Source organism: Plectropomus leopardus, chromosome 21, assembly GCF_008729295.1.
Source record: "Plectropomus leopardus isolate mb chromosome 21, YSFRI_Pleo_2.0, whole genome shotgun sequence".
NCBI lineage: Eukaryota > Metazoa > Chordata > Actinopteri > Perciformes > Serranidae > Plectropomus > Plectropomus leopardus.
The window spans coordinates 15,915,719-16,059,897 of NC_056483.1; the positions used below are offsets into that span (position 1 = coordinate 15,915,719).

The following is a 144,179-nucleotide window of genomic DNA, read 5'->3' on the forward strand; positions in this document are numbered from 1 at the left end:
ACCTCTCACACGTACACACGCAAATGTATTTACACACACATTCTGCACACATGCATAAAGTCAAGATTGCAAACACAGCCGTACTTGTAGGCGCATGCACAAATTTCTCCATACGCACACACACTTGCTTTCAAAATAATAAAACAGCCTCGACCAAGGCAGTGACTGGCCTCACTGTATGTGGGTCAGGCCCATGCAAAGCTGTATTGATTTTTCTGGCTGTGTGTCTGACTGTGTGCCGCCATGTTAAAAAAGGCTGACTGCTAATACGGCAGCTAGTGAGCATATCTAAAAACACACGCGCTCATTCACAGGCGAGAGGTTCCACAGTTTGCTAGCCTCTTCTTGTCAGTGCCCCACGAATTGGCAGACAATGGACTTGTTTGATAAAGAGGAGGGCTGACATTCGAACGGGCAATTTGTGAGCGACGGGGCGGGAGAGAGGAATGGGGGCGGGAAGGGAGGGTCAGGAATTTGCTTCACTCTCTTTAAAGAATGTAGCGTCACCCATATGTCCGTCTGCCCTGGTGCATACTCGATGGAGTGGAAGGGCAGGGATGCGAGAGTGCTCTCTCTCTTTCTTTCTCTCTCTATTTCCAGTCTACTTTGCAGGGGCTGACAAGCCTTTCTCCCCACTCTGGTACAGAGCAAAAGCTTAATGCTGTTTTGTCTATTGCATTAAACCATGCAGTGGCCATTTAGGACACTATGTAGGCCACAGCAGAAAGAGATGGCTTTAAAAACCTGCGCCATCCACAGTTGAGGTCAGTGTATAGCTCAGTCACAGTGAAATATTTCCAACATTTTAAAAGCTGAAATGTCACTCATCCTGAATAGCCAGCACCCATCTTTTTTCTTCCAGTAAACGTGCCGCACGCTCCATTTAAGTGCTTTTGAACGAGCCCTTATTAATCCCCTTAACTGCAGGTTTGCACCTCATATTTACCACAGCTGACCTTTTGACCCTAGCCACTGGCTAACATCTAATGTTGAAAATTGGCTAATTTGTGAAATGGCAGAATTTGGGGGTAAAGACCACTTAGAGCTAATGGCTGGCTCATCTGAATATAAGCGCCATGCTTAGGGGAGGGCAAGCGCAGGGCAGCAGTGCTACCAGTGTTGGTGAGGTGTATTTGCGTGAATTGCCCATCTCAAAGAAGCCAGATATTTCTCCCCCTAACATCAATCTGAATAGCTAAGACTTTCACTGCCTCCATTATCTCGCCATTCGTTATCCTTGTATGCTGTAGGCTTTTTCTCAATTACAGCCATTTATGGTTTCTGGAGTAATTACATCAAACTCAAGTCAGTTACCTGTAAGGTGTGTTCATACTGTAAATTAATTTGGAAGTTTCTGTCTTACTTCCTTTTCATTCGCGAGTAATAGGCTGTACTTGTTCTTATGCAAGACAACCAGAGGGCTGAATGAATTTGGAGGCAGGAAACTGACCTCATGAGGGAGGGAGACAGAATTTCAAGAGTTCAGAGCAATTTCCATTAAAGCCGGGAGACAGAACATGATATGTGACAAACGATGCCAGACAAGCATATTGTGCCAAGCCGGTACATGCGGAAAAGCTTAGGAGATTGGAGCTTATTTTCTCTATGTCGTGTACAAAATAATTATATTTAATAAATTATAACAACAAAATTGGTCAGCAGAAAATTAATTCTGAATTCTTCAATTTGGATTAAAATCTTATATGAAACTGTTTTGGTTCGCCATTAAAGCAGTTAGAGAATACATGTAACCTGCACATTAATGACTAACTTAACTTTTTAACTTGATTGGGCAATATGTTTTCCTGCAAAATGCAAAATAGCTATAAGGAAATAGTTGGAATTCTTTTTAAAGTGATACAGAATTACACAAGAAATATGCATTATTCCAGCAATACCTGAGAAAACTAATTTATTCCTACCTTCTACCTTCTCTTCTCACTGTAATTTGACTATTGGATGTTTCGCTATCTCTGTTACCTTCAGCATATTTAGCCAGCCCTTCATTTGCACTCGTCGTTAAGGCTAACAGCTTATTCAGCCTGTTTATGGATGGCCCCTCAGAGCTAAATTAATAGAAGAGGCTTTGGGGACCAGAGAGGAAAGTCATAAGCAAGACTGTAATGCTCATTTGCAACGTAGAGGCTAATTACCAATTTGCCACTCTCCAATCTTGTTTCATAATACGTTCACGGCTCAACTTCTTTTGTGTTTTGGTGCCTGCGAGCGATGTATGACTTTTATACAACAGAGGATGCTTTGCTTCTGTCTTCTTTATAACTTCATGTGCTGGAGATATTGAGCTCTTAGACTTGCCCCACGCAGGCCCACATCTAACACTCGCTCATGTGAGAATGGTGCTGTGATTGCCTTCAGCTTTGACTGCGTTCTCTTTGGCTGCATTTTTTTTGGTGAGGGAGAGATAGAGATGACAAAAAACATAGAAGGAAAAGTGCTCAATTGAAGTCATCACTCTAGGTTGCTCTGCTATGATACAGCTTTAAAAGGGGCACCCTACATTGGACAAACGACCAGAAAATACGGAGCTATCCAAAGTCAGATATGTTTGTATATGTCAGAGATGCGGACAATATCCACAAGAATACAAATTGCATCTTTGACGGATCCTATCTTGACATATCTCTGTAAACGGACAAAATTAGTCACTGAAAAATCCGAAATCAGGATACCCATCCGGGAAATATACCTCAAATATCCTAAAATGTAATCTGCTTAAGACCAATGTGTCAGATCTTTTCATATATTACCAGCATCTTTGACGTATCCTGTTTCTGATATCAAGATATAAATGTACCTGATACCCGGGCGGATATGATACCATATATTTTTTGCATCTGTGATGTCCCTGAATATGCACAGAATATCCTGAATTCAAATCTGCTAAAGATCTTTGTTGTATTTTTCATATATTGACTGCATTTTTGACGTATCCTGTTTAATATATCAGACATCAGTATTTGTCAGGGATGCGGACAACATCCAGAAGAATACGCACTGCATCTTTGACGGATCATATCTTTACACTGTCAGAAATAATGTGTAAAATTTGTAACTTTAGGTGACCAACAGCTTTTCACCGGGGTATTTAATTATCTTAATTTTCTTTACATAATATAGCAGTGACATTCTTTTTCACACTTTCAAAATGTATCCCATATAATTTTAAGTAATCATACAATTATGGCATTATTACATTAAAATTCAGGTAAAAGGTCACATAAAAAAAAAAACATATTCTATATCAACACAAAATTTCAAAATCACGGAGCATTTTTCAGGGTAATGTAATGAATCATTTATATGTATACTTTCTCCCTGTTTAAGTTACACTTCCCAGACAGAATCAACCTATCACATTGTGATAGCAGTACATTATCTAAAGTACAGTACATGATAGTATGTTATGGACCAACTATGACCCTTTGACAGGTACATCAACAGCAGTTGTACCTTAAGGAACATGAATGTACCTCATTTTCTGACAGTGTAGTATGGTAGCATGGTTAGTGGAATGCACAAGCAGCTTATGGTGAAAACCAAAAAGAACGGAAGTCCTAATAGCTTGAGGCTCACACTATGTAGCAGCTCCATCTCTCTGACATCACTCCACAGTTATTGACATGCCTACAAGTCCTGCTTGTCAATGTGTGTATTTTTGGTATATCTGTGTATGTAAGGATTACAAGAGTGATAAAACTGAATGTCCCCACTGAGAGATTGATAATTAAAACTATATTGTTGCATCAATATTGATTCAAGCTAAAAAAAATGTAGAAGCATAACAGACAGTCATGGCACGGCAGCCATACAAGATCATTCCAAGAGATACAGCAGCACGGCGGCCAACCAAAAACATATGACAGATTTTAAGAAAATAAAAACACTATATATCTTATGTGAGAAGCAAGAGTGATGAGCCAGAGATAGCGATAACTAGAGATATAGTTGGAAAGATGAGAGAAAGACACTGAAGGGTGATATATAGAGGGACAGTCATGGCACAGCAGTCATTAAAGATAACCAAACAGACATGTCAGCACGGCGGTCATGACAGATAATCAAACAGATCGGTCGGCACGGAGGCCAACCAAAAACACAACACAAACATGAAAAATAAAAATGGCACTTACTTTTTGTAGACCTTGCTGGGTAGGGATAGCTCAGTCTGCAGGGACTTGATGTGGAAAGTGGAGGATGGTGCCCTTGAGCAAGGCACTGAAGCTCTAACTGATTGGAGCTCTGAGTATGTGTCAGCTCCATCAGTCTAACATTTCCCTGCAACTAATGCATGTCTATAGGTCCTGTGTGTGCATGTGCATGTGCGTGTGTGTGTGTAATAAATAATAAGAGAGTGTAATATTCAATTTCGACAGCAATGGTATCATAGATCTAAACTAATAGATCCAGCCAGATAGACAACAGATAGTCATGGCACGGCAGCCGTGACAGATAATCTTACCACCCAAACACAACACAAATCACCACTTCAGCATTGTGAGGTTTTATCTGACATGAAGGTATTATTCTTATTCTGTGACAACATATTAACATTATGTGAGGTGTTTCATAAAAGTTATATGTGTTTTTGGACTTTTTATTTAGAAAACAAATAAGATTCTTGTCATTTTTGATATTTGGAATGCAAAATTTTGAGGCTCAGTGTCTCAAAACAGTTCAGAATGCAGATAGAAACTCATAATTCTAAGGTGGAAAAATGTAAATGACACTTAGAGGAGATATAGAGAGATAGTCAGGGCATGGTGGCCATATATAGATAAAGAAGGATGAGGAATGGGGATAGGCAGAGAGATAGAGAGGTAAAACGAGAGATAAGGGATAGTTACAGAGATGAGAGATGGATTTTCATGACACGGCAGCCATGATCAATAAACAAACAGATCAGTCGGCACAGCGGCCAACCAAAACCACAACTCAGATTTAAAGAAAATAAAAATGGCCCTTACTATTCGTAGATCTAGTTTGGTGGCAGTAGCTCAGTCTGGTGTGGGAACGAGGGGGTGCTGGGTTGGAGTCCAGAAGTCCAGCGTGGACCATGTTACGGAGTGTGGACTGGTAAAAAGACAAAGAATAAGGAGATATAGAAGGATAGCACAGCGGCCAAAAACACAACACAGACATAAGGCCCATTTGCACGGGACAATTATTACCTAGGGACCTCATGTTAAGTCGAAATAACCCCCCCTACATCTGTGTTTCATGGAGTGCATTCGCACAGGATAAGCAACGGCTGTGTTTTACCCACATTTACTGACAATATAATACTAAATTTGTAACACAGTAAATGTTATACATATACTGTGAGGAGGATGGTTGATAAATTCATGGTTGATTATGACATTTTTTTTTTTTTCCTCAAAATGAGGCAACTGATAAAGAAGTACTTATAAAATATTTATTGATATAACAAACAAAATGTGTTTAAAACTATGTACAATTAAAAAAAACTTTATGTACCCTACCCACCACATCAGCTGAATACAAAAACAAAAAAGGGGGGATATCAACTAGATAATTTTTTTTTTAAATTAATTAATTAATTTAAAAAAAACAACAACATAAAACATATTCCAGTACTTATTTTTTGGGTCATAACCTCCACTGCCAGACCACCCACGAGCAGGTTACAGGTGAGCTGCCACTGTATGGGAAAGATTTATTTAAGAGATTTTAATACCAATTAAGACCTTACTTTTAGATTAATTAATCCAATGCCTTTTAAGACTTTTCTTTCTGGCACACCGTGGCAATATGCAAATTCATGAGCAAGTTCTAGTATTTCCTCCATCATGTTACATAGCCTTCTGAATAATATCTTTTTCTTTTTCTTTTTTTAATGGCTGTTATTCCCCTTTAAGGCAGAATTTATGCAGAGCTGTTTGTATGTTTGTATTGGATAGCATTAGATTGTAGGTGTAGCTAATTAAGTGACCATGCAGTTTAAATCCTTACTTACACTTAAGGTCAGATTTCAGTACTTACAGCCACTAGATTGCCAATAATGGACAACATTGGTACAAGATGTCTGTTAAAAAAATGGAGAATTTCAGAGTGTCATTCAAATGTATATTTTATATGTATATATTTATAATAGTGTGGTTGATGTGCACCGAAAACAGCTTGTTGTGTTAACTTCATCACATGTTGCTAACAGCCTATGTTACATAACAACCAGAAGTCTCATGCTCTTTCTGTGGGCAGGCTGATGAGAGTGCTAAAAAACAATGAATTTTTGGTCTAATTTAAGTTCTCATGTTTTCAATAATTGTAATATCACTCACGATTTTACCCTTAAATATGTAATCTGTTACAATGATTTGAACTACATTAGTAGTTTTTTGTTTTTTTTTTTAATAGAGAAATTCTTTATCCATAAACAAACATTTTTAGATTCACACCCCTCTTTCAATCTTTACTGGACGGATTTAAACACAACACTTTAGTCTCTTGCTTTTACAAATTAAAAAAAAGCAACAGATTTATGGACTATGAAAACATTTTATCTTGTGAAACTCAGTGATGTGATATGAGTGTGAATTTTTTTGTTTGTTTATTTGATGCTTCTGTCAGTGTCCATTATTTATTTATTTATTTATTTATCTTTATTGTAAGACTTTTATTGATTCATGGATATTGTGATTATTCCTCAGCCTTCTTGCTCATCAACATTACCTCCATTAGCTAATGTTATTGAATTAGTTAGCCAGCAATGTAATTTGCAAAAGCTTCTTTCACATAGTATTTATAATATTTTCATGACTGGGCTTATTCCCCTACCACCTTAAAAGCACAGATGAAAAAAGCTAATGTTAGCTAACTGTTAAGCAGCTAACTTTAGTAGGCTTGGTAGCATTTACATTAAATTGGTTAACCTCAAATCATAAAACCCCAACATCAGTTTGTCACCAATTGTAATTGAACCTCACCTTATCAATAAACGTTTAATTTTCAATTGAGTGTATGGAGGTTGAAAGTGATTCTGGTCTGTTAGCATGGTAACAGTAGCCTACCTTGTAGAGGACCCTCTAAAAACCGAGTGTTTCTGCGTTAATATATGATCATAAAAAATACTAAATCATCTCTGTTTGATGTTACAGTTGAGCATAAGATCTTCTTTAAGTTTATTACTGGGCTTAAGGTAAATATTAAGTTCACAAACAGATTTTTAGGTTATGGCTTGTGAGTTTAACCAACAAGTGAGGAGAGGCTCTCAACGCCAGCTGACGGGAACTCGTATCAGGCAAGTTGAACGTGAACGCCCCCGAGCAAAACCCCACAGCAAAACACCCCGAGGTCTCTCCTTTTGGTCCACCATTAGCTAATGCTACTTTAAAGTACTTTAAAGCTAAGCTCGTTAGCTAGCTATCTACCGCTAGCTTAACCATGACTCAGCATAGCATCAAGCACACGCATGTCAGTGGCACTTAAGTTACTAAAAACAGTTTCAAATTGTCCGGGATATACTAGTTTTCCAATCACAGCGAAACAATGTTCATCATAGTATAACATTTTAGCCTCAAATACATCAGCAATACATCTAAAAGAAAAATAATACTGCCTTTTTTTTACCGCAATAATGACACCGCAAATGTTGTACTCACCAAATTACAGGGCTTCCTTTAGAATGTTAGTGGTCCAGTCTACCGAGCGAAGGGTCCAGAAAGTTCCAGGAAGTTACCGAAAGTTACCGGTTTGAACGTTCAAAATCTGTTGTTCATAGCATTGGCGTGACGCTTTCCCTCTCTCGCGGACATGCGCAGTAGGCGGGGTCAGCCTGAGTTTAAATTTGTCCCATAACAACACACACATATCTGAATATAAGTGTGTAATATTGGAACTGATCTAAAATGATCTATAGTGGTCATTCAAAGAATGTCCATAAGCAGTGTGTATATTTATATTGTATATTTAAGTATTTAAACAGCAATCAAAATGTTCACAAAACTTCCACATTTGCTGTATTAGACCGTATTTTCATTACTGTATTTAAATTAGTACAAAATCAGTCCAATTTTTAACATCTATTTTTGATCTACACAAGGACCACATCAGACAGTCTAAACATAGACCAATTTTCAATGTCTTTTTTGAGGGCTGAATCAGGACAAAAACAGACAGTCTACAGGTAGACTAATTTTTAACATCTTTTATTGAGCTTAATCAGGGCCGGGACATTTGAATTTTAACTTTTGTATAAGCGACAACTTAAGTTATTTGGTTGTAGGTCGTACCAACAAATCCATTGTTTATCGGGCAATCTTCTTTACAAGCCAACACAATAATATTGTTTCAGTTACTAACACAAAAGGGGAGTTAAATCTTTAAGAGACATTGAGCTGAAAGGTGGAGCAATTAAAGAATTAGTAAGCCTAAGCTACACAGACATCATGCGTCACCTGCATTAACATTGACATCTCCCTTTTATGCACTTTTCATCTCCGGTTAAACAACTTCCACAAAGGAACTGTTAATACTGTTCATCTCACAGCAAACATACTGTACCAACTTGTGTGGATTATCTGGCTTTACTTACAGCGTTCTTAAAAATCCAACAAGTATAAGTTTTGGTGTGAACCTTCAACACTTGGGCTAAATTTGGTAGACTATTATAAGAAGGGAATATAAAAAATACTATTTGAGAATAATACTCACTCTCTAGTTTTATGTTTACACAACCACCTTTTTTTTTACCATGAAGTGAACAAGCAATTTGGCTAACACAGAAGTGGTTGAATAGTGTGAATATAATCTAAGGGAAAAAAAATACCTTGCTCTTGGTAAAAACAACAACCACGGCAGTCAATGGCCTCTAAATCAGTGTTGCAGACCTTTTTAGACTGTCTTAGTGACTTTATTTATAAAAAGTGACTTACAACAAATTTTCCAACTTAGTATAACCATCAGGGGAAAACCGAGAAATATATTATAGCCTACTTGAATATATTCCCATGCATGCTGCTCAACTTATTCATTAGCAATTATTGCCTACCAGAAATGTATTTTATTTATGTTTAGGCTACATACAGTATTTTGTATTATATTTTTTGCGGTATTATTATTGTTATTGTTATTGTATTATTATTATTATTATTATTATTATATATAAAAGTTTATTTATTATTATTATTATTATTATTATTATTATTAAACTTCAAATGGAGATGCCCCTGCAGTGAGTTTGTGATTTCTAGCTAAAGATTTTTGGCTCAAGAACTGTTTAAGATAATCTCTCCATTTGTGCAAACACACCGTCCACACAGCCACTCAGCTTTATGCAAATGAATGCGCGATGGCGTCACATTACGCAATGAGCGTATGACATCATCACGTGACTTAGCGACGTAGCGACTTGCTTTTGGAGCTCGTGCTGGCTACTTTCACTGGAAAAGGATTAACAGCAGCGCTGTAAAAAACAAAGAGGCGTTCACAGGTATGAGTCTTGTTGTTGTTGTGTATGAAAGAAAATAAAATGGGAGGAAAACCGGGATAAATAATTGACATTACGGTGAAACAGCCTCCTTCTCTTAACTAGAATTAGCATAGCTTACTGTATTGTCCGTATTATCCAAATGTACAGCGCAGCAGGTCGCATGGCAAACTAAGAGAAGTGCTTTATTCAGCTAACTGCTGATAATATAATGTTGCAGTTATCACAATATGAAGTGCTGTCAAAGTTAGGGCATCTTGCACCACTTTTAAGACATATTTTTGTGTGATTTCAGTTACATATTCAGCCTGAAATACAATAGCTAATGCTAAATGCAATGATTTGTCTTGTATTTTCCTAAAGCTTGTGTTTTCATGCTTGTTTAAAGACTGCAAAAAACTGCTACACACATGCAGTCTAACATATTGTAGAACAATACAATGACAAAGTAGGCAACAGACTTTTTTCATGACAGACATTTTGACATGTCATAGTAGTTGTTTTCACTAACATTAATGATACCTGTATTCCATTTAGAGGAGGTCCTGGTATTGTACATGCTGGCATACAAGGCTAGCTTATTTGGGCACTTACTGGAGCTGAGCCATTGTTAATGATATAAATTTCACCTGTGCTTTTCCAACTTTGACAAGTCAAATTGTCTGCTTCAGGTTCAGTATGAGAGTTAGCATAAGAACAGAACTACTGCATGCAGTGGCAGGTGTAGATCATCTGATGACATAAATGTTAATTTGAAATGTAAATGCTGAGATATGAATCATCCAGCAGGTCAAATGAGGCAAACATAGAGAAATACAGTGTTACCCCAGTTAACTTCCACATTTAAATGTGCCCTTGCTTGCCTGTGTGTTAATATGTCAGTGCACACACAGTAGTAAACTTAGTGTTGAATCATTAACTGTAGGAAATAGATCATTAAAAGTTCAAAAGAGATCTAGGTTAAACTCACAGAGTGAACACTACACCCTTTTAAAAACTTAAAAGGCAAGAGGCAGAGGACACAGTCTATGAATAGTCCAATGAGCTTGCTACTGCCCTCAGGGTCAACGTTGCATGTCCATTGAAGACAAGCTCAGTGTAGTTGGTCATTGAAGACATTTACATTTCAAACAATCGCCTAGATATTAAGACAGATGTGGGTTAGCAAGTGACCTGGGAGATTTGGGTTGATCTCATTTTAGGCTGTTACTGCAGGAGTCCAATCTGGACAAACTATTTCCTGGTATGTTAATTCAAACAGGCTAACATCCTTGTGAGTCATCAGTAAATTAAGATTTTGAGCTGTAAACAAGCTCATAAAGATTCTCTGTTGTGTTTCCTAGTTTAATCCTTAGTTTAAAACATTTTGAGAGTAAGCACAGCATATTGAAATAGGTTTTCCACAGTTCAGCATGACTGACACTCTAAATCATTGTCAGACGAACCCTCAGTAATTTTTTAATGTTAACACAGATACTGCACAGCTTATATGATGAACACTTTGACCAAAAAGTTTAAGAAAAAAAAAATCTTGTTCTACGTAGCTGCTCCTAGATAAATGATGTCAAGGCATATTTTTGCCTGTGGCAGTATCAAATATTTTGCAGTTAGAAAATGAGAGGGGAGAGTGACGGGAAATGTAAAGGAAGGATGTATTGACATGTATCAGAAGCTAGATTTTGATGCAGAACATTTAAACATAAGCAACTTACACGACAGATTAGACTGGCAGGACTAGAGAGTAAATTGCATCTACCAGTGGCAATGTGTCGGTATAATTTCCAAGGTACTTTCTGCTGGTGTAGCAAGCAGTAGCACTATTTGAGTAGGATTCATTGAAAATAACATCATCAGTGCTCAGACTGAAAAAAAACAAAGCAAAGCAACCCCACCCCAAACTCTAGAGACCAGAGAACATTTGAATTAACCTCTCACCCATGGTACACCTGCCCCTGTGAAATAGAGTTGCAGAGGTAGAAATCCCATTCATTTTTTTCATTTGACAGTGTTTCAAGGGTGCAGAGGCAGGTTACATATGATTTTTCAACCATATTTACCACAGACTGATATTTACTGAAGAAAAGGAGAGATATTTACTGGCTGTGGTTAGTTGTTCCTCATCATATGACATACATTGTGTTTCGCTGTGTTTCAAAAGTTGAACTTTATTTAGGTCTGTCTCATGGCTAAGCCGCTTTGCACAGGAATACAGGCTTTTAGAAATAAGTGCTTGCTGTGATTGTGTCACTCTCACTTTTCTCAACGCTGCGTGTCTACACGGACAGTAATGGATTTGATTTGATTTCACTTTATCGTCAAATGATTCTGAAATTTGTCTTGTATCCCAGGATGTTTCACATAAATCCACATAAATACAAAACTGCGAACACCACTTAACCAAACATAAAAAATCACAACAGACAGAACAAAAAGTGGATGCAGTGCAACATTTTATTCATTACCTTTTACAATTATAAGATAAGATGTTAAATATGACTCCATGAGTTTGAAGCTTAAATGAATTGAGTTCTGGATCCTGGTACAGTTTTGGATGAATAAGTAATATTAAACTAATTTACAAAGTATACATACTTACCTACGTAGGCCTTTATATTTCTTTTGGAACATAGGCCACTAATGAATAATTTTCACCCTCCATGGAGTTTCTTTCTTTTCATCAATATTTATACAACTGTTTTTATCCACTTAACAGGTGATTGGCCTATGAGTTTCACCAAAGCCCTTTTGGTCAGCTCAGCATGCTTCTGCCTCTCATGACAGAGATGAAGGGATGGATTTTGAGAGGTAATTCTTTGAGTATTCTGTTATTTTTGTTTGTTTCCAAGAGCAAGTTTAGCATTTGCCACAGCTCCATTTTGCTCCTCTGACAAAATGTGCTCTTTTTCAGAAACAAAGTAAAAACAATTAAAACAGGTGTCCAGGTGACCTATAAGAATGTTAAATTACCCAGAAGACCATGTTTCCATGTTGAGTACCTTATAGGATACCATCAAAAGAAAAGACTGAGATGGGAATACAGAGTCACCACAACTTTGGTGAAAAATGACAAAGTTAACTTAGCAGTTTAAGTTGTTGACATCCATTATCAACTTTATCTGGGCAAAAATAACAGAATTTACTCTGACCTTCTAGAACAAACATGCCTCTCTAAAGACTGTCAGGTTTCAGTAACTACAACTGCAAGCACTGCCATTATTACAGAAACAAACTTAAAATGTCATTACACCACCTCTAGGGAATTCAAACTGTTAAGTAGTTAGGGGCGCCCATAATCACCCTGCTTCTCAGCAAATGACAGGGAAGAAACACTGGGTTCATTGTCAAGTCGGAGAAGATGAACAGAGCTGCAAACTAATTGAATTAGATCGCCTGACAATATACCTACACAATTGTAAACTTCTTTATTGAAAGGAGAGAAATAGCAAATGCAAATGCCATTACATGTAAACTGGTAATTCTTTTGTTATTATGTTTTAGCATCAGTTACTGTAACCATCAACAGAATAGAAATTGATTGAGATCCACAAAGCATCAAGATCCTGCAATAGATTGAGTCGATCTTATCTGTCCACTGTTGTGGCTTAATGTCTCAGACTGTATTTCATATCATATCCTTATACTGCTGACCCTTTGAGCCACTGACACATCACCGCCTGTAGCCTCTTGATTTTTAACAGGGATCACAAGACCTTCACTGTGTGATGACATCACTGCGTCTCCGAATGAATGACAAAGAAAGAAAGAAAATGTATTTATAGCACAAAGTTTCATTCCGACAATTGTCTAATTTCCTCAAGCGTTTTATGCGTGAACTCGTAGTCAGTGTGCTCATCAAAGGGGCAGATTCACTGCCTGTCACAAGGCGCATAATAAATCCTTGTCATTGAGGAGTCAGTTGCATGCGAGATGCCCCTTGTTGGTCAGCAAGATGTTTCTCAAACACTCCCCCCTTGCTCCCAATTTCTCTGAGATCATGCCCTAATGATGACCCTAGGCTCGCTTTTAATCACTATTTGCATTGCCCTTTTAACAATTATTCCGCTCCTCTGCACAGTTTTAACTGTAGAAGCATGAGATGGATTCCTGTGATTGTTAACTGCCTTATAGACACAATCTTTCGGGGCCACGTCAGTTTTTTTTTTCTCTCACAAGATATGATGGATTGAAAGAAAAAGATGGAAAATGTTGCCTTCTATGATTTTTCCTCTACGTATTACTTATGCTGTATCATGCAAGGCAAGCTGACTTCCACAGCACTCGCTCCCAAGTTTGATTGAAGCAAAGTTGAGGCTTCACATACAGTACAAGCCTTTTTTAGAAAATGTCACTCACTCCCACTCTTAGAAGGCTGCGTGAACTCTGTGGTCAAAGAGAGAGCAAAGCAAGTGTGATGGAAATAACTTAAACCAAAAAGTCAAAGTCTAAGTAAATGACACACTGACTCCTGATTGGACCCCCGAATCCAGAAACAGCAGTGCATGCAGTAGTTTTCTGACAGAACTGCACAAACTGGAATACACTCTCATAAATGGTGAGTCCTATTTCAGTTTGTTGCTCATATAAACAGGAGTGACACATTTGATGTTATAAGCAATATGACTTGTGACTGTAAGAACTATTTAACCTTTGCCCTTTTGAAATGTAATTTTAAAATTTAACATGTATTCCCAGTGTGAACTCTGAGATTTCATGCTGAGCTCCAAGAAACAGGTTTCTAGTGCTGCAGCGCCACATTCCTGTTTGAGTAATCTACATGTGAATAATAAAGTAGCCTTCAAGGTTTATGTATTTTCCCCTTCACAGGCGGTGTTATTAATAGCCTCATCTTTCTTTTAAAAACAGGATGAAATATTTTGACATGTTCATAGCAGGTGGGAGGGAGGTCCAGGCCAAATAAACATTTGTTTTAATTAATCATTTGATTGTGAATTAAAGGTGGCTTTACAGCCCACTGGCCTTTCTTTGTAGCTCTGACATCACCTTGAGTCAAAAAGTCCGCCCCTGTAAGTCACATCTGTGTCTATTTAAGGAAAATCTTTACAGAGATAAATTATTTTTGAGCAATGAAGGATGAATCTCCAGTGTTTTCTTTGACCTTGTGAGCAAACTACAAAAAGTGGAGCAATCGATCGCTACCCTCTGAAGATAACGCAATATTGTATTTTGGAATGAACAGTGGAAAAAAAAAAAAAAAAATAGAAGTCAAGCCAGATGAACAGCTGTATTGAGATAAACCGTCACCCCATATGCTGAGGGAAAACAATCTCTGCACATTATGGAGAGTGAAGATGAAAAAAATACACTTAATCAACTAACATTGATATTACTTCTGGCAATTAGGAGCATGCTGGTAATGATATGAGTTTTCAGCTGTAAATAATTATGCTGCCTGCGGGCCATACTTTAATTCTCGGCTGTATCTATAAACAATAATCAAACCAACAGCAGCAGGCTAAAAGTTGGAGATTTGTGGTTTGCAGAGCAGCGGTTGAGGAGCAGCTTATTGGAGCCCTGTGGTGATGCCAGTAGTCAGGGTCACCTTCAGGTGCTCTCTCATCTGTACACCAGCGCTCTAATGCGCAGCTCTATTGATCAGCATGTATGCGTCAACACACAGACACACACACACACACACACACATGCAGGTGCACACAAAGCATGCACATATGAGCTCACATTTAATAGCACACGGGGTTACATGTATGCATACTTCATTAGCAGTTGAACATATGGTGCATACATACACATCAAAAGATGGTACAGAGTAATTTAGACACTTTGGTCGAGAGACTGTGTAAAAAACTCTGTAATTTGTGTTAAATATAATACATTATATATTATAATGTTAACTAATTTATGTATAAGTGCCAGAAAATGTTATTGAGAGTGCAGAATTGTCCAATTACACCACATGTGTCTGCTGCTTTGTGCAATTGCATTTACTAAAATTATAGTCTTATAAGACAAGATAAGATAAGATAAGATAAGATAAGATAAGATAAGATAAGATAAGATAAGATAAGATGAACCTTTTTTTTAATCTCCAGTGGAGAAATTCAGTTGTTGTAGCAGCTTACAGTACCAACAGTAAAAACAGATAAAAACAATTAAAATATCCATATGTGCTAAACGCTATACAAAAGAAATGCACACAACACAATAACAAGGGCTGCAATCAGTTAATAAATAAATAAATAAATAAAATAGATAAATATGGAGAGATGATCTACGTGCTCTCAAAGTGATTTATGCATACAATTCTCAATACGGCATGTTCAACCTGTGTTTTGGGTGTAAATTGAAAATATTTCAAATAAGTTGTGCCAAACACTGTCAAGAAGATTACTAACATTGCTTTTTGCAAGGCTAACTGTTGAAGGAATGCTAATTACATGTGCCAACGTTAAAACTTGCTTAGTATGCATGTTTCCTGCTGCAGTATGTGACAGTTTAAAAGGAGCAAAGAAAGAAAATAAACTTATAGTACAGAAGAGGGACTTGACAGCGAACTTTTACTCACTGTCAAACAGGAAGCGGCAGCCTGCTGATGTATAAGGACTAAGATGAAGTGCATAATTAAGGAAACATATGAAAGCCAGCACTGGGCCTGAGATTAATTAGGTGCGTGTCAATACCCTCATCAATATCCGATTAACTAATGACACATGGCCCAATGAGGGCTATTGATCCGCTCCAAGTCTGCTGTGTTAATAGGTTGAAGCCGACTTTCAATGGGAAAGCTGACAGCAAACTGCAAGGAGAGTTTCACAGCGTGCAGGACGCAGGGCCCCAAACACAGCAAAATCAGAAATGTCCCCTCAGTCATAAGTAGTCAAATCACATTCGTTTAATGTGGTCTCACGGGATTCCAGTGATTGCTGTGACCACAACTGAACTTATTCGGCTTTGCTAGCATTCCCATCCTTTTAGTGATAATTAAAAATGACCCCAAAGGATCCCCCTCCCCAAAATGAAAAAAAGTACTCAATCTAGATTAATGGTGATGGAATGGCCAACATCATAAGTTAGGCCCTTTATGATAATGATTGTAATGATAATAATGAACACTTGGATGAAGGATGAACAATCCCCTGTCTTGCAGTTGAATCCCTATACAGGTTAATTAGGTAAGATAACATCATTAGCCACTCTCATGCCTGCACGAAGAATTAATTGGATAAGATGGAGATTTAAGTCTATATTTAATCGCATAAACGATCAACGACAGCTTAGCCAGGTAATGGGAGGTCCAAATCGGTGGGCATCTTATTTAGATCACATTTTAGCAGCTTAATGAGCAACAAAAAAAGGAGATTCCAGTGGTTTGTAACATAGGTGCGGTAAAGATCACCTTCACATGAACTGTATTGATTAAAATGTGCATTAATGACTAATGATTAATTATTTTGCCATGTTAACTTAGCAGTTTGTTAATGTTAAAATTTCCAGCATTGTGGGACAATCAAGGAGAGATTGTTATACGGGTCAGTTGGATGGCAAGCACAGAGTTTACAGCACCAATTTCAAACTCTATATCTACAACTCTAAAACAAAACATAACTACATTTTTCCAAACAAATGAAGACTATTCATTGCTGTTTCATATGAACAATCTCTCTTCCTCAGTTGAAAAGGCCACCAATGGCCTGATGGTTTTGCTGTCATAAATAAAGCACAGTCTCACTATTTGTTCAAAGGGATGCATTAGCAGTTCATGATCTGTTCTAAGGGGACATTAGTGTTAATATGCCTGATGCCAAACGTGAGCCAATCCGCCGGGCATGTTGGACCTATTCTTCACAGCAGCTGTAGGCTTGCTGGGTTGTCTTTGGCTGAGAAATAGGTTTGTCTGCAGTTCCCTCTAAATAATGCATGTGGGGAACTTTTGTGTAAATAGTCATATACTACATAATAGATGTTTACAAAGACGTGTGAGCACTTTACTTTCAGTTTGGGGGAGTTCATTGTAATCGGCACTGAAAGGTGTTAAGCAGCCTGTTTTTACAGATAATATCTCTGGCTCAGGTGAGACAATAAGTGAACATCTCTTTAAAGGAGCTCTATGCCACACTCCCTGTTAATAATGAAACAGCATTTAAAGCATAAACAGTGATGCCATCTGGTAGATGAGACTGTCACACAGATGAAACCTTATCTTGGCACAACTCAACGGTTATGGTTTTGGTAATAGCATTCATTATCTCCTCTTCCCTGAATTTAAACGACATGCAGTTCCTACTTTTATCATTCAATAACTCGGATTTCTTTTGCTTTACTTTATTTATAACAAAAGGTATATCTAACAGATAGTTAGGTGGAAACCTGAGATCTGAATTATACATTTTATACATTCATGAGTTGAATTGTCTAATTCAGACTTTTTCTTTTTGTTCCAGAGAGTGAAAGTGAACATGAGGAGGTTACCTGAGACTACGCGTACATGTGTGTGTTGTCAGGGACTGCGTCACCATCACCTAGACGACTGAGGTGTTGCTGACCATGAAGAGGAAGAATTCAGACCTCACAAGGTAAAAACCTCTTAATCCTAAACAAAAACAGCATGCATGTATACAGTTAATAATATAATGTGCTAATTATTTGCAATAGATGTGGTTTATAATCCATTAGGATCAAATTACATTAATTTTAGTGAAAAGTGTAGTTAGTTTACCTAAGCAATGTATCCCTATCTCCCAAAAATGGGCGCAAAGTACTTGCATGAATTCATTCCAATATACTCCACTGTTGTTCACTCACAGTGCACTGCTGATATAAGCCTTTGCAAGTGCACTTCAAAGTGCAAAGAGTACATTTAGAGTAAATATGCATGTGAAACATCTCCACTGCCCAGCGAAGAAGAAAGAGTCTGCCCTTTTTCTACCCTTATTGTCAGCTGTGTGAACTCTATGTCTTGAGGGAGAATGGCTGTTGTCAAACATTAAGAAAAGGCCTCTGTCCACAAGCAAATAAAATAGTCTTTGGTACGCGGTGCCCCTGTCCCTTAGTGACTATTGAATTACATCCCTTATCCATGTTGGTGGAGAAGAAAAAGAATGTCAAGTGAAGATTTCAGGTTGCACTATGCCAGAGAAAAGGGGAAGTGCCTTTTGTAGTGCAACACAGGCCCCCACTGTCATTCTGGATTAAAGGTTGATTGAGCTTAGCTGACTAGTTGACAGAGGAGATGGTCATTCTCAGGGCATGAGTGGAAGATGGAAAAAATATTGTTGCAGGTCAAGTATAGCAGCAAGAGGAGCAATGTACATGCTTACTTTCTATTGTGTGATTTAAACAGAAGGTCAGTTTTTCAGTTTTGGGCATACTGTCACTATTAGTAGGCTTCAGGGATATTAAACAACTTCCTCATTCATTGGGGTCTAACAGAAGGCCAATAAGCAATTGATTAAAAGATGTACAGACTGTATCACATTGTTTGTTTACAATAACTTCTGGGCAGGAAACTCCAGCGTCACATACAGAAAATCAAATAATTACAAGAAAACGCTGCCTTAATTAGTTGGTTTTTAGCCACCTAAAAAAGGCCCACCTATAAATGAGTATTACTTTAAGTGTACGCTATATTTAGAGTATTTAATTGCTTTACCTTGCTTCCAGACAGCCTTTTACAACAGGTAAGTTTAGCCATAATCTCAAAGTCACCAGACTCCAGAGACAAAAACATTAATATTACTTTGCAGAACACAGGAGTTGCTGTTCTGCTGCTGCCTCAATTGGTTAGTGTTTAAGGTAAAGCAGGGAAAATAAGCATAGCAGATTTGATTTATCAAAGACTCTAGCAAAGCAACATTTAAAGCAACATAGCACAAAAAATATGCACAGCAGAGACATCACATAGGTAGTGGGCCAACTTCATAAATGACTGCAGTTCAAATCAATATCCAATTTTCTTTCAAAAAGTGATTGTTGTTGTAAGTGCAACATCATGGTGATTCAGTCTATACAACATTTTGCATAATTTTGAAAATCCTAAAACTTCTTTGTGCAGAAATAATGCCCAGAAAAAGTCCTGTACAGGCATCTTGCTGAGATAGCAGCAATCAATTGACAGCAGTGTTATCTTTCTGCTGTTAAACTCTGACCACAGATGCTTATTCCTGGCATGTTGCTGAGATCAAACGAGGAAACAGTGCTGTGGCGTACGGGTCTGCAAATAAACTCGGTATAGATGATTTTGCCGGCTGGTGCTGGCAGTGTGTGTTTGCATGGGTGTATTGTTTAGTTAGCACATGAGATAATTTTACACAGAAGTGAACCCATACATGGCTATCCCTTTGGATAAGTACTAACTCGAGTCCAGCAAGTACATCATACTGTGTAGGACTTTAGGGGTTTGTTGTGCGCACTGAAGAATTTTTGCATACGACTTTTTGACAGAAAGCCTGAACCTCAAGCAGAAAAGTGAGTCAGTCATTTATGTGGTTAACAATGATGTTGGCAATCTCATTGGTTAGGGAGCCAGCATTTGGCAGGAGGCATGCAGTTTTAACAACTAATGTAGTTATTTTTCTCACAACATCGCAGTTTTACAGCCTGTATAAAACATTCACACACACTCATACACACACACACATCTCTATTAGTAACCCAGAAAAACAGTTCAGCAAATGAAAAACAGGAATTCAAGGCTGTCTTTAATTCAATAAAATACACATGTAAAGGAAATGCTGCAAAGTACCTCTTTATCTAAAAGTATTATCCTTCTTTTGTGTAACTGGTGATAAGCGCCGTTGGACACAAATAGACACAGCTGGAAATATAGCTAAGGAGTTTTAGTCTCCACAGTTGTTTACACAATCAAGTTTTTTTGTGGGCCGCGATAAGGTGCATGGATATCCTGTGGTCTTTGCCTAGTTAATGTGTACGGACCGCACACTGGCTCTGCTTTCACTGAGTTATTACGCTGAGTGTAATTTGAAACAATTACAAAAACACTGGCCCACTTGTTACAACACTCATTTTCCCCTCACATATACAAACCACAGATTCAATAGCTTTACATGTTTTTCAATCACACCCAGTGGAGCAGTGTTCAGTGTGAAAAAGTATAGCATTTCATCCTAGCTCGCATGGTATGGGATAATCTTTCACATTTTGCCTGGGGTTTGTTTTGCTATTTCAGCAGAAACTTGTGCAAGCCATGTGAATTACCATAGGAAAAAGACGATAAAAATACCAAATGATATTGTATCAGATGTAAATGAATAAACTATTTGAATAATCAGGGCAAATAATTTGTTATCTGTGATAATAAATGGTGTTTATTGTCCTTTATTCTGCAAGATGCATTGCAGAGATAACAGGTTTAAACACACAAGCAGAGGAGAGATACTGTAACAATGTGTGGAATGAGGGATTTTATGCTGCACAGTAAGCTTTTAAAAGAGCTCTTTTTACAAATTCTAGCTCTAATAAAATCAACAAACTTTTAATTATAAGTTTTGTAAAAAAACTGATTCTCCTCACGTTCAGTTAAGATTCTTGAGTGCCATGCAACATTAAATTTATGTGATTGTTTTGACTCATTTCTCACTGTATTTCTGCACATTTTGTTTTGCAGGCCTTGCCATTTTTCAGAGGTCAGGGTCAGCCGGTGATGATCTTTTGCAGTTTGCGGAGATGGACACCTTTAGCAGTGTGAGTACAGTTTCACTTTTGGCCCCTCATAGCAAGCAGAGCTGCACACAAAAGAGGTCAGGCCTTGTACCTCCATCTCTCTCACTGAAGGTGCTGGTGCCGTCTGACCATTGACATTTAGCATTCCTCCGCACTGCCTCTGGGTTCTCAATAGGGGATTGAGGGGTGCAGAGGCCAGTGCCTGGTTCTCAAGGGTAAAAACAAAAAGGCTCTTGAAAATCCCAAGGAGTTCCCATGATCCCAGGAAAGACCTTGATCCGACCTGTGTTAGATTTCCATTCCACGGATTAGAGCACACAAAAAGTACATATTTGGCTGATTTATTTTGTCTTTTTCTCTGGATTTCGGACAATGAATTGCAATGTTTTCCTTGAATGGCACTGACATGTCTGGCATGGTGATTTGGTAATAATGAGAATTTGTAGAAGTTTCACAGTTTAGTCCAGCTTTTTTTTTTCCATAATTATTCAGCATTCATGCTCTTTGCTGACATTTTTAAGTCAGCGCAGAAGCTTGTAGTGACATTTTATGGTGGAAAGTTTTCAAAGTCATTTTTCAAGGTTTTTTTTTTCCAGTAACATACATAATCTGTTAGCATCAAAGGAGCACACATGCATAAATAATTGACTAATTCACTTAAAGGGGGCCAGCGTAGATTAATTAAGCTTGAATACTAATTATGTTTTCTGTCTACACCAACTGACGCGGTTGTTGTTTAATAAGAAACTGTTAGGTGGGTCACAATTACCGTGCACATATAAGGCTGCTCTATAAATTAAGCTGGTTTAACATTTTAAGGGTTGAATTGGCTTTGTGTGCCTTTGAAACAGAAATGCTAACCTTATCAGCGGTGATTTAAATAAAGATGCTTTGCTATTGATATGGTCATTTCTATTATGTTGATAGATAAGAGACTTTATAAACATTAAAACAAAATGAGCTTTTATGACTTTATTGATTTAGCAAGGCATTCTGTCTCATCTTTATTATGTCTTTTATCATTTTATTACTACCCATCATGACATATAGTATATTCACACATTTATTTATATTTAGACAGGAACACATTCATTTGCATTCAGATTCTGTTCAATGCCACTTGGCAGAGCAAAACAAACGCAAACCTGATATTACAGATTTGTAAGCACAAATTAGAACTCAACGAAGGATCTCTAAGCTCTTAAAACTCTTGTCATTTTCAGACACACTCTTGTCCTTGACTCCTGTGCCTTGCGCACAGGCTGCTTGTCTGGAAATGGTAGCTTCAAGTATCTCTGTGAAGGCAAGGTTTTGCTGTCTACGCTCCCCTGGCAAGCAGCGTGCGCAGGGACAGAGGAAGACAGCTCAAAGCTGGGGCCTTGTTTACAGCTGCGTGGGGAAGAAAACAGGCAGACGTAAATGAGGGTTGACGGTTTCATGAAGCACAATTGGTTGATGGCAGATTCAATGTGACTGGGCTGAACTGGGCGATGATCCGTACAGTATGCAAAATTCACTTTCTAGCTGGTCTGTGCCCACCAGCCCCTAGCAGCGAGCGGTCTTCCCCAAGCCCTTCTAGCTATGCCTTTGAATGCAACAAGAACTGAACAAGGCATTGTTGTGCTCAATTCCTTTTGACAACAATCACATTTTAAAAAAAGAAAGAAAAAAAAAGTCATGGATTTTTTTTGTCACCAGTTCTAAATGATTTTTCTCTCATGCTGACTGCACAGTAAGCATTTTGTGTGCTGCACAGTGAAATGAGAAAAAAACGTCACAGTTTAAAGGGGCATGTATAGATGCTTTCAGATGACAGGAGAATGAACTCAGGGGCTGCTGTGTTGAGCCACTGTATATATATGTATGTTATAATATACAAAAATTTCTTGGCCCTTGATTTAACATATTATGTGCAAAATAAGAGGAAAATTATTATTTTTTGCCTGCATAAGGCCAGTTTACACTGCAGCCATCCCCATAGTATTAAATAGCCATTTCTACTTTAAAAGGCCAGCTTATTTCATGAACCTCTATATGATACTTGCTTTTTCTCAGGATAGAATTGTTGTTTATCGTTTTAGAAATGCAACATCTGCATGTTCCATCCGGTTATGGCACATTAAACAGCAGTCCTTGTATTACAAGGAGCATGCTGTCAATGTCAGTGGGGTCTAGGGAACGAGATGAGAACCAGGCATTTTTCTTAGCTCTCGAGACAGAGAGGCTCACATGGAGCTGTGTGGATTAGATTTTTAGTGACAATGACCCAAAGCTTTAGGCCTGGGGTGTATGTACTGTACTCCTTCTGAGTACTTTCCCTTGTGTGTTTATTAGGGTCTTTTATCACTGGTATAGAACTTAAGGCAGGAATACATTCATAGTAATCAGAGGACGTATTGACATTTGCAGGACATGGAGCTAATTTACTTTGCATAGTGGGAAACATGGACACTGTTAGAAATGAGAGCAAAACAAAACTGTGCCCAGAGGAATATGAGTTTATGTGACAATTACATAAGGAAAAGAATAAAATGACTATAAAACCTTTTATAGAAAAAAATCACAAGTAGTATTCTTAAAATTACTGTTACTTTTCAGCATCTGAATAATGTATCTGTTTAACAGGCAGCTACACATTACAGTTTTCAAGAGCAAGATGATATTCTAGATTATTCTGTGCAGTAATTAGGGTGATAAACAAAATACATTTGTATAGCCTAAGATAAAACTTAATGTGATTTCTCCTTTGATCTCTTCAAAGTGCCTTTAGCCCCAAGGGCAAAAGCAATAATTAATAATGTCACCCTCCTTCATTGTTCTAATTTGATGATTAATTACTTTGGCAAAATACTATATCAATAAAATAACTTCCACAGTGTGTGTTGTTAAATGACTTAACAACAATCTTACAATATCAAGTAATAGAAGTTACTGTAGAGGAACATTATTTTAAATTTATTCATTATGGTTTTTGGAATTGTCCATTAGATTCCAATAACAATCAAAATTTTAATACCATATAATGAATGCGAATGTCATGTAGCTTATTAAAATGACTATTTCACTTTACAACACTATATTTTTAAACTGGCCTGTTATAATACAGGGCAAATAGTGATTGTGTTTATTTTTTTTTATTAGTAAAATTACCTGATTAATTTCCCATAATTGTTTTGCAGAGTTTCCCAATTTGCATATGCACCCAAACAATATCTGTCTTGCAGAAAGGTGTGTCTAACGAAATGAAAATAAGAAAATGGAAGAAAACACAGGGAGACAATCACCACTGATGCCGACTTTGCCAGCCTCATACTGCACAGTATGTGAAACTCAGAAAAACTGATTGGTACCCAGTCGAAATGAAAATGGTTTTTAAATAAGTTACAATTAGATAAGCATTAATCTCAGTGGTATAAATGAATGTCTTGCTGTAGGGCTTGTTGAATGTAAAAACAGATTTACAAAAACTCCTCTTACCAGATTGGTCTGGAAGTAGTCCTTCTCTATTTTAATTGCTCTGTCATTTAGAGTTGAAATAAGCCCCCCCACCCATTCTGCCCCTTGATTTTGCCTTTGAAATTAAATATTGTATACAAATACATGCTGTTCATGGGCATGAGCACAGTTCATCATTGAAATCTGCATAAAATGATGCTTAAAAAGCTCCATACGCTTTGAGCAAGAGAGCTCTTTTATATGGTGCATTCTTATGTAAACATATCCATAACAAAAACAACTACTTATGCCTTTTACCTCAGCTTTCGTATTGTTCTGCTCGTCCGCAGAAATGAGAGAAATGTGGGACTGCAGAGTTTGTTCCACATACTCTTGATTTCAAAGGAACCCATCCTTGCTTTCATACATTCTTACTTTTTCTTTCCATCCCCTGCTAGTGTACAGTAGACCACCTAGAAGTCCACATAGTGTTGACTTAACATGTAACGATAGATAGATAGATATCACATTTACACATTAAGTCTGTGTTTAAATTACTATATTGAAAATTCTCCAAGCTTTACGACATACAAGGGGCCTGACATGCTGTTATTTAGAGACTATTTTTTTCTCTCTTTTGAGATTTTTTAGGTTGAGTTCATGTGAATGGAAATAATGAGAAGTGTGCCTGGATTTCCATACTCATTTGCACACCAAGACTGTGTGTACTCTCATGCAGCCTGTGTAAAAAATGCATAATTCTCCAGGAGAGAGTGTTGTTGCCCATTCATTTTAGAAACAAGGAGGAAGTATTTTAATGTGACCTTCATTACACATTCATGTCAACTTTTCTTATCTATTTATGATTAAATTCTTTTCCACTCCTGTTGTTCAATTAGTGCTTGACCCCTTTAGCGGCGATGTAAATTAAATGACATTTTAGTGTCGTCCCATATTTAAAATACTGCGTTAGTTGCGGATCATAAATGATGATCTTCATTCTGCAGCTAATTTATTCATTTAACAATTTCCCTCCAGAAGTTACAGCAGAAGGCTCTGCAGCAACCTAAGCAGAAGAAATCCAAGTCGGCTGAATTTCTGATGGGTGAGTCCTGCTTGATGAGTTATTGCTCATAATTTGTGTAAGGATTAATTAACTAATTACAGACAAATGGCTTTGGGCTAAATTTTGCTCTTGCTTGTCAGGGCGCAATTTGTAATTATTTTAATCATTTCTTCTTCTTCTCTTTTTTTTTCTCCTCCTTTGCAAGATTCTGATTTAATTTTAACCTAATTGTGTTTTAGTGTCATTCGAGGAGGATGCGCTTGAACATTTTGGGGCAGAGAAATCACCAGTAGAAACATTTTGTTGCCATTCAGTGTGCTTTGTTATTTTTTGTGAGTCACTTTGACCTCACTGTTGTGTTGCCCCATCATGTCAGTGTTTGTATTTTTATTTATGTTCCTACTTATTTTGTCAGGGAGAGAGGAGAGAGCTGCTCTGGTGGGCATAGAAAACCCATCCTTCGATGGAGGAGGAAGCACTGAGCTTTCTGTTCCTCCGGTTTGGCTGGGGAGAGAAATTCGAGGTGACAGGCCAGATAGCACCCTTGCAGCTCACCCAAAAAAATTGGAGCTGCAAGCCCCTGCCAAAGAAAGAGGTGAAGCTTCATTTTTCATTAGCCTCAAATTTGTTGACAGTAGATGTGTTCCTGATCTAACCTTTCTCTCACTCCCTCTTTCTTTCTCTCTCTCTCTTTTTCCATTCGGGGGGCCCTTGGTCCCTGCATTCCAAAGCAAGCGTGTCCTAACAAGCAACCTTCGTATAACTTCTTCCTCCGCTGGAGAACGCTACAGTAGTGGGTGTTGTATCTCTATCTAGAAGTACCCTCGACACAATCAGCCTTGACTCCCACTCTCGGCTACATGCCTTGTGGTGGGCTGGAGTCATAGGAGAGTGCATTTACATACGCTACTACGCTACCAAGCCGATCCGCTGTCTGTGTGGTGTACTCACTACGCCCCCGAAACACGGCTTAAGGCCAATCAGGCATACGAATATGCCCCCTTATAATTCAGTATGTCAGGGAGAACTCTTGAGGAATGGGATGGTAAATTAGGATGCGTTCAAGGTTGCGAGCGTGCCAGTTTTCTCAGGGATGAGTCACATGTAAGATTCTTGATTTAATGTGGTTTATTTTGCTTTTGCTGTGCATGGCTAGTAATTATTATCAATTATTGTCATGATGATTTAAGCACAAGAGGTAGGATTACACTTTACCATGGTGCGTGGAACTGGCCAGCATATTGACAAAAAATGTTTTCCATGAGGTCAAAAAGTCAGACCATAAACTTGATGTAGGAGAATAATGCGAAATCTAAATCAGTGATTAATGAGACTGTTTATTTATTATGGCTTCAGAAAAGCAATCGACTGCTGCAGAAGTCGTCATCTTTGTTTCTGTTTTGTTTTTCAGCCTTATATCACAGTCAAATATAAGGTCAAATTGCAGATATAACTGACAACAAAAGTCTTCTCATTCTGGCTGTCTGTCAGCACCTCTTTTTCTCTTGCTCACATCTAAGATCCAAGACTGACAGCATGAGGCTTCTTCCATTAAACTGAAGATTACTGATAACTGGTATTAGACAAGGTGAAAGGTGAAACCTTCACTACTAACTCCTTTACATGGACTATCAATAAGTGACGCATTTTCTGATTGTTGATACCTACATTATTTATTATTATTCAAATTTGATTATTTACAGACAAAACTTGAATAGAAAAAGCTAGTCTGTTGCAAAAAAAACTTTTTGTATGCAGCATGTTACCACTCACCAGTACATGAGTTTGCCAAAAAAATAAGAATACATTTAAACTTGTTTATAACACATATTTAAAACACATCATTATATGGTCTTAGTTTAGAGTGTATGTTTATAGTAGATGAAAAAAAAACTTTCCAGAAATTAACTAAAATTCCAACTTCTAAATTGTTATCATAATGACAACAACAGCAACAGCAACACAACAATACAGAAGAAGATTATAATGACATCTTATTGTTTTATACACTACAATGATGTCTCCATACATTATTTCCCATTATAGAATCCAATATAAAGATCAAACTAAGAAAAAACATCCAACCCTTATTCTCAAAATTTTGTTTCGTTGGGAGTGCAAAGTGCTCTGTCTCTCAGTGTATCAATACAGACACTTTATGAACACATATCGACATGCAAATGATGAGAGATGAGTTAAGTTGCAGATTTTCCTCTCTTACTTTTAGTTCCACTAATTGGAAATGCAAATTAGGCCACTTTCCATACCCTTAAAGCATATAGAATAAACTTAACCATATGATAGTTTATTGATATCAGAATAGAACTCAGGAAGATATAATATACTTCATGTCTACACAGTCACTATATGAATAGTATTTTGCATTGTACATCCTTCTATTACATGCATGTTTCAAAGGACATTATTACTTATCGGTTTATAACTTCATTACATTGAATATAGGATTTAAATAAACAAACTATGAATCACAAGCACAAAATAAGCAACACTTTTTCATAAAGGAGTGTGGGTATGATTAACACTTCAGTGGCTTGTATTCCTTTATTGGAAGATCACAAAGGAATATTGTTCCATGTTTGTGACACTTTCTATTTGGCCTTTACCAAAACCTTTCATTATCTCTCATTTTCTGTTAGCCGGCTGGCAAGAAGTGCTAGTTATTGATAATATGCATATAAGAACAGAGAATTGAAATTTTCATTAGAGAGATGAACTGGAGGACAGCCAGACTATTTAGGTAAATCACAGATATGATTCAAGAAGGCGATCCACGAAGCTTCCACCATTATGCAAATTTGTGTTTGAAAAAAGGGTTTCATAACCTCAGAGCTATTTGCGGAGAAATTGTTCAAACTCTTTGTTAACGATGTGGAGGGATTTAACATGTGAATTTCACAGTCAATTTATGGTGCCGTTGAGGAGTCATACGGCTGCTCCTCGTTTAATAAGTTTTGCAGTCTGACTGTTTAACTTTGAGTAAGGACAGAGTGTGAAAAACATCATGCAATATATTGCATATGAGCACGAAAGAATCCCAGTGAGCTTTTTTGGGTAGTGGCCTAGTGGGCCAGTGGTGCTCCTATGCAAACACACTTACTCACATTTTTATGCGTCCAAGCGCCGATACCCACAGACTTCTATAAAGGCAATCCTTGTGTAGAATATATGACATGATTTAATGCACCATGCATTTTTTTTGCCCCACAACCTGAGAAATACAAGTAAAGCAATTTAGATTGGAGAGAAATATTCAAGGCCTGTAATGAGAATGATTTGGGGTTAAGAAAGCTGCTTGGTGGGGTGTACCCTTAATAGAAAGAGCCCCGGAGCCATTGGATTCCCATAAACTCTGTGGAGCAGACTTGATACCCATAGGTCAGTGATTGCTAATAAGAAGTCAATGAGACATGGGCTCAGGTTATTTTCCTTTGGATCTGCTCCTCCAAACTTGCCCGGTCCTCTAGGCCGCTGACCTCGGAGTATTTAGAAGGTATTGTCTTTGAAATTCCAGGTACTTTTGAGCTTGTAGACTTTCTCATTAGTTCCTTTTGAACACGGCAAACATATGGCAGTCGTATTTAAGAGATTGCCTGCCGTGACCTTTTGCGGCATGCTAATTAGGCCCCTGAGCACCACAGGCCGCGGAGAGGTGCACTGAGAAACCTGGCAGTCTCTTTCCCAGTTCTCTCTTTCTGCCTCTGTACTCCTGTCTCATCTTGGCTCTGCCTTATCTGGTAGCAGCCACTGCCCCTGCCCTTCGACAGTGTGGGTTTCAAAATTAACATTTCGCTTCATGTGCTTCTAATAACCACTAACCCGAACCTGTACAACTCCCCTCTTCCCTCCCTCGCCACCTCCCCTCCCACCAACTCCCAACCCCTCGTTCTCTCATTCTCTTGCCTCTCGCACTTTCCACAGGAAATAAACGTGCCCAAAATTACTTTGACCCATCGTCGGCAGAGCAGACAGACCCAAGGCATCGCAGGACGGCTGGGGTCAGCGCTGAAGATGAGCTGGAATTAAGTATGCCATTCTCTGTCATAATAGTTCTCCTCGGTTCATTAAAGTGAGGTGAAAGAGATCATTGGTAGCAGGCAGCCATTTGTGACGGCAGGACAGTCTATGTAAATACACCAAGTGATGGCATCACAAGATTGGCTACCCAACTCGCTGTCATTGACGAAGGTCACGTATCATTGGTCAGTTTTCATTTCGCCGTGGCTTTTTCTTTCCCCTGTCAAGTGACACACGCAGAGCCACATCAGTAGTTTGCAGCCCCCTCCTAAAGTAGGCCTATTAAAAGCGAGCTCTTGGGAGCCAAGTAATATGCATGTTATAATGAAACATGGCTATTAATGGAGAAGCCATTTCACCTGTATCTTTTGGATATCACTGCCGTGTAATATCAAAGGATTCGCCAAACCAAATCTCATCACATGATGACAGGCCGGCTAACAGGCATGTTAATGCTCCTATTTCATTACCCCTCTGCATACACTTGATTTTCACCCCTCTCCAGCCACGGCTAATATCTCCAGTTTGCATGTTAAGATGTGGTTTAGATTGACTTGTCTGATAAGTCGAAAGTAATTTTGAAGCACACAGATGCATGTAATTTTCCAGCACCTTTGAGGGTCTACTCATTTTATAATTGTTTTGACTTGTAGCAATATTGAATGCTGATGAAAACAGGCTGTATCAAAGAATGGCTGCCCTACTGGATGAGGACGATACCTTCATAAATATACCTGGTATGTACCCTCCCATTACTGCCCTCCCGTTTCTTGGAAATTTAGGAGCAGGTGGTTTGTCCTAATCAAAACAGCAAAAATTATATTAAATTAAATTATGTATATATATATTTATTTATTTATCTTCCCAAGAGCTGGTGAACTGCAGGCTAATGTTCTTAAGATCAATTGTATTCAATCTTTTTCCACACTTCTGTTTCCATTTGTGCATTTTAATTTGCATGTTGATATATTAATCAAAACTTCATATTTTATTATGAAACCAAACTACCAAAGTTAACATTTGCAACAGTGACCACAGCATGACCACTGAGCACTACAGTCTAAAGGTACTGTATCTTAAAGAAAAGATTAAGACAGTAAGATCATAAACAAGCCAGACATAAATAAGACACTACATTTTTCACTAACACTGAAAGCAGCATTAACACAGAACAAAGAATGAGAGTAGAAATTGACTTTTACTGGTAGTCTGTGCTTTCCAAGCACAGCCATTGTCTCACAGTGGGCGTGCCTTTTCTCATTAGCTCAGTTTCATTTAAATATGTAGCCAACCAGGCAACATTGAGGTGGTTTAATCTTAGCATTGTTCTGGGTGAAGACAGTCGCACCAGATCCTGTTGACATGACGCACATCTCCCTTGTAATTCCGGCGCACAAGTGATGGGTTTAGGCCCGCTTCAACACGGTAGAATTTAGTCGGCTTGTATTATTTGCCTTTGTCTCGGATTTAGCTGTACCACCGAGATTAGCAGCCCCATCCATTGTCTTGGAATGTTCATGAAATCCCACAGAAAAAGTAAAGAGGATCTTGGATTAACAGTTCCTCCATGCAATAGGCTGAGGGACCGGGAAGCAAAGAGAGAGAGGAAGAGAGAGAGAGAGAGAGAGCGAGAGAGCTCTTACTTCTGTACTGTTGGAGTCCAACTGCGGTGACTGCCAGTAAGCACTTCACCAAGCTACAATAGACTTCAAGACAATCACCTTATGTTGTTGTATGGATGCCTCCCACCGGTGTAGGCTGCAAGTCTTCTTTGCAGCTGCAGAACCAGCACAGTGTATGTCAGTGCTGATCCTGACATTTGTGACTGCTTCTCAGGCTTTTGTTTCAGCTTTTACAGCCTGCCACAAAGCACCATGCACATTTCACAAGAAAGAGCATGAATACGACAAAGTATTAATGAAATGGACAGTGGCCAGTGCTGTAGACATTTTCTCAGAAAACAAATTCCTGGAGAAATCCCTTCGTCTGTCTAAGATCTTCAGTTCTTGCTTTTTATCTCGATAAATTCTATTGCTTTGGCTAAGAGATGAAAGAACGCAGAATTGGTATTCTATTCATTCTAGTTCTCTGTAGGGCGTTAAGCATTGATATCAGCTTCTATGTGAAAAGCATTAGGCAGTGATAACAGCTTTGGCAGTTGCATATATTGGACTGCACACGATGAATGCACAGATGTTAAAAGAATACCTCTTCCTTTCTACCAACGAGGCGGTGCAGCAAAACTGAAAAAACGCACAGCAGGCAGGTTAGCTACTGAGGATGATGCTTCTCTGCTGTCTGTAATGAATTCTAGGTTACTAACTAGGATCTAGTTCACATATGGTGCAGAGGAAAACTTTCTTTCAATGTATGGGCTTGTTTACGTCTGCGAGTAAAAACATTAGAATGCTCATGTTTTTTTAACATTAAATTGGCTTAAAGCCACAGCCATGTAAAAACACTTAAATATAGCACGTGTTTTTATTTACAGCAATAAGATACTACTGTACATCTTTCTTTGATTCCTTTTCATGGAATCTGTATCTGTACTAAGTTCTGCAGCATCAGTTCAGCTCTCTCCTGTCTGCATCTGCTCTTTAGTAAAAAAAAAAAGCAAAAAAACCCTCTGTGTTTTATTTCATGATTAAATTCCAGTAAAGCATTTTGTTTAATTTTTGCGTGATTTCAGATAGATGTTATGAGATATTTTGATTTGAAGACCACAGATTTTGCTTGAATAAACAACTGCGAGCATGTTCATGTAGAACTAAGGTTTTTTCCAAAATCAGGATTTGAGGAACAAGCCATGCTTTGATACTCTTGTTTTGTGAATTTTTTACATCGTATTTGTGAGTCAATGTTTTAGATTCTCCACTTGCACAAATGTCTCTTTACATACCTATCTATGTGAGTGTGTGTCTGTTTCTGTGGTAAGTATGCACATCCATCAGTATGTGTATGCATGTGTGTCTGGTTGTGTGTGTGTATGTGTGTGCGTGTCTGTGCATGCCCACCGATGCGTATCTCTCCAGGTACGCTGCTAGCCTCCAGGGATGAGGAGGTGTTGGAGGTGAAGGCGGGTGATCCGGTGCTTCAGCGGCGACTGCTGCTCCACGGTGGTGGTGATGCCTCGGGCTCCAGGCCCTCCCAGGCCCAAACCATTGCCAAAACCCAGGCTGGGGCCAGTGCTGGGCTGCGAGGAGAGGCTGGACTCGAAGTGGGGAGGATGGTAATGGGCAGAGAGAGCACTGTAAAAAGTAATGCTATGCTTTTATTTATGTTTAAAATTAGATTTCTCATTTGGAGGGGCATTATGGTTGTATAGTCTAGTAGTGCAATATTAAGTTTAGTATGAGCGTAGTAATGCGTTTTGTTTGCACATAAATAAAAAAAAGCAAGAAATCATCTCAAAAGTTGTATACAATTTTGTTCAATACTCTGTCTGTAGAGAATATTTTATTTTCACAGATTTCATTGGTGAGCATGATAATATTCAAAGAATTGTACACAATTCAACATTAACATTTTATTTTTTATAAATATTAAAAGGTTTATGGTGCCTCTGTATTATTTCTAGCAGCAAGAACGGCTGAGGAGGTGATCCCCCACTACGCCCAGCAGCTGAGGGAGCGTGTGCGGCCTGACATGATCACGCTTGGCAGCCTTTCACTGCAGCAGGTCAGGGCTACAAAGAGGAATATCTGTGTCATCATCCCATATTCACCAGCACATCAGCCGTGTCCATTATGCTGTGTATCAGTGGCTTTGGCTAATGGACGTAGAGTGTGTGCATGTGGGCGCATATCTGTTTTGTCTGCGTATGTGTGTATCCGTACGTGTGTCTTACATACTCGGCTTACTAATTTTCTTTTTCTTTCTTTCTATATTTGCTCCACTTTTTGTCTCCAACCTTTTTTTTTTCCCAGCGCTACCTTTATAAAAGTTCTGCATTTCATTTTCAGTGCAGATGGTCTGAATCTCAGCTGAATGCACTCATGCGAAATTACTCTTTGTAGAACATGCATTCAAGGTTAGATAACTCATTCATCCTCAGCTCAGAATGAGTGCATGGATTTTCAACTGTATAATCTATGCTACATATGATATCCTCACACAATTAACTTATTTGTGGAGACAGTTTTGTTCTGTCTTTGAACTTTGTTGTGCATTATTATGCATATTTGTTTCTGACAGAAGCTGAATTTCCTTGGTTCTTTACCCGTCTTATGTTCTTTTCAGGAAAAAATAGAGCGTGACTAGTTTTTATTACCCGACTGGGGAATAGGGATATTGCGAACTATCGTTAAGATCTGAAGCGTCTTTCAAAACAAGTGTTTGTATTCCATCAGTCAGAAAAGGAATGGGAGAGGATACAAGAACATGGGGTTTCCATTGTGTTGGCAAATCTAGATTGCAAAGAAACCCAAACATTAACGCATATGTAAAAAGAATGCAGAACTTCTATCCACTGTATTTTTAGTTATAATCTCACTTGAAAAGAGAGTAGGAGTATCAAATTATGTGAATAGAAAGTAAACGTAATTGGGGAAAAAATGGTTCAACAATGTCTTACCACAGCAACAGTTGACTCATCCTCCCGTACGGGATAATCAGTGGCAGCTGCTGTGTACTGTATCAGTATTGGGATCAGTGTTATCTTATTCTGCCATAATATGTATGCGCTCTCCTACTGTTTCCACACCCACCTCCCATTGAAAGCACATTATCCACCAGAGATTTCACATCTATTTTAAAAATAATAGTGTTTTTCTTCTTTCTCTATTCTGCCGTACAAAGCCTCTACAGGGCGAGACGCTGTCACTTAGCAGTGTCAATGCGTCTGAATGGGGAGTGTGAATGTGCTGACTGAATGTAAAACCGGCAGAAATACTCATCAAACGCTACATGTCTTTAGGGCCTGGCTCAGTATCGATTGCCTGCAGATTGCATTACAGTTGCTCCTTGTGCTTAATTCTGCCATTATGGTGCACTGCACTGTTTCATAAAGCTGCATCCAAAGAAAGTGTGCATGTGTGTTTACACGTATTTCCAGCAAGTGGCTCAGAAGGGACCGCTGAAGAGGAGTGAGTGGGCTAAGAGAAAGGAGAGACTAATGGCCTTCTTCGCTGGGAATGTTAAGGTAAAGGCCCATACTGTATATATGCTGTACAGTATGAAGGATGTGTTGCTTTTTTAGTCATAGCCCACAGGACATTAACTTACGGACTGTATGCTGTTTATAGATCATTTTACAAGCTCAACATCCCTCCAAACACACTCTTTCTCTTATATTTGTCCATAACATAAGCAGCTACATTCTAATGCTTAGAATTCATCTTTAAAAAAAATATTTCATTACAGCCAGTCACAGAAATCAATAATGTCTTACACTGTAATTTAGAGTGATGTGGTTTAAATGAAAAATGTCAATTAGCTGATATTGCTAATGACGGTTAACACATTAACAGTGTTTGTTAATATATCCACTGTAATATTTCAAAGGAGCCTCATTCACAAAGAGACTGTGACGAGGCAGCCAGAGAAGCGCCGCAGCCCCGTCTGAACACGCTGCTTCAGTGGTGAGTCCAGCCCATTTCATATTTCTCTCCACATGTACAATTTATGTCACATGACTGTAATCATTAATTGTGGGAAAAGCATTTGTATTCCCACTGACATTCAAGAAGGCATGTAATTCATGTGTCCTCTGCATGGCTTCTCCTGTCGACGGGCATTGCATTCTGGGTAGTATGGCTCCGGGGCGTGGAAATCTGTCCATGTCATGGGGCTCGGAGGCACATCAGTTCCTGGGTCCATCCACTTTAGTCAGATATCACACATCAGATCTGGTAGCGAGAGCCCCGTGGGCAATCAGCTTAGCATGTTTAAGTTTTTAGTAATTATGGACTACCATGCCAGCTGACATGATAAAATCAAGAAACTACTGTACACATCAGCATCTTGTGTTTGGTTGTTTTGTGGGTGGGTGGTAGTCGGACACCAGCCCTGTCAGATGAATGTGGTTCGGAGTTTAGCAAGATGACCTCCTCTCGACAGCCTTGAACCCTGTAAATTCCTTCTGATATCAATGGTGGGTGGCTATTAGACATGGGAGACTTTCTATGCATCACCTAGGGCTACATCTGCCTGAAATTTAATGAGAAATGATTTCACTTTTTCTCTCCCTACGCTTATGAAAGAGAAAAAAAATAAAGAGGAGAGACGCGGAGCTGACTTGTGGTTTTTGTAACAAATGTGTAATTCATTTGTTTCCACTGTTTCCGATTTAATGGAGGTCGAGTAATTGCATTAGGAAGCACATTGTGCCTTGTTGTGAACTGATGAAAGCACATGTAATACTTTTGATAGGCGAACAGTGAGAAGGGAGAGAGGGAGAGAAAGGAAAGAAAGAGCCAGTGCCTGCCTTTGATGCAGAGCATTTATTTGCTGAATTATCCTTCCTTTTACAAGCATCTTATCCCCAGTCACAGGCAGGCCAGGGCCCCTGTGATATTGCTTTATTTTGAGGAATTAAGAGAGGTGGCGAGGAGACAGAGCGAAGCAACCGCTTATTACATTACCACTGATAAGATTGAAAGGCCAAGAAAGGCAGAGAGAGAGGGAGAGAAAGAGAGAGAGGGACCCAGTGGAAAGTGTTTTGTTGTGGTGTTATTAGATTGAGCTGCTGTTGGCTACAGAGTGGAACAACAGAGAGTCCAAAATGCAGGTGGCTGTTAACAGGGTTAGCTTCATGTGCTTGTGTGTGTTGTATACGTGTGTGTGTGTGTGTGTGTGTGTGTGCATGTAGCAGCAGAACCATTGAAAGCCCGTCACTCAGAGCGCTGGGGGAAGGCCAGGAGGAAGCCATGGCCAAATACGGCCACATGACAGAGCTCCCAGAATCCTCCTCTTCAGCGTCACGGCCCCTGTGGCAGGTAAGATCTGTGAGCCGCTCTAACTGTGAACTGAAAAACACACATTCATTGGAGAAAGAAAGCACACAAACAGGAAGTGACATACCTTTTAATCTCCGAGACGCTTGTTTCACAGGAGGAGATATTGATCCCAAAGTGTGTACGAATCTTATAAAAAGCAGGGTTGTTTGTTCAGAAACAGTCCAATGATGTAATTATGTGCAATCCTGCGATGAATGGGACCTGTAAGAGAATGGGGAAATCATCTCCCATATTTTCTAGTGTTTAAGATTCCTTTACTGCTTTCATTACACTAATGGGTGCTGTATGTGTATATGCCTACACAAAGGCACATTCACATGTAGGCACCATACAACACTGAGCAAAAAGCCTTCCCTATATAGTATGCTAACTATTCAGTCACTTTATTTTTATACAGTATATAGAGATGTTTTTCCCGGCTTTGTGTGGCTGGTGTCTGTGGTTTTAGGAATCTAAGTAGGAGGAAAAAGGAGTCTTTGGAGATGAAAAAGGGGAACAGAGGGAGAGGAGAGAACAGAGAACCAAGTGGGAAAGAGAGAAGGAAGCTGCAGCTTTAGCGGTAGCATCATCAGCTGTGGGAGGAGTGTGCTGTTGTGTTGCATCTGGGGATGAGGCTGCCATGCCACCGTGCTGGCTTAAAGATGTAATGAATCTTCAGTCGGGGGCTTTCCTTCCAGGGTGACAACTGGCTTTGAGGAAGGTTGTAAATGCAGGGGAGATTGTGGTATAATTCCTCAGACTGGCGTTTGTGCCCCCCAGTCACCATTCGATTATCTCCCAAATTGCTGTGTTTCACTGAGATAAAGATTTTTTATGGCTTGCTGACTTGAAACAACCGGCACAGGCAGAATAGGGGGCAAAAGAGGGAGAGGGAAAGAGAGAAAGAGAGAGAGAGAAAGCAATGGCCAAACCTGCCACGCATAGTAATTTCCTTTGGTAAATGACAAAATCTTTGTTTATATGACATTTCCCTAAAATTACTGCAGCGAGATGAATCTGAAATATAAAATGTCACATTTGGCATGCAAAACTATGAAAATATATTTCTGTGCAAAATTCATGGAGGCATTTAATTTAGAACGTGTTTAATAACTAAGGCAGCCTGCATCAGTAATCCTGCCCGGAGGTCCCAAAAAGATTGTCATATTTATTCTCTCCTTTCTTCACCCCCCTCCTTCATTCCGAAGCCAAAAAATTTTAAGGGTAAATGTTCATTGTTAATTAAGATTTACTAATTAAAATGAAAATAATTAACGAGAAAGCTTAATCTCTGAATATTAGCCCATACTTAGAAAGAAAGGAAGTTTTTGTATGTGGCATTTCCTGTCTCTATTAAGAGTGCATTTTGTGTGATCAGTCAATGTGTGGAAAGCCCTGAAAAGATATTTCAGCGAAAGGACGGCTGCTTGCCAGCAAAACCACGGAGGATCCCTTGCTAGAGCCTTTGATCTCATCTGTAGGAGTGCTGTAATGTTATGGCACTTTAGGCACAACTCAGGCTCGGGGCAAACAAACCACCTCTGATATGGAAAATTGGCTCACTTCACCTTTTACCTTCGCCTTGCTGTCTTGACTGTCTCTCACGACGCCTGTGCAAGCATGTGGGCCAGATAATAACAATACCTCTTAAAAACATACATAGTGTAAATTGGACACCGGTGTGATGTTATTGTTTTTTATTTCTTTGCTTCTTTTTTTTTCTCCTTTCTCCTCCTCCTCCTCTTCCTTTCCAGTCTGCGTGCATACATCTCTTTCCTGTGTGGGGGTTTTGAGGCCTCCATCACCTCCTCCCAAATGTGAGATGTGTGGGCTAAACCGCTTTGCCACCAATTATACTAATTTCACTTCTGCCTAAATTGTTTTTGTTGTTTTGGTATGCAAAGATGCTCACAGTGGGGAGATTGAGGGGCATTACTGCAGGGCTCAGCACACACCTTCCCCCCTCACAGACTGACAGAGCAATGGGCACTGCCAGCCGGTGTTAGGAGGATGTGTGTGTGTGATGTGTGTGGAAAGGATAGGAATAGTTTCAGGTTGTTCAGTGACAACACTATAAATATATATACTGTAAAACAAACCATGGGCACAGTGTGTGAGTGTGAGCCCCTGAGTGCTACTATGTCATCGATTGGAATTGAGGGCTTTAATTGCCAGACACTCAAAATTTGCCCTAGGGAGTTGGTCAACAGGGTGTAAATTGGAGTACATAAAATAAATGAGCTTTAGGAGATGCAACTTAGATAATCAGAGAAAAATAAATGCCTGCACAAGAAAGGAGGGGAAAAGGCAGGCTATGGGTGGGATGGTATGGGATGGGATAGGATGGATAGGATGAGCTAGAAAAAGAATGGGATAGGGTAGGATACGAAAGGAAAATGAAGGAATCATTTAGGATAGCAATCTGCTGATTTTATTTTAGTATTTGCTGTAAATAAGTGCAATAATTGGTCCGATACTAGAGGAAGAATTAAAGTCTGGGTAAAGCAAAATAAAAGTCTGTCACTCCACAGAAATATGTGTTATAAACAACCCAAACCCATGCCAAGTATATAAAATTATGTTTTGAATATGTGGAAAACTGGAAGGATCTAGCACTGAGTTAAGGTTAATAGCGCAACGCATTGTATTACACGTCAGTGTCGTTCTGTTCACCCTGTTTGTTTGCTACGTTCTACAAGCTCTCTCAGCTCTTTTAACTAATAACTACATGAATAAGCAAGTCTGTTTATGCCATGATCATGTAAACACCAGCAGAATATCTGTCAATAATGATACCTTTCAGGTGTTGTAGCCGGAATAAGTTACACAGCCTACCGACAGTTAGCGCTCACTACTTTGGGTGCATGCTTTGTGCAAACATGAGCTGCTGAACGAGATGTTGTCGCTGTGTAGCGGCTTTATTTTTCTTTGGCTGGGGTGTGTATGTTAGTGTGCTACTGGTTAAGCTGCTAATATGAGTCTGTAACTGCGCAGTGGCTTTGTTTTTATTCAGCGGGGGAGAGATCATGTTAAGGATGGCTCCAATCTGTGTCATCCATTAGGCTTTTAGGCCCGACAAAAAAAATGGTCTTGTGTCATGATGTAGTGCCACACAGTTCCAAGTCTTTCACATGTTTTCAGGTGATTTCCAACATTTATAATGTGCTTAGAAAGAAATTGCTGATTTTGCTTTAGCCAGGTTTTAAAATGAAGACAATCTCTAAACTCATAGGCTATCATTCTGATCCTGATAGACCTCTGGCAACAACAGCCAATATTTTAAAGATTTCCGGGGAGCCAGAGGATATCTGACAAGACCTCTTCCATCCGCCGATCATTTCAGCTAATCTCTTTAAAAAGATACCTGTATATGAATGCAGATACATAAAAATAAAGTTAATTTTGCTCTCCACACAGACTGTTTTACCTGCTGCACAAACCTAATTGGTCAATAGTACTCTGACTACAAACAGACTGCAAATGGAAGCCAAAATGCTTTGAATGCTGATATCAAAATCTTGTACTATTGCCTGAAAATGGTGTGTAACCCAGGTCAGATATATATAACATATATTTGACCTGGGTTACAGGTGCATACATATGCAAATATTTTTTTTTACTATTACTTTACTATTAAATAGTTTTTTTGAGATTAAGGTGACGAGATCATCAAAATGATCAGGAATCATATTCTCAGTTACATTATCTTGGTCTGTGTTAGGTAAACAAATGTACTGACAAAATGTCCAACCAGCCAAACAACGGCCCGACCAACATTGCTACTAAGGTTTAAAAATACATAAATGATGATAAACACTAAGTGGCTGTTTAAGCCAGATTGACTTTTCATTCAGTGTTGCTTAACAGATGCCATAGGGGACAAAAGACTGAATATGTGTTTATATTGTTCTCTGATTATGTTTCTTAAAAAAAAAAAACCTAAACTGTCTCACCAGCTTACCCTATTACTCATCCTAAGCCCTAAAAAAGAGGCACATGTCACCAAAACAAACAAGCAAGTAAACAACAAGTGGGCTGATGTAGCCTGAAGGTTAGTGGGATGAGTTCTCTACCAGAAGGTTGGCGTTTTGAAACCTTCATATAAATGGGCAGTGTGGCCAGGGGAAATAAATATCACTCTCAACTTTGATAACAAGGAACGCTGATGTACCTTTGAGCAAGGCACTTAACCCCTAAATGGTAGAATGGAGATCACCAGATGGGAGCCTGCGGCTGTACTGGTCTTAAATGTATGAGTGCTTCACTGCAGCTGGACAAAAACACTTGTTCAGTAAACATATTTGAAGTCATAAAGATTACTACTCCAAAAAAACATCATCAACATCATCAATTGCAATTTATTTCTGGGTAAAAATGTATAATTTCGGGGTTGTCAGTGCAATGACAAGAGTAAAGTTATATCCACTGCAGGTTGAGTGACAAAAAAAGTCTTCTAACACTGCATCCATGCTGTACTCCTGTATCTCCTGTATCCCTTGTAAGTCTTTTCATGGCATAGTCTGAATACAGCAAGGTCACAATATTTATCTCACTTCACTCCTATATTAAATTACATGCAACGTGTGTCTTAGTCAATACCTTACATTTGGATATGCTCAAATTGCTATAGTATTCTCCAGTCTCCTGTTCTCAAAATCCCAAGTGAAGACAACACTTTGCGAAGCTAAAATTCACTCCTTATATAATACAGGAAAAAGAAAATAAGTTGGATATTGTTTGGTTTTTTTAGTTTCCTTAACTTACACAGACAAGGAGAGGGCGTAGATAGCTAATGTCAACAACACCTGAGTATGACTTCGGATGGGTTTTGAAAAACATTGAACGTGATAAGTATCCAAGCAGGCAAACTTTATTTACATAGCACTTTTCCAAACAGTAGTTGAAAGTGCTTTACGTTAGTAAGTGGTGCAAGGGGGGGGATTGCATTAGATAACATACCTGTTGACAGCATTTACGATGGTAGCCTTGCAATGTCAACAAATTGTTTGTTTTAGAAGCAGTTTGACTAATTACTTTTAAAGTTGTTTGATGCAGTAGTTGATAGTTTGGTTGTAAAGTGTAACATCCAACTAACAGACATAATGGAGTAGCTTGGTGCAGTTGCTTAACAGTCGCAAAATCAAAATTTAAATTCAAAGCAAATACTGACGTTACGGTCTTCCTTTAATTCTAAGGGTTTTCAGTGTGTTTCTCTCAAGCTGCTAACATAGGCTATGATAATATAAGTCAAATGTCTTCCCTTCAGATTTGGTGTTAGACAATAAATAATCTCTGTTTGTTCAGTGAAGTATAAAGTTTTATTCCTGCACTTCCATAACATCCATAAATCAGTCATGCTAAAGAATTGGTTTGAACAGGTTATGTAAGGTGTGACATGTACACCTTACATTTCTACTGTTAATCATTTTTATATATTTGTGTCTGTCTTTCATGTGTGTACTCCAGTAAGATAACAATTATGGTACCCAATTAGTCTGACTGTCCACAGTGATGAAATCAATTAATATGATATAGAGATGATAAAATATTGTTATGAAATCATATGTTATGCACTTTGTCTATTAAAGGGGAGCCAGAGCATAACTCCTCAGCCTGTGGAGGTGTGTGTGCGTTGTCTAAGAGCCACCAGAGACAAGCTACCCAGGGGCCTCTACGCTGTCAGTGTGGGCCTTCACAGCCGTCTCGGGGGTCCAGCTCTGGCCTGGTGCAGTAAGAAGGATCTGCAACAATACGCGACCTCCACCGAGCCAATCGAGCATCGGGGCCGCTTCTGCGACATTGACCTGCACATCAACCAGAGCCTGTTCATGGTGAGGAGATGTTTGTCAAAGCAAAACATTTTACATATTAAAACATTTAGGTGGTGAAACTGTAAGAATTCAGAAATCAAATTATTTTAAGTATGTTAAGAAAAATAACCAAAAACCATGCTATTTAACTAAATTTACAGACTGCTTGAAAGTAACTACGCTAGGATTGTTTCCTAGCATTTGTGAACAGTATTGCCAGCGAAAGTGAAAACCGACCCTAGCTATGTTTGTTTCGCCTCGTAGTTTTTTTCGCACTGCGTATGTGAGTTTCATAGCTTTGTATTGGATGTGTGCTGATTTACAGTCTTTAACTTCATCTTGTTATTAGCCTTGTTTAAATATTTGAGTGTGTCAAAAATAGATGGGAAACTGCATATGCAGCTACCAGTGACATGTTGCTTTCCTTTTTTGACACTATTATTTTTCTATTCAAGAAAGAAAGGACAAAATCAGGTTATGTTTTGAGATTGTGCATTTTTTTTTAATCAGAACCCCTTAATTCATATCATGCCTAGAGAAGCTGCTTTGAATATTTCTTTTATTTACAGCAAAATACTTAAATATAAAACATCTCTTATCTGAAAGCAATTTGACATTGAGGGAATTAAAGCAATCTCACTTTCAATGACATATGGACTCAGACTTACATGTGTAAAATGCAATCTTAAAAACAAACCATTCCCTCAGATAAAAGCAAACAAAAAAACATGCTTTGCTAATATGACAGAACCTGTCAGACTGCATGTTCAGTTTTTATTTTTGCCAAAGTATTTCTGAATTCCTCCTTCCCTTGGTTTCATCAGTTGGAGTAAAGATTGAAAGGGTTATGAGAAGTCATATTGCTGTAAAAGACGGCATATGAAAATATGCCACACACAGCCTCTAGGTTTTTCTCCGGGGATCTCTGTATGAATAAAACAACAACTTTTCAAACATGACATTTAATCCATGCATGTAAATCAAACCCAAGATCAATTATTCATTTATATAAGGAAGTAATGTTTTATTGGAATGAAAATGGAGTACAAACGCAGTGAAAAATTTAGTTTCGTTTCTACATGTCTTTGAGCTGAGCTGGATCAGGGGGAATAACAGAAGAAAAAACAGAAGTTAAGCAGAATTGACTAAATTTAGTTCATAAAATCTCAACCTCCATTTCCAATGTATAGTCAAAGACTTAACATGTTTTTATATTTGGTCCGTTTGATGGAGCAACACAGCAGATTACATTAGATGAAATCTATGCACGTTTCACAACCACTTTCCTAAACCTCTTGATATGAGGGAAAACATCCTCTATAGAAGCTGTACTAATCTTAAAAACCTACATACCCGTTTTGGATGGTCGATATTGACCAGTGGATTAGAGATCTCTGTTTATGTTTATTTATTGATGGCGTGTGCACAGTATGCAAGACTCACAAGAGAAACCTTAAAACAGAAGCCACTAAATCCAGTGTCCCTACTGATTCCATAGAGTTTTGTAAAGGCTCAGAAAGGGCTCCTTCACTGTTCTTATGGCAACTCTAAAGGCCTTAGCGGGAGCATTTAGCACATGTGGACACTGCCAATCTGCTGGTGGGCGTATTCACTGAGCTCGAGCATCCTGATAATATTGTCTGCAGCTCCCATCAAACATAAAGGACAGGGTAAAAGCTGGCATAAACTGAATGGGGACCTGGGATCTGATTCAGAGGTAAAAAAGGTTTAAGTACGGCATGGTAAATGCCTCATGTCAGTCTTCCTTCCCTCCTCTCCTCCCCAATGTGCTTTATAGACAAACCTGTTGTTGTCGTCCCCATTGATAGTCTCAGACAAATCTGATCAGCGTTTCCACCACTATCAGGATTGGCTTGGATGTTTTCTCTCTCTCTTCTCTTGCCCACACTATAGCGTGCGATTTCAGGAGTGCTTGCAGTGCCTTCTAAGAGGAAATGAGGAATTAGTGATGGTAAGAGGAAGCCAGGAGCTTATTTTCCTTTCCTCCCTCTCTCTCTCTCCTTCTTTTTTTCATTCACCCTTTGCTTTGTGCGTCTGGGTTTGGATTTAGACAGAAACAGTTCAGTTCAGTTGGAGATGTCTTGGATATGCTGGCAAGCAGGAGCACATGAGAAGAGTCAGGCCCACGGTTTTTGTGCAGTTTTTACATTAAATCGGAAGATGCATAAGATTCCACATTTTAATATTAAAGGCAGAAGAAGGAATGAGAAAAAAAGAGAAAAAAGATGAAAAGTTCATTGAAGTGTGTATGAAAATCCATGAATTTGCCCTTGTTTTTTCCTTTTTTATTCTTTTGTCCTATGTTTTGGTCATTATGGATGGAGGTTCAGTCATGTGGCAAAAAACTACATGCTTCATCTTGCACAATTTTATTATTTTTGTACATGCATTCTTTTTTTTTTTAAAATGAGAAAGCATCAGCCTGTTTTGAATCACACCGGATATTTTTAACACAGGAAGTGAGAAAACGTCTGAAACACATCATTCAATCTCACAAACCTTGCAGAAACACTTCTCTCTCTCACACACACACACACACACACACACACACACACACACACACACACACACACACACACACACATACTGCATATGCAAACAAGAGCACGAGTCCCCATGCAGGCACTGCGTACATATACACTTGCACACAAATTACTATTTATGCAGGTCATATTTCTTACAGTAAATGAATAATATGAAATATCCTCAATATCCATAATCCGTGATATTATGCCATAAATTTGTGTCCTGAGTTAGACACTACTACCCATCATTTCACAGGTGCATACCAAAAGCAGATTATCAAGGGGGGTGGGAGGGATACACATGATTTATGTGTTAAAACAAGTCTCCTGCGTTTTCCATTACAACTAATAAAAGGATAAAATATTTCCACCCAGTGATTGATGAAGTGGCACACAGCTCACTGTCAGTTCATTTTTTAAGCAAACCCACCGCTCTCTGGGTAAATAAGAATGTTTGCTATCGACTGCTAACCACTAACACTTTTCACTTCACGTGAGATACCCTTAATATCATCAGTTTGATTGATGGTAGCCCCACTGCATCGCAAATTCACTAACTGTCAGCTCATGGAATACAACGGCAGTCTCAACTTCTTCTCCACCCTGTGTTTGATGCCGACAGTTTTTATCATTCCAACATCTCCTTTTAGGCAATTTGCTGGGTTGGACGGGTAAGAATGGCAGTTAAGAAGGCTCTAAAAAGAACACGGAAATAAGTTAAAAGAGGATTCAAGACTAGGATGTAGATTAAGTATCTCCCTGAGGGCTCCTGTCCTGTTTGTTACCCTCTGCAGTGCTGAAAGAAGTATTTAGATCCTTTACTTAACTAAAGTACTAATACCACACTGTAAAAAATGTCCTGCATTCACACCCTTACTTTAGTAAAAGTATAAAAGTATTATCAGCAAAATCTGCTTAAAATATTTAAAGTAAAGTAGGCATTATGGAGTAAAGTGTTTCCTATCAATGTTTTACTCTTATATGTGATGTTTTTGGATTAATAGAGCTACTGCATTAATGTGTGTGCTGCATTTTACTGCTGTATATTTTTAAAGGTTGTACTAATTTTGACAAATTTATATGCTGTTTGGTAGTTTAATGTACAGAAATGCATTATATTCTGTAAGATCATCATACGTTTGTTGGTGGCTGTGTCCTGTGAGACACCATATCTGTAAAATCTTAACATTGTGTCAGAAAAACACCCCTGTTTTCAGCTGTGTTTTGATGCATTTTCCAGCTGATCCAAGAGGGTTTAAAAATAGATTATTTAGCTTAAAACTAAAGAATTTCCCAACATATAAAGGAACAATTCATCAAAACATCATCCTTCAGTTTATTAGAAAATCAGGAAAGGTATGGAGAACTATAACTTGAAGTTACTAAAGCTGTTAATGAATCTAGTGAACTAAAAATGTAGTGGAGAAGAAATTGCATTAAAAAAAAAATACTCAAGTAAAGTAAAAAATACTTCATATTTGTACCCAAGCACAGCATAATAAATGTAATTAGATACTTTCCACCGCTGACCCTTTGTGTGTCTGTCACTGGCTTTCTGTTTGCGTGCTTGCTCCTGCAGTACTGTTTGTATCAATCTGTCTGCATATGTGTGCATACGTTAGTGCGTGTGCCTGCAGGCATGTGTGCTTGACTGAGTGGAATTGTGAGTGACTTCGTGCCTTCTTCTGTGTCTGCAGATCTTACCTGCCGCCTGTGAGGTCGTTCCCGCCATGGCGCTGGTATTCCAACTGATTGCTCTACCGGGAGACAGCAGCCACATCAGCTCTGTGCTGGCTTGGGGAGCATTTCCTGTTTGTGGTCTGAACCTGGGTCTCGTCCAGGGCAGGTCAGGTCACAACACTACTCTGACACCGGCAAAACAGCCCATGATGCGACATGAAATTATAATTTCAGACGAGTTTGAAAACAACATTACGTGCATTTGCTTGTGAAGTGACAATTACCTGTTATGTGTCATTGACCCAGGTTCAAAACCCCTCTGCTCAGGGGGGAGCCGAATACACAACTGGACCAGTTTAAAAAGATTGAAGCCGTCATCTCCTCTGATCTAGACCACTGGCTGTGCAACCTGTACTTTCAGGTGTGTGTGCGCGATTAGGAAACATGTGCATGCGTGTTTCTTTTGATGATTCTTATCTGTTGTTTTTTTCATGTCATATTCATAGTTGCGTGCAGGTATGAGTCATGTTTAATCGTGTGTGTGTGTGTGTGTGCGCGTGCGCGCATGTTTTCCTTCACTCCTCCCCTATTATTTGGGAGGCAGGATGGTGGATCTGGATAGGTGGGGGTTGGATTTTTTGATTTTCTATGATAAAAAGCTTTTGCGGAGCAATTGGAAATTGGCCCCAGAGAGCAAACTAGAACCACATCTTTACCCAGCAATTCCGGATGCATTTGAGCTGATGCATTGATTAGATTAGTAAACATCTTAATTGAATTAAAAGCCAGAACAAAGCTCTCTGTCTTGAGCTTGTCTCTTTATTTGTCCCTTCGACTGTGACATGTTGTTCATATTACTGCATTATCATTACTGCTTTGATTTCCAAGGGATGTAAATAGCCTTTTTTTCTATCTTTGCGGATGTACAGCACAAAAGGATGCACAGTATTCATTCTAGTCACATTCATGTTCTTAATTGAGTTATTTTATGCCATTATGGCACACTATGACAAATACTAATAGTTGGCTTTGTCTGCAGTTTGATCACTAACACCTGTAGTGTAATTACTTGCACATGCTGTTTTCCTACAAACAGTGGTGATGCAATGGAATTATATGAACATAACTGCTGATGGCATTAACATGAAGAGGTTACATTAATGTTCAATGAGCCCATATGTAGACCGAGAACACACACACACACACACACACACACACACACACACACACACACACACACACACACACACATCTACAGACCCCCCTCTTGTTTGTGGTGTTTCAGGTAAAGAGGCTCCCTTCTGGAACGTCTGGTGGATCAGAGCACTGCATCCCATTATCGATTCCCCAACCTAACCCCCCTGTCATGCCCCAACCTGAGGTCCATCATGACCAAAACCAAGGTCAACTGCCACTCCAGCCCCAGCCCCCATCACAGGCCCAGCTCCGTCATCAGTTATACCCTCAACAGCAGGCGCATGCGGGCCCCAGCAGCAGAGCAGGAGAGCCTGCTGTGGTACACTCTCACCGGGGGTCGCCTCTCCACCTGTCAGCTGATTCAGCTTGCTCTTCCTCATCTCTGCCAGGTAGGGGTCCAATGTTAAAACCCCCAACTATGCCACAGTGGGGAGAAAATGCCACCCTAATGTCACAAGCACTGGGATGAGAAGAATGGCAGGCCGAGGTGGATGTGCTTGAGGGTAGGGTTGGGTAGTAGACAGTGGGCCAAGCTTGACAGACAGAAGTTAAATCAAACAAAGTATGTTTTCTCAGTTAGATTATATGCAAAAATCCAACAGATACACTGTAGCATTAGTGTTAGTTCTGGCACATGGCAACATGCACAACACTAGTAGAGTTGTAACAACTTCAGATAAAACGTTTTGATAATGCAACCATCACTCAAATAAGTAAACAAACCCTCGTTGGTTCGATGTCAAAGAAACATTCCATAAACTAATAAACTGACAGCATGGCAACAGCATGAAATGTAGATCGTAACTTTCTTTGACTTTTATTGATGTACTTAAAATAAACGATGGCCAGTATTAGCTGCCACACATACTACTGTTACAAAGCACTGTGGCTGCCACGTATAAGTTCAGTTAAATTTTTCTTGGCAGTTAAATATTCAAACAGTACATTTGGGAAAAATTTGCAGTCTCTGAGTCTTACATTCACATAGTGCAATGCTATTTAATTGATTTTGTGCCTAACTAAGCTAAACTAAACTGAGCGTTTTGACTTGGCAGACACAAATAGTTCTATTAGGTTGTGGTTTACACTGGGGTTGACTTTTTACCATTTTAATGCAGTAAAAATGTATAATCGTGATTTCAAATAGAGCATTTTTATATTGTCTCTGCTATTTGACTGAGATCCATCCATCACACATTTCTTTTTACCGTCTTGAAGTTGTAACCTGTCCCATTATACGCTGGAATACGCTTGTTTAAAATGTATTCTGATTACCGCTGATTGTATCACTTATTTCCCAGAGGTACTAGGAGAGAATGAAATTATTTTAGTTAGAGATTAACTGTTGTAGCGGCTGCATAGTGGTTGAGTGCTTAGTGTTACTTTGCAGCAAGAATGGTCTTTCTGTGTGGAGTTTGCTTGTCCCCCCTCGCATTTGGGCTATTTTTTTTCTCCAAGTGCTCCGGTTTCCTCCTACAGTCCAAAGATATGCAGTTCAGGTTGGTTTGAGACTTACATTCCCAGGTGTGAATGTGATTATGTTTCCATGTTTCAGTTTTGCGATGGATTGCTTCGACTTTGCTTTTCTTGAATGCTTGCTGGCAAATGTTCCAATATGATCCTAAGTTGTAGTTAAAATATGTATCCATCAGATGCACTGATGAACTATTCTGATGTGGTTTCGCTGCTTATCTGTAGGTCCAGACAAAGTCATACCACAATTGTAACCACATCTAGAGGTGGCTAATGACTTCTGTTAATAGTAATAAAGATCCACCTCCTCATTTTAAAAACATACTATTCCTGTTTCCCACCTAAGTAATCCAACATCCTGGCCATAGCCAGGAATCAAATCCAGACTCATTTGGTATTGATCTACTACAAAGGCCACTGGCTAGCTTCTTTGTTATTAATACATCCCTTTTTTTCCCTTTTCTTTTTTTTTTTGCACGCACAGCTCATCTTTATTTAACAGTCCTCAAAAGTTTCTGGGGTGCTCTGCTTTAAACATCACACAGGCTTTTTAATTACAAATGAGTTGTGACAGGTCTGCTGGGTAGCACCCTGGCCCATTTTAAACGTGATGCCGGCTGACAGCTTGGCAGTGTTCTCCCAGCACTGAAACATGTGGAAGAAATTGGTCTTTTACATTTCACAGCTTGTCGCTTCCTCCGCCGACTGACCTGTGACCCCCCACAGAGATCCTAACGCCCACAAGGGAAGTGTCCCCAACGAACTGACTGCCTTTCCAGAAAGGGAGAGAAAGGGAGCGAGCGAGGGAGGGAGGGAGCCACTCACTATGGGAGATTTATGTTCTGCCACACAAGGCAAAAGGTACCAGGTCTCTTCAACACACACGGCTGCATACCCTGCTCTCACGCAGACATGGACGCCAGCACACACACATACTTGCAGTCAGGTGAGGAGGTTGCTTGGGAAGTGAACACGATCCGCAAGTGAAATAACGGATCAAGGGTGTCCTGCACAACACCTCATCCACGCCGTTCCCTAAGCCGATCTGACGTTTGGGCCTCATTTGCATACAGATCTGTTCATTTTGCATTACCTCTGGAGCGAATTACGGCACTCAGATGGGGAGATTACGTCAAGGTTGAAGGGAGTGATCGGACGGACAACTTTAACCTAGCCAAAAAAATGGAAATCCAATTCAGCGAGGAGAAGAAGAACAAATTATCCCCTTCCTCAGTCCTCTGTCAAGTCTTGGGGTTTCAGACGTTTCCTTCCCATTTCATGCCTCTCTGTTTCTGATATGTGCTGTGAGGAGATCGCTCTCTCTCTGCGCGTGTGACGCCAGGATTTTTCCTCATTACCCGTTTGTCTCAGAATCAGGACAAGTATATGGAGACCTCTTGTCATTGCGATAACGTACACACAGCAGAGCTTGACAGTGAGACTGGAAGTTTGTATTCCTGAGGCCTTAAGTTAATTAATCCCCGTAGAAAAATCACGGTGCGTGGTGAGGTGTCTATTACAGAACAAAACCTGACATCCCAATCCAAGATAATAACTCTGACAAGTTTTGATCGAAAAATCAGACGATTACTGTAGTGGTGTTGTGTGTGATTTTTTTGTGTTTCAGATTAACTTGCCATTGGATGATAATAATCCTGATTTACCTCAGTTGACTCGTCCAAGCATAATGAAGTTTATTTGGTGTTTTAACGTAGAGATTAGCCTGAGGCAGGCTGGGTTAAGTGACCTTTCACATTAACTGAATGATCCAGTTACATTGGGTTTGTTTGAACCCAAACGACTAATTAGATTAGCGTCTTGTTTCATGATCGCCTTCAGTGGATCACTGTGAGCACGCTGATGATTCTGCCATAACTGTATTGCTGCTTCATTTCTCTGCCTCTTTTTTTTTTTTAAGAAATGCATCGTAACATCCATCCCCTTGAGCGCCGATAGTGATTTCGAGGATTCCTCATCTAATGTCTTCTTTGGAGCGCTGCCCTGCACTTTCAGGATGTGCTCCCCTCCAGGCCGGGTCCCAGTCATCAGAGTCTCAAACCACAACGTTACATCATAGGCTCTCAATCAGTCGCAGTCTGCATCCTGCCGATTAATTCAACAATGTCCGGATTCCAAATGGATGGAAGCCTGTTTGCAGAGATACACGTGTAAATGCTCACAGTGGGTGTGGTAAACAAGCCAAAAGGACTGTATGTGGCGAATAAATACACCCAAAGGTGACAGTGTATTGCCTCCAAAGCGCACTGAAAATTCCCAGTTTTTGTGCGATAACGCAAGTGAAACATGATAAAGACATATTTGACTCTAAAGAGCAACAGACTTCATCCGTGTGTGGGGAAAAAAAACCAGCACATGTACATATGCACTGAGTGTCTGTTATTGTCATTACAATGCATACAATGACACTGAATCCTTACCGTATCATAGCAACCTTCACACAAGATCCGGACGTGGACCCGGGGGTAATCCATGAGTCAGTGACCTTTGATCCCTCTGTAACTTTGGACCAGTCATCAGGCAATTAGGGGCCTAGGTGAGCAAGAGCCGCCATCTCAGCCTGGTTGCATCTCACCGGTAACACAGTGATGGGGTCTCGACAGTGTTACGGCCCTCAGGCTTTTTGCTTTTCCTCGGCCTGTTTTTGTGTGCAAGCAAGAGAGAAGGGAGGTGTGTTGAGTTATGCAGTTGTGAGCTACACTCATTTGTATTTCCACCCTGGAAAATGTTTGTGCATGTATGCAAGTGTCTACATATTAATATCTTTGTTTGTGTGCCTTCCTGTGTGTGGGTGCGTCAATACAGTGTATACACGGGATGTGTGTGTGTGTGTGTGTGTGTGTGTGTGTGTGTGTGCGCGCGCTGGTTTTAACACAGCTCAGAGCGCAGGGGGATAACAAGGAGTTTGTTGTTGGCCTTGAGTGCCCGGAGAGGCTGGAGTTGTGGCAGCTCCAGCGCTCCGAGTTCACAGACGTAGCCCTTAGCTGTCGAAGCTGTCGATGCTGCCTCCGCGCTCATTCTGGATCCACAGCGTCTGCGCATTAGCAAGTGGGGCCTGGTGTAATGAGTGTGTGTGTGTGTGTGTTTGTGTGTGTGGTTGTGCAGTCGAAGAAAGCATCCTAATCCATGGTGGTCTAATTCCGTGAGTCTAAGGTTGCTGTTGTTGTTGCTAATAGAGATTGAGGTGTGTGTGTGTTAGTTTGTGTGTGTCTGTGTGTGTGTGTGGTGTGAGTGTGTGCATTAAAGCAGCTGGCCAGGCCCATGGGCCGCTTTGCTCTGTCTCATACTGTTTGCAGAGCAACAAACACATACTTTGCTGAAATATAATATTTGCTCAAGTGCTCTTCTACTTAGAATATTAGCAATAAACTATTAAAACAATGCCCTACAACTTGAATGAAAAACAGTTGATTTGGATGTTTTAAAAGTTAGAAATGCAGAATGCAGTGAATTTTCTCTCTGGGTAAATACAGTGTCGAAAAAGCAAAACTGACCAAGTTCTAATATTTACATATTTGAAAGCTTTCTGACTTTTTGCCTCTTGACACAATCCACCTCCCCATGCTTTTTAAGTGCTTTTTCATTTGACATTTCCTCATGGCAGTCATTTGTCATTTTTTAATTCACTTACAGAGTGTGTAAAAATATCTTGTTCTCAAGTCCAGGCATTACGATATAATTATGCACAAAATATTTGACCGATATAAGGTGATTGGAATCTTAACACTGACACAAAATTAAGTATATAGTTATGTAATGTCGTGAAAATGTAGAAATATAAATTATTTCATTCCTAGAATAGAACAAATATAACCTTATTACCTTGTGACTGTAGGCACTCCACATGTTTACCAGCAAAGTGGTGGTAATTAAAAACTACATCTGTGTTAGGATGAAATCTGATTTCCGACTCACTTAAAAATAGCAGCGAGCAGCCTCGTCCTGCCATTTAAGTACATTTTAGCTGTCAGAAGGATTTCTGATGTTTCGCCTATATTTAAGTTATTATCACTGATATATTTAATCCCGCAGCGAGAAAAAAAATTATATCATCGCTGAGGTTTCCATATGCATCATATAGATGTGACTGGTTCCACGGGGGGAGAAAAGTTTCACATAGTGAGATTTTTACATGTATCAAGCTAAGGTTTACTTAATTACAACCTCCAGGCAATGCAGGAACCCTTTTTTAAATTCTGTGAATGTTAATATGCTAAATAATGCAGATCTCCGACTCTTCAAGCATGAGACACACATCTGGCGGCTTACCATTTAAATTACAGCAAAAAAAAAAGAGGGAGACAGATAGAGAGAGAGAGAAAAGAAAAAAGAGGGTTAGGATGAAAAAATACTTCAAAAGTAATTTCCCAAAGAAGAGAAGAATGGGGAAATGTATTACAACCAAACTTAATTTCTTTTTCGATTTTTCATCATTTCTAATTGCATACATTAGAGCGTTGAGGCTGGGAAGGTTCAGCTGTGAGATTGTAGGAGACAGAGATGACTGTGCAGTGGGAGCTCTATAAGTTAACACTCCTACCTCTCTCTGTAAAGAGTCAAATCAGCCTTTGTTGCTTTTGCAAGTCTCCAGATAGTTTACCAAAACATCTTCACTACCTGCCTCCGAGTAGAACAACAAGACAAAAGCAACACTTGCAGTGTGTTTAGAAATACAAGACTATTTTATTTGATTTCTTGGGATTGCAAACAGCATTTTTTTTTAACAGTAATTCTTCTCGTATAAAGTGTCATTACAAACCTGAATTTTTTTTAGCATTTAACAATTTTTTGTCAGAAAAAATGTAAATGGAAACTTTTAATTTGTATTGTGATGTATTAATTTTATTTTTTCATAATTGTGATTTTTTTTTTTTTGTCAATTTCCATCATTGCATTTTGGAGTATTTCATCAGTACTTTTAACAAGCGTATACTTGTAATCATTTGGATTTCGTAATATAAATACCACTCACCCACCCTTGATCCTCAGTATGATTGCCAGATGTGGTTTGCAAAAGAAAACAAACATGAACCTTTCATTCTTTTTTACACTCACTGCACGTTACTTCTCTTTTTCTTTGGGGGGGGGTGTAGGGAAGAATTCCTCCTCGGGAGCCATTTCTAGAAACACGGCGGAGAAGGGTGATCCATGCAGAGAGAAGGCAGAGGGTGGGATTCACTACAAGGTAACACTGTGATTTAAGGGAAAGTGTTCCCACCCTTGAAATGAGCACCCTCTCTGCTTTCCCCTTCCCTTCCCTTCCCACCCCTTTCTGCACCCCTACACACACCTCCCCGGCTTATTATCTGAGATTTGTCAAAATACATTTCACACTAACAGGTATTTTTCAGCCTTCAAAGCCAGTTTTGATCTGCTTGACAAGCCAAAGCAGCTCAAATTCTGTGAAATCAGCAATGCCAGCCAGGCCTCCCTTTTTTTTTCTCCAAGCCGCTCTAAACACGCCTCTTCCTGTGCTACAGAGGACTTAAGCTAAATTAATCAAAGCCTGCATGTTACCTGCCATACTTTGAAGTGGTAATTGCAAAATTACTCTGTGTGCTGATCTGGCATTGCTGCCTCGCGGTTCGCCCCTGCCATTGTGCCTTCGCTGCGGCCTTTTGTTGTTGTGATGTTATTGTTGAGGTAGTAAGAAGCCTATGAACAACATCAAGCCTCCGTCTGTCACACACATATATGTCCTCCCCTTCCACCTCTCTCCTTTGTCTCTCCTAAGTCTTTATTCTTGCTAACCTCCTTCTACTGATGTACAAGAGGCTCTTTAGACCACCATTAATCAGCGATGACCTGTTAAATAAATGAGTTTGTTGATATGAGGTTTTATTTCTCTGCAGCCTCTGTAGACCATGATTTAAAAAAAATATCTTCTCCTCTTGGCCCTATCTTTAAAACCTTGCTAACTCTGTCAAATGTCGTGGTGTGGAACCCAGTTGTCTAATGATTAAGTGGAGTGATCTCCAACCTGCCCCAGCCTGGGAGCACTAGGGATCAGATTTCAACCCTTCAACCTGCAGTGCAGGCCTAATTAAAATGAATTTTCTCCAGGCGACCACTTTGCCCACAGGGCAGGAATCCAGCTATATACGGAATCCGCTCTTAAGGTATTGCATTAAATTTATTGTGGGGAGACACCAGAGAACATTGTGGTTTATATATCTCCTGCATTTTTTTTCTCTCTGCTTTCTTTCCCGCTCCTTTCCACCTTTTTATTGTGATCATCACTCTGGAATCCAAGCTTGCTTTGGCAAAGATTGCCCTATGAAAACGGATGGAGCTTTTATGGGGCCCTGCCCATTTACTACTTCCTGGGCCCAGTTTATCTCAGAGGGAGAGAGAGAAAGAAGGAGGAGAGGAGAAGATGAAAAAAATGGAGAGAGGTAGAGTTAGACAGGGGCGGAAGAAAGAGAGGGGTTGCTTATTCCAACTGTGGATCTCATTAACATACATCAGTGAGTATTTCACAACTTCAAGCAGAAAGGCACTAAGCCCACCCAAGGGCAACACAGGCAGGGCTGACAGGGCCAGGGAAAGCAAGCCGTTAACATGTTGGCGGCTTAACAAATAATATCTGCTCCCAAGTACCTTGGTGAAATATTTAAAACCCCACTTCCTAACTCCATTTGACTGTGTTTATGACGATGACAGTAAACGACTTGTGTGGAAAAAAACAGTGCCAGCTGCTCAAATATCACATATTTAACACCACCGTCACTGTACTCACGTTTCCCAAATGAACTCAACTTGAATGATGGCGTGCCGTATGCGATTTCTGCCGTCATTCTTGTCTCGTGTCAATTGAGGCGCGGCTGAGATATAGGAGAGGCTCCAAAGTGCCACGCACACTGTCACTGTCACCGTGTGCATCCCCCAAGATAAATTCCGGGGCCTGTTTCCTGCTTTGATTACAAATGACATCCGCATGTGTTCTCCCCGATTTCTGCTCCTCACAGAAGAAGCCAATCAAGAAGACAAATAGCTGCGGCCCCAGCATGAGCGGCAGCAGCGCGCCGCCTCGGCAGGCAGACAAACAGAAGATGCAGCCTTCAATGGAGAACCTCTCCACAGAGGAGATGGAGGAGTATACATTCTCCCTACAGTAAGTCTCACCACTCATTATCCTGCCTCAGACTCACAAAATTCAAACGTGGGAAAAAAAGAAGGGAAGAAAAACGTGGGTGACAACTGGTTTCTGTGCCTCACAGACAGCGATGTGCACGGCATCAAGCAGACAGACACTGACAATAAAATGTGCCTAGAACACCTCCTGTACAGATATAGATACAGTAGTCACGTCTTCCAAGGGAAATCCTAACTAAATGGAGTTTGCATCTGCTGGTTTTAACCTTGTATAGCTCAATTTTAATTTGTAAACAAGTTGCAGGCAAAGTCATTTTCAGAGCCTCACCGCCTAATCTAAAAGTCGCACTGTGTGAGAAGTTTGTTAAAAAGCGGGGAAAGTATACTGTCAATAATGGCCTACAGTTTTGACTTTTCTGCATTAGAATTAATATGGACTGAAATTTCTAAAATAATGCAAAAATTGTCAGATAAAATTTGTTTTGAGACAAAAGACTAAGTCTCACTCAAACTAATTTTGATCGTAACAATATTGCTCATGTGTACCAAACAATTGCCCAACCTACACCCGTTATGTCTTTATGTGGTTTGTTTCTTTCTTTCCCTCTGCACGACAAAATGCAACAAAGGAAGGTTTGGAAAAATTTGTTCCCCTTTTCTTCTCCGTGGCTTACAGCATTTGATTGTAATGAGAAAACAGGGATATATGAAATATAAACAAAGCAGGAAACACAGCATTTCAAACACCTTGGCCAAATGTGTTAAATGCAACAAGGTGCGGCACTGTATGCCCATAGAGCATCGAAATAGGCTAAAAGCAAAATTGCTTATTTCAACAAAAAAGTCACAGGTATTTGTTTTTATTTGAACGTCAACTAAATTAAGGGGAGGGGATTACCACACACACAAGTACACTGGGGGGGAGAGAGGCAGAGAGAGGGAGTCTATGTGTGTGAGGGAGACAGAAAGAGAGCTCTCCCTGGAGATTTAAAAGTACCCATGTTTCCTCATTTCTGGGAGTTGGTAATTTATAGCTGCTGGTCACATATTAAACAAGATCAGAGACTACTCCCTGACATCTTCTGAACATACTGGGGGAATTCAAATGATTACCAGCGTATCCTGCCAACAAATGACGACACAGGGACTATCTTGAGGGAGAGTGAATACAAAACGAACACAGAAAACCCAGGCAGGCTGCACACAAAGGGACACAATTAAATGGTTTTCACGATTATTCATAGTGCCGCTTTTTTACCTCTGAGCAGTCGCTGGGTTCCGTGAGATGAGACATTTCTGTCAGTTATAGGTACGGATTGTATTGAGTTGGAGCCCTGGCGGTTCCCTGATGCCCTGTGAAGGTGCTGCTGCTATTGATTTTATCTTTACAAGCACACACATTACAGTATCTCTGAGCTAAAGGCTGCTTTTTTTTTTGCCCTCGCCTAATCAGAACATTAAAAAGATACGGTGCCAGTGTTGGCTTTCACAATGAAGTTAAAGACACTGCAGCCTCAAAGTCATACCCTCACCCATCTCTCCCACTGTGCTGTTTGACTTAGGATTCTCTACATCACCTGAGGACTAACAGAGATGCAGACGAAAGGAACTGTTTACTGATTTTTTTTTTTTATTTGCCGTAATGATGTCATCTCCATCTCTTCTGGCATTTTTGAGTGCTCTGTTTGTATCTTTGCGTGTGTGTTTATATGTATTTGTGCATGCGCGTGGGAGTGTGTTTGCGTTTACGTGTACATCATCCCTCGACTGTGTCTGTGTACAGTACTTGTGCGCACCAGTGTGCGTACACATGCATTTTATGTGGGATGAGGATTCATACTGCAGTGATTGAGGGATATTACTGCCATCTATTGAGCCACAAGAGATTGAGCTCATTGAGATTTTTATAGGGCGTCCCGGCACAAATGTGCAAATCAGATGCTCATGCATTATTAAGCAAACACTTAGAAACAGTAAGATTCAGTGAGGATAGTCTGAGAATCACACAAAATATTTAACACAGTGCATCTGAAACGTTACAGGCAGGACACTTTATTCAAAGAGTCAAATAAATGTAAAGAAATGTATCGAAATAAAGCAAGCCAGTGTCTCATAGAGCTCCACAGTGTGTACACTACCCACACTTATAACAAGAGTAAATCTCTAATATGTAGCTGCAGGTGTGACTTCAAAGTCTAACTTCATGTTAGGGACACAACTGTCTGTTAACTGTCTATAAATAAAATAATATTACTGCAGGTATGACAACTTAGAGTTTATAAATGCATCTATGACATCACAGTGTCACTCACATAAATTTGGCACAATGTACAGTAATGTACTTTATGCATTACCTCTTTTTTCTGACTTCAGTCAAGCAGAACTACTTAGAAACACATCTCCTTGAAGCTTGGAGTTTAGGTTTCTCCATTATATATGATTTTACTCATATTTAATTTAAAGTTTTTGTTTCAGTGGGGCCAGGATCAGCTACTCTCTGCATTTTTTGGAGTTAGAAATTTTTTATTATGTTCTCTTTTAAATTATTTTATTTAAAGTTCCAGGCTGATAGCCTCAAAAGTATATCTATCCCTCTAAAACAGAAAAAATAAAACCCTACATGGTATATGGAATCCTAATAACTGTAAACCACAAATTACAATTTCAAAGACAGCACAATGCACCTTTTACTGCAAGTATTGACAATGCAAGTCAATTCTGGGCAAATGAAAAAGACTATGAAAACAAGGCGGGGAATGATTCTTCTTCTCGGTTTTTTTGAGTTCCAATGCTGCTGCTATCTGTTTGAACATGCATGAAAGGCTCCTGCCGACCTTCCAGCTTATTTGATGTCTACAAGTGTAATCTTAACCACCTTTTTTTCTCACAGTATAGCACTGAGCAAAATCAAAGCACCTGATTCAATACAGCTGTTGTAATTCGATAGGGCCAATTTGATTCTTTCGGATAGTGCGGCAACAACTTCTAGGAAAGGTAAACATACTCAGACTGAATTAATTTCACACCTTAGTGGGTACTTTAACAGTACTTTACTGTAAGTGTACTCAGCACATTGAGAAGTTGCTGTTGCTAGCTCGCATTATCAAAACTCATGTTACAGTTTAAAATCACACATATACTAACAAATGCTTTGCTCTTAGTTGTTGTTGCTCATACAGATTTCGATTTTCATGCATCCATGATTATTGCCAATCAGCTTTAGCATTCTGTCTCATCAATGTCACCCAACTATTTCTTTTTCTACTCTGGTTTTGAGGAGAGAAACCTGTTTTAATCAAAGTCATTCTCACATAGCAATTAGATCTAATTAGTCCAATTATCAAGATTCTAATTACATTGAAATATACCCCCTAAATCTCATATCAATTATAGTATGTGTGACTTGTCCTGATCAGGAGACATGAAGTGAGAGAGAGGGAGACAGACAGAGTAAAGACAAAGCTGGGTGGGAGGTATTAAAGAAAAGAGCATCCACATCCTCCGGAGGCCAAATGACTGCAGAACTGACTCCATCTGTCCCCAAAGCTTTTATTCCAAAAGACTGTGTGGCCATTTGGGGATAAATGTCACTTAACCTTTATCCACTTTTTTCATATTCAGAACTATTTTGTTACTGATAATGATGTCATGATTAGTTACATCCTAGCTTTCTGTTTCAATTAGATGAGAGTCAAAATAAATAAAGTTTTAGAGCTAGTTATCAAACACAATGGTTAAATCTGTGTTAACGCTGTAGAAGCAATTGTGTTGGAAATAATTATCACCTGTATTAAAATCCAGCCCGACCTTTGGTAGCACATTTACTCCCAATGCCAGCGTGTGGCAGGCAGCGTACACAAACACACACGCAGACACGCGCAGACCTGCACAGTATGTTGCTATAGCGAAACAGTATGGCGTTTTAGGTGCACCGGCAAAACACACACACGCACGCACACATGCACAGCCTGTTCTTGTTGTGGAGTCAGAGGGAACACACTGACCTAATTTCCCCCAGTTAGCTCGCCTCGTTGGGGACCAACAATCCTCTCCGCCCGTTTCCCCCAACCGAGCCTATCAGAGCACTCACTCACTGCGCGTCTCTGTCTCTCTAGCTCTCTGTGTGCCCTCCATCTGTTTGAGTCGGCATGCAAGTGGAAGGTTAGCAGTAAAGTGTACAATTATGTTGTTCACGGCTGCTCGTCTACACAGGATCATGTGCAGAAAACATTTATAACATGCACCCTGCAGTGTCATTCCCTTTCTAAAGAAGAGCCATTTAGAGGGAAAAAGAGATCGGCCTGCAGAAATAGACAGAGAAAGAGAGAAAAAACACCTGAAATAACAGCTAGTTCCAGGCTGTCAATCGCCTGCATACTGCAGCTCCGAATCACAACTCAGTGCAAGGGTCAATCAATTCTGATGTAATGCTGGTTGGAGAGGTGGGTGGAGATGGCAGTACTGTTCACCCCTGGGTCTCTGGTGCTTTCCTGTGCTGAGGGGGCAGGAATGTGTCTACGTGTGTGCATGCGCAAGTGCGAGCGTGCATGTGTGAAAAAGAGGGCCCCTGGCAACCGCGGCCCAGAGTGCACATGTTAGGGTTTTCTGCGGCCAGACGCGCCCTGGGTCACTTTCGGATCCCACAGACACACACATACACAATCAGTGCGCTGCTTCCTTTATGGAAATCAGAGCTGTCAGCTCCCTGACAGGCTCATGTTGCAATATGATTGGTTAATCTGCAGTGATGTGGCTGTCAGTCAGAGCTGAATGCGGTCCCATTGGTGGTCTGGGTCAAATGAATGTGTTTCCCACTGACACGTCAGAGAGAGAAGGGGAGGGGGGGTTCAGATAGAGAAAAAAATGACGGGAACTATATGTGAGAGCATATGAGTGATTGTGTGTGATTTGTACATGATTGTGTGTGTATCTGTGTGTGTGTGTGTGTGTGTGGGAGAGAGAAAGAGAGCTAGGCCAGAGGTGACACTTCCCTCACGCTCTTCTTTTTTCATGTGTAACCACTCGTTCCCCAGTCTGACATAAATATCTAAAAAAGATGGCAAAAGTCAACAAACAACTCCCCGAGAATTTAAAAGTGGATTTGTACATGCAGATACATGTAAGCTAATGCACTGTAGCACAGCCATGCACTAATGCACTGTGCTCTGTGCAAATAAATATGAACTTTTAGGAAAACATCACTGACTGGCAGCTTTGATAATATAACTGACAAGTCGTAGAGGTCGATGCAGTCAGAATCTGGTTTTAACATTTGTGTGTATATATGAGCGTGATGTCACCAGCAACTATTTAAGCCATTGCCAGTTTAGAACCAGAGCATGCTTGATTGGTAATTGCACTGACACCACAGTTAACAGTGTGCATTTGTCTGACTCTTTGTTTGGAGGCACCAAACTGTATATTAGATAAGAGTGACATTTAGCCCATTTCTGGTATTTTCCCAGCCTAATCAGTCATGTGGAAACAGCAGTTTTAAGACTTGGCCCATTTCATCCTGCATTGACAAAACTGATAGAATATGAAGAGAGAGACTGATTCAAATCTACTGACATCTAGTCTGTGTTTTTCACAGACGTGACTTGTATTGCCACCCAGCGCTGGGTGGCAATACAAGTCATGTCTGTGAAAAAAAACTTTTCTTCTTTGTCCATCACCCAGTTAATTTTCTCTTCAAACACATATAACATACTAGTCAGTCTCTTTGGCTTATAATTATTTCCTTTTTTCCTCTCACACTCTCCAGATGATTCTGTCTTCATCTCGCTTCCTCTAATTTCCTCCATCGTTCTCTCGCCATCCTCCTCTCCTCATTCTCGCTCTCTGTCTCTATCTCTCTGGTGGCAATGTCCTGCAGTTATGAGGCAAGGTCAGAGAAGTGAAATCCATTTAAATACTGATGCAACTCTCCGGAGGCCCATACTCAGCCTCCGCAGCACTCTTCCCTGTATGCCTCACCCAAATTGATGAATGGATAGATCTTATTATTTGTCCTGCATTAATCATTCTATGTATTACACATCTACTAGTGCCATGTTTTGAATATTTTCTCACTGCCCCCAAAAAGTTAATAGCGTGAACAACAACCTGTTCCTCATTGTTGAGGACTGTGGTGGTAGCTGTATTAACTGTGTGAGTAACGAGTGCTTGGGAAGCCCCTATGTGTGTGTTTGTTAATCCCAGGTGCATCTGCATTTGAAATGTTTCCACCCTAGTTTATGGCGCGCCAAGGGACCTGCCATTTCCATGTTTTAATCTCCTCTCGTGCTAAGTCAGGCTCTCTATAAAAACGCCACATGTTGCATTGCAGTGAAACGGCTACCTCATGTATACATCTAAACTATTCCAAGGTGTGTGGAGAGGCCAAAACATTCTTTTTTTGCAGGAGGGATTTGTTTGGCTGGTGCCTTTGGAGTCACAAAGTCGGATTAACACTCATCGAATTACTGTTGAACAGTCCATTAGCTTGTAGCTTTAGAGGTTTAGTGGTAAGCTTATCTTCATGTGTATGATATCTAAAGAATTGGTCTCCCACATATGAGATGACGTAGCTAGCATAAAGTTACGTAGGTTAGGTTTAGGAAAAGAAACATGGAGACAACATACCTTAAAATAACTCAGTTAGCTTGGTTTCACACAGTTCTGAACATGGGCCTCCAGCATGGGCCTTCTGCAGGGAAAGTCCTGTATTTTGTGACCCATTCACCACCCCAACCTGACTCCTTTCACAATATACACAATATATCTCCTTTGTTTAATCCATACAAAAAACAAGAAGAACAAACAAACAAAAAAAAAATTGAGGGGGTTACGTGTCAGACTAATTCTACTTCCTGTTGATGCAAAATCTTTATCAGCTTGAAATTCTGTGCCAGTGTTGCATCTTATCCACAGCTAGCTGATCAACAGCACAGAGTGCTAGTGGCCTTTTCTGTTGCCCTCATATACTCGCCTGCATGCGAGAACCTCCCTCTCATTGTAAAAATGAGCGGCCAACTATTAGTCAAACATGGCTTCCTAATTAAGTGGAACATTTCAGGGTTTTTTTCACACTGCTTCTGATTATGCTCTCCTCCACTCCCTGTCAGCTGCAAATAATTCTGATAATTTGGTGTTGCATCGCTGTACTATTTTAATTACATGATGATGGACTCCATTTCTACAGCTGAGTCACTATTCCATAATTCTTTTTTAACTACACCCCAAATACCTGCCACTGTGCTCCCATTTTGTCAATGAAACTCATTTATGTGTATTCTCGCTTTGCCAGGGTCTCTGTAAAAATGCTGTGCTTATAAAGCCCCCAAATGGTAAGGTAATTGTTCTTGGAACAAATAAAATTAAAAGAGAGAGAAAGAGGGAGCACAAAGTTAATTCTGAAACAGTTTTTTGTATTTTTTTTTTTCAATATAAATAAAACTTCTCACAAGATGATATAAAAATGACTCAATTATCTGAAAGCCTTGCGGGCATATAGTGCTGCTCTATTCAACTTGTTTTTATGCACACACACACATTCAAGGTGCTTTGGAAAATGATACCAGCTTAGTAACCAATGATTATCATTTAATACATCTTGTGGGAGCAGGTTTCTTTGTGATTTCTACTTTGTGAGGTTTCATAGCTTCCTGTATTATATTTGCCCCACCTGCGCAAAGCCCTGCTTACATGCCAGTCATTACGTAAACTTATGTGCTTCTGCGTAAATGAAATAAACAGGCAGTTACAGCCGCTGCTGTGGGAATGACGGTAGCATCTGTGCATGATGAAAACTTGGATTGGCATACATAGTGTATGTCCAATGCTTCATGTTTATGCAACACAGTTAATAAAATGCTTCACTGGCTAACTTGTTACTGGCTTTAGATTGATGCTATTGGTTATTGATGCAAATATCACATGTGATATTATGTGTCCTGACTAGTAGCTGTGGCATTCTAACACTGATAAAGCAGGTTTGAACTCCCATGACCTATTATCAACTGCAATAAAAAGTCAGAGAAGTCCGTAACAAAGTGTTAGATATATGAAGTTGACTGCAGTAGCATCTTCCAAAACAGCACATGAACACTTTACTATAGGTCATCTGTGCCTGCATCTTATGATAATCCATATTTACTTTTGCTTGGCAACAACCTGTAGTAGTTGTGGTAATAATGACAGGAGCAACAGTCAGATGACGTCATATAAAGAGGGGCAAAAACCACAGAAGGCGGTGGTCTTACTAAATAAGTCAAAAAGATTTCCTCTTAAATGCTGCACAACTTTCTCATTTTACAGTGAAACTGTACACTAAAATATATTTATGGAAAAAAGAGGTGAAATATAGGCAATGAATCTTACTTCATATTTGATAATTCAGCAGATAATTTGACAGTTTGATTGCAGTTTACCTGCAGTGATTGACATGATTGACAGCCGCATTAGAGACTCCTCAGCTCTGAGGGTTGGTGGTTTTCCATGAGCCGGGGTAGATTTAACACCTTCTCATTCTAAGTCGTCACATGTTGCGGCTCTGCAGTGGATTTCCATGTCTGCATATTATGCTTTAGGTTTCCTTTCTGTTCTTTGCGGGATGCTGCTACACAAGCACATAGTGGGATTATGCAGCATGTGGTTATGTTTTGGCAAGAAAAGCACATAGCAGCTGAAGTAGGGACGTCAACAAATGCACATACTGTCATGGCAGGTTAGGATTCAGCAAAAAGATGTAGAGAAGAAACATCACATTCAGACAAGAAATGAACAATGGACTCCTCCATGAACATAAGGGGTTTGCTGGACCCACCCATCACCCGTCCTTCCAGCCCGATAGGTGCCCTCTCTCTCCTTATATTGCATTGTTAATACAGTATTTCAACTTGACGCCATCCCGCGGTGTATCAGACAGACGTGACAGGTTCCATCTGGCCTTATCGTCAGCTGATGCCATCCAGGGGCGTATCATGGGGACGCGGATGATGGCTTTTGGGATCGTATGCTGAAAGCACTGTCAAAGCGGCAATATTTGCAACTTTGTAATGAAAACAGGTTGGTAGATCCTAAAACAATGCCATTAGAAGCAGAAGGAGTGGGAGGAGGCGCCTATTTTTTTGTCACAGACTGTCCCTGTACATTTGTATGGATGTCATGACAGTTTCAGCAAATACATTTTTATAAAAGTTACAAACTTTATACCTAACTTATTGCAGCACACTTAACTTCTGTCACCTCTATAACGTATTTAACTTCTTTACATAAGTTATGTAACCCGACTGAGTAGTTTTGGTACATAACTGCAGCTATTTCACAATGTTTACCACATGTTTAACACTGTGACTTAGTGGATGTGCCTGTCACTAGTATTCATTTTGTGAGCTGTTGGCATACAACCTACTCTGTCACTTAACTATTAGAAGTGTTGAAAGAAACAGTAAAGGCTGTCTGACTTCTGTTAGAGTCAATTGTTTGTACAATTGTGTACAAGTTCCAAACGAAGTTTCACAATCCCCCCTCACCCCAACATCAAAAACATTAATAACACCTCAGAAAGAAGTTAGCTGTGTAACCCACTGAGGACAGATGACTGATACTGTCAAAATCCAGAGCAAATGCATTATCAGCATTCTTCAAAAATGAAATGTAAACAAAGATGTGGTATCTTCAGTCCTATCTCTTGACACCTAAGATAATCACACTTCCATAATCACCACAACACTCGTGCATCTGGGCCACTAAGAAAACAATCACGTTATCTGTCAATCTTTTAAGTCTATTTTCACACTGTATCTTCGCTTTCTCTATTTCCCCAACAGCAAACCGTTCCTCGACTATGTGGGAAAAGATGTGTGGTTTTAGTGCATTTATAAACAATGCCGGTGGCCCAAATAAGAAAGTGACAGAAAATAACTTAATCCTCAAAATAAAGGGATAAGTCCAATACTTTAAGTGGCCTTAGACTGGAGGGTTTAAGCCATCAGGGCGATGCAGAGGGATTCTGAGGGTTACCTTCACTCTCCTCGGCCCTGGAGCCTTCCCATCATAAATCTGCTATTTAAAATGTAACACCCCACTGTACTCGTCTCCTCCTCCCCGCCCCTCCATCTCTCATTACCCATGCCATCTTAGAGGTTTAATACTTGCCTGTACTTGCTATTCTTTTTGTGCTATTTTTAAGAGCACAGCTCCCGTTTGTTGTCATGCCATTCAACATTAAGGGACACAGCCTGGGAAAACCAGTCCAGGAGATGGTTCTTGCTCCAATGGTTGACAGATACACGGTAGTTAAATCTGATTTACAGGCTTTGGCACTCTGTGGCAAGGTTTAAGGAGAAGGATGAGTCTTTTTGCGACGTGCTTTGATGACATGGGAATGGAGAACAAACATATCAAAACTGAGATAATGAGGGAACAGCTTCTGGCCCAGATTTCACAGAATCATGTACAATTAAAATATTGTATTATGTGCCAATGCATGCTTGTTGAAATGGTTAGTTTCATCTCAGGGCCCGCTACGCCACATGCTATCAGTCGTTCAGGGGACAAGCTGTGAAACATCCTTCGTTCCTGCAAGATAAAAAAAGCCTGTACCTCCACCCCCTGCCTTTGCCTCTTTTTCTACATTGTACTTTTGTAATTGGAGGTGCCATAATGAAATCAATTCAGTGGTGATAACAGATTTCACATCATGTTACCAGTCTCCTTTGGAAGCGGCCGCCACACGAAGACGTCTAAAAATACTCCTCTTTCATGCATCATCAATATCTTCATTATATGAAAGATGGGCGTCAGGTTGTATTTGCTGTTTTCGTTTAATGTCACTTGACAGGGTAACATCTTGCCTTGTGTCTGTGACACACAGCTTTTTTGTCTACTCCGTAATTCCACTTTTGCAGACGTGCAGAAAGCAGTTTTATAGCACACGGTGAAGCAAGTTGTGATAAAGCCCAGAACAGAACGGGAGGCCCTTTGTCAAAATCACGATAGAGGAGCAGAGACAAACATTTGCATGTATGTTATCATCTTTCTGTTTGCGTTAGTCTTGTAAAAACAGACACTTGACACAGGAATTGCACACATTTCAACATCATACTGTCACAGCAGTACTTAGTTTTGCTTGCACTGACATGGAACAAAACATATTTATTTTGGCAACATCTCCAGTGAAACTTAACTGTCATATGTTGCTTCTTGTAATCGTTTTTTCCAAAGACTCCGAGTAGTGACTTCAAATTATCCTTATTGCCAGTGTCATTCATCGATATGGAGGATTTTGCATCCTGTTCTGATGAGCGGTCAGTTTGTTACTTTATCACATACTGCTTTTTTCACGTAACATTAATATTAGAGTACAAAAAAAAAAAAACAGTAAACGATGCCTTCAGATGATTTAATTTACATCTAATGAAAAAGCAATAGAAGCAATGTAATTCTCCTGACATCCCTATTGCATGCATTATCTTGTATGTAGAGTATTTCAGCGACCTCACACAGGAAATATACAGAATGAAGTGCAGCACTAGGACTACATGCTGTAGTTTAAGATCTCAGCCAAAGAACTGACCGGCAGCTGACTTTCATGCTAGATGTTTATCCTCTTTGCTCAAGTTTATTTCAGCCAAGCTATGAATATTTATCATCCCAAACTGTTGACTGTGCGTTTTTCTGAATGAATCTGAGTTCTCCCACGTGTACTGTGCGCTACACCGCTGCTCTTGTGTGCACCCACTAAGGAACTTGATAACTTCAAATAATTTAACACTTCAGAGACTGTGCCCACCTCACAGGAACAGGAAAGATGATCCTTTTTGTTTTAAATGCGGCTACGTGTGACGGTTCACATTTCAGCAGCAATACAAGCAGGAGAAAACACAATGCTGCATTTTGATTTAAGTCTAGACTAATTATTTGGTGAGGGGAGGAGGGAAGGAGGGCAATACAATTGATTCTGTTTTTTTTTTTCTTGTTTTTCGTCTTTAGGCAGTGTACCATTTTCCCTAGATACACACTACAAAGTGAATTCCAACTGTGCTCTGGGACACAGTGGTGAGACACAGGGATGTCCACAGGCAAAGGCCTTAAGTCACACTCTGTGATGCTAACCATAGCTCCACTGTATGCACCTACTTTAGCCTTCGTCTAATTACTGCCAGCCAGACGATTGGGGTCATCAGTGTCTGTTTGTGTTGATATGTTCAAAGTATAATAAATAGATTTGTATGCACAATGTAACTATACACACTAATTAACTATACACACAGACACACGCTGTACAGTGTTGTATGTGGTATGTATGAAGTTCTTTATGCGTGGCTGTTATGAGCCCATTGTAACGTTTTGAATTTTCCTCTCCTCTCCTCTTGCCTCCACTGTTCCATCTGTGCCCTCCATATGAAAGGGAATAGTTGAGCAGGCCTGACAAAGGGCGGCACAGAGGAGGCAGAGGTGCTGAGGGAAGCTGAGCACCGCTGGAAGGGATTCCTATCTGTTTGTGTGTGCATGTGTGAATGTGTTTCAATTTGAATGCTACATTTCCCTACCTGTTATTTATTGCATGCATCTGATGATCGTAAAAGAAAATACACTTTAATACTGTATGTAATACATGGATAAAGAAGTGTTTGCAATTTGAATTTAAACATACATAAACATAACATCTAGTGTTGTAACTCACCTTTATGTTTGTAGCTCTTGAGGTCTACAGGGTGCATGTTGTTATTTGAATAATCGTTACTGACACTGTCACCCATGTGTAGGAACTGTTTAAGCACCCTGTATTCAAGTCAGCTGAAAATTTAATACAAAATATTAAAATGAAAGGATAGACACACAAAAACAGTGTTTATCCTAAGACATTTAAAAGTTTAATGATGACGTACATTATTTTTTTTAAAGGGGATCCATTATGCTTATTTTGCATTTTGGGTTTCTACTAGAACACATGCTTAATGTTCAGAAAATGTGATTTTTCTCATACTGACCCTGCTGGAACACCTGTATTCATTCTCTGTGAGAAGCGTTCCATTTTCATGCCTGTCTCTTTAAGTGCCCCTCCCGACAAAGCTCAGTCTGCTTTGATTGGTTAGCGTTTTTCAGTCGTTTATACTAGAGATTTCCCTTCTTTATACCTTCATTGCAGCTGGGGGAATTACTGTAACAGAGTATAGCACATTTTCTACCTTTAGAAATCAGCTATTAAAGCCTCTAAACAAAAATCTTAATGAATCAATATGTTCCAAAAAGAATAAAATCCAGTATTGTGGAGAAATTAGAAACTTCGCCAACCATAATTATATGTTTCCCTGATGTTAGTATGTTGCTAAATGTAGCAGTATACCTGTAGCACAGCAATGACTGTAACAAGAGTATAAAAGCACTTGATACAGTGCAAAATCACCAATAAAAGCTTTAAAACCAAAATCTTCACAAGGGAACATTTTTAGCAGGAATATAATCAAAGATCGGGGAGATATTAACAACACTGACAACCAAAATTACATGTTTCCCTGACATTAGCATGTTGCACCATGTCGAATTATAGGCTGCCAACACTCATTTGAAACTTTGGCCAAAATAAAAATATGACATTGTAACATTACATATATACTTATATGACAGATTATAAAGAAAAGCATAATAGGTCCCCTTTAAAAAGCTTCATTAAAAAATATAGTTAGAATGACAAGAAAAGAAAAAAAGGTTGTATGGTAATTGTATAGTTTGTGTAGTAACGCATGGTGTGTCTGGTTATCCTCTGTCTCAAAACAGATCAGCGCCAACTGGATCTGGTTCCTGCCCCTCACGCCTGTCCGACCGAGCCTGCCTGGCACTACGCATGCTGCCGTCCGAGCTGGGCCTGCCGTTGCCGCGGCAACAACAGCCGCATAGTAGCTGGCGTGGCTCCGTTCGGCAGCTCGGCCTCATTATGCTGCTGCTGGCTTTGATGTGGTTTGTGAGGCTCTACCTGCATTACTGCAGCCAGTGGCTCTACCTCCAGGCCATAGCAGTTCCTGTCAACAAGTGAGTTTGCTTCCTTTGATATCACCCTGCACGCACACACACACTCATATGGGCGGGGGGTGAGCGTATGGATACACACGCACACACACACACACACACACACACACACACACACACACACACACACACACACACACACACACACACACACACAAAGCAGAAGTACATAGACACTTTATGAACGCACGTTTTGCTGCTGCTGACATAAATCCTTTCACATAGAAGGAAGATACATACATGGATTACTGATGCACATAGGCAAATTGTAGATCCACACACATGCACTCACAAACAACACATGCATGCAAGCTCGGCAGCACACATGCAAAGTACGGTTGTGAAATGGGATGTGGAGGGGTTAAGGAGCAGGAGAAAACAAGGATGTGCAGTGTGTCTGAGAGTGTGGTTTGGCAACCATGCACACACACTGGATACGCCCAAATCATCTGTTTAGAATCCCCCTATTAACATTTTAACAAGACTCTCTCAATATTAACAAACCATTGCTGGGGGAGTTTGTTGATTTCACCACGCGGATTTAAGTCCCAAAAGGCTACATTATTTGGAAGGAATTTATTGTTATTATTTGGTACACAGCATTGATAATAAACAGCAATAAGATACCACGGAACTGTTAAATCACATCTCAATGGCATATGGTGCTGATTTAATTCATCACAATAAAACAAGCTGGCTGCAAACATGCACACAAGCAGGTTTTTATTACAATAACATGGGGGTGCAAACATCATGCGTTAAGGCTGGGGGAGAAAAAAGTGGCGGATAAAGAAAAAAAAGATGGACTGAGGGGGTGGATAGGAGGAGAAAAAACAAAAATGCGAAAACAGAGGGGGTCAACGTCGGATGACAACTTCCACATGTCCAAATCTGCTGCTCTCCCTCCGAGCATTTCTCTCTCCATGCAATGTCCAGAGCTGGCGGTGCCCAGTGAGAGAGAGAGAGAGAGGCCAAGTGACAGTCACAGTGGCTGGTGTGATGACAGGCCTCCCTCCCTTTTCCGTTTTTTCTCACTCTGTTTTTTTCCATCCTCTCTTACTTTGTCTCTCTGTCTCCCTTTGCCTCCTCCTTCCCCATAATCCTCCCTCGGACATCAGCGGACAGCAAAGTGTGCCCAGGAGCAACAGAATCTCTGGCCCCAATGCTGCTTCAGTTACCTATGAGCGCTCCTTTCTTCCTTTCTTGTTTTATTTTTTTTTTATCAATTAATTTTTTTTTGTAGGTTCGTTTTGCAGATTTTTTTTTATATACATACATATATATATAACAGTTTGAAATTATTTTGAGATTTTCAAAATTTTACTTCAAGGTCCAATGTATAAGATTCATTGCATCTTTTGACAGAAAGGGCTTAATGTTTTCATTTGTTTAGAATCACCTGGAAATAAAAATCGTGGTATTTTTGTTACCTTAGCATGACCTCTTTAGATGTACATATGTAGTAGGTCTTCTTCCACAGAGTCCACTATCTTTTTTCTACAGTAGCCTGAAATGGACACACCTAAACACTGGCTTGGCTGGCATAGGGCCATTTGCACGTTTGCATGGAGTTGTAGTTGTCCTACATGCTTGGCATAGAGTAGAAGTTTCAGTTCTGCAACCAGACTGCTAGATGCCGCTTAATCCTACACAGTGGACTGTTACTGCTAGTGCATCAGTGTGTAAGTAGTGTCTTTGTGCCTGGGTCAGATCGGGCCAGTTTTCTTTGTCCTGTTTGGTGGGAAGTTTGCTTTGTTACATGCATTATATGCTCTTTAAAGGCTTTTAAAATTGTAGATGTCAGTTAAATAGTGTGCAGGGAAAAGTGCAAGTAGCTAGCAGCATGGTGGAGTAGAAGTGTGAAGTAGAAAGACATAAAGTAAACAACAACAAGTACATTGTTGTCCTTGCGTACTTTCCACCACTGATCAAGATCTATGTTTCCTAGAAGAAGCACCCCACATGCACAAGCCATTACATAATTGCCAAATGCAGTTTTGAAATTTCAAATGCCACATTTGAGTTGACATCAAATTTGATTTGATAAGGAATCATGACCATCAATATTTCATATGAAATGATGCTGCCAATGTCAAAATGCTGTTACAGTTTATTGAAGTGGAAAGTTTCATTGTATTATATCAAAATTCACTATAAATGAAATATTCCCCTGTCATTGTTGGAATGAGATTTAGCAGTGCAATTTATCTGGCAAGGTAGAGTGTTAAAAATAACATTAAACTCTTCTATCTTTACTGGTCATTTGGTGAGCTAATCTCTGTGCTTCAAAAGGACTTTTGGAGGATTGAATCTGTGTGTTCGGAGATTTGCTTCAGATATAACGCCAACGGACCTCCACTGTCAGATTAATGGACAGGATCTGAGAGACGCTTGACTCTTGGAGCAAATCAGATGGAAATTAATGAGCAAAAACTGGACTTCTACTCTCCCACCACTGGCTCTACCTCCTCCTGACTGATGGGAAGATTAAGAAACTCATGAGGCTTGCGGTAAATGGGGAGTCTAACCTAGAATAAGAGGCTGACAAAAGCTCTTTCTCTTAACAGCACAGGTGTTACTTGTAGAGTCTTTTAGTTTTTTATGTATTTTTCTTTGTTTAATTTGATATACATTCAGATTATTTTAGCAAAAGTGTGGATAAATGTTCTTTTTACATATCACATGTTACCACAGAGGCAGCACTTACCAGTAAAACAGCCAATTGCAATGTTAATTGTCATCAAACTAATTAAATATGACAGAATCAACCACAAACAATATAACATAGTGTGTGAATTGCTGGAACCACTTGCCCTTGAGCTGCAAAGCATCACAAACACAAACACGCTACACACATATTGACACGTGCACACACTTCACACTCTGCCCACATCACAGCACATCACCCGCCTCCTGTTTCCTCTGCCACCAGATTCCAGTTCCACGCACACACGGTGGACCTCGTATACCAGAGTTCCCTGCTCCACACCCGCGAGGAGCTGGCGATGGTGGTGGTGGGTCCCCTGACCTTGAACGCAGTAACGTTCCTGCTGGTTCTGATCAGATGGGGCTGTCAACAGATATTTGGCTCACTCCCTTCCTTCACGTCAAAGTTTATCATGGCTCAGGGAGTGTGGACAGTCCTCGACCCCCTGGCAGTCTTTGCAGTGGACGCCGTCCTCGGGGTAAGTCACTTAAAAATAACTTGGACACTTGTGCACTTTAAATAGGAGTTCACTTTATCTTGGCAAAGTGACTTTAGATTACAAAAAAAGGGGGAGGGGAGAGGGTGAGAAAGAAAATGTGCAAGGTTAGATGGGTGTCTATTTTGGCAGCGGGTTGGATTTTGTCATTGAGTAATTTGGACTGGCGAGGTGATGTCTGAATGAAATCTTTGTTTAATGGCATTGTAATGGTGTCTGACAATTTTTTAAGTATTACTAAAAAAACATTTCAAAACTTATAGTTGTGATTTAAAAATGTCAGTATTATAAGATATACAGTGAAAGGAACACTAGCTGACCAGTTTCTGAAAGTTGGTCCTTGAGCCATCATGTGATCTCCCTTTGCTCAGTCTCTGTCCATGGGCAAGAGCTTCCCCATATTGCAAATGTCCAGCCTCATAACAGTTATAGATCTGTCTGTTTCTTTTTTTCTTAACTTTCAATCTCTGTCTCCTCAGCGTCTTGCCTACAGTCCAGATACACCGGTGGGTGACGCAGCCAAGCTTTACTGGCACTTCTATCGCGCTGACCAATCAGGTGCAGCAGGAGTGATCATCACCCTCTTCCTTTACGCTGTCCTCTTCCTGCTCTCCATCACCATCCTCACCATTAACATGCTCAGGTGAGACACATAGGCAGACGATGACCTCATCCAATTCTAATATTTGTTTTATATATTTTGAGAATATATTTCATGTTTGTTTGCTGACCAAAGACCTTGATTATGAAGGAGCAACTTGCATGAGTCAGGTGCAACCTAAAATCTCAGCAACATTTCTGTATGGAAGAAATTTTCACTGAATCAAGAATACATTAAAAATATGTTCATTTAGATATGTAAATACAAGCAATTTAACACATGATCCATAGCCAACACAAGAATAGTATGAAAGTTTTTGTTTTTTAATCCTAGAGATTAAGGATTTATGTTTTCAAAATTTTTTAAACAATCGTTGCTTGACAAATATACTGTTTGAAATAGTTTGGTAAATATTTGGTCATACTTTGTTTGCGCCCTAAATCCTGCTGTTAGCTCAAACATGTAGAAGAGCATTGTTTGAGACCCTAAATGAGTTATGTCTGTTGTTGTGTCACCATATGTGACAAGAAAAGGCTGCGTTCAGACTACAGGTAAAACAGATTAATTTCTTCATTCAGATCCTTAAAACAGACTGTTTGCACTAGTACTTGTTAGTAGTCAGATCGGATTTGTGTGTCCGTACATCATCAACCTATCTGAATGGCTTGCTGTTGTAAGATGTAGGTATCAGTAATTACATAGATATGCTGAGGACACAGCTTTCCAACGCAGATTTCCCCCATGGCTTTCCAACGTGGAAGTATGAGAAAAAGATGTCCATCATTTTCCCTCAAAATAATCACACTGTCAAGTTACTGTGTAGAACTCCTCCGTTGCACCAGACAAACTCCTCCATATTGCTTTGCAAGTAGCAGCCTGGATTCTGCTCAGCACTTCTGTCACTCTTTTGTGTTGAGTGACACAAAAGACACTTAGGACACTTTGAAATCCAATATGAGCATCTAGAATGTCTGGACTGTGATGCATTTGTCAAAATTCAATTGGAATCACAATTCAACCATCTCCATATGTGATCTGAATCTGATTTGCAAAAATCATGTGATTTTTTTGCTGTTCAGACATTCTAAATCAATCAGGATGCACTCTGGATACAGTCTGGATGTGTGATGTGGGCTGGCAGTCTGAACAAGGCCAACGTTACTTTCTATGTGTCAGTCTTCTGGTGAAAATGAAGTGCACCCAATTTTGATCTGTCACCCAAACTATGACAGAAACCAACCTAAGTACCATGGTGTATCACTAAGGCAAAACACAGTTGAGAGTATGTGCCCATAAATAAAATCAGTTCTGGAACCAGTGGATCTCCAGTGGATCTCAGTGAGCCCTGTGTCTGACCTCCCTGATGGCTGAAAAGCATCACACACACAGCTCTAGCTGGGAATTATCATTTGGGTATTTTTGAATTGATGCAGCCTGTAGGGACAGTCTGCCAATGAAGAGGAAGGCGCTTTCTAAAACACTACGGCCCTCACCAGCCTACTATTTTTGAGCACCCGTTCAGAAATAACTCCAAACCTTCCACCCCCGCAGCCTCGTGCCATGTTCCACCCCATCCACCATTTCTTTCCCTCCTCTGTCCACAGAGAAGCACAAAAAAAAACATCAGAAAATGAAAACCAATGTTGATCTAATCCATTTTGATTTTATAGTCGCATGGAATTACTTATGCAGCTATGCATCAACCTCACACATCTACACACACGCACACACATAGAGTTATCAGACTCAAAAGCAGAAATACACACTCATGCACAACACAGTTGCCTTTTTTGAACATACCATACTCTGCAATTGGTTGAAAAATTGAAAGCGTTTCTAATTCAAAAGTTAGATGTGTTTTGATATAGCGTGAACATATAACCCTCTTACATTATCCGATTAGGCTGAATGTTTTGTATGGTTGGTATCACTGCAGGTTGCATACATATTGAAACGAACTGCATATATATGGTGGTGAACACAAACTCCTGTGTGTTCCACTCACGTCTTGCAGATTGAGGTCATTCATGCTGGAGCATTTACTTACTAGGTTTGTATTATATTTTAGCACCTCAGACTGTTTTAACAAAATTTTCTATTAAGTCTTAATGTCCTCTGTAGAGCTGGTAGAAGCTTCCTGAGAACTCTGGTCCCTAATGTTGAGTCACACTGCCTTTTTTTTCTGTTTGATAAAATGACAGGAGATTGGCACTGCATTGCAATGGGAGGGTGGACTTAAACATGCACTGCAGAACCACTGATTCCAAATTTCCAGCTTAAAAGATGACTATTGCACTTTTTAAATAATAGAAGGACATCATTTCTTTGCAGCGTGGAAGTAAAAAAGTAGGAGGCCGGGTGATAAATTACTGAATAATGTAACTCAGTATTCATCCAAGGTGTGTTCACCCACCCTCATATAAGACCAAATTCCATTAACAGCTCAAAATGTAAGAAAACCCTTATTGAATTAATCAGTTTGAGATTGGCGGCCGAGGAGAGGGTGCCATCTAATTTCAGTAAGCGGGACGCTTATCGGGCTCCAGCTAAATGGACAATATTAAAACAGCAGCCGGGAATAATGACTTCTGCCACTCAGCCGCCACACGGGTTTGTATTGAATGTAGGCCACAAGGCTGAAGCAAGGCTGATAATTTTATGGGTTACAGTTTCCTATTGGCTGCAAGGAAGGGGCTCTGACACAGAGCGTGACCTATTTCTAAAAAAAATGCCTCGGGCTATATGTATAGATAGAATGGACTGTTATCCTTTTTTAATTACATTTTAGGCAGCCTTTTTTCACTGGCTGCAAATATACACATCAGTGATGTGTTTCACATCTCTATCCTCTTTGAAACTTCATAAACACCAGAAACATTGATGTTACATTGATAGTGGTGCAGTTACATCCAAAAGATGACAAGGTTCAGAGCTTATAAAGAAAAGAAAACTAATTTAAATTCCTTTACATAATTTCTTTGTTTGCATGTGTGTATATATATCTACATACACCATGCATTTTAAATAGGGACACAGGAGTAGGGGGGCAGTGCAACAAACTCTCATTCCAACTTGTCAAATGATGCCGTTTGGTCAGTGCCGGTCAAGTCCACACGACACGCTAGTTTCTGGAATGGCTTATCAATTTATGCTTGTTAAATGCCTTATATCTTTTCAAAGTACACTTAGTTTTTGCAGGAAATTTACATTTTATCATACTGCATCAACAGGTGCCCTATGTCTGACCTGTGGCGTATCATACCACTACAAAAGGTGGTTTTTGCAATCGTAGTCTGTCGCTGAAATCAATGACCAAGCAGTGGTATTTGATGCATTCAGAATGAGAGCTGGCTGGGCAGTGAAACCCCATATCAAAATCACTCATTAATCACCTTCTCTTAAAGGAAACATGCCCTGATTAGCTCTTATATCCTCTAAAATCAATATGTATTTGCATGGGATTGGGGGGTAGGACACTTTCCTGTTGTTTGGCAATAAATTAGATATATATAGCAAAGTCAAAGATAGAAATCACTGCATAATTCTTTCAGTTTCAGTGCATGTAATATATGCAGGTTTCCCAGACAAAAATATCCTTCACTTTTTATCCACCATGGTCATGTCGTCATAAATATTCCATCAAAATGTATTCTATAAGTTAACACGTGTCCTTAAGGTGACCTCTACACTAAAGAGGAGCTGATGAGAGCATTATCATCCAGGTCAAACCCCAGATATAAGTAACACATTCCTACATTCGGGGCACTTCCAACTGCAAGGAAATGAGCCTGTCTTGAAGCATAGAGATGCAAAGATGGTGAATTCCTCCAAGAGAGACGCTGCATAAATGAATGAGAAGCACAAATCAAGTGTAGGATGAAAATGAATACATGCTATTCCTGTGTCTGAGGTCAAGATTCTACAAACATCCCTCTCCCAAGAGTGATGGGGAATGATGCTGAGTTCAAAGCTCTGTACCAGCGTCTTGTATAAATCCCCGTCTCCTTGATGTTGGTTTTATTTGAGAGTTGATTACCCTCTGACAGGCTAGAATCTCTATGGAAGGGCACAAGGTCTGCTGGTTTTGATGGTCAGCCAAGGCATTTGTTTACAGACATGGTGATTCTTTTTAGGGGTTGGCTGCATGCACCCTTGTGTGGCAAAAGAAAAACAACACTTTGGTGCTGTATGCTCATCTGGAGGTATGAATCAATATGCCTTCTGCTGCGCCGAACGTTTTCTTGTGACTCAGGCTGGTCTCTCCAGACACAGCTGCAACCAGCACGTCCATTGCATCTGCCATGTTTGAAGCTCGGCATTAACACTGAAGAGTATCCCAGGATCTGACTCCCACACAGTAACAGATGTACAACAACCACGCAGACACGCAGCCAAACGCAGACATTGCTACAGCTTGTGTTAACAAAGTGCTTCCCACTCACAGGCCAATTTGTTTGATTCCTTTTGCTCTTTCATTGTGTTTGTACTGATGTATTAGACTTTTATAGCGCGTCACACTGCAAATATGCTTTGTGTAATCAATAGAAGATTCATATGTTCTTCCAGCAAGTTGGGATCATTGTGATTTGACCTGTAAGCCAGCCAATATAAAAAAAAAAGCTTTTTGGCATAGAGTAAGCCACAGAGCTAGACATCCACAATTTCCACCAGGACACAAGGTAAAGATGCACATTTTCCTTGCTTTAACATTTGACCCCATGTGACCTTTACAGGAGAAAGACAGCAGTTCAGTATGGCGTCCCTCCTGCTACACCCTCCTCACTTCTTCTCTTACATTCCACTTTTCAGATTCCACAACGACGGTCGCATGCTGGATGTCTTTCAGCGTCTCACAGCCAGAGAGGGGACGTACTTCCTTCCTCAGGACCTGGAGCTGTCCAATCAGGAGCTGAGCTACATTGTAAAGAAGGCAGAGCAGTGGAGAGGCTTCAATGGGGAGAGGCGCAAGGTAAGCAGCCTGTCCTGTCTGGCCAGACGATGCTCTTCCCCTCAAACCCTTGGTGATTAATTGGGCTAATGGATGTTTACTTAACGAGAGAATGAGCCAAAAGGTCACTGATAGTGCTCTGTTAGATTGGTCTTTGTATAGGGGGAGGAATTACAGTTGGCTGTCTGTAACCATGGGAGGTTTCTGAAGGAAAGACTGGATGAAGGTAATACTGAAATGAACATTTAACAGCAGCCATGCTGGTATCACAGCCTTCATCAATAACACTTCCAGTTTGGTCACTTTAACGAAGATGTTGCATCTGAGAGGATGTATAGAATAGGCTCATTTTATATCATTACATTTTCTTTAGTTACATTTCAGAAAGCTGAGAATTCATCTCAGAGGTCTTTAGCTTCATTCTAATTAGTACAAGATAATTACCAAAACAGAAACTCGGCTAGCGGGCTGCCTGATTAGTCTGTGGAAACCAATTTCCAAAGATATTTCATTAAAGAAAGACTGCTCAATCAACACACACACTGGGGCACATACATGTGCATATGCTGGGCATTCTCTTAATGTGGACAGCATGGTGTCACGGAGGAATGTAGGATTCCAGCATAAATGCATGTCCCCATGAAATTACTATTGCTTGGGAGAAGCTGTCGCATGTTTGACAGCCCAGCGTAGGTCAATGGTGATGACACGAGGAAGGGCAGTGTATTAGCACCGAGCCTGAACCCGATGTAAAATCTTTGCATAGTGATTGAAAATGTGACTTGTTGAGATAAGGGAAATGGAACTCAGCGATCAAACTGCAGCTCCCTTTAATTTATTCCACAGGATTTGTTAGTGGCACACATCGCTCGGTGTTCTCCGTGTTCATTAACTCCCTTGCTCTTTGCTTTTACAAGTTCATACGACTGTAAAGGGCTTAAATGGAACCAGAAACTACAGTCAGTCCTCAGTTTCATGTGAAAGATGAACTGGCTGTTAAGAGTGTATGTACTGTTTTGTCTTACAGGGCCGTAAAAAGATACTTGACTAATCCGAAACATGTTGTGTGACGGTCAAAGTAGTTAAAGGGCACCTATTATGCTGATTGTCAGGTTTTTACTTGTGTTTTGGGATTCTACTAGGACATGATTACATGCTTTTGTGTCAAAAAAACACGTTATTTTCCTCAAACTGTTTGTGCTGGAACACCTGTATTTACCATCTGTCCAAAACACTTTGTTTTAGTGCTTGTCTCTTCAAGCCCCACTCCTGAAAAAGCCCAGTCTGCTCTAGTTGCTCAGGTTTCCAGATTTTCCTCATCTTAGCATTGGTGCAATGTCACTGCACCTGCAGAGTGACTGCAACAAGGAATTGCGGCACTCTCTACCGTTAAAAATCCCCAATAAGACATGTTCCAACAGGAATATGACGTGCAATTGGCAAGAAATTAAGAACATCAGCAACCAGCAGTGTACTCACAGGGAATAACTGTGTTTAGCAGCACTTTTTCCTGTTAAAATGACCCATAAAAGTTTCAAAACACAACTGGACATGTTAATGCAGGAATAGGGTCCGATATCGGAGAAATAATCGCCAACCAAGATTACATGTTTCCCTGACATTAGTGTGTAGCTAAATGTAGCAGTGTAGGCTATGTAATGTAAACACTTGCAGTAGTGTGCATGGAGCAGATGACCATATAAAGAAATCTGTCATGATCAAGTAGGGGCAATCTAAACACAACCAAAGGCAGAAATTTCACATAAAAATTCTCAAGTATTGATGGACAGTGTTTCAAATGCTAAATACTATTAATAAATACAGGTGTATCTTGTGAAATTAATCACAATTGTAAGTTATGATTGCAGTTAATCAGTTGCTGTTCATTCAAGTTAGTTTTGAACTGTGTTGATCTGCTGCTTTATTGCACACTATCTGCGATCATAGAAATCCTAAAAAGGGACACTTTTATTTTACTGAAAACTGTCCTACAATTTAATACTAAACTTGTGAAATAAGATTTCCTTTATCCATAATTTACTGCATACTGTAAAAAAGGGTAGAAATGCTGTTTTATGTATTTTTTTCTTTATACCTGTCTTGTAAGCCTTAATGAACTGCAGCCCTGGCTCCGAGAGGTGACTACACTAATGGGATGGTGATGGACCTGTTTATTGGGAGAAAATTGAACCTCCCAATGTTTGGAGACTTTGAAAGAAATTACACCCCCAAAGTTTGTGATTAAGAAAATGCTTCATTTAGCTGCTGATGGCCTCTTGCTGTGGTGGCACTGCTAAATCATCCTTGCATTACTGCATATCTCCCTCCACAGCAACAATTACAGCATACTTCATATTGTCCCTAATTTGGTGTTATTAAACTGATAAAATGCCAACACGTTAACACATTCTCCAGCATGATGAAAATTTAAGGTTATTGCATTTTATGATTTTTACATTATTCAAGCTGGCCATTTTTCATCAAAATAAGATGGGCCTTGCCATTATTTCATAATTATTGTAACAATTTCTCCTGTGAAAAGGGTCACTTTCCTAACTCAGCAAAGACATATCCCTATTAGACTAATTTGCCTACATGCAAATTTTTGTCATTTTTCCCTCATTAACTATTTATCATAGACAGGAAAAAAATATATTCATGAAGGCGAGCAAAGGAGCAGCCCGACAGAGCTGAAGCTAATATTTTGCAACTCTAATGATTTTTTGCATCCTTAATTAGATAGAATAAGGTTGATATGATTAGGTCAGGATGTAGTGTTTTTCATTAAAAATACATTTCAGAAACTGTATTCCAAATGTGCCCTTGCAATTAAATAATGAATCCGACGCATTCCTTATTACGGACCCAATTAATATCAGAGGCAAGGGCGTAATTTTAATAACAGTGGGCCACAAGGCCTTCATTAGCTGAGTTAGAGAGAGGAGAGATGAGGAGAAGGAAAACAAGGTACTCACAGGAACAGCAGCAGTCTGATATTGAGCCAATTTTAGAAAGTTATTGAACAGTACACTCTTAAAAAGCAAAAAGTATGACATTTCAACAAATCAGATCTGGGGCAAGTGGGAACTGTGAATACTTCTTGTTTGTTTTAGACTAATTTGATGTCAGTTGTATGTCAGGTGCCAGACAGGGGCAACTGAAAATGGAAACTAAATTATAGACTCACAAGCGAAAGTCTTTTTAGGTTAATGTAGAGCTTAATGTAGGTTATAACATGCAGCAGTCTCTGCAGTACCCAGAGAAGTCTTTAAAGGTGCTGTAAATGACATTCAGAGCATTAAATTAGCCGCAAACAACCTTTTGCTATATAAAGACAACATGGAGTAATGGCATCCTGAGCAAAGAATTATGCCACAACTGTTATAACCAGAACTTCTCTGTTCTTTATTGTGGCAGCCAGTCTGGCTCATGTTAGTCACTCTGGACTGTGCTCTGTTACTGCAGATAACAAGTGGACCTACACTGTGGGAATAGTGGAAGAGAAGTCACAGCAACATATTGCATCATACCATTGGGTTACAACACATGCGCAGTAAAATCTGGTTTGCACTTGCCGAAAGACTCAATAGCTCGTGCACTGTTCTAAAAAATTAATGATTTGTTTCATGGAGGCGTCAGCAGTCGGCCTTAGGTAGGACTATATTTAGAAATATACAAGTGAGAATTACAATTCCGCAGTTACTGAAAAGATCCTTAATAAAAGACCATAAACAAATGTTCTGTAAATGAAAATGGTCTAATGTTTATTGGCTGCCATCCATTTGAGCATACCCAGATGGTTGAATGGATGGATGGATTGATGGATGGGAAACAGCTGACCACCCGATATGCAAGACACATTTCAGAATTATGTCTGACAGCAAAATCAAATCCAAAAAGTTCTGTCAGGCCCAGCAAATCCAAGGAGGGTGAAAAAAAGCGGACACCATAACTCTATTTCTAGTGCCGTCTGTTGTAACCTTCCAACATTGCAGCTCCAGGTACATCGCACATTTGTCATACCACATAGCTCCTATAAGGTCAAAGAGTGTGTCCTAGCCCTCTTTGAATAGCCTTGGTTCACCCTTAGGTTAGCTCTGTTAGTACTGTTTGCTTTATTAGCACTGTTAACTGCTAGCCACCAGCTCATATTGAGAGCAGTTTGCAGGCAGTCCTGGTTTGATTCTGGATGAACTGGATCAGAGGTATTTGGTATTATTTTTACAATTTGCTGCTTGACTGTGCATCAGTCAGGAAACCTTCAATAGAATCAAGTTAGAAATGTGTCAGCCAGTGTGCGCCGTGCTTGACCAGCTCTACTTTGTGTCTGAAATATCAGGGTCTCTTGGACCGTAGCTGTCATTGCTGGTAACATCACCTGCGGTATCAGCTGTAGTGGGAAAACACAGTAGTGAGACAAGCAGACTAGTCATTGTTTATCCACAAAAATGACTTTCACATTTGATACATAACAAACAGGTTATGAAATTGGGCAATAATGGAGGAAATGTATTTGTAGGCTGCAGAACTACCAATATCTCATGTATTTCTGTGACATGACTTTACCACTGTTTATACTAGGTGGGAACACAACAGTTCAAAGCAAGCAAAAACAAAATAAAAGATGATTATAATCAATTAAGTTAAAACTAGTTTTCCGGATGTGCTGTGCTGTAACTCAGAAGTCAGCAAAATCTCTCTGATGCTGTATCTCCCTCCAGCACTGAAACAATAAAAAAAGAATTCACATTCAATAACCAACCTGCAAATGGCCTATTATTATCAAACTTGTAATTTTCACAAGGCGGTCATAAAACATAATCTAATTTTTACTTTCTCACCAATTAACTTTATATTATAGATTCCTCCATGCCATATGATCATTGGAGTTGCTTCCAGGTTTAAATATGACTCTCAGGTTAAGATGTCAGCAATGGAGCTTAGCGACTAAGCAAAGAGGGTGAATGAGCCAAGGATGTATCTACCTGTGTGCTCTTTAATTTGATCCCAGGAAGGAAGGAAAAGAATTAGTTTCCATCAAAGATCATTAGCCTCAAGTGTTGTGAATAACAGCTGAGAGAGGGGGCATCAGCTCACACATTAATTATGGAATTTTAATAACTGAAAATATTTAAGACTTAACGCACACTTCCTCACTTCTATGTACATATATAGCAGACATCACACCTTTTACATAGCTAGTGTGCTCTTGTTCCATCCTTGCTACAACCAATGTTTTTAAATTCATGTACGTAATATTTTATATTCTACTTTATGATGAGGTGAGGTTGTTTAGATTGTTAATTGGCAGCAGAGGAGAAAGGAGTACTCGTGAATTTTACATAAGTAAAAGTAGCAATCCCCCTAGTTACCTAATTTCACTTCAGTAAAAGTGAAAAAGTATTCGCAACAAAATGTATTTGAAATATCAAAAGTGAAATTACTCTTAATGCAGAGTAACTGCCGTTAGTGTTATAGTGTTATGATCTACTGTATACTGATGTAGTAATATTTCACTGGGACTTTAATGTTTTCTTTTTTTAAAGATTATTTTTGGGCATTTTTGCCTTTATAAGATAGGACAGGAAATTGGTAGCATGAAAGGGGGAGAGAGCGGGGCTGCGGGAAGGACACAGCCTTCATATATGGGGCGCCTGCTTTATCCACTGAGCCACCTGATGCCCCTTCAATGTTGTCTTTGATCAAGGTTTTAATTATTTCATATACTTCTGGTAGTTTAATCTTTAACAATATATCCTATTTTATAAACTGATCATATATTTTGTTTGTAAAATATGTATTTGAAAGGTAAATACAGCTCTAAATATAATGAAAAGAAGAATGTTTGGCTGTGAAATATAGTGGAATAAAAGTAGTAGAAAATGGAAATACAAAACCATGACTACCTTAAAATTGTACATAACTAAATGGAAACAAATTACGTAGTTACTTTTCACCATTGCTTGGCAGAAGTTTAATAATACTATTAAAGTAAAGTATGCATCTTTGCATTCACTTTATGTAGTATGTTGGTGGCATTTCTTTCTGCTCTGACAGATTTTGCAGTTGACACTGCAGATTAGTCAACCAAAGGGAGATCTGTAAAAAAATCAGACAAACAAACAAAAGTCTTCACTCTCCTCATGCTTTTCGTACTATCATGCTCTGAGCTAGTGAATGTGCTAGCATGCTCCACATCATACTAGTGGTTCAGTAATGAGCCCCATTAATTATGTAAAGGCAGTGATGCAGATGGACCTAATTAATTGTCTCCCGTCACCCCGTTGATTACTGTACCTGGAAGGGAGGTGTTAATTTCTGTAATACTTAAGCAGGTACGCAAACTGTTTTGTCAGAGCCACCGCTATGACAATGACGGAGTAGAGTGCCGACTTACCAGCTGCAAAGCTCTTTTCCTGTTAATTCACCAAAAGGAAAGTTTCCCAGTGGTGGTAGTGACATTGCGATAATTGAAGGAGAGGTGGAGAGATTAAAAGAAGTGGGGAAGGAGGGAGAGAGGAGAGAGACGGGGTATGTGTGGTGGCCCTGGAGATGTTTTCGCAACCTGATTGCATCAACATTTGCGTACCTTCGTGCCGTTTGTCTCCGTATGTCTAGGTAATGGGTTACCAGCGGGCGAGTTTGGGAACACCCAAGGTGCTTTGCAACAGCAGCGTGGTTGGTGGGGAGTAAACCTGTTGAGAGTCAAACAGCACAGATTGGAGTGGTAATGATAACCTGAGTCTGGAAGGCTTGCTGTTAATCATGTAGGATGTGTTCTCCATCTTAATATATAGCAGCATCATTTCAGTATCACCTGACCAGACAGAAACGAGGGTCATCTTTTTTTCTAACAGTTACCTTTTTCTTCCAATGTTCTTTATTGCCTTACCTTTTAGACAAACAAATATGTTATATATATAAACTTGCAAACTACTGGCAAGAACACCTTACTTTATTAAAACTTAATTTCACTGTAAATGAGTTTTAACAACATGAAATAAGCGTGGCCTCAACATTTTCTGCAATAAAGCAGGGCAGTTGAAACTCAATTTACAAGACAACAATGCAGTGCAGTACTTCATCAGTCTTGCTGTGTAAATAATACAGTAAAGTGGGTTTGAGGCCACCCGAGATGCAAATCTAAACTCAAGCTAAAGGAAGAAGAAGCTTTTGAGAGGAAGGCAGACAGAGGGAGCAGCAGGCCGTGACAGCATACACAGGAACCGCTGTCACACAACAATAGAACCCTGAGCTCCTGAACAGGAACCCATAACAGCAACACAGGAACACCAGCAGAAGAGCTGAGTGCTTCAGTAGCACAGGAGGGGTCGTCTAGAGTCAGAGGGCAACTATTGGTTCATGGTGTGTGTGTGTGTGTGTGTGTGTGTGTGAGTGTGTGCGTGCGTGCGCGTGAGTGCATGTGTGTAAACGGGAGTCCTCGCAACCCCCCAATAACCTCTACACAAGAGCATTGTGACCAGTGTGTGTGTACATGTGTGTGCACTCATATACTCAGCTGCTGTGTGCATTATACAGTGCATCTGTGCATGTGTGTACATTGTCATGCACATTTGTAAGTGTGCATGCAAACCTTTCTGCACGCCCGCATGTGCATGTCACATCAGAGTGGCTTCTTCAATTACAGCGGATGGCTTTTTTTTCTTTCCTTTTTTTTTTTTTTTTTTTTTTTAGTGGACAGTGCTGAGGGCCCCAACGGCCCCGAGGCGATAGCAAAGCAGGCAGGCAAGGACAGGAGCGATGTAGCAGCAAGCACAGCATCCGCAGTCAGAGCATTAGGGAGCTCAATATGAGATATGACTGCAAAGGCTACATGCCTGTGTTCCTGAAAAGGTCATTGCTGGGCAGTAATGTGTGAAAGCGGCACACAGAATGAAAAGGGGGAGAAACAGATAAAGATCAAACACATGTACCTTCTCACCTCCTTTCCAAATCACACATACTCATTTTTTATTTACTTAAAAAACAACTTTACACATAACACATTTACCATGAGCCTACCTAAATGAGCTATGGGAGGAAGGCTGTTTCCATTACTCTGTCCCTTGCACCCTTTTTTCAGTCAGCATTGTTCTCTGTGATGCACTTCTTTGACCTCTGTTTAGCACCTGCTGTTTGGAGCTAGGGGCCACACACAATAGCTATACCCAGATCCATACATACTAGGGCTCTCTCAAGAGACATGGGCTTGTGAGGACATGGACACAAGAGGAACTATTACTAATGGTCTGTAGACACAGGTCATTTCAATTGTGTTACAAACAAATGTTTATTGGCTAAGGGCTCATTTATGCTCAACATTAGATACGTATATGGACACGGATGGAGCCCTTTGTCTATACTCTGTTTATTTCGTTTGTATTTGTGCACATTTTCTGAAAGCTTACAGATACAGACGGAACAGAGCAGTACCCCTGAAGACCATGGAGGCAGTGTAGCGTCGTTGAAGCAGTATAAGAATGTAGGACGCCAAAGACATAAAAAAATGGCAGAACAGAACAAATGAGTGAAATAGTGAAAAGAAATTAAATGAAAAGATTTTAACACCTCACAGACCATTGTTGTCTACAACCCTAACTCCATTAAAAGGTTTATTATGACCTTCTCCATGTTGCCTCATTTGTTATTTGAAAGTTTTGACTCTGCCCTCTGGTGCTCTATGTTGGCTGTATCTCTGCCTTCATGAAGCAGTCATGGCAGTATGAGGGCAGCGCATGTTTGAATTGGACATATCTGTTTTCATACATAAAGTGGAGTATAAAAGAGCCTTTAGTGGACAGAGCGAGAAGTTTCGGCTTTCTTTTTTTTCTGTAACATAACATTTATTGAATGTGAGTAATTATAGTTGAGGTGTTTCTTAAATCCATAAACAGGTGTGGGTTCATTTATAGATCAAAGTTTTATATTCTGGCCTGTATAGTTCTATGAACACAGGTGGAGCCCACAAATTTTACAAGGTGCTACAGTCACTTTTCTCGCAAACACGCCACTATAACGTCTCATTCCATTTCTAAACAGGCCCACAGCTCCAGCAGCACACAGAGAGAGAGAAAGGAGAAAGTGTTCCAGTATGAACTCGTCGGTGTGAACAGTTTAATTACAGGGAGTGTCAGCCCCATTGCTTAATGTGTCCCTCACAATTAATCCAGGGAGAGGATGTCATTATCTACTAAAGCCTGGGCCTGGGCAGGCTTTTCTGTCAGAGGGAGAAGAGGGAGGGAAAATGAAAAAGCGAGTCAAAACAAGGAAGTGCCTTTGGTTAGCAGCCTACAGTACGCTCGACCTCCGTGTCACACAGAAAGGATCAAGCTAAGATTCTCTGAGGCTATTTCAAAACATTGTGTTCTCCGAATGTTTCGGACACTTGCGACTCTGTCAGTGAGGAAGGAGATTTTTCTTTAAATTTCTTCATAATATGAAGCTTTGCCCATCAGCTGTCAAAACATGTCCAGCTGGAGGAGGTTAAAGTAACGCCAGGTTTTCACCACGTTGAGATGCTTTTTCATGCTTCCTTCCTTCTCCTCATCCACTACCTCCCCTCCTTCCTCCTCCATCCATAGAGTCCTGCCTGTTCCCTTGCCATCCCATAATGTGAAACAGGAGGCAACAAATTGGACTGTTGAGGAGTGAGAAAAGGTTTCAGCAGTACTCCACACACTCAACAAAAATAAAGAGGAGTTGGAGTATGTCAGTTCCCAAGCTTTTGTGACCAAGCCACATGGCTCAGTTGATTTGATTGATTAATGTAACATGAGTAGACCAGTGATTAGTGCGGAAAGTTAATTATGTCAGCTGAAGAAATATTACAAGGCAAAATAAGATGACATGCTTACTGTACGCACTGGGACGATACCGTATGTAATGCTCATACATGTACTGAAGGTGCATATACAGCCTCTGACTCCACTGAGGTTTTACAGCTTGAACATGACAGATCTGATTCTTTGTGACTGTCCGCCGTTAGTCACTTCTTTCCCCCTTTCTCCCTTCCTCTCCTTTAAAGAGTTTGACCTTGGCCGCTTCCTGCGGCCCGGAGGGGATGAGGAAGGTCTGGTGATTGTGACAGGTGTCGCGTCTTAACAGCCCCACATGACATCCCGAGGAGAGATAGACATTTGGAGGGTTTTTTTTTTTCAGAAGGGTTTCACTCATAACCTTAAAGAGACAGTGTGTGTGTGTGTGTGTGTGTGTGTGTGTGTGTGTGTGTGTGTGTGTGTGTGTGTGTGTGTGTGCATGTGTGTGTGTGTGCGTCTCACCACTGATTCCCCACCTCTCATTTCGGTTATTGGCTCGGATACTTATCACCTCCAGCCTTCGAGGCCTGATTAGTTTGAAGCTACTCCAAAGTCAAATTTTTGGATATCAAAGGCAATACTCAACTTTGACATCTGTCTGCAGCATCTTAATACGAATCCTGGGCTGCTGACATTTTAAGAATCAAAATGCTTAACATGCGTGTTCTTGTGAGATTCTTAAATTACCAGAAGAGGGCATGTCTACAAACACTGAGAGTTTGGTATAAGATATCAAAAAATACTAAATAGTATGATTTGCGTGATTGGTCAAATAGAGGCATGTTCTTCAATGTGCATGAAAACACATTCTTTATTTATCCTCCCCATTAATCCCTTTCATCTTCTTGCTAATATTTTAACATACACAAATGTACTTTTCATTGCTTGCTTATGTGCGGTAGTGCAGGTTTGAGGTTACATATTTGCAGATGAAGTCATTAATGTGTTCAATGTTTTAATCATGCTCATATATCATCCCTGAGCACACATTTTTCCTTCGTTAAATAAAGTTGCAGGTGAACTTCAATATGCTCCAGAACAAACCTGGAAATGTGATCTCCTGAGGGCCTAGGGTGAGTCAGACATGGTTTGCAAGCAAAGGATGGGCTACGATCTGAGTTGTTTACTGTAGGCTGGGAGTAGGCTTTATTTTCCGCAAAGGAGATTAGTAACAGTGAATTATGCATATCTTATTTTCTGGATTATCTCAGGCACTCAGAGATACTATCTCACTGGATAATCTCTTTTAAAGTTGTTCAGTTTATTTTGACTGTAAATATAATCATCGCTGCATGTTTATCTTTTCTCGAAGTCCAATTTGGTGTGTGCTACTTTTGGATGGAGTGTGTTATTGCACTTCAACCATGATTACTCAAGTTGAAATATTTATAGATGGCAATTTGCTTTGTAGGCACAGTAATGAGAGGAGGGTAGATGAAAGCTACTGTAGCGTACTAGCCATTTTGTCACTTGGTGTGTGTGTGTATGCGTGTGTGCGTACAGTATTTGTGTGTCCCTGCATGCAAATATGAATGGGTGGCCTGTCTTGTCCAGTGGTGCGTTTAACCAGACACAGACCTTTGCTTGAGCCAAATCAGGCCCAACGCAGACAGTGTGCATCGATGCCATTTTCCAGCTGCTCTAATTATATCTGCCGACCGTCCACATATTGGCCAAATTTACAATAATAGCATATCTATTTCCATTCTAATGGCTGACATTGCTTGGCTTATCCATGCATGTATGTCGGTGGTCTTTTATGCTTCGTGGTTTGGTCTGTTCCCAGCCATGTGCAATGTGCTGTAGCCTGTCTTGACCTTGTATGTGTTGCATGAAGCCAGTGTGTGTGCTTGTGTGCGTGCATGTGTGTGTGTGTGCGTGCGTGCATGTGTGTGTGTGTGTGTGTGTGTGTGTGCATGCATTATTATCTCTGAGGTTGTGCATTTGTGCAGCCTGACCCCTGACGTACAACGCTTTGGCATCTGTACTTCAGTATATGTGCCTGTTATTTCAAATTGGTGTGTGAGTGTGTGAACACAGTGCGTGTGTGTGCGTCCATGAGTCGTGTGGGCACTTGTGTTTGTGTGCCTACATACAGTCTGTGGTATGAACCCACTGCTCAGCAAACAGGCCTTGAGCCCGGGCCAGCTCTGACAGACAGAGTGGTGGTGGTGAAAGGGGGGTGTTGGAGTGGAGTGGAGGGATTGACCCTCTATAGCTTAGAGAGCCTCTGCACAGTGCGCACTCCTCTCCCCCCCCTCCTCCTCCCCATCTCCCCACAACCCTCCCCTCCCTCCCCCCACTCCCTGCTGCCTAGCCCCAAGCGCCCGCAGGCACTGGAGATGCACGCATGCGTGGCCTCGCACTGTGTGAGGCTTTGTCTGTTTGTGAGCATGGATGTATGTGTGTGTGTTAGCATGTAGATGAGCGTGTGTGCGTGCACGTGGATGAGGATCTGTGGACAAAAGAGGCAAACATGTCTACCTCTTCTCTCACTTGGCAATAATCATTGATGCTTCTTTCTGGTCTATCTGTGCTTGTGTGCCCACCACTTTTTCATGTGATGACTGCCTTTTGTTTTGAAATGTACGGAGAAGTCTGTGTCAAATGGTAATGCGCAACATTGTCACAACATAAATACAAAATATAGGCTATTGAAATCAATATTTATTGACATCGGTGCTTCGTGGTGTGGTTTAAGATACCATAGCATCCGTACAGTAGTTGATAATGTTGTCAGGAGAAAATAAGCCATTTTTGTTAGGCATGCAATTCGGAATACTGATATATTTTCATCATCTCGTGTTTGGTTAACAACCTAGAATCCCCAAGTAGTTTCAGTTGCCCTGATATTATATTTGCTTGATAGAAAAGAATGCTCCCTTCCCTCTTTATCTTCCACATCTTCATCCAGTAATGGAAAGCATCATGGGCACCATAAGACCTCATCCGTTTTCAACTGCTCAAATACATATCTGAAATAGTGCAAATGTTTTCTTACTACGTCAGTACTTTTGTGATTCTAATTCGGTTCATTTTTGAGAAATGTAGTCACAGACGATTGACTAATGGCCAGTTGATTTTACACTACATATTTGCCAGTCCCATTTTTTTCCCTCCTGATTCCAATTCCTGACCTTACATATCAACCAAGATCCAGAACCAATCTGATGCTACTGTGTTAAAAATAAAAGCTGTATTATTATTATTACTACTGTATGGGCAAATAAAGACTGAATGCCAGAGAACTTATTTTATGATTTTATTTTACATTTTGCTAATGGCTGACTTTTATCTGTTTACCAGGAATCAATTCTTCTTTGCTGCTCTAAAACCGTAGTTGTCAATGGCTGCACAGTGCAACTTTCTGTGTTTTAGAGCAGCAAAAAGAATTGATTTTCAGGCATGTATGAAACTACTTCAAAGGTTATCAATAGATTATGTGGTATCAGATTGGTGGGTTCTACTTGGCACCTTATAAAACATTTCAAAGGATCTGTGTGCTCAAAACACATAGAAAGCTTAAGATCTAGCTCTGTTATCACATGCTGGTACCCGATTATAAAACCAAGTCCATACAGTTTTTCCTTAGTACATTTCCAAAGATAGCACTACTCAAGCATCAGCCATGCTTCCCTCCCTCACTATAAAGCCTCACCAGGTATTACTACTAGTCTCTTTCCCATGATCAGCCCTCTCATCTCGACAATGATGGATTTATTCTCAGCCATAGTTTCACATTCAGTTCCATTCCCAAAACTACCATGGCCCTTTCTGAGTGCCAGAACCTGCCAGAGCCTCATTCCAAACACCAGGTCCAGAACCAGCACCATCCTCCGTTTTCCCCCAAATGCAAACCTGTACTCCCAACTCAACAGAGCTCCAATCTCTTCCCGAGTCTCAGTCCCAACCGTAGTCCCAGCCACAGCCGGGGCTTCCATGTGCGACTGACACATAAATAACCAAGCCTGTCCGCCACCCAGGCAAATTCAAATGCACCTGTCAAAGTGATGAAGCACCCGCCCGCAGGGAAGCATTGTTTACATTTTCACTCCACTCTTCGCAAAAGTGAGATTCTAATTATTTTCCCACTGTAAATTAAAGCCAAGTGGGACAGAACTACAAACCAAAATGATCATGGCAGTGGCAGGAGAAGTCCCTCTGTGTATGATTTGCGTGAAGGGTGGGCCGCTGAAGACAGTGTGTGGATGGTACATTTAGGGAAGGTCAGTTGCTTTTGTCTTTAAGAGGGGAGATAGCGAGAGAGACAGAAAGGAGAGAAAAGGGAGGTATAGTGTTCACACAGGCTGTGCGGCAAGTCTACTTCTGTTGTGCTCATTATAGACAGGGTCTAGAGAACTTCAACCAACTGGAATACATTATGCCCTCACATTTCATACATAATAATGTGCCAAAAATGTGCTGCATTATTTTTCATACCAATGGACACGGAGAGAGGAAGAAAGACAGAGAGTGAGGAAGAGAGACAGAGAGAGAGAGAGAGAAAGGAAGGATTTAATTAGTCCATGGGAACATGCAAATGGAAGGTAAAATTAGACAGAGAAAAGGAGACCTGGGGAAGAGTGAGTGCATGAATGGTAATGATGGCTATCTAGTTTGGATCAATCATTAAAGGATCAGGGGGACTGACAGGCCTGTTTATGCCCATGCCTTAGGCTCCTGTGCTGGACAGTCGCCAGCCAGGCTCAGTCTGCCTGGCCATGGAGACTTCTCCTTCCCTCCTCCCTTCAGTTCAGCCACACACACATACTGTATGTACACACTGTATATATTGCATTCAAACACTCATGTATACTTACACTCCCAATGAAAAACTTGATATTTAATGCCTATGCGTAACTCACCCTTAGTTTGTCTCAGATGTGTGAACTTGAGTCACATAACTTGGACTCCGGTCAGACTTGAGTCACAAATTAGATGACTTTAACATCAACTCAACAAAATCAAAAAAGACTTGCAACTCGACTTGGACTTCAACATCAGTGATTCATGCATTCACTTAAGCTTCAGACTTTTGACTTGAAGCCCCAAATGAAAAAGTATGTTGTTTTAAAATGTGCCACAAATCAGTTTATTTCCTTCCAATTTTGAATAAACAAACTTTAACACTTTCCATATGCAGAAAGTGGACACTTTAATCCCCAGATCCACTTTGTAGGAACAAATCTGACAGCAATGGGAGAGCCATGAAGAACTGATGTTATGTTACTGAGCACCAGTTGCGAAAAATTAAAAAGTATTTCAAAAGATAATAATTATTATACCAAAGATAAAAAAAGTTGTTTGCTAGTAAAAACAAATCAGTTCTCAACAAAAAAAATGAATGTCAATATGCAGAATGTGCATGTCAAAAATTACAGATAAAGATGCAGTAGCTTCCAACAAACAAGTTTTAACAAATAAGAACAAATAAAATGCTTTTGTGAATTTAATATATCAATACTCTGTTGATAAAATGACAATACTTTTGATAAGGAGGCTTGTTTAGGACTCAAAACTCAAAGTTCAGGGCTTGGGACTTGTGAGTCTTGACTTGGGACTTGACTCTAGACTTAAGTGCAAAGGTTTGAGACTTGTGACTTGCAAAAAAATGACTTGGTCCCACCTCTGGTTAGTCTTTATTAATCATTAATGTAACCCCCCTTTTTGGTAATGTTTTCAAAATGGTGTTTTAAGGCACTGAGTTGACTACGGATCACTTCAAATTTGGCCTTGAGACATGTAATTGGTTCCCATTTTGACACTCTGTTTTGACTATCAGTTGAAAATAGCAACCTTTTCTGCATGGGGTCAAAGTCGGGAACTGTTTTGGTTTTCAGCAGGGACACGCCAGACGAGGTCATAACGGAAATGTCCTCTTTCAATAATGGTCAGCTCTAGACACTGTGTTTATGTCTGACATGTCACAAAATAGAGTAAACGTCAGTAGACGTAGTAATAGAGTAGATGTTAATACTTATTGCAGTCAAGGACGTGTGAGACAAGTATATAAAATGCACTGTATCTACCCCAGACATATAGCTATTACTAGAGCAGTCTGTCACCCAGTGGAAAATTACTATTTAATTCCCAGAAATTGTCTGCCCTCTTTTTAGCTGTTAGTTGCAAGTTTAAATCCTAATTTAGGTATGAATATGGGTCACTTTTTTATATATAACACAAAGGAAAATCCTTTTTAGAATGTAGTGCATTTATCCTTTTTATCTCCGAGGCAGTGATGCCTATTTGTTGGCCTCAAACTAACACAAACAGCAAAGGAATTCCAAATCCATCTCTTGACAGACTTTATATTTGCACACACTCGAATAAACATGATTGACAGGTCAGTCGAATTTTATTACAAGTCACAGTGCATTTTTAAAAAGAAAAGCTTTCCACAGGCGCCTGTATTTGACTGCTGATTGCTTTTATTTCGCATTCATATGTGGTATGGTATGATTCGGTTGGTGTGAAATCGCATCTTCTCCCAGAAAGACAGACAGACTATATTTGTGAACCATGGAGCCATGTCTGCAGCTGTGCCATCCTTACTTCCTGTGCCCCTGTCCCTCCCCTCCCATTCTCTATGTGCATTTGCGGTAATGTCTACAAATCCTGAAATTTATGTCCCTGCTGGAAAACATGGTTTGCCGTTTATAGTCCTCCACTAAAAGAAATAAGGCCCGTCTCTCCTGATGCAAGTCAAGGGACTGATGCAGACTCTATCAGATTTCTAAATACAGACCCCGACAATAAATCCCAGTTTGATTGGGTTTGAATTGGGTTAGCTCACTTGAATGCTATCTGCTTAACCCACAGCTGGCCTGTCTGCTCCATGCAGGCATTGAACCTAAATCAGTCACTTAGTGCTATCAAATGGAACAATGGTGGAGTGGAGAGAGCACTCAAGCTAGGGCTAGAAGCCAGGCTAGCACCATAACGCAACACAACAGACCAGAACAGAGTAGTGTAGAGCAGACAGGCCCTCTAATGCTCTTTCCTTTTTGTGTCTCGGCAATGATGCATCCTGAGAGCCATGGTGCGTTGCATGAAATGGCATCACCCAAACCGAACACACAAACACCTTTTCAAGCTTTTGTCTAGTCTTGTCAAGTGGATTTCACGTGCTAATTAGCGTAGGATGGTGGCATGGCTAACATCAAAAAAATCTATTTTCATGCAAGCCAAAATACATACACATGCACACCACACAGGGGAATTTAAGCAGGTGTGTTTAACCAAAGTGACTGAGAGTACAGAGGCTGAATCCATGGTGTTTCTATCACCACTGTACAGCTTGGTTTATAAAATCCTGGAGTGGGGCCTCAACCGGGTCATAGGCGCACTTCCTGTGACCAGCACAGCGGGGAAGAATGTTTTCATACTCAGTTCCACATTCGTGACTTTAAGTGTTTGTGCTTCCTTACAGTATCATGAACAAGCTGAGGACCACCGTATAGGAAGAGCTCTAGGATTTTCTGTACACTCCCACTTGTGTTTCCTCAAAAAGGAAAAAAAAGTAACAAATCAACATACACACCCTATCCAAACAGACTGATTGCTGCCTAGCAGAGGTGCTGATTACTTAAGGAATTCAGGTAATCAGTTTCCCCAGTGTGGGCTGAGGCCAAGCTCGAGGCAAGGCGCAGTTGAGGCGATTTCACTAATGAGCGTCTTAATTAGCGTCGAAGCGATGCATCCCCGCGTCCCCATCTCCCCCCCTCACACACATACACACCTTCTTTAAATGTTTTTTTGCTAGTCGTCTTTCTCTCTGCACTTGTGACTCTTTGACATTTTGACAATGCGGTCCTTTCTACTCATGGGGGCAGCCTGGTTTGCAGTTTATGCAATGTCTCTAATTACAAGTGGGGTAATGGCTCCCACTGTTTTCTCGGTGAAGTGCCTAGAGTTGTGTTTGGCAAACCGTTTTTAAGTGCGGGGTGACAGCAATACATTGCCAAATTAAACCTCTCCTTCAGCTTGACCCTGCCACTCATGGCCTGCTGAATGAGTTTGCCTTTTCCCTTTTTCTGTATTTTTAGACAAATCATAATTACGCAGCCAATTAGGGGGTCACCTTGAGTTTTAGAAACTACTTGAAAAACTTCCTTCTGTTTGTGTGTTTGTGTGTAGTGTGTGTGTAGTGTGTGTGTGTGTGTGTGTGTGTGTGTGTGTGTGTGTGCATGAGGTTTTTACCGGTGTGAGTCTGTGGTGTTAAAGGGATATAAGTTGCATTATGGCCCATATGGCTCTCTATCGAACATGAGCTTTCATATTGACAGATAAAATGAGGGTTAAAAGTTCAGTGTTTAGGATTTAGGGGCATTTATTGGCAAAATGGTATATTATATCGTTAACTATATTGTCTTTTTTTATAATCACTGTAAAATAAAAATTGTTATGTTTTCTTGACCTTAGAATGGGCTGTTTATTTGGGGTATGGCATATCATATAATCCATGATAATACCCGTTCAATTTTTAATATGACAAGAACAATTCATGTCGTGATAATGGTGATATTTGGACTTATTGACATAATAGCGTCAAACTACATACGGCAAGTAAAAATGAAAATTCTGCCGTCCAGAAGCAACTTCAGTAGTGTGGAATAGTAGCCTGGGCATCCTGAATGTTTTATGAACATCCCCAGACTTTTCAAACTCTTTTTGTGACTTACCACTTAGAGTAAACTGTCAGCAGCTCCGAGGTCCAGATGGAGAAAGCAACTCAGTCGTTTACATTTACTATTTAGATTGAAGACAATGGGTTTTTTTGTATTTGGTAACTTTTAATAACTTTAATGTTTGATCAATTTTATTTTGTTGTATTATATTTAATGCAGAATCTGAATCTCACTATGAGTTACTGTTTTTGTTTACAAACTAAAGAACTGAGAATTTTGTTTTCATTTTTACTGAATATTTGAAGACGAACTACATTTTGTGACAAATCCAACTAAAACACTTATAAGTCATTGTCAAAATACCATGAAATATTGTGATATTATTTTATGGCCATATCGCCCAACCATACTGTTTATATCTTCATACATTAGCTTCCTCCACGGAGTCCACCATGTTGTTTCTAAAGTAGCTCGTATCAGACAAACCAAACACTGCCTCTAAATAGGGCCATTCACGTTTTTGCCTTGGCCATTGTAGTTTTCAGTCACGTTTGGGACTAGGGAGAAGTTTCAGTTCTGCTACTTCACCACTAGATTCACCAAATCCCACCTATCCCCAAAAAAGGCACATGACATGACAGCTCCCAAAAAGTGAAGCCAAAACATCTCTATCGCCCCCTGGTGTCTGGCTGCAGTATAGGTCAGAAAGCTAGCCCCTTCCATGTTAGTGAATGGGACATGTGCCAAACTAAAAACTCAACGCACCCATCCAATGCATCTTTCCCAAAAATGTTTTCTGGCTTTTCAGGTAGTGATTACCACACTGATGTATGTTGAGTTGGTTATTTTTCTGAATTTTTTGGTTGTAGTTAGTTATTTGATGCAATCAGTGTGCTTGTGATCAACGGCACTGCTAGCAATTAGTCGGACGGGCGTTTGACACCATGGAGGTGGCTGCATCACAGACTGTTTTCAAATGACATCACCAGTGCAAGATGGCAGCAGCCTTATGTGGGGGATTTTGGCTGTATTTTATAGCTGTGCATTATGCTTGTGTGTGAGGCCTTGTGACTACTTGTCGTATCCTTAAACAGAAGATTTGGGCCTACCTTTGCCTTGTTGTTGGGGGCAGGATTTTGGCATTAATGTCAGACAAAATAGCTTTGTCATATTTTAATTATATTAACTGCGTGTGCACATAGATTTTCTACTGTTTCTTTGTCATTTCACTAATATGAGATGTAAGATCTGCTGTAGTGCATGCCATCAGCACACTTTAAAGCCTTTACCAGCAGACACTATCAGAGAGGGAGAGAGCTTCCATGATCTTCACACATGGATGACTTCGAGTTACATGACCTATATAACATGTTACACGCTCCGCTTGCTCCCCGTGTCTCACCCTAATACAGAAGGGCAGCGCATTACAGGTGTGTAAGCCCCCAAAACACACAAACACACACACACACACACACACATACACACACACACACACACACACACACACACACACACACACACACACACACACGAGTCACAAGAGTCATAAACAAGCCTGCCACCAGGATTATACATATGTATGCATGATCACAAACACAACCTGTCTCTTTACCTGCCACAGATCAGGCCCCATAGGACTCATGCACTACTAGGAATTAGCGTGCTGATGTACTGTACGCCAATGGTGCTTATCAGGTGGCTGCAGTTGTGTGTAATTAAAATGAACATCTCAGCAGTTTACAAGGTAAGGTTCAGGCTGATTTTAATATGTTGAACATGGGTTTTCGATATTGGGTTGTCCCAATGAAATAAAGTCACTGACACTTATTTTTGTGTAGGAATTTTTCCCACATGTGCTTTCTGCATATTGTCACATATTTATTTTATGTCTTCTTTTTGGCTTTGATTTTCCAACAATATTTTTTCACAGCTCACCCGAAGGTTTGGATATCAAAGCTTTTTACCAGCTTTTTGGGCACATCAACAAAAAAGAGTTTGCAGTCTCTGCTCACAGTCATAATCTCCCTTCATGTTTGTGCTTCATTAGGTGGTGGTCTATGACTATATCTGGACAGCAGAAGATCCCTTGGCAGGCTCTGCAGGCCCTAGTGACCCCCCAATGGAGGGTGCACCCCTACCAGAGGGCGAGACCAGCACCCATGTGGCAGTCTACACCCTGTACCTGAGTGGGCTGAAACAAAGATACAGACACTTTCTCCGACAACCGGATGGGGCTATCATTGAGGTGGGACATCAATATTCATTCATTCATTTGCTGTGACAGTTTATCCTGGTATAGGGTATTACTATTCCAGCTGTTATTAGGAGAAAGGCGGGATACATTCAGGACAGGCTGCCATGATCACAATGCTGACAGATAAAGACAGACAACCATTCACCCTCACATTCACACCTATGGCCAATTTAGAGTCACCAGTTCACCTAACTGTGGGACGAGGTCGCAGAACCTGGAGAAAACTCTGACACAGGGAGAACATGCAAACTCCACACAGAGAGGATATCAACATATTGCATACAAAACATTTTGACAATATACTTGAATTCATAGTGAATGCAAGGTTGTTTTCCCTGTTTTACTTCTGCAAATGTGTGTAACACAAGTTTTGTTTTACAATACTCAGGGTCAACTCTGTCTTATATTACTGCTTGTGGGGTTAAATGTGATGGCTTCTGCAGTATGAAAAGGTACTTTCAGAAGTACACTGTGTCAATGATCTGACCATAAATACATAGCACAAACCTAAATCAAGGCTGCACAATTTCCCATATCTGTTGTTTTAGTGAAAGAAAAGAAGCCTTAATTTCAATTTGCAGCCACTGTAGATGTGCATCAAAATAAACATAGCAATAGACGGTCATGTATATTTTTTGGAAATCTTTTCAGTATTTGAAATATTTGGGCTTTGTACAAGGCTTGCTGCATGAAGAGAAAAGAAGAAAGGAGGACAAAGGGAGGGAAAGGAAAAGGATGAGATGAATTAAAGGTTCACAAAACACTCCCTCCTTTTCTACCTCACTCTCTCTCTCCTCCTTCTCTGAAAAGAGAGAAAGGAGGGGATAGGACAGACATGGATGCAGTAACCAGTTGCCTGTTCTGCTGTCAGAACAATAAAAAGACAACAGTACAGCTCTGTGGTTTAAACGGGTGAAGAACCGTGACAGATTTGTATTTTTATCCTTGGGTAAATCCAGAGTTGAAATTAGTTCTTCTTTTAAAATTAAAAATGACAGGATTTGCCCTAAGAAATAAATCAAGACAAAATTCATCATGTGACTGTTACTTACTTTAACCATGTCAACAAAGCTCCAGCAAAACAACCCTCTGCCTGTCTCTCCTGTTTGTAACAACTATTTACAATCTGTATGAGATAACAAAAACCCCAGCACCTCATCCTGTTTAACACGGTGTTATGACTTATGATAAAATGTCATTTTTGACAGTTAAAAAACACACAATGCTGCCTCACTTTGCCGTGCATTGTAATTATTGCAACTTATATTTAGCTCCTCGTCCTTCAAGCCCCTGCAAGACAGGCAGGTCACAAACAGACTGATTCACAGATTGTTGCCTAATTAAAAGTAGTGCTTTGTGACTCCTGCTGTAGTAGCAAGAAGCCATTCCTTTCCTCAATCATTCTGTCAGTCGCCCAAGAGCAACCTGGATCATCCCAACAAAATTAATATTTTTGAAGTTTGAATGTCAGAGGAGCCAGGGAGGAGGAGGGGGGTTATATGCGCTAACAATTAGCTCTGAGGCTCTTTTGCGTTCTAATGGCTCTCCGTCATAATTTGAGTGATGGTGAGCTTATGTGAGTAAACACACAGCATGGTATATTTATTACTGGTGTCGCACTGTCTGGGTGTGTATGTGTGTGCATGTAGCCTCTAGACCTGTGCATAGCAGATGAGACATCTGGGTGGACTGTTGGAGCCAAACAGCACACACTCGTTGAAACAGACAAACACACACAGATCCTCCATTCCTGTGGAAAAAATATTATTATGGTATTCACAAAAAGAAACAGAAACACACAAATACAGATGCTGACACTAACTTGCTACACACATAACCCTGACACACAAATTATTTCACTGGGAGAAAAAGAATGAATTCATGTTGTCTCTACTGTGCTGACTTTTCAGTCTTTAAACTGCGAAGGGATTTTCATAGAGGCCACCTTAAGTGAAAGATAGGTGTTACCGTCCTTGGAAAACACACACACACACACAATCTTTCTGTTGCTCTCTTTTCTCACACACACTGAGTCCCTTGGGTGTTGCTGTCTGTTCCTTGCAACTTAACAGGCAGGGATCTCCAGTAGCAAGAGACGCCGATGGCATCCTCTTTCACCCGCTGGTAGTGGGGAGTGATAACACCGATGCGCAGCGTCGCCGAGAGAGCACTATGCCATTCCCCTTTGCCTCGCAGCACGGACCCCCACTTTACATATTCAAAACTAATCCTCCCCTGAATATATAGACTGGTTTTATGTATAGAGCAAGATCCAGGAATCACCAAAGGGCATCCCCAGCACTCGGAAGAACACTTGAGCTGATTTTATTAGTGCTTTATATAATTCTGGCAGCGATACACACACTGCGACAGGGTGCTGTGTACAAACTGGCCTTCAGATGTAAGGTGACAGCTCCTCAGAGAGAAATAACAGCCGTGCAGGCACTTCTGCAAAAATTAAATAGATAAAAAATATAGAATGAAATAGAAAAAGGCTCTGCTACGAGATGCAGTGACCACAGTAATTCAGAGAAGTTCTCCTCTGTTCTTAGATTTATGACATTTTAAAGCAATTTTATGGGTTTTCCTGTATAGGCTTATTACTTTATTCACTTATCTGGATAATAGCATGTTTTATGATGATGTGGTTATGCGGCCATGTTACTAAGTATCACGTGGCGTGAATCCTGTTTGAGCAATAAAATACTAATATAATTTGTTTTACTTTAAGCCAAACATGCCGAGGTGTATTTGACATTTCCACAAGGGCTTTATTTCAACATATCAGAATATCATTACTTGTGTTTTTCCATTTCAATTTAGAATATATACCGTACACAATTTTTTTTTTTTCTTTATCGGTTTTGTTATTATTAGTATCTATTTTGTATTTTTTAATTCTGCTTTGAAATCTTGATCATAGATAACATTTGAAATAGGAGGATGACAGTGACAAAAAAACTGTCATTTGACTGTGTAATAACATGACTCCATTCTCTGTTCCAGTTAGTTAAAAGCCTAATCCTTCTTAAGAAGTCTGTTTCCATTTACTGAGGAAATATTGACGGATGGCTCATTTCCTTTAAAGAGCTCTGTTTTCTCAGGCAGTGTCCTGGACACTGATGCCCTGGAGGACTTGCTCCTCCCTTAGACTAACATGACCACAGCTCCAGGGGCCGGTTGCTTTGCATAATACCCACAAATTTACATCCAAAATTTGTCTAAACGAACACCTTAAAAAGCAAGTCCTGGAAGAAGTGCCCTGAGCTATAGACACTGTTAGACACTGTTTGAAAGGAGAACAGTGAGGTGTGTCCTGTTTGATTTGCTGAAGACTGAGAAACTGAGCAAGAGTCATGAGAAACTAAGTATTTCTGTTGTTTATTCAGCCATTATTAAACCAGCGGTGTTGACTGAAAGTATTTTTTCTTCTTCTTTCTGCGTTGCATCGTTATCAAGAAGAAGGAACAGAGTGGAAGGAGTAAATTCCCAGTTGTGGGTGTGTAGTAAAAAATATAACCATAATGAAGTCTTTATTGACTTGCATATTGAATTCTGTTTAAAGAAAGTTAATATTAATGATCCATCATACGCTCTCATTCAGCGTGTTGCCCAAGGCAGGTGTTTGTAATATTGACCATGTTGAAGGAATCTTCTCGCTGAATCACAACAATACAAAAAGTTAAAGCTACGTTCCCATCAGTGTGCTCCAATAAAAGACATTAAAGGTAAAGTGAGGTGTAGCTTTTCAAACACTCATTACCTATAAACAGATGTTCCCCAGCTGCCGACTCGCAAAATGCACTGCTGACAACAACTGTTAGGGCCGAAATTATGCAGGGAAATGCATCTATATAACCTAGGACCTTCAGAGAAGGCCTCATAACCACTCTGTCTGAGGAAACAAGATGGCTGATGAAGAAATTAATGCAGGAAAAGTCATTATCTTCCCTCCTAAAACCACAGTGGGTTTATGTCCCCCTGTGTCGTTTTTTCTCCGGGGCTAGCATTTAAGTGTCGATGGACTTATAAAAAGATAGGACAAGCCAACTGTGCCCCTTTTGTCTCCTTTCCTCCATATGGGAGGCAGCAGCATATGCAAGAACTGGCTCAGCTTCTGTAAAACTTCCATTAAAGATGCACAACTAAGGCTCTGCCAGCTTGAATATTACCTCTCTCCGCAAATTATTTATGGCTCGGAAAAAACGCTGATGATGAGCATCTCCAGCGACTTGTATAAATAAAAACACTTTTCTCGGCAATTTCAGCTGGGCTTTTTTTCTCTCTCCCTTTTTTGGGGGAGGATGTGCTTAACCATTTGTAGAAACAAAAGGTATGCAGTTTATTCACATAGTAAGGTTTTTAAATGCATTGCATTTAATTATCATCACCTCAGCAGGGGGGGCCGTGTTGTAGAATTAGGAGAGCATATCCCCTTATAGTTTGTAGATTTATATATCAGTGAAAAAGCTGAAAAATATGATGTTAATAATGACAGATGATAATGATCAGAGAATATGAGAAATGGAAGGGCAGAGTTGTAAGGAGCACAAAGGAGTGCACTTCCTTAAGGGACACCTAATCATCATGATATGCCATCAAATCTCTCATTAACAAGGACCCCTTTGTCTTTTCTTTGCATGACTCAGCCCACCGTCCATCTGCACAGGGCGACGATGACTCTTCGCCGGACCAATATTGACCTACTTTAGCATGCAGAGAATATGAAGAAGTTAACCTTTAGAAAAAAAAACACCTTGCAGCAACATTAATTGACAAACCGCATCAATTCTCCCTCCTGCCCCTCTTTTGTAATTACTCTACCGCACGTTTGATTGCCGCTGTGGAGCTGAGGACCCACGCTTCATTTGCCGTGAGGTCATCGGCAGCCCTCAGAAATATGAATATGATTTATACAGGAAGTGAGTGTGCTCTGTATGCTGTGTGTGTGCTGTCTCTTCGGCATGTGGTGTGTGTGTGAGAGACACAGAGAGAGAAAGAGAGAGAGCAGGGGGGAATGTCCTTGGCTACGTACTGTATGTTGCATGAGGAGATTAATGCCTCCCTGGCAGCCATATCTGCTTAGCAGGAGGACTTCTCCAAAGTACACCACATGTAATTATCTGGCAAGTTTATACTAGTTTGAGATAAAGAAGCACTCTGTGGCACATTTTTTTCAAGTTCGCTCAATTGCTGCTCTATCTGTGTAATTTGCAGCTTTAGAAGAGCGCCAACGTACCTTTTTGACAGGACTACTTGATGCTGTTATGAAATATGAAGTTGATGTTTGGAAAGAATGCAGACGTTGTTTTGACTCAATTTCCCCTTATATTTATGTACAACTTCACTGAATGTATTTTCTTCCTTTATTTACTGTGAAACTATATCAAGTTTGTAAGACAAATTTACAATCTATCATTGTATCATAGCTGATACCAGTGAGATTTAAGTTGTATTTCATATCACTGTACATAAGTAGGCCAAGCTAGAGTTGTGCGAGCTGTTTCCCCTCTGGGACAGGAGGTAGTGTGTCATATAAAGTCTCCATTTCTGCTTCTCCTCCAAGTTCACTCGAAGCATCAGGACAGTCACAGAGGTAGAGACTATGCATGACAACACGATTCGCTGGCCTCGAGGAAAAATAGCAGTTCTCCTGCCAATCTCAGTCACTGTCATCCAAGTTCAACCTGTACTTTGAGATGCTTGATGCATATGGCCTCTGGGGTCTCCTGAAACGATTGTTGCGCTGTTCATTTATTGTTTCCGCTTTCTCACATGTGGTTTCTCTGAAGGTGATTGGAGACATGGAAGTTGTGGACAATTCATCCAGGATGGTGCCATGCGCGGGTCAGAGCTCTGCCAGCCGGAGAGAGGACAAGGAAGGTGCGCCACACCAGCCAAGGAAACGGAAGAAACTATTTGGGCGTGAGTTACATTTGAAAGCAGACATCGGTTGTCTCACACACATGTAACCTTTTTACATGAGCAAACCTTTGCTACTTGGTGTTTGTTTAGCAGAATTTACACAGTTTCATCAGGTGTTTCGTTCCCTCAGGGTCCCATCGTGTTGAGCCGGTAGGAGGAAGCGGGTGTGGCTCCAGTTTTGCACTGCAAGAACTCCACCAATGAGATCAAAGCAAAGGAACAAAAAGTTGGACCCTAATGTAAGTCACCTGATCATCCTCTTGTCTTTAAGTCTCTACAATATACTGTTGTTTCATTCTTGAATATGTGAATAATTTAGGACTGGTGTGGTTGTATATTAAAAACTGAACTTTAATTCTTAATCTAAAAACGCTGTGTTGCTGCCATCGGGTGGAAAACATGGTATTAATTATCTAAATACTTTTCAACAGCTTCCTCAGTAGTAAAAAATGTGTGTGAGTACTGTGTGTTTGTGGTGCACCATACTTTTCAGTGACAAAAAAGAAAATGCATAAATTTCCCACGTTAAAATTTTCAGGGTCGTGATACATTTGAGTTTCTACTAGAACATGTTTACTTGCTTTAATTTTTTTTAAAAAAGCTACATTTTAGCACTTGTCTCTTAAAGCCCCCCACAAAAGCTCAGTCTGCTTTGATTGGTCAGCATTTCCAGGTCTTCAGCATGAGCAATCTCAGCATATTTGCACTGTCACTGCAGCAGGGAATCACTGTAATTTCTGCCTTAATACAGAATAGTTGCGACATCACAACTTCACGCAAGTCCTGACGGCTCATTTATCGTCACAGTCTTTGAAGTTTTCAAACTTCCACCATATTTATATCGCACCTATACCTGCTTTATAATAAAAAAAGATAGGAAAATCTGAGTTTTACAATATGGGACCTTAATATAGCCAAAAAACTATATGATGGAAGGTTGACTCATCAGAATAAAAGGAGCCAATAACAGTGGTGTGAATTATATTGTTCTAGCATCCCTCAGTCAGTAAACATAAATAGTGTGTATGATCTATTTGTGACCTAATAAACAATGTTCAGCAACACTTCTAATGGATGCAGGTCGTTAGGTGTTCAGCGCTGCTTCAACACAATGAAAAATGAAGATTCTAAAAGTCACTAATCAGAACACGAGTGATAAAATATCAATATTGGCCTCACATTAAGCAGGATAATATTCAGGCCAGCTTGATTTGTATTGAATATGTGTCTGCTAGCCGGTGCTCAGTGTAATGAAGTGGCTCACAAATCAGGCCATAATGGCTGCCTACTTACACATATTGCTTAATTAAAGGTTGTGAGCTTATTAGCATGTGTCTCTGGCACAGGGCGCGGGGAGATGGGAATCGGGGGGCTGATGTCGTTGAGGGCCAGGCTTTAAAGGTTTTATAGATAGCTAACCTATCATACTAAAGCTGTAGCCCCCCTCCCTAAAATCGTATCTTAATAACCTGTCATTTTCATTGATGATGATTCGCCTTTATGGGCAGCCATTACAGATCAAGTTCTGGGTCTTGTTGGATGGCGATGGCGGCCATTCGTGCTCGTCATTATCAGGAACATACCTTACTTTGGCCTTGTAGTTGCTCCTCACCTCCATGTTTAAACCATTATGGCCTCAGGGGGGCGTGGCGCACACTGCATATGGACACACACACACTCTCTCACACGCACTTAACATCTCTGTTTCTGATCCTCAGAGCTCTAATAGAGACATTGGCTTTCTCAGCCTAAAGATTTAAAAGAAATTGTGACATTTTTTAGATTTATCGCTTCATGAGATAAAATTAGCAAAGCACAACATGTCGGCATGATTTACAGGAAATTCATTGATTGTTTATCTCCAGTGTGTGCAAACGCTCAACAGATAATGACATTTTGTTTAATTTGGAGTATTTTCAGCATTGGCAGGATGTGTTAGACTCTCGTGCTGCATCCTGTCCTTCTGTCTGCCTTTGACACTCGCCAGAACCTATAGAGCTAATGCGCTCCAATTAGAGATCACTCCATTAACAGTGACAGTGCTACACCCCCCAATTCAATCAGCCCCCTAATGAACATTAAGCAGAGACGCTGCCTCTCAGAGATGACAGGAAGCTCTTCTCTTTCTCCATTTGTCCTACTTTACTACCTCACTCTCTATCTATATTTTTCTCATCCTCTTACCCACCTCTCTTGTTTTTCTACTTTCTCTGTATGTCTCGCTTGAATACTACAGTATATGTGCAACATGACTCAGAATCAACACAGCATTAATAATGCTTTGGTTTGTTTTAATACCTTGATATGAACCAATTTTTTTTTTTTTGTATCCTTTTTTCTCTCTCGTGTGATGTTTTCTGAGAGTATCGCCAACTTTTCAGTTCATCATCATCAAAACAATGCCCTCTGCAATATTTTCCAACTGGGCGCAGAAGGTGCAGATACAGCGGGGGCAAAAGGTATTTCAACGGTTCAAATATTTGATTGTTAATGACAAACACCATTTCACCACAATTTAAATTTCAAATTGATCCCTGGGAGCAATTATTTCTGGGGGAGAGAAAACACGCCGCTAGGTCTCTTCTCCGCACATTTGCTGATTTAAGTTAAAAGAAAACCTTTTTGCAGAGCTATCATAAGGGAGCTGCAACTTTTTGAAGTAAGTGCCTGCATCTGCTTAGAGCCAGCCCAACCTGAGGATGTTGCTGGAGAGTGAGAGAAGAGAGAGGGGGGAAAAATAAAACATAAAAAGAAAAAAATAACACTTTGTCTAATTCTATATTTATGTAGCCCTCAGCTTGAGGTGTTCACATAAAACAGTTTGTATTCAGAAGTGCTGCGGTGATCGTTATGCTGCACGTTGAGATCGGCAACTCTTCGGGCACGGTTGGCGGGTGCAGCTCAGCCTGATTCATTTGAATTAAAGTTACCAACTAAATAAAAGGGATTCAAATTCCCACTTTTGCTGCTTTGTATTTTTTTTTCAAACCGTTTCTGATTGTTTTTTTTTAAAAGGCAACCACTTATGCATTTCTTTTGATGCAGAACTTTATACATTTACTGTCTTTGCTTTAACATTACATGTCTGTATTTTCTTTTTACCCATCTTCATTTTTGGCAGCTTTTTTGTTTGATGTTGAATTGTAATTACGTCTTGTAAGGAGTGGAGGAGCTTGGTGTTCTGATGCTTTTTTGATCGGAGAAAACACAGAGAAATATCCATCAGTGAAGTCTCACAACATCCAGCTTAAATGTCTTTACCTTAAATGTATGTTCACTACTATGTATGTTCACACTACCTAAGAAAAATATCTTAAGTAAAAAATCAAAGTATAACTTTTTCATTCCACCTGTTTCTTAACATACATCATTAAAAAAAAATTAAATGGTGTAAACTTTGCCATTTGGACTGTAAATAAATGTATGTTACAAGGCTCTCCTCATTATGATAGATTTTATTTGACAAATTTATACAAAGAAAACTCATTTCAACTGTAGGATAAGGCCAAATTAGTTACATCTGTTCACCATCTACTGCTCCTCTCTTCTGTGACATAAATTCTTGTTGGCCCCAAATACGCATTACCTGCAACACCAGTGTTTTATTGTGGCATTTATATCACTGTGGTAGGACAATAATATGCAAAACAGATATACATTCCAGACCTCCGTCAGGTTTCTCTGCCCAAGCTGTATTCTTCTCCACTGACCCCGAACATGATTTCCTGGTGCTTAAGCCGTGGAAAACACACACGGTCGGGGTGTGCGGAGATGTCAACATCGTGCCATATTTCTGTGGCATCTGGATAGATCATGTGCCTCTGTGCACACATATTTATTTATTTTTTCTCTTCCAGAGCAGTGTCAGGGAGGCAGATGTCCTGCTCACAGGAAAAATAATTTGTGGTGAAAAAAAAAAAAAATCAGGGAGGGGAGGTGGAGGGGAAAAATATATGAATATGCAAATCTTGTCACAGTGTGGAACCTTGTAATGAGTGGGAAATGTTGTCGCCATCTTTCATTATGCAGAGGTCATTGCTTAATGCCAGGCAGCTGGGCACAGCTTCTTCTCTCTTCCCCCCCCCCCCCCCAACCTCTCCTGTCATCTCACAACAACTTGAACCAAACTATAGCCTGGCACGAAGCAACACAGAGGTCATGGACACACACACACACACATGGAGAGACACACACATTCCATAGACAAAACACCTGCATGGTGCTGACAGAAAACCATTTAGCTTCAGTTTTGTTTATTCTTTTTTGTCACTTTAAAGTATTAAGAATATTCCAAAAAAACATACTCACTGGATATATAAAGATGCACTGTTACTCTTAGCTCCGTTGTAAATATATACTACACACATAACTAACCACAGACTGCATGTTGCGTTCAGGGGACCTTTGCATATAGAACCTCACCGGCTCTGAGAAAACACAAAGTGAGATGATTAAAAAAATTGACTCAATGATGAACAATCCACATGATAGAATTTCTATAGATGCTTGTGTGAGAGTTTTACTTTTATTTGAAAGTTCAAAAGTAGGCACAGCCAGCGCTGATCATACCGTAGTTGTTGTTCCTCGCTTCCCTTTTGATCAAACCCTTTCGTGTGTTGTAGATTGCTGAGACAGCTCGCTGCTGCTCTGTCTCCTCTCGCAACAGCTTTCCTGAAATTTCCGCTGGCGTCTGCCCGACATTGAGCTATGGGGCTAATCATTAGGTAAACCCGTCTTCCCTCTCTCTCATGCACTCTTCAAATAATCCTGGGTTTGAATGCTAAAAATGTAATGAACTTCACGGTTCATTGTGTCTGACATTGCTTAATTAATGGGTGCATTTAAAGTACATAGGGCCCCAGTAATTGATTTATATGCATGATTTGCACATACAGCTGTTGGTTCCTGTAGGAGACTCATCACTCAAAAAGTGGCCGTGCTGATGATAGGCTGGCTAGGTAATATGAGGATGTTCTGTCGGCAGATCCAGCCTTGAGAAAACAAGACCAATTTATGTATTAGCATATTTTCCTTTGGGATTTTCAAGAACTACTTCAATTTTAACTTGGGCATTTTTACACCATATTTTCAGACTCAGTCCGGCAACCTTTTTTGATACGGAGACCTTTTGCCCCCTGTAGTCTAATTGAATAAAATGACAAAATACATTTGAGAGTCTATTTTCATGAGGCTATGCCTGATAAGGAGTTATTTTCCTGCCACACAGAGCAATTAAACCTCCTCACGCCAGCACAGTGCTTCGGCTTGGCTGTCTCTCTATCTGTCTATCTGCCTGGTCGCTTTCCACACAGACAGCTTGTGTTATTGCACCTGCCAGGACGGAGCTGGACACTGGCATCGCCAACAAGACTGCCAAGTCCCTCTTTGGATCTGTGACCTAAGGTACACATCATGCATTGGACGTATTGTGGGTTTCAGTCTGGCTTGAAAACACACATTCCTCCTCCCGAATGAATGCTCTTTATTTGTTTGATTCATAGAATAGAAGCACTGTGTGCAGCTTCGTTGCTCGTGCACTGTGCAAGGTGCTGGAGAGCTAAACTAGATCCTCTGTGCTACTGCAACCGTGCATGTGTGCATCAGACCACACCGATTATTCATTATGTAACCAGACACAGTGTGCAGTATGAAATTACCATGATGCAGGTTGTTTTGGCTGAACATCCTAATTCAGCAGAAGACATTCTGGATCATAGTTATGAGAAAACACTTTGAAACTCTCTATTGGATGATTGATAATAAGATGGTAATTTGGATGGTGGTAATTTGTGTAGGAACTATAGATTATACCTAAAGCAGCAGATTTACTCTATCGGGTATCATGAAGGCCAGGCACTTTTTGATTGGATCTTTTGGATCCAGTAGCCAGATAATTTCTCTGCGTCTTATCTGTGACACTCAAATCTTAGCTATATGTACAGGTCAAAATGTGTGCTAGATTATTGGCCAACCTGTAGCACACTCTTTTAAGCAAGTCACAATGAGAGCGTGCTTAGAGTTGCTGACAGTATCTCTTCTAAATTCTCTTCTAAATCCTCATCTGTTTCATAACAACTTCTTCCCTCCAGTAGGCGATGTAGAAGCCGTACGATTAAACTGGCAGGCGGAAGAATTCTTTACACATCAGTCTATGCAAGGGGCGCCCAAGCTTTTTCTCTTGGAGGGCCAAAACTGAAACTGATGCTGAAATGTTTGGCCACGGGCCACAAGCAAACACCTATTGAACTGTATTGTTTTGTTAAGATGCAAAATAGTACTAGGATCCCAAGTTCCCTTGATTGAAATACCTTTTGGCCATGTGCCATTGTCTCTGCCGCTCCATTTTTTTCTTACTTACTCAAACGTACTACCTGCGCAAGTGTATCTCTACCCGCTATGCTCAGATATTTTAAAAATACCTTTTTTTTTTTTTAATAATTAGGGATCCTACAATTTAGGTATTTTTATCTCAGTGCCTGCCCCACTTTGGGCAGCCCTGCTCTATCCTGGTGTAAACTGATAATAAAATTGAATTATATAGGGCGTAGATATAAAGTGACTATTTCGTTTGCAAACATCAGAGCCTTGACATGAGTATTTGTTCTGTAAACTGTCATGTTATAAATTTATTTATTTCTCTTTTTTTCCCCATTTGTTTTATTTTTAACTTTCCATAGTAATAAATAGTTGAGTGAGTACCATAATGAATTTCTATTTCACCTCTGTTGAATTGAGGTGATGTGAAAAATTAAGAGTTAAATATCTGGCAGCCTGGGTGAATAAAATGCAGATTAACTAATTGTGCCATTAGATGTATGTGAGGAAAATGTGTTCTGTTTTGTAATGTGGGCAAACAGACCCTTTAAAATACCAGTCTTGTGGACCTAATTATTGTTGAAAGCTCCAGTTTTTCTTAATGCTGAGCCAACACCTTTGCAGTGTTAGCATTTAGCCTTCATTGACCGCGGCCTTTATGCTTAGTCCAGGCATACACGGCGTGGTTATAATTATTGTTTTCTGTGGAGATCTGGAGGTCGCTGGCCCCTAACCATTATTTGGTTTTGGACAGACCCTCTGTGGAGCTCAGATCAATCTCTCACCTAGAGAACATTCTAGCATATTTCTATCACCAGCATATTGATTTTTCCATGAGCAGGGGCCCCCGTTGTGTGTGTGAGGTGTTTTCATGCACGGCACATAGGAGGATGCAGCCTGCAGCGTGCGCAAACACACACGCTTGCATGCTCTGTACACGGGCTGACACAAACAAACAGACACAGGTGCAAACACACAAACACACACACACACACACTCACACACTTTTCATTTATTCATTTCTGTAGACACCCATAGGCATTTCTGTGCGTAAAATGCACGCATTGGCATATTTAGTGGCTTTAGATCTCAAACACACACTTGCGCATACACACATACACTCCTTGTTAAAGCAGACACCAAGTGAACCATGTCCTCTCTGGGGCCAAGTGTCTCGCGTTCTTTATTACACACACTAATCAATACAGACTGGCCTGGTGTTGAGGCCTGCCATCTTTCCATCTTTCCTCTGCGGCCTCCTTCTCTCCCCCCCTCATCCCTCCTTCCCATCACTCATCTCTCCCGTTCCTTCCTTTCTTTTATCCATCCATCCTTCTGTCTCTCCACCCCTGAATTCTATCCATCATCCTTTTTCCTTTTACCTTCCAACCATCACTTCATCCATACGATTGTTTTGGTCCGCAGCATCGCTTTGATTCAGAGAGAAAGGGGATGAAAGAGAGAAAATGTGTGTGTGTGTGGGTGTGAGAGAGAGAGAAAGAAAGAGAGAGAGAGAGAGAGAGAGAGAAAGAGGCAGCATTATTGTCATCTATAACATGGCCGGACAGGGGTGGGTGATTTGGATTTAAATAATGTATTAGATTTCCGGAGCTACCATCCACAATGCTTCACAACACTATGAAACATAATAACTTAAAGGTACGCACGTGTGTGTTTGTGTTTGTGTGTGAAGGTGAGAGAGAGAGAGAGAGGCGTACTATATGAAATTGCATGTCTTTTAGATGCAAATTGAGTTGCGTGTAAAATGGTTTGATGCAGACTGATCGGGTCAAATTGTATTCCCGCTGTTGTTTAGCAATAAAGAAAAGAGTCTTTTATTGTCCAAGTGTGTTACAAACACACACAAAGTCAGGCTGCAGAGTGGAATTGGAGCTGAGGGCTTTGGCATCGGTGCTGTGAGACAAAAGAGGTGGCCGGGCAGAGCGGTGGGGAGGGAGGGAGGGGGATAAAAGATTGTGCTGGAATTTGTCTAAAGCCAATAATCATTCTGGTACAGAAGAGGAGTACTATATCAGAGCGCCAAATCAATATCACATTACTTTGAGTATGGGAGTATATACAAGACTCATCAAATTGATTATTTTTGATGCTACAATGGCAGTTTCATTTGCTGGGGCCCTCGACAACAACTACTGTTCAATTACTGCGGCTGTGTGTGAATTGAAAAAAAAAAACAAAACAAGACAAATGGATATTTATTTGACTAAAATAAAGCCTTGCCTGGAATAGAAATGAGGAATGGTATGTCACAGTCAAGCTCTGGTTAAAAGATGACTTGTTTCATCGGACATTGAAATTTCATGAATATATTTTCCAAGGGGCCTGGAAAAACAGAATTTATCATGAAGTTTGTACAGGCCATAATGTCACAGCAAAGATTAGTCAATTTCCTAATGTATTGTGCGTGTTAAGCATATGCTTCTTGGTGGTTGTAGACAGACTGCCATGGCTTATATTGTTGGACAAAAATGTTATTTGGGCAGTGGCAGATCTTCCTATGGGCAACATGGAAATAAATAAATAAATAAATAATAATTAAATTAAATGACTAAACAATCAGAACTAACGTTAAAAAACAAACAAAAAAAAAAATTAATAAAAAATAAGGAAAATGGGGAAGTAAGGAATAAAGGCAAAAGCCATCTGGGATGTAGTACAAAAAAAGTAGTTTTTTAAATTTATTTTATTTTTCTAGTTCTTGTTAGTTACAATGAATACATAAGATTAAAAAATGATAATAAAATGAAATTAATAATAATAATAATACATTTGGGGTGTGTGTATAGATATAGTGGATGGTTTTAAGTCATCCAAGCAAAGTAATATAATTTATTATATTATTATTATATTTATAATTTATTTTTTAGTAATATATTTTATTTTTATTAATAATCAGTAAAGGCCTGCATCAGATGTTTTCAGTTTCATCTCCAATTCGAACTCTTTTTATTCAGGTTGGAGCGGTCAGACCCTAAAAAAGTTCTTTCTGTAAGTAACATCAGCCCAATTGTTGCTAAGATCGGCCTCCACCAATGAACTCCTTCTCCTAATGGCTCTAAGTCTTCAATATGGGGCCATCAGGAGAGACAAGGCGCAGCGGCTCCTTGGATGATTAAAAAGTCATTTCCTTAACTGTCCTCCTAGGATTTGCGAGGGTTTTTTTTTTTGTAAGAAAACATTAAATTGCTCCAATCAAGCATAAACGTCTCCTGCTTGTGGTGTAATTTGTACTGCTGTTCGCGTGGTGGGCGCTTATTTGTCATCCTTTTCCTTTGGCGCTTTTCCCAACCGCCTTGATCAACAATTAATGGTTGAAATTGCTTCCTTGTTACTTATGGCTGTGGAGACAGATGCGGCAATGCAAGAAAAAAAGAAAGATAGTTTAATTGAACAGCAGAAATGTGTTAAGATTAGTTCAACTTTATTCATACAGTATCAAACTCATTCCTACTTGTCCTTTTACTTTTTCCTGATAGCTTTGTAGTGTGCTCTAACAGCATGATACATTCTGTTCTTACAGAAATACAGTATCACAACAGCAGCAGCCCACTTTTTCTTTCCTGTCCACTCTATTCTGTTCCCCTCTACCTCTCCTGCTCTTCTGTCTCTCTCTCCCCCACTCTGTTCTTTTGCACAATGACCTTTAGTGCTCTTTCCTTCATTGCGGGGACAGGCCCGGGCCTGGCATCTGATAGAATCAATATTCTATTATGATAGTGCGTGGAGCGTGTGGGGCTTTACAACTCCGCTGTAATAGTCTCTCTATTTCATCCCGTGGCAGCCATGGCCTGAGGGATCATCCAGGCTTCTCCAGGCTCTATGCTCCCAGCATCGCCCCATTTCCATTAACGTCGCAGGCCTCTGCCTACCAGGGGACAATCTGTGTGACCGATGGATGGGGTTGAGAAAGAGTCCAGCCCGGGTGCAATGTGTGTCAATAGACTGTGTAATAGCTAGACCTGGGTGAAATGTTAGTTAAATGGCTTTCTAGTTTTAAAAAGAAACAAGGGGGGTACTTGTGCTATTTCTCTCATGTTTTTCTCAGTGCTTTTTTCCACCATTAGATCTCCCTGGAGGTGAAATCAAGTAATATGTGAAAACATCAATGACTGACACTGTAAAATCTGACAGTGGATCTTATTTAAAATAATCTTGGAAACAGATTGCTTTGGCAAAGGAGTTAATATAACTATTGAATTTAATTTATTTTTAAGCGGGCGACAGTGGATGGATGGAGTATATATAATTGCAAGGTTTACTTAAAATTTAGCCCTAATTACTTGATTTTGTGAAGTTGTTGCAACGACGGAAAGTGGAATTACCTTGTTCTTTATAAGTGTTGGCAACTTCAGTAAACCAAGTTAGTCTGATTTAGCTGGAGATCTGCAAGTTCTTTTTGTTTTGTTTTCTTTTTTTTCTTGTTTTATATGTTAAACAATATACAAAAATGTTTGTCAAGTTTGTGACCAGCAGAATACAGATGTATAGCACATTTAACTTGGTTTACTAAAAAACTTTGCCAGAACTTTGAAAAATTAATTTACTTAAACTTGTCAATTCTAAGTTGCAACAATTTCTAAATTTTAAGGAAACTTAACAGTAAGATACAAAGTAAACATAAATTAAGACTAATAGTTGCATATACTTACATTGCTCAAGGCAGTCAGTGTCTTAGATTTGTTTAAGTAAAATCAACTTGTCAAGTTTTACAGTGTGATAGGTGGGAGATATCCACCAACATGAGGATGTTACCTCACGGGAAATTCTTTGATAAATTGACAAAACACAATCTTCCTCCCTGGTGTTTGTTTTTCTACACAGACAGCAAGGGAGTGAATTTAAAAACACAAAAATGTGCAAAAAGGCCCCCCCCCCCGCACAACACTCTATGTCTAGCATGTAAAACAGTTGTTGATTAGCAGAGTGTACTAGCATGGAGGGAGTGCTAAAGTGAAATGTTAAGCTATTAGAGATCATGGCACCAGGCAGACCCCCATAAAAGATTCATGCCATTACAGCTGCCTTTCTCGAATAATTAACTAATGTGAGTATTTTACTCAGCCAAACTCAGTTACGCTTTAAAAATCCTTTCATTTAAATGTCATTTGGGCGTGGAGTTTAGATGTGAATTCTTAATCTCGGGTAATAAACATTATGAGGTTAACAGGGCGCGCTGATGGTGTCGTCCTGAGAGGCTTCCATCAAACCTGCGTTAGAATCCATTCCACTCTAAAATGTCAGCATTTGCTGTAAAATACATTACAGTTTCTCTTTGTCGAGGAGTTGTTGGAATGCATAACATTTGTAAAGTCACAGAAGTCAAGAACAGGCCCTGTAAAGCTTATGGTCAGTGCAGACGTGCCCCAGCACTCACATCTTTTGGAGAATACCTGCAGTTTTTTTTTTTCATCCTCCTTTAGTCCCATTTACTCCTGATGTATGTCTTTCTCTCCCGCGGAGGAGTCGTCTCTGACAGCATTCATGTCCCTCATTCCCCTAAACTCCACCCCGACCTCTCCATTTGATTGAGCGTTGGGCGACTGGAGGTGTGTGATGAGGCCCTGCTCGTCTCATATTCATCATGATGTAACCGTGAGCAACCCGGATCTAAATTACCTTCGTCTGGCATCATTCCAGCACATGCTATAAATGAGGTAATCGTCCTTGACTATAAAATTTGCATTTTCAAGACTTAATTGCTATCATTACATTTTTTGCGTAATTCTATTAATTTAACAGAATGGGGGATCAGAGGCTTTTTTATGGTTATAATTTGCAGTAAAACAATGCATTCGCAAAGTAGAAAAAAAAGTCTTGAGTAGAAAAGGGGTGAGTGGAGGATCAGGACCACTCTGGCCTCTCATCATGAATTTCTATTATCCGTTTGCATTTTAAAAATGTTGAAAAAACTAGCCCACACATAAAAAAACTTCCACTAAAATGCAGTCAGACACAAGGATGTGTGTTTGTGTGGACCAGCATGAAAAGCTCTCTTGGGTTGCAGACAGGAAATGCATCAATTATATCCCATCATCACATTGTGTGGGCTAACTGAAGCTTGGGTCTTAATAATGTGGGGCCGGGCTCTATTTTTGCCACTCTTTTTTAAATTTCGCCTGCCTCCTTTGTGTACATATGTACATGATGTCAGCTGTGCTCAGTAGTGCCGTCCCCAAATAGTATGGTGGAGAGCACGGAGGATGACATGGAACAACGGAGCCATCAACTCCCATTTATACTTCCTGCAGTGACCTTGCCACAGATGTCTACGAGGTTCAGAAGTGCGCCAAGCTAAGTGCCAACAACATTCTGCAAACCGCTGCACTTCCTCGCACTCTGCTGACCTTAAAAGTGTGGCCTCAATTTGGGGGAAGGCTGGAAACACACACAAGCATTCTGCTCTTCCTTCTCTTTTGCACTTCTATTGCAATGCCCTACTTTTATCACACTCCGACTGTTCACAATTTGGATTTCACTAAAATGAAGGTACTTTTACTGCAGATGCTGCAAATAAACGACAGTAACAGATTTTCAGATTTGTCTCAGTGGTGTTAGATTTAGCCAGGAAACAGCAACACTGACTAGTTTTACATGCACACTAATATTCCAGTGTTACCCTGAATATGACCACTATTTTGAATTTAATACGGGTCATGTAAACAGCTTATTTCGTTTGGATATTCTCAGTGTAGTGGAGGGTACACACGGGTTAATAGGGTATACCCACCTGTTTTTCTGGCCGTTAACATAACCATCTGTCGGTCAAAAAGCCATTGTAATATATAAGAAAGTATACCCACTTCCTTCATTGTAACCCACTTGTCTACCTTGTAGTACACCCACCTCATCAACTACCACTACACCACTGGAAATTCTGAATTAGGCCTTTTCTCGAATGCAGCATTTTTTGAGGGATATGCCGGGATTATTTAGGTTTTAGGAGCTTTTTATGGACGTGCATACAGCACAGTTGGGATATGTGTCTCGACTTGAGTTTTTTCTGCAATTTGTGAAAAGCCCATATTTCTGGTTGGGAGAAGAAACACACCTACTTTTAAACATTATGAAAGACTTTGATTTTAAAAGATTTTTGGATATGTGCAATGATTGCAATGCTGAACTTTTCAAGACGATGTATGAAGGAGTGAAAAAGGCTCTCTTGATGATGCAAGGGGCAGCTGTAGGTCAAGAGGTAGAGCGGGTCATCAACTGATCGGAAGATCGGTGGTTTGATCCCTTGCTCCTTCAGTCCATAGTAGTGTTGAAGTATTTATTTGGGAGAAATGGACCTGAAATTGTGGTGTGTGAGTGCATGTGAATGTATATCTAATGAGCAGGTGACACCTTGTGTGGTGTATGAATGTGTGTGTGAATGGGTGAATGTGGCATGTAGTGTAAAAAGCTCTTTAAGCAATTGGAAGTCTAAAAATGCGCTATACAAATTAAAGTCCATTTATCAAATACACTAAATGTGGCTCCAGCTGTTCCACTTTTCCATATTTTGACGTGATAAACAACATGTTAAAACATGTTTCTTGGAGTACACACAGCTGCGTGTAAACTGAATTACTTGTGGAATTTTCCTTAGCCATGTAAACAGCTTAATACAATTATTCTCCCAGTAGAAAAAAGGACTAAAAAATGAATATTTTGTACATGTAAACATAGTCGCTGACAGGACACCTAAAAGAGCTTATTCTTATTATATAATATTTCACTATTTTCAAAAACACTACATGCTGAAACTCATACATATGCAGCTGTTACTTCATCATCCATGTTTACATGGTGTAAATTAAATCCATGGTCACATTATGGTACACCCCCCTCCAAGCCAAAGCCCGCAATCCTATTATTATTCCTCAAACTTGTACAAAATTTGTGGCACAACTTTCCTGATCGATAAATAGTTGGCCGACACAATGAATACATTTAATGTTTGTAACTTTTAAAAATGCACCAGTAGCTCAATAAAATAGTAGATACATAAATAAATCCCCTTAAGGCATTACATGGCTGTGGAGCCTCAATGTTTAAATGTTTGACAACAATGCAGCCAAAAACATAAGCAGCAGGCCCAGAGGATGAATTAATTTTTTTAGGGCTTTACCTCTAAAACAAACTGCCCTTCAGCCCAGGTGCACATTATCATGCTCCATGTATATTGCAAAAATAGAACTAAGCTATTTAAAAGTCTGCTCCATACTGATTTAGAGTAAATCCAAGATTTAAATAATATTTAATTCAACAATTGTAAGAATTAAGTGCAAAGGTCACATTTTTGGACAATCTAGCATGTGTCAACAGTACAGCATGTTACTTCTTTAGAACAAAATAATCAATACTTGTGAAAATGGACAACAGTTTCCTAAAGCTATACAGTACTGTAGGAGTATGAGAGCCTTTCTTCCCTTCCTCTCTTTCTCCTATGTACCACTCATACTGACTTCTGCTGACACTGACCAGGTGGCGTCGTCACAATGGCTCTCCATGGTGCCTTCAAACGGGAAGCAGGTATGGCCTGACACTCCAGCCTCAATGCTTAACGTAGCGGCGGAGAAACACTGAGCTTTGTTTTTGACCGTGTCAAGCGACATCAGCTCAAGCTCCGGTGTGAGGCGCAGAGGACCGTTTTTTTCACGGGTCTCCGTTTCAGCATCTTAGGTGTTAGTGTGTGTTCTATCTCAATTGCAGACATGGTTTGGAGAAGCTGTCAGGTACGTACGTACTGTACATACCTGAGCACTACTGACAGGGGCACTTTAGTGTGTGAGTGTGTGTGTGTGTAAGAGAGGAGGGGTGACTCACCTCTGGACAGTGCTTCATGGCGAAGTCACAGGCCCAAGCCTTAGTTCACAATAATTTATCCCACAGAGAGGCAAAAGATGGATGCATTTTTAAAAAACATTTTTTTTTTTGGTTTTGTTTCAGACTTCAGACTGCAAATACAAAGCATGTTTTTATATCTAGTATGAGCTTTAGACAGATGTTGCCTAATAAATATGGAGTCTGGAAACTAGTAAATTGTTGTAGCAATTGGAAAAGGATACAGGTGTGTTGAAAAGTTCAGTGCCATAGCCTCACGGACTGAAAATTGACAAAAAGAATATTACGTATGATGAAGGCCTCTGGAAGGCATTGCTGTCTGTTAGACTTTGTTTGAGTTTGGATTTGAAATTCTCAATCATGTGTTGAGAGGTTCAACTTCATAACTGCTATTATAATCTCCATCCATCAGCACACTAAGCTTGCTGTATTAAAATGTTCTATCTCTAGTCATTTAGTTTGTATGGCCAATGACAGTTTGTCAATAACGGTTCAACACTCTTCAGTGTCAACACTCGGCTGCGTGATATGTTGTGAGCAACCACATTAGTCACTCCTGGTCTGTGGCCAATTCAAGCTGTTTGCTCAAGATTAAGTTCTGAACATAAAATAATACAGAGGAAGGAGAGAAATCTTGAGTTAATACACGTGGTACAGCAGATTGTTTTCATAGTCACTGTTCAAATGTTGAATATTAGCCAAAAAACTGTGGACTTAGCATTCTCCCCTACAACTGTACTTGTTTGTCTCCTAAGCAGAACCGTCGATTTCAAGAGGGCCCTCCTCAATAATCAATATTTAGACATAACACGAGTGTAGCGAAGGGCTTTTATTTTGCCAAAATTTAAGGAAATTACACCATAAAATCATGCAAGAAAAGGCACAAATCAGGGCATAGAAAATTTCAAATTGTGGCATAAAAATTCACTAGAATGCAGGAAATTAAGTGTTAAACACTCAAAATGTTCTTGTCAAGGACGCCCAAACTCCCTGTTTCATATGTGTTCCTCCCATTCTTGAAATAAAACCTATGTACTTGCTCTTGAGCAAAGCATTTTATCCCCATTTGTCTCAGTTAAGCAGCTGCCCTCTGATTGTCCGAGACTCCTGTATGATAGATGCGTGTTGTGGAAAAAGTTTCTTTTAAGAACTTCAAAATAAATTGAAATTTGTTAATGCCAAAATCAAGAGCTCAATCGACTCGGTGAAAGCCCAGCTCTTTGCATACTCAAACAGAGGGGCATTTGGTTGATGAAGCACTGTACTTGACATTCATCTGTTGTGCAAATTAACATTTAATAGCCATACACATTTGAATATGTTCTTTCTTGACACAGTGAGAAACCCGCAACATCGACTACATACACAAGGCGAGGAGGACGAGAGATGGGTTTTGGCCGCGAGCACTTTTTGCCCACCGCAAGCAACATTAATTGTTTTGCGAAAACTAACTGCAGCACCCATTTTTCAACATTGTTTCTTTTTTTTGTTTCCTCCTGTAAACAACTCGTGCCTTGCAATTTGTTCATCATAAGTTGACGTTGGACTGCAGAAGGGAACATTTTTTGTGCCCCGGAGTAACGACCTTGAAAAAAGGCTAAATAAAAGGACCATTGGTTGGATGATGAAGGCAGAGGATTGTTGTGCATTTGTCACGTTTATGAATTAAAGAGATGTTTGTTGTATTAGTGTTGCACAGCTGACCAGCAGAGTCTGCCAACATGTGTCTCACAAGAGTGCACTTTCTCCAGCCAAGTCACTGAAACCATCTTTGAATACTGAAGGACACACACCAACAAGAGACTTACAACTGTTAAAAGCCTGTACACACACATCCACGTCTTCCATGGAAGGTGTTATAACATAACTGGCAACCCTGTTATTTGGCTGTGCCTCCCCTGTGCTTCAGCTCAGCAGCGTGACACCATCTGTCTGCTAGGTGCTGTTTGTTTGGAGCTGCTTGACTTCAGCTTGAGAGGAAGCCACTCTGCCACTCCTCAGGTGGTACGCTCAATGTTTTAGAGGAGTTGTCATGAGGCGTGTAAAAGGTGGCAATAAGCCAAGGTGATGCCATTAAGAGTTTTTGCTTTAGAGAAGAGAAGAGGCCCCAGTGTTGTACTGGTGTGTTTCTCCAGAGTTGACAGCTCCCTCTTCCTCAGGTGTGACAGATGTGACAAATGAGTCAGAACAGTATTTAGCACCTGGAGGTCAGAAAGACTTAGACTCAGCAAAACTGTCCCCTCCTGGTCTGGATCAGGTGCTATCCTTGGGGACGAGACTTGTGGAAACACTGATACTGGCCTTGACCCTGTATTAAGTATCTATGTTTGTGTGGGCACCAGAGAAGGGGCATCTCCTCCTGATTGAGACTGATGCGTGCCGATTGGTTGCCAGGCCGTGCTCAGCAGCGGCTCGGCGATGTCAGGTGAAATTAGCAGCCGTCAATGAAAGACCCTCAGACCTGGGGGATTCATTAGGGACAACCTCCCCCATCTCAATGCACTGACAGCCCTTCACACTTACACACTTGACACACACACATACACACACACACACACACACACACACACCAGACACACGCCATTCCCACAGCTCCAAAAAATGACTTCCAGCTAAGAGTCTGACCAAGTCCAAAAGAGTGTATATGTACATGTGTGTGTTTATCAGTGTATGTGTGTCCTTGTCCTCTTTTTTTTCCTGTGCTTCAGGGCCATTTTTGCAAACACCAAGTCAACCACATCATTCACAAGTACCTTCCTCCTCTATGATTCAACCAGCTTGCTGTCTCTTCAGAAAGCACCCATCAGAGCTAAATCAGTTATGAGGGTAATTGAGAAATTGTGAAAAATTCTGCCACCACACCAACACAACAGAGCTGAGTGGACCAGTGTAACTCAAAATATGTACAGTACATGGCTCAATAGCACTACGATCAAGTGAGAACATTTTTTTGTAATTTTGATGAGATGACGCTTCAAAGAAATGTGTCATACTAAGAGTGAGCAAAAAATATGCTTTCACGTATGTGAATTATATATGAAGTTAGTGCCAGCATGTGGTTAGCTTAGCTTAATACATAAATTGTAAAAAAAAACATCTACACAACATATTCTCATACATTGGTTTGTGGATATCTTACCAAAAGTTAGGAACATACAATGGTTCGTATCTGACTGTATTAGCGATGGTTAGGTTACGGAAAAGAACGGTTGGGGCGTTATCACGTTACATACTCAACTTGTTGTTCTTCTTTCTGTTTGTTTAACCCATCCTTCCAACCCTACCTTCCTCCCTATGCTGACGTCATTGCACTTTATATCACGTCACCTGACTTACTGACAGTCTGCAGTGCATAGGTCACATGATCATGTCCTCATGGCTCACAGTTACATGGCTTATATTCAAATATAGTGCATTGCTTTTTGTTGCTATAAGTACATAGAGTTAATGAGAACAGCCTGACCACCACCCGTAAAGCTCACTTCTAAACTTGTAGCTCTCATTTGTTTATTACATATATACTTTTGGTCAGAGCCAGGCTGTTTTTTCACACTGTTTCTTGTCTTTATGCTAGACTAAGCTAACCGTCTTCTAGTGTAGCGTCGTAATTAACAGAGATATGAGATCATCTAACTCCATGCAAAAAGTATTTAACTTTAAAACACTGAGACAATAATGATCAAAGAGACAGCTTGTAAAGAACAAGCTTTCCTGCCTTACAGTAGCCTATCATGCTAATTCTGGACGTTAGCTGTCCCCTTTGTTCTTCTTTGATGCAACTTGTAAATGTATGTGTATGTGTTCACGTACATATTGATGCAAGTTTCCACTTTATTCCCCTTACTCCTACACATACCTAGCCAGCGGTGGCATTTTTCAATGCACATAGCTCAGTAATATGCTCAGGGACGGTGTATTAACACATTATTTGCATTAGAAGGGGGCCTGCTGTCTCCAGCTGGACACAGCTCTTACACTACCTGTGAGTTTGGCATTTTCCCAGATTTGCTCTGGCAGGTGAAAAACTGCTTTCAACTAGCCAGGACGACTCCTTCCTTGTCACCTTTCCTGCATATACATGCATGTACTCTTCATTGTCATTCTCATGCACCACCCCTACTTGGTCCCCCTTCTTCTGTCTTTTAAGTCCTCAATTTCTGACATACATCTTTTCTTACTCTATTTCACCCTGACAGATTATAAATGTCTTATTGGAAACGTGTCAAAGTCATATATTCAAATGTGCCCAAACTTGCTGTGGCAAATTTTGTAACACTTTTAGTTCATCCTAATTATTTTTTATAGGATGAAAGTGAGCATGTGTTCAACCACACATACAAAAGTGCATCACTGGAATCATTTGAAACAGGCTTTTGTGCCAGTGTGTACATCTGCAAGCCTGATCAAAGCCGATGACTTTGAACTCGGGTCCATTTGCCCTCCTGAGTACTCTCTTAATACAGTGCTTCCCAGTTTAGGAGCATGTAGCTGCAACACAGAAGCTCCGCTCATTAGAATTAGAGACATTAGTTACGACCAAAGGAACTCTATTTCACGCACATCTCCCCGACGGACTAAATGAAGCTTTGCAAATCCTCCACAGCTTTTAATAGCTGCCACTAATATTACAGGTCACAAATGATTGCACCCTCAGACTCAGATTTGGCTGATCAAACACAGGCTGAGATTATCAGTGTTATTTACGCTTGTGTATCACTCTGGCATAAACACGCACTTATGGAAATGCGATCCCTCTACGGTAATGCACTTTATAATGATTTATGCTAGAACGATTCATGGAAAAAATGTGGCAGCACAAGCTGCATCAACCCACAATCCAACGTTGTTGTTTTTTTGCCCGGCATTTTTCTCCTCTTGTGTTTTGCAGCACTGAGACATTTCGCTTGTAAATGTGTACATTCATATACATCACCGGAGTCACAAAGGCTCGATTTGTGTTTCAAAAACACAAGAGCGGTCTGCACTATAGCACGATGCTTCCACCTTTACAAATCAATTATGAAGTCTGGGGTAAATAATGTGATGCATGTCTAATTACCCAACAATCCAGAAGCTTTTGGGGGCCTTGCCAAGGAGAAATAGAGCTAACACGTGTATTACCACTCAAACAAACACAAACATGCATAATTGCATCCGCACACACACCTAGAAAACACACATCTCAAATAAACATGTAGTCACAGGTACTCAATGTATCGACCAATTAAAATAAGGGATTACTATGTTGACTGCATGTGTGTCTCTGTGTGTAAATGTGTGTGTGGGCACTGCTGCTCCGCACACAGGCAGGCAGGCAGGCAGGCCTCACATTGCCCACAGCTACACGGTAAGGATTCCCGATAAGGAGAATTAGTCAAAACTTGGGAGCTGCCAGTCAGCGCCAATTAAACTTTAATCTTGGGCTGAAACAGGCACAAATAAATTAAACCCTTGTGAGCGGCAATGTGCGCTCTCCTGATAATAGGGGATTGAAGTCGTCTCGGAGCGAGGCTGCATGTTCCCCAGCTCAGCCATGGCAGGCATGCGGTGCAGGGGGAACAGGGGTAAGGCTGGTGACAGAGTGAACTGAAAGGAACTCTCGAAGTTGACAGAAACAGACACATACACACACAAAGACAAGAAGACAGAAATTAGTAGAATCATTGATGCTGGACAGGAGGGAAATTAAAAGAAATTATAGCACTTGATTCTCTTGTTCTATCCTCATATTAACAGCTAGTTAAAAGGTTTTTAGGTTGTTTAATGCCTGATTATTTAAACTACAATAAGAAGTATTTTAAAAGTTTAAGAAAAATTTTATATTGTGCTTTTTCCATGCTGGATTCACCGTAAACATGATATGTTCTGACTTCCATATTCACATAAACACAATCCTATACTATATATGCACTCAGATTGTAAATAGATTTATGCAAATATCAAGAAAGATCTGTACACGTTTTTTCCATGGTCCATGTCTAAATATCTTTATTAGAAATGCCACCCAGGCATGCAATTGACCTCTGTTCACTTTTCCATAGTGCACTCTGCATAAACCCAGTATACATATTTTAAATGTCTTTGGACAATCTTGGGGTGGAATCATATTGGACCTCGCAGTGTGTGTTGGAATTTGATAACCAAACCATGCATGACGCTCCCAGTACCAAGTGGAAATGATATTTTCAATCATGCTCCGGCATGGAAAACAGAGTCCAAGTATCAACCAATATAATATTAATAATAAAGTAAGATCTACCCTTCGTATCAGCCAGAGGAAAGACTTTTAATGTTGCAATATTCAAAAGTATGGTTGTCTCCACGCACACTGTGTAGAGGGGGATATTTCATTAATATTTTTTAATGAATTAGCGCCCTTATCTCTATTTCCTGTGCCCGACCTGTGCTAGCCTGGTGTTTAATTTCAAAGTAATTTTCTTGCTATATGAGCGTGCCGTTTATGTATTAATGTCATGGGCCTCGTCAGCCAACGCCATGATTTATTCCAGAGTAGCGGTCACATACATCCTAATATCTTAAAAATAAGCCCCAGAGAAATGCTGTAATGAGAAAACAATAACATTAACAATATTAGCAACAATAATGAAAATAATTGCCGCTGAAGCAACAATGGTAATCACACATAGAGAAATACCTCTGTGTTTGACCGAATCGTACACAATTATCATGCATGTGTATATAATATAATTAATTCTATGTCTGAGCCTCTTAGCCCGAGGCGATCAGCATAGAATCAGTTTTGTATGTATAATAGATCAGAGCGCAGTTCATGAATAAAACAAACGTGGGGAGTATGCAGCAGTGACTGTGAATGTTTGTCTTTGGACAGCAGAATCAAAGTGAACATGTAATATTGTGATAATCCATACTTGATGAATTCAAGGGGCTGACTTGCCTTAGCTAAGTTCAGCTAATTTCCAGACATGGCTTGCCTCCGTAATTGAGTTTCCAATAACATTATGATTATTCCAGCCCACATGATAATTGAATTCAAGGTATTTTTTTCTTAACACTGCAATATTGTAGATGTGTGATTATTATGCATTTGCATGTAGATTTCAGTGCCTTCCTGAAACTCATCACTTTTCTCCTAACTGGATTTCCTATATTGTAGCATACATTTGGCTCATAACAAATGACGGGTTCCCCTCTTGTTATGAGCACAGAGTCAATTATTCCAAAAAGTTCATTTTTATATCAATTTTACCCCACGTAATGATATTGCAAAGAAGACCCCCCCCCCCCCCCCCAAAAAAAGCCCCCAAAAATCTACTCGGCGCCAACCTGTTTGTCATTCTCATTATACGTGAAAAGTGAATATTTTTACTGTTGAACTCATCAAATTCACATCACTGCCAACACTCCTCCCGCGCTTCCAGTTTGATCCTGCTTAAGAAATGCTATCAAACTTAGACACCCTGGCCCCAGTGCTCATCTGTTGCATAATGTAGACTGTATAGGCAGAAGTGGCGCGGGTGTGAATGTAATTTTCATTAGACTGATCGAGCCCCCACAGATTCAGCCCGTGCACAGGCGTACAGTAGGGGCACAAAGCAGAGCAAGGAGCCGGCTGCTGAATATGGGAGTAGTGCAGCGTTCTTTTCAGAGGCACAATGCACCAAATCCCCTTTCCTCACAGCTCTAGGTGAACTAGTTGGCATCTTCTGTACCCCTGCATAAAATGAATTTTTGACTATGTAACACTGAGAAGTTGATTCATACATGCAGAGCAACATAAGTTAAGAAAGCCCCCCCCCCAAACAATGGAAATTATTTACCATATAGCCCTGCATCTAAGTCTGCCCTGGAAAGCAAAAGAGCTTTTGAGTGTGAACATCATCTGCACAGTCAGTGTAGCAGGAAGTGGGTGGTGTTAGCATTAGCCGCTCCAGTCTGAGTTGCGCTAACTGTCACATTGGGGGATGACTGGGCAACTAGTCGACGCTTTGAGCTACTGGGCACACATGGATGGCTGTGAATGGAAGCTCTATCCATTCTCATCATTGGGAGTAGCCACAGGGCCCGTACAGTGAGGATGGCACCAGCCAAGACATTATGCCAGAGTTTAGCTGTTGTTTTGCATAAATGTTGAATCATGCCAGCGTCCCTTTTAGAGTGTAACAACAGCCTGCATTGATATTGATTTAATGCTCACTAATATTTAAACTGCCCTGAGGGATCGATGGTGTTGAACATGATTTAATATGGCCTACTAGTACAGATATAAATACGACCACATAACACAGAAAATCGATTATTTGGTGTTTCATTTAACTTCTTTGGAATGGTGGTAAAGCAGACATCGAATCATATGAGTTTTACTTCACATCAAGAGCTTTAAAAAAAGTTTTGAATTAATGATTAAAGGCAATGGTTAAAGATTAATATGAAAATTAAAAATGATAAATTCATTTACATCAAATAATGTGCATATTTTCGTTTAATTTCTTTGTTTTTTCAAAGCAGACATGTATCATTTTTTAAGTTAACTGAATCATTGGTAATGAAGAAGGGACCAGCGAAAAGCCAGAAATGAGTAGGAAAGAAAGGTTGCAACAACTTTTAACAAAACATGACATGCGAATGAGGGCTGAGTCCTCATTTACATACGCTGACATTTTGCAGAGAATATTTCAACGTTAGGCTGAGCTGTAATGAACTCCTGCCAGGGAGCAGTCAAGGAATAATGTTTCCATAAAGGTAACCTGTCCACATCTCCTCCAGGAGAAAGATGTGAAGGAGGAAAAGAGACATTTCCCCCCCTCTCTCTCTTTCTCCCTCTCTTCCTCCGCATTGGGTGTTTGGTAACAATGGGGTATTTTTCTTTCAGCGCGCTTCATCTATCTTGGCCGATACTGATTTAGTGTATTTTTCCAGCCTTTTTACAGGCTAATTGCACACAGCCACGGTGAATTTGTTAGTGGTGACACCTTGCCTACCCATTGGGAATGCATCTCATTACCGGACGCAATGTCCAGGAACATCAGATATTATTAGCTGTCATTAATCTGCCATACATAGTGAAGGGGGAGAATGGGGGGAGAGAAGGGCAACAAAGGACACAAAGAGACAAATATGATGGCTGGCAAGGGCTGTATGGTAAGGTCAAAGGTCACAGAGGTTAGCAAGAACCCAGGTGGACAGGGCAAGGTGGAGATTATGACAGATGATGTTCGGATGGAGTCTAAAACTGGGAAAAGGCCTGATGAATATTGCAACCTATAAAGCCAAGACAACACACACTGAACAATTTCTTTCCATTGACATGCACAGATTGTTTCAGTCTTGACAGTTAGGAAGAAGCACTTAATGAATAAATAAATAAAGTGGACAAAGAGTGAATGGCACGTCAATGAAATTTTGCTTGGTGACACCCCAAATTCTCAAAGGTATGACTGTACTGAAACAGAAATGGAAGAGATGGACTTTAGCGTCTCAGCAGGTCTGCATGATAAAAGATAATTAATGTAATATTCCCACACATAACTTTTTTCTGTTGACTTGCTTTTTCAGACATAAAAAAAATCTGTCTTTTATATAAATATTAACAGCCGTAATTCTGGTGGTAAAATTGTTTGTAAAAATTTTTAAAATGAGTGACACTGTGATTCTATCTCATGACCGGCCTAGACTACAACAGATTTGGTCCACTTTGGTCTAATCAGTTATGAAATCATAAATGTAATCGTCTCAATCAAAATGTGACTTAAAAAAAAATCTAAAAATGAATGCTTATACAACCTTTTTGACCTTTGTTTAATTTTGTTGCATATATTTAATTATTTAAAACACTAATACCTAAAAGAACGTATTTAAAATTCTCTATTTCACTGAAGCAGCAATGGACTTGTTTTGACGAAAGTCCCACAGTATGCATAGTGATTAATGTTTTTGTAAACAGATCAACTATTGGGTCTGTTTTTGTCATGTTTCAAACTGCGTTTTGTTCTCAAATCCCATTTGACTGAAATGAATATGACAACCTTAAACTAGATTTTCGGAGGAAATTCATTCTCATTCAATGCGGACTGATTGTTGCCCAAAAGAGTGTGCTTTTTTGTCACACATATGTTTAATTTGATACAGCATCTTTGGCTGTTTTTCCTGCACAGCCCCGCCTGAAGACTGCTACATGCATACTAGATAGGATTACACCTTCTAAGCAGATTTCGTTGTGGAAGGGTTAACACAGATCCCCCTGCTTTGCTGAACAAACAGGACACCGTCTGAAGACACAGGAACTAACTGGGCTCTCATTAAGAGAATTTTTTCTTCTCCGGAGTGGGGGTCCTGCTTTTTTGTAGAAAAAGCACGTTGCGGCCTCCTGCCGTGTCGACTGGTTCTTTGAGTGAGATGGAGTATATGGCCTAATGACTAAAAGTTCCTCTATAAAAAGTATACAGCGCAGCTCCCTGCAAATTGAGTTTCCTCTTTGTGCCAATTGAGGGTGGTTTATATAGGCTGCGGGGAGTTCCTTTGAACTCTCATTCCAAAAAACTCCAGATTCCTGGGTCAATCCCCCCCTACTTCTTTTCCTTCGTCTCTCCCACCAATGGTTGAGATAGAGGAAGAGGAGGCTGCTGTCTCAGACGCGCAAATTCATGCCACATTGCACATAACGGCCTCCCCAGACAGACTGAGAGAAAGAAAAGAAAATATATCTCAAAATGAGGTTAAGGTGGCATGAAGCAGGTGTTTCTCCTCTCCTTTATTGGTAATAAATGAGTTTGTAAATTGGACTTTATTAGATTAAACTTTCTAATGGTGTTTACATAAGGCCAGGGTAGCATAAAGTCATTAGACATTGGAGCACTTTCTTTATTTAAAGCGGCATCTTTATAGAAGACCAATCAGGGTGCCTTAGTTTCTTTACTAGAGAATTTGATAAGACCCTAAAGGTTACTAGCTTACACAGATGAAAGCTATAAAGTTTCAGAATTCAGGGATATGACCGAGAATGCAAACACATCTTGACAAAAGTTCTAATTTCATTTAGTTAAAGAATGGAGTTGCACTTCAAAAAATGAAAACAATCTGTACCCCTTTCACTAAATTTCCCTAGTACACATTAAGCCACTTTGGGGGAGTAGTTGAGTCAGACTTATCAAATTTTGACACGCAAACACTGATGTCAAGTCCTTGGTTAGGATTAATTTCTTTACTAATAAAACAATCCCCCTCAAAATATCTCCCCTCGTTTAAACTTTTCACTTGTAAATGCTCTTGTTTTTAAGGAAAAAAACAACTACAAATTAAGGAGGCCTGCTTGCAAATAAGAATTTGCCAAGAGGTACTTGCTGTCTGTCTTTTGTCCTCAGCTATCTTTATTGCCAAAAGCGAATGTTGGCGGCATCCCATGTGGAAGCAATGGGGGCCTGGATGCCCAGGACTCAGCCAAGTGGCAGCGATTGTTTTCCATGTCGGGGGCATGAAAGCTGGGCTCATTCTACACTAATCAAAACCCCCCAAAAAGGTCTCAGTATAAATCCCAACACTTCTTCTTCTTCTTCGTCTTCTTCTTCTTTTCCCCCACCCCACCATCTTCACAATTATGCACACACATTGCCATAAATCTAATGCGCTTTCATGATCTGTGGGAGCGGAGTACATAAAACGTGTTTGCCGGATTTGCATACAAACATACTTATTCTAAATCCCCCTCAGAAGTTGTAAATGATTGTCTTTTCCTGAAATACATCTCAGCAAATTGTATTTGGGCATGTTTATGAATCCTATTATGGCATGGGTTTTATCATATTTTGTGGACAGTGATGGCTTCTCAGCATAGCTGTTAAGAAGAGGGAGAGAGAGGCCTTGGGCGATAGACTTTGTCATTTGTTTCAGATGGGCGCTGGATTCCCCTTCATTGCTCCATGACAGGTTCACGGTACCAAGATGGATCTCTGCTAAGTCCTTGCAAGAGGAGTAATTCAGTAACTACTGTCTAGTGAGTGGAAGAGGCTGTATTCAGTGTTCATTTTGCTCTTTGATGCAACACTTTTGAATGCGTTATTTGGACCTTAACATGCTGCAGTAACAGCCGCAGAATCTCTCTTTGATTGTGGCTTTTTCAATTCTCCTTTTTTTTTTTTTTTTTTTTTACACCCTGTAAACATAGTGACATAATGGAGTGGAATGTTGCATAATAAGTCCACAATAGAGCAGTATTTATCAAGAGCTGGAAAGCTGCTGGGCAGGGAAGAGGAGGAAGACTTTGTAAGCGATGCCTGAGAGGCCTGGGATGCCAAAGAGATTATAATATCTCTATGTGCCGTGTCTCCCTGTAGGATCCAAATCGCCAAGGTAAATGCTATATACCTATCTACATGTTAAAATAAACCAAAATAACGTGATGGCTAGGTGGTGATAGTCCCACTTAGGTCAAAAGTAGGGCTGCACAATATCTTGTGAAGGGCATAGGTTTCATTTTGAGGGGTTGGGGGTCCTTTGCCAGAAAATTTTGAGCATCAAACACTTACTTTCCTGCATTCTGCTGAATTTCAATGCACTAATTTGTGCAGTGGCATAATGTAGTCACAATGGGCTTGAGTGCACATTTTTATGATGGGCCTTAGTGGATGCTATCATGCACATGTCATCTCAGAACATGATCTATTAGAGACTGGACATTCTGCAACATTAATAGGCCTTTACATATTACCCAGCAGTCATCGCTGCATATCTGACAAGGACATCAAAGAAAGTCAGAAATTTGTGTTTCTAGATTTTATAGTGGATGTATGTACTATTTGAAAAAGTAAGAAAGACAGAAAGAAAGAAAGAAAACTGGAGTTTGGCCTGCCCTTTTATGGACATAGGAAATTGCACAATTTCATTTATTTATTTTTATCATTCCTGTTTGAAAACATGTGTCTGAGGTGGAAATCTCAATCATTCAGCCGCTCTCTCTACAGGCCCCTCACCCCATGGGCCCCAGTGCAACAGTACTGCCTGCACCTTCTATATTTACACACCAGAATTTGGACCTTTTCTGCATCAATTTATGGTGTAGATGGTATTTCATTTTGTCAAAATAAAGGTCCTCAGCTCCTTTGATATTTTTAGAGGGGGGCCAAATGCACAATCTCTAAATATTGAGGGGGACTTGTCCCTCGCTTCCCCCTAAAATCTACACCTATGGTCATTGCAATATTATCTTGCGCGATAAGCACGTTTTTTTTTTTTAAGTATTTTAAATTAAACACAGCATAAGTAGAAAACTGGAGCAAGTGATTTATTTTAGTGTTACACTGAAAGCACAAAGGTAGAACTGTGCGCACATAAATTTCTGTGTATGTATGATGAGTAGTATCCATATTACGATTTTAAACAATATCATTGTCCTCATATCCTGCAGCCGTTGTTAAAAGAGAATCTTCTCATTTTCAAGCGCTTTTTTACAATGCCAAGTATCAGAAAAAAAAAATTCTCTACTATATTTTTTCCTTATGTTGCTCACCAGCTGGGCTCGTGGACTCTTGTCAGGATCAATCATCAATTGGCGGGACAAGCTGCTGAGTGAGAAGGTCATAAACATTTCAAGAGTTATAAAACTTTCATTAAGTTCTCACGATAACGCGCCAGTGAATGACCCTCTTGCTCTCTCTTTCTCTTTTTTTGTCTGGGTGGCGCTGAAGAGGGGACTGATGGCGAACAAGCGGCCTCTTTGTGGCGCAGGGAGCCTTTTTCAAACTGTCTCGGCCTCTTGACTCGTCCTAAGCCAGAGATCAGAGCTTGGAAAGTGGCAAAACAAAGGGCCGATTTAATGAGATTGTAAAACAGGCTGAGGAAAAGGAGGGGGTTACCAAATAGCCAGACTGCCAGCTCTGGTCCATTTCAAAAGGTCTTTTCAGGATCTCCTCTAAGCCGTCTCAATATGAGCAAGAGGAAGAAAAAAAAAAATATCAAAGGACTCAGAATGCTCTGACAGATTTTGACATGAGGAAGATGTGGATATTTGTCTGCTGTTTTCCACACAAAGGAGTTGCATTCCTGAAAAAAAAAAACAACTCTGCATTTCACATGTCGGAAAAGTATTTTTCCCTTGAGATTAAAACTCGTTTGATTTAAATCATCGAGTAAAATTTCAAACACATCTTAATTACTGTAATTTCACTCTTAGTGATAAACTGGAATTAAAATATTTTAAACAACTGACTGAAAACAGATAAATCAATGAAAGAAATCAATTACACTTAAAACAAACACACCTCTGCCTCAGATCAGTGCACTTGGCGAAGGAATCATTTAAGTGAGGATAAAATAACAAGTCTGGGTTGTAATCTTAAAAATAAATAAATAAATAAAAACTCACCAATTATGATAGTTGTAAGGCGGGATGTGTGATTGTTTACACACACAAACACACACACACACACTATATATACTGGTGCACATCAGAAAGAAAACATTGCTGTCCCTTGCTTCTGAGTTTCCAAGTAATGCCAGCATATCGTGATACATCTGTCACGTATCTTCTCCCCCACAAAAAATCTCTGTGGAATTAGACCATTTAACCCCTCCTTAGTTGTCATTAGAGAGGGGGAGAGAGGATGGAGGGAGAAGAGGAATGAAAACAAGCCAGAGTTGGGGAGATAACCATCAGGGTCCTAAACCCATTATCTGGCCCCTGTCCACTGTTGAGTGTCAGGAGTCACACCCAGGTCCAAGTTAGCCTGGAGCTGTTGACCTGATGGTCTCCGCTGACATTTCCATTCAGATGAATGGCTCTTCGCTGCATGCTAGGAAGTGTCCAGTTTGACCCTTACCTGCCCCAAGATTCCCTCCCTTATTAACTGGGCTGTGGCCCTCTGTCTAACCTGTATTCTATTGCCTCACACCCCCTTCCCCACCTCCGAGGCTCTGAAGGCTGGAGCCGTCTTCAGTAATAATGGAGGACAAATGAAGCCAGCCCGTCCTAATGGCGGTGGTTTTTAATGACACCGGGCTTTTGTGCTCTTCTCATTTAGACAAGGAGTGAGAGATGAGGAGGAAAAACCGCCGCAGCACTGCGACAGTAAAACTGCGGCAAGCGGCGTGCCCTCGTTTTAAGGTTATAGGACACAGTTAAGTTCCTTCCGTGGCACAGGCAGGCGTGGCGGTAATGGGCTCGTCGGGGTACCGCGCCGTACACAGCTGTTTCTTTTATGTTCTTTAATTTGCTCGGAGGAGAAAATAAAGCGTGTGAGTGTGTCTTTAAGGAGGCCCGTGGACCTGAGAGACCAAATACCAAAAGGACCTTCATAGGTGCACTGTAGTTAACCAATGTAATTAGCAAGAACACAAGTAATCAGTCCAGGGAAGTGTGTCATTAAATGGCATCCCCCCATGATTAATTTGCCACTCGTAACGACGAAATGAACCTTCTCAGTGTCCTTAATGACCCTGGTTAATCTTTTAAAGAAACAGGGAGGAGAGGAGACAGCAAGAGAGAGATAGGGAGCGAGAAACTGACAGGGAGAGGGATACATGGAGATATCAGCTGCTCTCATCAGTACAAGTGTTTGCAGTTATGCGAGTTTTCATGCCGGACTACTGAAATGCCATTTTGAGTGGTTAAGTAGCAACAGACACAAACAGATCCAGCACAAAATTATCTTTTCCGTGGGATAAATCCCCCTTTTTAGAGCTATTAAAGAACAGGCAGCACATGGTGCCCAGCATCTGACACCATGCTCTCTAAAGTGGAGGTGGTGAGGAGATTAGCGCAAGGAAAAGAGCCCCTATTATACGCCCTGTTGCATTATTAAAGACACCTCGACGTAATTCATTCTTCAGTGGAGTACATATTTGTCTTGGTAATTTTTCTTAAGCCATGATAAAGCAGAATTAACCATTTGAATTAATCATGGGAATGAACACTTTGATACCAAGCCGGGGCCCTCGCGTCCAGCCAGCTGCACAGGCCAGGGCCCGCCTGCTTAACACCAGAAGTGCCAAGCATATGCTAGTTGGGAGGAGGAGGGCAGATAGGGAGGCCTGGGTGGGCAGGGAGGAGGTCCCTGCGGAGCCCTTCACAATGAAACACAATATCCTCCTCCTCAGACGCGTGCAATGACTTAAACACTCCATTGTATTAAATATGAATGAGGTTCCCCATTGTCCGGGTGCGGGCGAGCGGGGAGACAGTGTTGTCGATTAGCCACATGATTAAGCAGACGACACGGTAGGGGCCACAGAGGTAAATAAAGGCCGCCTTCTGTCATTTCCTCGTCCCCAAGGGACCCCTGCCGATGGCTCCTCACAAAACTTAGCACGGTTAAAGCCAATTGACGGAAAAAGTGATAATGTATGACTGTGAAAACAGCTGAGTGATAGAAGGGAAAGGGGGGGATTAACAGGCCAGGAAGTGGATGTGAAGGGAGGAGAGAGAAATTGAGGAGGAAAGCAAAGTATCGAAAGAGATGTAGAGAGAAATGGATGAAGAAAAAAGGCATAGTGAAGGAAGAAGAGGGTGATGAAATATCACAGAAAGAGGAAGGTGCCAGGAAAAGAGAGGCAACAGAGGGTTTGGGAGCTGCAATAAGGAGCGCCTTTGATTAAACAGGCAGGATAATTCAGTCATGCTCCATGTCAGGTGTTTATTATCACATTGTAGCATTTGCATGTGAAAAAGACACTAGCGTTGGCTTCGCCTGGCCCTCTTTCCTGCCTTATGATTGGCTGACAGGGCATCTGCGCTACTGTTGCAAATCCACCCCCCTGTTAGGAGTGCATGAACCCAGTCACGGCTATTCACTGTGGGCCCAATATGTCAAACGGTTATTATTAGCAGTGTTAGCCAAGAAAACAAATAGAGGCAGAGAGGCTCATAATGAAAGGGAATAGATTGTTTTAATCAATTCTCCTCATTAATCAATTTGGAGCAATATGTCAAAGACACAGTCCCAGCTGATATTGCTGACAAGTGACATATAATATTGCTCAGTACAGATTGTGATCATGAGGGATCATTGCAGTTTTTTTTTTTTGCTAATTTATTGATAACATTTCATATTTTTTAGTTTGAATTGTAAATATATATAAAAAAAGACAAAAAAACTGATGAATACAAACACACCATAATTTAGACTTTTCACTTTTCCCCCTGTACTAAATTCTCTCTCTTCACTCCCCTCACCTTGAATCCCCATGTGCTTAAAGAGCTGTCTTTTGGGGGACTTCCATCACACTGCTGTAACTATGATTTCTCCCACTTTAATGATATCACGCAGCTAACCTTCGCCAACTCTCCCATCAGTGTCCCACCCCCCACCACCAGCCCCCTCCTATCCCATTGCGGGACATTCAGGTAACTAATCTGCCTTTAAATATGTCTTGAAGGAAGCGCGGCTAATTAGTATCGGAATTTACTGCCTTCACTTTTATTGACTTGTCCTACTTCTCCGATAATTAACTAATGAGTAAAGTAATGAGCTATGTCGTTCAGTCGTGCTGTTCAATTAGAGTGTGGAATCAATTATTGAAAATAGTTTCTGATGCCAACGCCGCCTGGTATGGTGAGTGAGAGTGCATGCAGAGAGGGGGACAGTACTTATTTGGCCAAAATGTTAAAACTTTAACATGTTTCTGAATTTATTGAAAAGCCACAGCTTTAAATTCAGGCTTGAAATTCCAACTCGTTGAAGTGAATGCAAAATACAAAAACGTGTCAAGTTCTTTTTTCAGTCATAATATCCTGTTACATTTTTTTTAAATGCTGTTATTAATATTCACTTTTAGAACTGTGGCTGAAACATGAACATACACAGAATAGTGCAATACACAACCCAACACATGCTTTCCCGCAAAGCCCAGTGGGGCTGGGACGAGGTCTCTCAGTAAACAATGTGTCATTGAGGTATTTTTCCTAGCTTAACAAAAACATTGGGTTCATTATAGAAAATTAATTAGAGTCACACACTCCCAAGTGTTTTGGCTGATAATGAACTCTCTATCTTGTCAGGCCAATTTAGTCTGACGCTCTTTGATAATTATGTTTACATCAAAATCAATGCCCCTTGTGATGAAATATGTTTGGATTTATCATGTGGTTGTATAATATAATGGAACACAGTCAAGTTGTGTGCCTAATGGTAACTATGGGCGTTTTCACGTTAGGTACGATTGTACTGTGCACAAGTACGATTATCCAAGTACCCCAGTCTAGGTTAAGTATCTAAGCCTCATAGAATGAGTTAGCCTTTGCATTATGCTTACTGTGGTTCATATTTTAGAGATAATATCAAGAACAAACTTCTCATCTGCCGTCCAACTTTATCACCCTAATCCGACAGTTCAGAGGATGATGTCGGTGTGCATGCAGATTTCAGAAAAGACCGGTGGCGTTGCAAAATTACAGTTGCCAACTTCTACTTGCGCTAAATAGCAGTCAACCTCTGTGTTTTGGTACAGTTAGTCATCACACATGATGCAACCATACCCGAGTGCAAATTAATTGTACCCGAATACATATGAACTGTACCCGGGTACACATTAACTGACACCACCTTTTCAAATGGACCAGGGCACGGATAGACAAAGGTAACCTTAATAGAAATTCAGTCAGCCTCTTATTATAAATAGTGGAGTCCTTCATGAACACAGCACGTTCCTGTTACAGACAGTCTTCAGCATTTTGTATGAAAAAAAAATCTATTTTTGTTTTTCAATTATTTTTTCCCCGCTGATTTGAAGTAGACGGGGCTCAGTTTGAAAAAGGTGATGACATTTCTCCAGTACCCAGTCAGAGTTAAGCAGTATTTATATTTAAAAAAAACTGCAACATTTGTGGGGTTGTTTGATCATTGCTAGAACTGTCAATCAAATATGATTAAATCAAACCCACATACTTAAGATGAAGCTAATTAATTAAATTTTGTGGTCAGATGTGAATAAAAAAAATATTTAAGAAGGCTTATCCCCAAATTCAACTCTGGTTGCTGCTAATTTTGTCATGAATATTTAGGTATTAAAGAGAATTACTTAAGATTTGAAACCAAGCACAATACTTCAAATTACCATTTTTCAAAGTGCTCATGCTTTGTGACTCGGCATGTTAAAAGTTACTGACATTTTCAGTTCTCAAAAAATGTTGGACTTCCCACCCCAGCACATGGCGTTTAAAACCCCCACTACCACTTTATTGGATCCAAAACAAGCCTGGGAAAGGAAACCAGCATCAGTTAAGTAATTTCATGAGAGGATTTAAAGCACTTGCGGGGTCATGCCAGTACTGGTTGGTGTAACGGCAGTGGCGGAAACATGAATAAAGATAGTTGGACGAGCTCCCAGTTTCTTCGTGGCTGAGTCATTGTTTTTAAGAAACTGTCCACATGAAGGTACATGCATAGCGTTGCATATGCAATGGCATATGGCATGTGTGTGTGTGTGTGTGTGTGTGTGTGTGTGTGTGTGTGTGTGTGTGTAGGGGGTGGGTGGGTGGGGGAAACCCTGGTCTCACCCACCTACCCTTCAACCAGGGAGCTCCCACGAAAACGTCTGTAGATAATTGAAGCCTTAAACACACCTGTATTTTGGCTTAATTAATAATTAATAGGATGATAAGAAGAGGTAGTAACAACTGTGATTAATTGGGTTTTGCATAATATGAGAGGTTTTATCGAGTTGCAAAAAACTCGATAAAAACTGCAAGAGCACAAGCATGTAAAGAAGGGAAGAGGAAGGAAAAAGGGGGGTTAAAGTCCTGCAGAGACAGAAGGGGGGAGAAGACATGAGAATCCCACCGCTGTGTTTTGGCGGTATCAATATTCTATTAATATTCACAATGCCAGAGGTCCCGGCTGGTATGCCAGTCAGTGCTGAGCCGATGTGACAGGCTCCCAGAAAGACGCTAAAGCCAAGGACATTAAATTCCCCCTGACAGCAACCTTGGAGACCGTCCCAGGCACGCGTCGCTTTGACTGCGGTAAATCAGAGAAATAAACTCAAAAGAACATAATGGAGTCGGCTCTCATCATTATTATGACAAGCAGGTTTATTTAGTGTACAGTTGGCTCTCCTTCTGCTTCTATGTGTGAGCGTGTGTTTGTGTGTGTGTGTGTGTGTGTGTGTGTGAGAGTGTGTGCGCGCTTGTGACAGTTGACAGTCACCCCTGGTTTGTCTTGTTAGAGCTCAGCAAGCTCTAACAAGACAAACCAGGGGTGACTGTCAACTGTCAAGAATTCCTGTAAGCCAAAGCTGCTGTTGGACTGTACATGGAGTAAACCCAGGAGATTAGAATGAAATCCACTAATTCTGGGAGAAAACCACACTCATGATGAGCAGCAAATAGACATACATGGCAAAATGCATTAAGACACTGCACCTGAACTGTTTACTCACGGATTAAGGAAACGTGTCAATTTTACATATTCAGCATGGGTGCGCTGAATATTAACCTTAAGCCAAATGGGGCTACCCAATTTTTTTTTTACTTATTTTCTCTGACAATACAGAGGTCCATTCAGATTTCTTAAATTTTTGATATGTCAATGGCAATATTGTATTGATACATGAATTCTAAGTATTGCTGTTTTATTATATCAATCATTAATATCGCAAATACAGATTAGCCTACAATAAAATCAATTGCTTTTCAGTCAAGTAGACACATTTTTCAGAAATAGAAATAACTGAAACATCAACAGACTGAAAACTTAATCTTGTAAGATAAAACAGATATTGACAAAGTTTTCCTTTGGGGACATTATTTGCAGCTGAGAAAAGGTAATATATCTGATATATCACAATGTATGTTCTTGCAATACTCAGCACATCGCAAAATGTTTAAAATTGCAGTAATATTGTATAGTGACTTAAGTATCATGATAATATCATATCGTGGGGTCTCTGATAATTATTATTCATTAGAGGCCCCACGATGCAATGTTATCACCTTCCCCTCTTTACATGCATTTACTCTCCTTTTTTTCGTAATTTGATAAAACCTCTAATATTATAGACGTATGGGCTTCACAGGTAGCACTGCCCGAACAAAAATGCAGGTTCAACCTCTGGTCATATTCTCATTGATCCAACATGACAGATTTCTCTATAATTCCTTATGTAGCGTACAGTATGTAGATTATGTGCAACATGATTTTAGAGATGAGGATAACCCTAACACCTCTCTGCCAACTACATACTGTATTTGTTCTGATTACATCCACAAAATGAGAAAACAACGGCTTATGGCACCATAGACAGCCTGAAGCAAGCTTTCTGGGGGCCCTCTATCATTCTCGTCTTCCGCTCCCCCTCCTTTAAAGAAGCCTTGGCCAAACCTTATCATCATTGCTCCCATTTGAATAGTATTACAGACACGCCGGCCAGGGGAGACGGAGATGTCATAAAAAATTGTATTGATTTTTTTTGCTAGTTGTCGTCGTACATTAATATCACCAAATAACTGTATGGCTCCTGTTTTAAGCATGGCTTTTGTGGAACGTGTCACTGTTTTTTTTTTTTTTCCCCCCCCCCCCCTCAATATGTCGTAACAGATTCTGGTGACGTTATCTTTCCGGTACAGCGTGACTGATCCTTCTGCATCTTGTCAGGCTTTCTCAGAGAAAGGCCTTTTTGACATGCACAGCCGCTCAGCAGCAGGATTTGACGTGGCATGATGAACAGTAGACTTTTACTGTGGGTGACCTCCTAGTCCTTACCGAGGACTGCGGTGCAGTGGGTGTATTGGAGTTCGCGTATATATACGTCTTTGTGTGCATTAAGATATACACCTACATGCTGAATATTTTTCCATGTCAGGACTCCAGGATCACTCCTTAACACTGAGAATATATCAGCTCTTGCATGCATTTGTCGTGCCAGTGTGTGTCCTGATGTGTGTGTGTGAGCTGTGATGTTCTATAATGGCAGATTCACACCTTCACAAGACAGCACCAATGTCTACACGCTTAGTCTGTTGTCCCCATTCCCCCATCGCCTATCCCAGCTTCTTTTCTTCAACTCGCTGTGGCGTGAGCAGGTGACAAACTCTCTGGAGGTGTGAGTGTGTGTGTGTTTACCTTTAACTCTAGTCACACACATTCTGTCAGGTGTCACTCACATGGACTGGAGAGAGATTGAGTTGGGAGTGAAAGGACCGCAGTGTGTGTTGGTGTGAGAAAGACGATAAGTCTGTACATATATACTGACATGGTATTTTTTTTTAGGTTGTGTGTTCTTTCATGTGTTCAACAAGTGAGTGTGTGTGTGAGGAGAAGTTTGTGTAGGTCAGTTCATGTACTTAATATACTTAAAAAAATATACCATCCACGAGTAGTGTTCTAAACAAAGACACACGAGGAATTCTCTCACATCCTATACACTACAAGCAACCTCCTCCCTCTGCATCCCCCCTTAAACAAAACTCAGCACAAAGTCATGACACAAAGCGGCACCAACGAGGAAGTCAGCACAAAAAACAAAATCGGAAGGGGTCAGCATATGTCCAGTCAGCGTACGACACCTCATAAGACAACTGTCCCAACCAAGCAGATTGGGTGTCTCCTACAGCTTGAGCGCAGTGTTGTGTGCAGCTGTGTGTGTGCACTTTACTGTACTGTGTGTGTGTGTGTGTGTGTGTGTGTGTGTGTGTGTGTGTGCTCACCCGTGTCACGTACAATACTACACAAGTGGCAGAATAGCAGGAGAGCTGCATGAGCAGATTTGGGTGTTGCCCTCAGGGTGTGTACTGTGGTCTCCATAAGTAGTGACATGACAGGCCTCGGACCCGTATTTTTGGAGGCTTCATTATGCTTCAGGTCCAGGTAATGAGGATAGAAGGCTGAGTTTGATCTCCAACCAGAAGCTGGTTTAATTCCTACATGAACGTTAAGGCTAAGTTTTTAAGAATAAGATAGGAGGAGTTAGTTTTAGCGATGCAAGCACAATTACGTTTGTCTGCGTGTTTGTGTGTCATCTTGGTGAAATGTGGTCCTTGTGACCCTAATTGTAGCAGGAACTACCCAACAGCCATTTGGGATATTTTGCCAAGTGTTTAAATGTCTTTTGACAGTGGACAGATTTTGTCAAGGTGATATTGTTTCAACTGTATAAGATGCATTCACGAAACTAATAGGTGTGTAACTGAAGGTCCAGTTTAAAGATGAGTGGTGTCAGAGCAGGGGAGCCGGAAGTAGGGAGGTAGTAGACCAAAGGAAGAAAGCAGCTGGGGTAATCCCACCGCAAGATGGTCTACAGTCTATTTTTTTACTGTTG

At 40.2% G+C, this 144,179-nt stretch overlaps 1 protein-coding gene across 1 annotated transcript; it reads left to right on the forward strand.

The window, feature by feature from the left end:
- The first annotated feature begins 21,124 nt into the window (after positions 1-21,124).
- ofcc1 (orofacial cleft 1 candidate 1) lies at positions 21,125-106,001 on the forward strand. The gene is made up of 23 exons (XM_042510890.1): positions 21,125-21,142; positions 25,595-25,665; positions 26,042-26,217; positions 29,562-29,666; positions 30,311-30,394; positions 32,690-32,914; positions 33,238-33,335; positions 34,711-34,797; positions 35,160-35,233; positions 36,472-36,592; positions 42,181-42,423; positions 46,646-46,794; positions 46,935-47,049; positions 47,914-48,214; positions 54,410-54,501; positions 56,285-56,430; positions 70,176-70,427; positions 73,357-73,609; positions 74,107-74,270; positions 79,038-79,197; positions 99,666-99,863; positions 105,665-105,797; positions 105,928-106,001. Exons 1-23 carry the CDS (start codon positions 21,125-21,127, stop codon positions 105,999-106,001), a joined length of 3,339 nt encoding a protein of 1,112 aa, XP_042366824.1.
- Positions 106,002-144,179: the final 38,178 nt, after the last annotated feature.

Excerpts from the sequence above, each read along its gene's own strand:
- ofcc1 (XM_042510890.1), top strand. Across the intron at positions 30,395-32,689 it reads TACCTTCATAAATATACCTG|GTACGCTGCTAGCCTCCAGG; the intron begins GTATGTACCCTC and ends GTATCTCTCCAG. Across the intron at positions 36,593-42,180 it reads CGTCACGGCCCCTGTGGCAG|GGGAGCCAGAGCATAACTCC; the intron begins GTAAGATCTGTG and ends TGTCTATTAAAG.